The sequence below is a fragment of the Eptesicus fuscus genome, chromosome 20 (assembly GCF_027574615.1).
Source record: "Eptesicus fuscus isolate TK198812 chromosome 20, DD_ASM_mEF_20220401, whole genome shotgun sequence".
Lineage (NCBI taxonomy): Eukaryota > Metazoa > Chordata > Mammalia > Chiroptera > Vespertilionidae > Eptesicus > Eptesicus fuscus.
Genome location: NC_072492.1, coordinates 39,928,177 through 40,066,319, shown reverse-complemented (window position 1 = coordinate 40,066,319; position 138,143 = coordinate 39,928,177). Strand labels below are relative to the sequence as shown.

General features: G+C 55.2%; 4 protein-coding genes, 1 long non-coding RNA gene and 1 pseudogene across 5 annotated transcripts; 3 read left to right on the top strand and 3 right to left on the bottom strand.

The window, feature by feature from the left end:
- Nucleotides 1–20,687: 20,687 nt before the first annotated feature.
- LOC103297149 (glucosamine-6-phosphate isomerase 1-like) lies at nucleotides 20,688–21,487 on the top strand (annotated as a pseudogene).
- Nucleotides 21,488–42,083: 20,596 nt separating this feature from the next.
- ITGA3 (integrin subunit alpha 3) lies at nucleotides 42,084–70,217 on the top strand. Its single transcript, XM_008153714.3, has 26 exons — nucleotides 42,084–42,769; nucleotides 50,155–50,282; nucleotides 50,605–50,684; nucleotides 52,641–52,890; nucleotides 54,951–55,037; nucleotides 55,394–55,601; nucleotides 56,049–56,245; nucleotides 57,833–57,921; nucleotides 58,046–58,182; nucleotides 58,348–58,434; nucleotides 59,620–59,687; nucleotides 59,771–59,907; nucleotides 60,473–60,622; nucleotides 60,722–60,819; nucleotides 61,164–61,311; nucleotides 61,554–61,622; nucleotides 62,209–62,288; nucleotides 62,403–62,480; nucleotides 63,008–63,110; nucleotides 63,257–63,439; nucleotides 63,613–63,735; nucleotides 64,453–64,566; nucleotides 65,380–65,478; nucleotides 68,770–68,895; nucleotides 69,278–69,418; nucleotides 70,153–70,217. Exons 1-25 carry the CDS (start codon nucleotides 42,564–42,566, stop codon nucleotides 69,386–69,388), a joined length of 3,156 nt encoding a protein of 1,051 aa, XP_008151936.2. The 5' UTR covers nucleotides 42,084–42,563; the 3' UTR covers nucleotides 69,389–69,418; nucleotides 70,153–70,217.
- A 2,539-nt stretch (nucleotides 70,218–72,756) lies between these two features.
- On the bottom strand, nucleotides 72,757–75,866 carry LOC129147429 (uncharacterized). Its single transcript, XR_008554784.1, has 3 exons — nucleotides 75,615–75,866; nucleotides 75,349–75,467; nucleotides 72,757–72,860 (listed from the first exon to the last, which is right to left on the bottom strand). It is a non-coding gene; the product is annotated as an uncharacterized LOC129147429 (long non-coding RNA).
- A 211-nt stretch (nucleotides 75,867–76,077) lies between these two features.
- Nucleotides 76,078–92,673, top strand: PDK2 (pyruvate dehydrogenase kinase 2). The gene is made up of 11 exons (XM_008153711.3): nucleotides 76,078–76,319; nucleotides 78,192–78,333; nucleotides 86,235–86,306; nucleotides 86,694–86,878; nucleotides 87,166–87,255; nucleotides 87,464–87,541; nucleotides 89,794–89,870; nucleotides 89,960–90,058; nucleotides 90,231–90,338; nucleotides 90,957–91,070; nucleotides 91,612–92,673. Exons 1-11 carry the CDS (start codon nucleotides 76,202–76,204, stop codon nucleotides 91,750–91,752), a joined length of 1,224 nt encoding a protein of 407 aa, XP_008151933.1. The 5' UTR covers nucleotides 76,078–76,201; the 3' UTR covers nucleotides 91,753–92,673.
- Nucleotides 92,674–92,863: 190 nt separating this feature from the next.
- SAMD14 (sterile alpha motif domain containing 14) lies at nucleotides 92,864–110,221 on the bottom strand. The gene is made up of 10 exons (XM_008153709.3): nucleotides 109,801–110,221; nucleotides 105,646–105,700; nucleotides 98,950–99,116; nucleotides 98,197–98,485; nucleotides 96,821–96,908; nucleotides 96,647–96,721; nucleotides 96,382–96,541; nucleotides 95,518–95,637; nucleotides 95,273–95,428; nucleotides 92,864–94,491 (listed from the first exon to the last, which is right to left on the bottom strand). Exons 2-10 carry the CDS (start codon nucleotides 105,686–105,688, stop codon nucleotides 94,336–94,338), a joined length of 1,254 nt encoding a protein of 417 aa, XP_008151931.1. The 5' UTR covers nucleotides 105,689–105,700; nucleotides 109,801–110,221; the 3' UTR covers nucleotides 92,864–94,335.
- A 3,395-nt stretch (nucleotides 110,222–113,616) lies between these two features.
- On the bottom strand, nucleotides 113,617–130,559 carry PPP1R9B (protein phosphatase 1 regulatory subunit 9B). The gene is made up of 10 exons (XM_008153708.3): nucleotides 128,695–130,559; nucleotides 124,695–124,827; nucleotides 123,125–123,245; nucleotides 120,763–120,867; nucleotides 119,647–119,782; nucleotides 118,905–119,057; nucleotides 118,746–118,799; nucleotides 115,732–115,961; nucleotides 115,339–115,435; nucleotides 113,617–115,149 (listed from the first exon to the last, which is right to left on the bottom strand). Exons 1-10 carry the CDS (start codon nucleotides 130,069–130,071, stop codon nucleotides 115,096–115,098), a joined length of 2,460 nt encoding a protein of 819 aa, XP_008151930.1. The 5' UTR covers nucleotides 130,072–130,559; the 3' UTR covers nucleotides 113,617–115,095.
- Nucleotides 130,560–138,143: the final 7,584 nt, after the last annotated feature.

Sequence of the window (138,143 nt, the reverse complement as noted above, 5' to 3'; positions counted from 1 at the left end):
GGCTGGGGGGCTCAGGTGCGGTGAGGAAGGAGGGGGATTTGCCCATTGGGTGCTTGTGGAGGGAGGTGGTCTAAAGGGATGTGTGTATGGGGGGGGGGGGGAGGGCACAAATGACAGGCAGACAAACCTGCCTAAATGGGGAAGATCCAGGGCCCATGAAAATGTTTTAATTTCGTTTAAAATCAAAAGAAAGGAAAAAGAAAACTTAGGTTGAAGAACATGTTTGACTATATGATATTCAATATATATTGCCTTTACAGCAGTGCACTCATAAAATGTAATTTTAAAACTTTTTTTTTTTTAATGGAGGAAGGGGTCCATCAGGCAAATGTGCCCTGAGCTCACACAAGTCACACTTCAGCCCTGGGGGAGTCGGAGGGACAGGGCGGAGGAGGCAGGTGTGTGTGGAAGCAGGGGCTTATGGAGCTGGTGGAGGGCCCAGCCATCTGTGGTGACATCAGAGCCTTCTCTGAACTATGTGTGTGCAGGTTTAGCGATCACCCAGGAGTCTGTGCATTCGGGACAGCACTGGGGACACGTGTGGGCATTTTTAGAGATCAGGTGTATGGGACAGGTGTACTTGGGGTGTGCAATGTGAGGATTTCCTGTATTCTTCAGTATGCTGGGGTGTATGTGAGTGAAGGAATGTGTGTGAGAGAAAGTGTGAGTGTGTGTGTGTGTGTGTGTGTGTGTGAGTGAGTGAGAGAGAGAGAGAGAGAGAGAGAGAGCAGTGGAAGTAGAGGGCCCTGGGATGGTGTGTCTGTATGTGAATGTGTGGTTGTGTGCAGAGGTGTATAAAACTCTCAGTCCCTTCCCAATACCCGGTACCTGGGAACCATGATGCTTTTGTGAACCTCGTTCCCAACCCCAAAAGGTCCTAAAGAAGAGGCCCCCCCACCTGGGGGCCTCCCCAGATCCTAGTCTTGTTTGGCACCCAGGGCCAGCCCTTTAGGTCATCCAACTGGTTCCCAACGCCTAGCCCATTTCTCCATTCCACCCCCAATTCTGCTCCTGCCTTTCTTTGGGATGAGAAGGAGTTCCCACAAATCTCAGTTCCTAGCAGACTATTTGAATCTTCGCAACCATCCCGGGACAGGCAGTGCCAGCGCGCCACCTTGTGGTCACGCCTGGGCTCTGCAGCCTTCCCCAGCCCGGGGAGGGGTCTCCCCTGTGGACTCGGTCTGGCAGAGAATTGCAGCGGGATCTGTGCGCCTTTCCAAACTCAGACTCCCCGGGCAGGCTGCCAGGGGCTCCAAGGGCTCTGAGAGCTGCAGTTGGCAGAGACTGAGGGTCATAGTCCGCGTGCCGAGGGGCAGGGGTGCCCGCCAGGTCTGAGCGGCTCCGGGGAGGCCTCGGCATGGGAAAGGTGGGGGCGGGGGCCAAGAAAGGGGAGCGCTATCTGTCTGTCTATCTCCGCGTCCCCCCAGCGCCTATCGCCCGCCGCTCCGAGCCCGTGGCGGGGCGAGTTGCCACCCGCTCTGGATGCCCTCTGTTCTGTTGCCAAGAGGGTGCCAAGAGAGCCCACGGCGTCGGGGGCAGGAAGGGCACTGGGCAGGCCGGTTCCCCTCCCAGGATGGGAGGGGGGGGAGAGGAGAAGAGGCAGGCAGGGCCTGCTTTGGAGCCCCAGCTCCCTACAGAGAAGGGACAGCGTCAGACAAGCCCCTTCTCTGGCATTCATTCATTCGTCCATCAATTCATTCATTCATTCATTCATTCATTCATTCATTCTTCATTCATTCTTTCAGCAACCTACACGAAGAGGGCCAGGTGATTCAGAGATGGCAGGGTGTCTACCTTCCTCTTGAGGTCCTCATAGAAGCTCACTCCTTTCCCCTCCTCACTCCCACTCCTACCTGTGGCTCCCGAGTAAAATGAATGAATGAGCACTGGACTGGGAGTCCAGGAATCTTGAAAGAGTCATGATGTCGGTGGCGGGTTACATTAGACTAATTTCTATGCTCCATTTTGCTCGGAAAAGCTGAAAGGTCTAGAAATGGACTAAAATGTCAGCATTGGGGACCTTAGTGAGCAGTTGGTAATGTGAGGTTAGCATCTGGTCCCCCATTGCACTGTGGGCTCTGAGGCAGGCCTTGGCACCCACAACCTCAGTGCAAATAGGTGTGTGAGTGAATAAGCGAGACTCCCTCATACTGGAGAGCAGCTGAATCATCCTGGCTGGGTAGGCTGCAGGGTTGGGAAAGGGGGAGGCACAGAGCAGCGCTGCCATCGAACTGCCCCACTCCAGGGTGGGAGCAGGAGCAGATTCCCAGACGAGGCCACGATGGCCTGAAAGGGGCCTGTCAGGCCAGCAATACTGGAGCCACCAGCCGCTGGGCGGGCACCTGCTGGTTCAGGGTGGTGAGGTTCCTGGAGGATGTAGTGGGACCAGTGCCACCCACTGCATCTTCTCTGGACCAACAAGAAGAGCAGGTGTCAGCCTGATCAGAATGCTGCCCCTGGTGGCGGGGCGATGCAGCGCAGCCTGTCAGCGGCCTCTAGGGGGCTGGCAGGAGGGAGAAAGGTCAGGGCTGGTCCATTACCCACCCTGTACCTGGCATGAGAAGAGGTTCCCTGTTGAAGTGAGCTGTTTCCTAGAGGCCAACTGTCATGCCACCTGGGCACGGCCACAACAACTGGCTCACAGAGTGCCAGGGAGGAACTCAGGAAGGAGGAACCTAGAGGGTGGACGGACCAGCCCTTGCTCCCTCCATTTCCTGGGGATCTGGCGCCATCTAGTGGTCAGTGTGAGAAGGCCAGAGGCCAGCTCCACTTCATACCCAGAAGGACTATTTTACTTATTTTAGGAGCCCTACCCGCACTAAATATTCACTTTCCATCAGTACCTTGACTTGCTCTGCAGCTGCCACCTCTCCCTTCTCCCGCCCACCCTTGTCTAGCTAGTGGCTCCTTCCCTTAGGTTTCTCATTTGTAAATCAATGTGTCCCCTGAGGTCCCTTCAAGCTCTGCTGTTCTCTGATTCTAAATCCCAGGACTCCTGTCTCTCAGGGAGAACCCCCTCTACTTTCTCGCCAGCTCCCTTGGAGGTACATCCAGGCCTCCAATCCTTTGCAGCCTGGGCATCCTTCTGGGGTCCTTCATCCATTCGACACATACTTTCTGATCCTCTACTGTGCTGGGTGCTAAGGATGGAGTGATGAGCAAGGCAGAGTGTCCTCAAGGAGCTCGAGGTCAAAGGGCTCAGATGGGGGTGGCACACTCTGCTGTGACAGCCAAAGTGGAGCTCCAACCCTTCACGGAGGCAGGAGGCTATCTGAGCTGAGACCTGAAGGCCGTATGGGACTTGGCAGCAGCCAGGGGCGAGGGCCCAGGCGGTGTGGCTCAGTGGTTGAGCATGGACCCATGAACCGGGAGGTCAGGGTTTGATTCCTGGCCAGCGCATATGCCCGGGTTGCAGGCTTGATCCCTGGTGTGGGGCGTGCAGGAGGCAGCCGATCAACGACTTTCTCTCATCATTGATGTTTCTATCTCTTTTCCCCTCTCCCCTTCTCTCTGAAATCAATAATAATAATAAAATATTTTTTTAAAAAGCAGGGATGAGCGGGAGGAGAGGGTTTCCAGCCTTTCTGCAGAGGCTTCTGGGACTGCCTGGGGCATAGCTTGGAGGCGGGTGTGGCCAGGGGTAAAGCTGGAGTGGCCTGGAACCCACGAGCAGGAGAGTGGGCTTTGTCATCTAGAACAAGTACGTCAAACTCAAAGGCTAACACGGGCCAAATAAACGAAGCATGCGGCCCACGGGCCACGAGTTTGACATGCTTGATCTAGAGGGCGTGGGAAGGCGCTGAACATTTTCAACCAGGGAAGAGACATGACTGCATTTTCGTTCTAGAAGGGTCCCTCTAGCTGCTGTGTGGGGATGAACCAGAGGGGACAAGATTGGAGGCTGAGAGGCTGTACACACTGCAGAGAAGGCCAAGCAAAAGGGGAATTGGGTGAGGGTTAAGGAGGAGGCAGTGAGGGGGGGAGCGAATTTGAGAGATAGAAGGTGGTCTGGCGATGGCATTTGGATGTTAGTAATAAGGAGAGGGGAACAGCCGAGAATAACCCCAACTTCTGATTTGGGCAACTACGTGGGAAGTTGGAACCTTCTCTGAGAGAGAACACTGGGGTGAGAGGGTGCTTGATGGGGAAGATGTGTCCTGTTTTGTTTTTGTTTTCTTAACTTTTCATTTGAGTATAACATCCATGAAGAGAAGGGCAGACATCATCATCATAAGCCACACGCAGCTGTGTGCCTGCACCCAGGGTGAGTACCAGGTTGAGAAACAGTATTACCAGCGCTCAGAGCCCCCACCTGCTCCCTGCAGTTACTGCTCCCCAAGAGTAAACACTCTTAACTCCTGGCTCCGTGGGTCGATGTCGTGACTTTTGTGAATGAAAGTATGCAGCATGCACTCTTTCATGTCCAGCTTCTTTTGCTCAACATCATGTTTGTGACATTTATCTGTATCATTGAATATCTTTGTAGATCGGTCACTTTCAGAACCATCTATGGGTACTCCGTCATAGGAATATCCCACCACTTATTTACCCGTTCTACTGTTGATGGGCATTTGGGTAGTTTCCTGTGTGGGGTATCATGAATGCTGTTGCTGTGAGCATCCTTGTACATGTCTTTCGGCGCACGTATGTACACACTGCTGTCGGGTACCTAAGAGTGGGATTGCGGGCCACGGGATGTGCGTGTGTTAAACTTCAGAAGATACTGCCAAATTGCTCTCCAAAGTGGTTGTGCCAGAAGCTCAGTTTTTTATTGTGTTTGCGTTCTAGTGTCTTTGAAACATCTGGAGGAGCTGTCCAGCAGAAGCGGGCTACGTGGATCTGAAAGATCAGTAAAGAAGCTGGGACTGGAGATGTAACGTGGGGGTCATGGACATCCTGTGGTAAGTGAAGCCATGGGTGTGGGTGAGATGGCCCCAGAAGGGAGGGAGAGAACAGAGGGCCAAGGAGGGTCCCAGGGCAGCACCTGTGAGAGAGCGGCCAGAGAGGTGGCCCTGTGTTGGAGAGGGGGCTGGGCGCATATTTCAAGAAGAAGGGACTGGCCAGCATGACTCAGTGGTTGAGTGTCAACCTATGAACCAGGGGGTCATGGTTTGATTCCTGGTCAGGGCACATGCCTGGTTGTGGGCTAGATCCCCAGTGTGGGCGTGCAGGAGGCAGCCAATCAATGATTCTCCCTCATCATTGATGTTTCTATCTCCCTCCCCCTCTCTCTTCCTCTCTGAAATAAATAAATTTTTTTTTTAAAGGAGGGAGTAGTCAGCAAGGTCAAATCCTGTGTGGACGTGTGGTCTGAGCAGAATGAAGACTCAGCTGTGCTCACTGGATGGCACCTCAAGGAGGCATTTGGTGGCACGGGGAAGAGCGGGTGAGGCGGAGGGGAAGCTGGGAGGCTGTTTACACTGGCTGAGGGGCGAGTGGGAGGGCCTGGGAGGGGAGGAAAAGGAGAGAACAAGTGCAGGCAAGGCCCGAGGGAGCAGAGAGGGCGGTGCCTGGAGGGCATTTGGCATATCGAGAGGGGTGTGTGTGTGTTAAATGGGAGCAAGCCTGTTTAGATGTCAATGACAGCAGCCAGAAGGGAGGGTTCATCAAGAGGGCCACCCCTCAGTAGGTGGGAGGGGAAGGATCTGGAAGCCGCCCAAGGGGTTAGCCTTGCAGCAGATTCTCTCCTTCTGTTGAGTCAGGAGGGAAGATGAGACCATCAATACTGGCTTTCATTGAGCGCTCACCATGTGCCAGGGGCTGCTCGGAACATTCTGCACAGATGCGTTCATTCACTCCTCACACTACTCTATGGAGTGGGCCCTCTCCTTTCTGTCTTTTTTTAAAAAAATATATTTTATTGATTTTTTTACAGAGAGGAAGGGAGAAGGATAGAGAGTTAGAAACATCTGGTGAGAGAGAAACATCGATCAGTTGCCTCCTGCACACCCCCCACTGGGGATGTGCCCGAAACCAAGGTACATGCCCTTGACTGGTATCGAACCTGGGACCCTTCAGTCTGCAGGCTGACACTTTATCCACTGAGCCAAACCGGTTAGGGCGTCCTGTCTGTCTTTTGACAGAAGGGGAAACCGAGGCACCGAGCAAATAAGTAAACGGTAGATTTGAGATTTGAACCTGGGCATTCTGTTACCCTCTATGGGGCGGGCAGGTTCGTTTGCAGGTTTGGGGTCAGAAGGTCATTTGATCGAGTTGGGTACTGGACACATGGGTGCTCTCTGTGTTTTTGGGATGTTTGACACATGTCAGAGTAAACAGAATTGTTCCTGACGTTGGGAGATTCCTGGGTGGGTTCATAAAGTAGGTGTGACGTTCACAGCTGAGGAGAAGGGAGCAGGTGGCACCAGAGGTTCAAGGAGAATGGAGAAAGGCGGGCAAGCCTGCTGCCATGGTGACCAGAAGAGGACATACCAGGGGACATGGATGAATCTCTGGGGGTGACAGCCCTTTCTGTGGTTGTAGGGACCCCAGGGGGCAAGGCAGAGGCCATACCAGGTGGTGGGCTGCTGTCCAGTCGGGCTCAGTGGCCAGCTGTGGACAGATAGTTGGGTTGACTAGGGTGGATGTTTGCTTGGTGGGCAAGGGAGGAACAGACATTAGCAAAGGTTGCTCAGGTGGTTTCTAGGGGGGTGGAAGCCAAGCAGGAAGGAAGGTAGGGAAGAGGGGAGTGACAGGTGGAGGAGGAGAGGAGAGATCCAGGCTGAAGGTCCCCATGGAGGTCAGAGGCCGCCAGCAAGGAGATCATACAGGGGGTGTTCTTGGGATCGGAGAGTGGGAGGTTAGAATTTATTAAAAATGTAGGAAAACAAAGAAAAGGGGAAATCTTGAATGAAGCCCAGAGGGGCAAGAGCCACCTTATAGAGAGAGGAACAAATATAAGGATTACATCAGACTCCTCAGAAACCATGCAAGCAAGAACAAAGTGAATTGGTTAAAGGATTGAAAGAAAAACAACTACAACATTGAATTCTGTATCCAGTGAGATTATCCTTCAAAAGTGAACAGAAATAAAAAACCAGAGGGAGTTTGTTGCTAGTAGACCTGCCTGGGGAAAAAAAATGTTTTTAAAAAGTTCTTCAAAGAGAAGGAAAGTGATATAGATAAAAAAAAAAAAAAAGAATAAAACTTAGTTCCATATAAAGAAAAGAAAAACATCAGAGAAGGAAAAATAAAGGTAAAATAAAATACCTTATTTTTTATTCTTAATCGATCTAATAGAAAACCGTTCATATAATAACAGAACAACATGCTGGATACGTGAATAGCTATGGATAAGTGAAATAAATGACAGCAAGGCTATCAGGAGGGAGGAGGAGGGAATACTCTGTCGGAAGGCACCTGTACTAGCCATAAAGCAGAATGGTGTTATTCGAAAATTGTAGGAATCCCTTTCCACGTCCCGCGTGGTCCAGGGTTCCGGTTCAGGGTTCGAGTTCTGGAGAAGGGCCGCACACAAATGAAAGGAGACTTGAAGAAATTCAGTTTGGCGAAATGGGGGGCCAGGCGGTAGTCCACCTCTAGTGGGAGAACTACCCCCTGCTCTGGCCCTGCCATCCCTTTTATTGAGGCTTTGGGGAAAACATCTTAGCCAGGATAAACAGAAACTTACATGGGAAAAACAAAGGTGGAGGCTGCTTCAGCTAACAGTGTCTCAACTAAAGGGTGAGTGGTTAGAGCAATTAAGGTTGTTGACCAGCCTTCCTGGCTTCCTGTCAACATCTCTCTTTTAGTGAAACTGATTTGTTTCCGGCAGAAAATGACTTTAGATCAGTTTAAATATTCATCACAACTTTGAAGCAACCACTAAAAATACTTAAAAATAATTTTTTTCTGCAGAAAGTTTGGTTGTTTCCATCTGGTCCAATGCAGAGGGCTCCAGGGTGGTTAAAAGAATGGCTAGTAGTTCCGGGGAGAGGCTCAGGTAAGAGCCAGACACAGGGGGAGGCAGAGGGGCCCCTCAAAGGCCTCTGGGCTCCAAAGGCTCCTGGTCGAGCTTGGGGGGAGCCTTTGGAAGAGGTACTCGGCCAGCCCAGCCTGGGGGCCGGCAGCCTGCAGAGGTGAGTCAGGTGTCGCCCATCTTCTTGATGAGTTTCACCTCCTCACCCGGGAAGTGGTTCCCCAGGAAGTCACGGAGCTGAGGGTCTGCGCGGGCAGAACCAGGGCCTGCAGCTCCCAAAGGGCCTGGGTCAGGCTCCTCTCCAAGGCCAGGCGGCTGCCATGGCCCTGAGTTTTGCCCACTCACCTTGGCTTCAGCACGTCCTTTAAAGGACGCTCAGCGCCCTTGACCTTCTCCGCCAACTCGCAGGAGAAGCGGCCCACGCCCTCGAGAGCCACATGGTCACCGCGGAAGGAGAAGCCCAGAGAGAGGCAGGTGTGGGGCCCGCGGGTGCTGGTTGGCCAGGCGGTTGACCGCAGCTTCCTCCTCGGTGGAATAATCCGGTGAATGTGGGAGCTCATGGTTGTCCGGCAATCAGGAGTTAAGGTAGGAAAACCCCGGTGTGTTGGCTGGTCTCGGAGGTGGTTCTGAAGGAGGTTCTGGAGGTGGTTCTGAAGGAGGTTCTGGAGGTGGTTCTGAAGGAGGTTCTGGAGGTGGTTCTGAAGGAGGTTCTGGAGGTGGTTCTGAAGGAGGTTCTGGAGGTGGTTCTGAAGGAGGTTCTGGAGGTGGTTCTGAAGGAGGTTCTGGAGGTGGTTCTGAAGGCGGTTCTGGAGGTGGTTCTGAAGGAGGTTCTGGAGGTGGTTCTGAAGGCGGTGACTGGATAAGAGGCTGCAGAGAGGTCGGAGGCTGGAAGAAGGGGCGTCCCTGGGTCGGTTCCGTCCAAACACTTGAAACAGGAGACAGATCCGGGACCGCCGAGGGCACTGCAGAAAGAGAAGTGTACCTGGTATGATAAGGGAGGAGAGAAAATGGAATCCTATGAAATGTTCAACCAAAGCCAGAGAATGTAGAAAAAGAGGGGACGGAAAGAGGAAATAGGAAACAAATGCACAGAGTAGGAAATGGCCACAGATGTGGTGGCTACTAATTCAACTGTGTCAATCATCATTTACTAGTCCATGTGAATGGTGTGAACACACCGGTGAAATGACAGTGACCGACAGAGCAGGTGCAAAAACAAAACTAAAGCCGCCTCTACGTTGTTTACACGAAACCCACTTACACTACAAAGATGCAACAGATTAAAAACAAAGGAATGGAGAAATATACACCAGGCTGACGCGAATCAAAGGAAAGATGGAGTAATTCTATTAATTTCAGACAAAGCAGACATTAGAACAAGGAAAAATATCAGGGATAAAGAGGGGCGTATATAATTATAAAGGATTTCGTTTTCCAAGAAGGCACAACAATTGTTTATGCAGGCGTACCTAATAAGATTGTCAAACTATCTGAAGCAAAAAGTATTTGAACTGCGGGAAATAAACACTATGATAGTTGGAGGCTTCAACACGCCTTCCTTAGTAATTGAGTTTGAATTTCTCATGGGTAGGGTTTACTAATGTGGTTGAAGAGCAGCAAGGAGGCCTGTGTGGCTGGAGAAAGAGTGAGGGAGAGTGCAGAAGATGAAGTGAGATCGGTGATGTGGCAGGGGTAGGGGGGTTATGTAGGGTCTTGGGATATTATAAAGATTCCGAATTTTAGTCTGAGACAAGGGGCCCCTGCATACTTTTGAGCAGAGATGTAACAGTCTGATGTCATTCCTAACTTGAATGGAGTTAGGAAGCTCACTCTCTCCAAGATATATTGTTAAGTAAAAAAAAAAACAAAAAACAAAAAAAAAAAACACCAAACAAAAACAAAATGGAGAGAAATGTTTATGGTATGTTACCAGTCATCTAAAAAATGGGGAGTATAGCCTTAGCTGGTGTGGCTCAGTGGATAAAGCATCAGCCTGTGGACTGAAGGGTCCCGGGTTTGATTCCAGTCAAGGGCACATGCCCGGGTTGCTGGCTTGATCCTCAGTAGGGGGCATGCAGGAGGCAGCCCATTGATGATTCTCATAATTGATGTTTCTATCTCTCTCCCCTCCCATCCTCTCTGAAATCAATAAAAATATATATTTTTTAAAAAAGAATGAAATCTTGCCATTTGAAACAACATAGATAAACATAGAGGGTATTATGCTAAGTGAAATAAATCAGACAGAGAAAGATAAATACCATATGATCTCACTTATGTGTGGAATCTAAAAAACAAAATAAATGGACAAACAAAACAGAAACAAAGTCATAGATAGAGAAAGCATTTTTTGGTTGCCAGATGGGAGGGAGTTTGGGGGGGGGGGGAATGGATAAAAAAGGGGAAGGGATTAAGATGTACTAATTCCCAGTTATTAAAACAGTCACAGGATTTAAAGTACAGCCTAGGAAATATAGTCAATAATATTATAATAACTATGAATGGTATCAGATGGGTACTAGACTTATCAGAGTGATCACTTCATAAGTTAACTAAATGTCTAATCACTATGTCATACACCTGAAACTAATATAATATTGTCTGCCAACTGTAATTGAAAAATAAAAAAGAAATTTAAAAATCAATTGGACTTCTGAATGCTAGCAATGAACATGTGAAAACTGAAATTAAAAATACACGCCGAAACCGGTTTGGCTCGGTGGATAGAGCGTCAGCCTGTGGACTGAAAGGTCCCAGGTTCGATTCCGGTCAAGGGCATGTACCTTGGTTGCGGGCACATCCCCAGTAGGGGTTGTGCAAGAGGCAGCTGATCGATGTTTCTCTCTCATCGATGTTTCTAACTCTCTATCCCTCTCTCTTCCTCTCTGTAAAAAATCAATAAAATATATTTAAAAAAAAATACAATATCACTTACAATTTCTAACAAAAAAGAAAAGACCAAGAGAAATACATATGTGTAACTACAACCCAACACGGACAGGACGCTAATGCTGTCAACTGTGCTATGTGGCCCACCGTTATCATAACACCCCGCGTGACAGACCTAAGTGTGCAACCTCAGTGACTGCGATTTGAGCCTTAACAGTCCGCTTTGACCCGGCCTGTGGTTTGAGATGGCGCTGGTCCAGCTTTTAACGCGAATCTTGTGATCATGTTTTCTAAGAGTTCAGGTCATGAAAGTGAGAATGATTACAATATAATACAGTCCCAGTAACATCACAAGGACAAAAGGGCAAAATGACTGTTATTTAAACGGCAGATGACAGGAGGCCTGTGCAACATACAGGCAAGACTTGGGGCCTGGGCACAATGACGAAGGGGCTCTGAAGCGCATGTGGAGCTGCACATATAGGGAACCTCACAAATGCAGGTGAGCCGGGCAAGCACTTCTCAGTCAATCAAAACGTTGTCTATCGCCCCACACGACACCCACCCTCAGTCCGAAACAGTGGCCACTGGATTAGCCTGGGCGTACCACGGGAAGAAGCACGTGTCACCGTATTGTTCCCAGGACTGCTCTATGAAACGGAGTGAAGTCCCATGGTGTGATTCACGGGTCGCGGCTACAACGTCCTGTGGGAGAACAAAGGAAGACGTTTCCATGACACATGTCGTGGCCTCCGACCGTGCAGAGCGCATCATTGTGCCTTCTAACCAACAGTCGTGCTACTTCAGTGTATCAAGTCCAAATCATGTTCTCCCTAGCTCTTAGGTACTTCCATTTGGGGGCGGGGGGGGGGCATGGAGTTTCAAATAGTCATCTTGGTTTCTATGAAGATTTTCACACATCCACAGCAAACACTACACAGGATGTTAAACCCTGGCGGGTGGGGGCGGGGGTTCCATTCCCGGCCAGGGCACATCCAAGAATCAACCAATGGATGCCTAAGTAAGTGGAACAACAAATGGATGTTTCTCTCTCTCCCTCCTTCCCTCTAAAAATCAATTTTAAAAAGTAATAAAACTATGCCCTAGCTGGTTTGGCTCAGTGGATAGAGCATCAGCCTGTGGACTGAAGGGTCCTGGGTTCGATTCCAGCCAAGGGCACATGCCTGGGTTGTAGGCTCAATCCCCAGTAGGGGATGTGCAGGAGGCAGCCGGTCAATGATTCTCTCTCATCATTGATGTTTCTATCTCTCTCTCCCTCTCCCTTCCTCTCTGAAATCAATAAAGAAATATATATTTAAAAATAAAAAAGTAATAAAACTAAAAACACGGGGTGTTGATATCTTATCCAAATGCAGATTAGTCTTGCTCCCCTAGGGTGCAGATTCAGCAGACAGGACAAAGGCAAATTTTAGCAAATTCCATTCAGTCCATAAACTTCTTATGAACAAACAGAAACGATCTTATCGGCTAAACGACCAGCACATCCTGTGCACCGTGCTGCTGAACGGAGACGCCTCACCTCTCCGGGACACGAAGGCTTTCGTAATGACTGTTTTTAGTCACTTTCCCGTTTCCTCAAAATGTGCAGAAGCACTCAACGAGATTATCGACTTCCTGTAAATGGAAGGAAGTCCTCCTCAGCCATGTGCCTACAAGATGACCCTCGGTGTTGCTGCCCCTGGCAGAGATGTCAAATGTTGACCTGCTGTAAAATCATATTTTTAAAGGGTGAGATCAAAAGAATGCCCTTCTCTAATGTGGAAGTACATGAAAGATGGGAATGGAGAGAGGCGGAATCATAAACCAGGAATGCGTATGCTGTTTTTCCAAAACTCTTTGATGATCTTTGGAGAGGCCATACGGAGCCTAGAAAAGGATGGGCTGACATCTGATTTGTTCAATGTCATGTGTAGCCTGTGACAGACTTAATGCAGGAAAAAGAAGACGTATTTTGGAAATGAGACTGTTTCAGAACTCAAAAAAAAAAAAAAAAAGTTAACAGAAAAGGACAGCCAGGCTAAATAAGACTTCCTTAATTTCTTTACTGAAACTATTTTATTTTAAATCTATGTTAGCCTGGGTTTTCCAGAGAAACAGAACCAAATGGATGGGATAGTTCCAAGACCTGAGCCCCAAGACCTGAGACCCAGGAGAGCCCATAGTATAAGTTCTAGTTCAAGTCTGATACTCGGGCCTCCAGAGGACTGGATGAGCCCCCCCATATTGGGGAGGGCAATCTGCTTTCCTCAGTCTACCTATCCAAAGGTTAATCTCATTCAGGAAATCCCTCCCAGACACACCCAGAATAATGTTTAGCCAATCAGATGAGCACCCCAGGACCCAAGTCAGCTGACACATAAAATTAACCCTCACCTATTCCAACTTCCATTTCAAAACCAGTTCAAACTACCTCTGGGCTTTAAAACCATTTTCCCTGAGAAAGAAGTTAAACTTCCGATGACATCCTAGTATTTAAAAGGATGGGTGTTTTAGCCATCCACAGTCTACAAGATGAACTTCTAGATGCAAAGGACCAGATGGGTCAGCAGCTGGCCTGTAGCTACAGGTGGCCAGAGATGTTTGAACAGCTCTAATTCCCACAAGTCTGAGGACCTGCTGTTGCCCTGAGCAAACTCCTAAGTATCCCATGCTCACACGTTTGTGTCCAAAGGCTATTTAGTTCTATGTCATCGCACTGGACTGATACAGGAATCAGGATCACGTGGGCTTGACAAGAGCAGAGCTGTAGGTCAAAATGAGTGATAAGTTTGATTGTCTGCATAAGAGGGAAGCAGGCTGGCCTGGCTGGTGCAGCTCAGCGGTTGAGCGTCAACCCAGGAACTAAAAGGTCACCAGTTCGATTCCTGGCTGGGACACATGCCTGGGCTGCAGGCTCAATCCCCAGCGGGGGTGCGTGCGTGATAGATGATGTTTCTCTGTTATCGATGTTTCTATCCCTCTCCCTTCCTCTCTTTCTAAAAATCAATAAAACCATATTTTTAAAAAAAGAGGAAAGCAGGCTGTTCTAAGGCTGCTGGCAGGTCAGAGTATTATTGGGATAGAAAACAGAGTCAAATTATCCTTCCATGTCATGGGACAGAAAGAAACCGGTCATTGCTCTTTTTAAAAATTAAATATGGATACTATCTGTTTGACTTGTGCTCTCTTTAATAGTCTTATATTTATGTATCTTAAGAATACAAAATAATATAGCTCACAGAATTTAAATATCCAATAAAGAATTTTAAGGAGTTAAAACATGTAGAATCACTCTGAAGTACATCTAAAATGAATATATAATGTTGCATATCAGCTATAATTAAAAACAAATTTTTAATAAAGAGTTAAAATAAATGTATAAAATCCTATCAGAGGACAAAAAGAGATGTTACAAAGATATTGTTATATTTTTCTCACACATATATTTGTTTAATTAGTCCTACTATCCATTAGTACTAATTGCCTCTTATTGTTCTTTTGTTTAAGTAGCAGCATTTATGGACCAGAAAAGTAATAGAGAATAGTATATAATTTCAAATAAGTACCTGTTTTCATATTTCTATGTTAAAATCGTGAAACAGCTACATTACACTGAATGGCCAGATTATTATGATCTCTGAATGCATAATAATCTGACCACTCAGAGTATATCCTATATAATAAAAGGCTAATATGCCAATTGTCCCCTCAACCAGGAGTTCGACCAGCAGGCAGGCCGGCCAATCGCCCATATCCCCTCCCCCTGGCCAGGCTGGCCAGAGCCCACCCATGCACGAATTCATGCACCAGGCCTCTAATACACACACACACACACACACACACACACTGAGTGGCCAGATTATTATGCGTTCAGAGATCATAATAATCTGGCCACTCGGTGTATATCTGGGTGTGTGTCTGGGATGGCTGTGTCCCAGATTGGCCCTCGGGAAGTTCGTCACAGTGGGTGAGGGGTTTCATTGCCTAATGAAACCCAGGGCTCCTGGCTCACTTCACAGAATTCAAATGATGTCACCAGGTCCACTCTGTCTCCGTCTGCTTCCTGGGCCCCCACCCACTCAGCCTGTGCTGACATGCTCCTCACACAGCAGTCTTAGCCGGGAAAGCATGTCCCCAGACAGGCCTGGGGGCGCGTCTCAGCCGGTGCCCTTGGGTCACACGCCTGTCCCTGCACTACGTGCTGTGTCTAAAGGGAGGCTAAGCCTGGGTCCTGCACTCACTCCAGCCAGGGAGGCTGGAGGGGGCCGCTGCCTCAAACACAAGTTGAGGGAGTGGAGCCGTGGCTCTTACCAGAAGCGGGAATGGACGCTGTGCAGGCAAACGCTTCCTCAGCTGTCCATTACTCCCTTGGCGGGGAGCCAAAGTGCATTCCGCTAAATTGTTTTTGGCCAGATCCCTGGAGCCAAACAAACATGCATCCATTTTATCACTTACCATATTATATCGAGACTAGAGGCCCGATGCACGAAATTCATGCAAGGGGCTCGGCCCTCACAGCCCCGGATTCGTCCAGAAGGTCGTCCGGACAGTTGTTCTGCTGTTCAGTCTAATTAGCATATTAGCTCTTTATTATATAGGATTATCTACTGAGCTGTCTCTCTCTCGTACCAGTTGGTTGGACAGGGAGTTTCTCAAAGACAGAGACCAGGTCTGATTCCTGCTTCTTCTCCAGCACTTGCCCTCAGCAGTCCTGGGACCCTACTTGCAGTTCACGTGTTTCCTGCACAATCGCTTCCACCCTATGGCCTTTAAATCCACAGCTCCGGCACAGACCTTCTGCTGAGTCCAGGGCTGGCAATCCTGGTGTTTTTCTGGATGTTCTAACTTGGACATCCGACAGGCAGCTCAAACACTATCTGTTGAAATTTGAACTTGCCACCTTCATCCCTAAACATTCTCCTCCACTGCTCCCCTTCTCAGCAACAGCACCACCAGTTACTCAGTTCACTACCTTCTCATCAGCCACAATTAGTCAATCCCCCAAGTGTTATTGATCCTGCCTCCCAGATACCTCTCAATCCCCTGTCTCTCCCCACCTCACTGCCCTGCCTGCCTAGGCCTCAGCATCCTGCACCAGGCCTCCCTCAGCCTGTCCTGCCTCTAGCTGTGCCCCAGCTCAAAGACCTTCCATGCTTATCACCTCACCTTCACCTTCACCTTCAAACCCATCTCAGCAGCTTTGGTCCTGCAGGCTCTGGCCCCCTCTGCTCTGCCCAAGGAGAAAAACTCAAAGGTGAGACTACAGGTAGGATTTTCCAAGGAGCAAAGGTGAGGGAGGTATCTCTTTCCTTGGAGGTCTTAAAAAAACAAACGAAAACTGCCTGAGTGTGCTGGAAAATAAGGTGGTATGGCCTAGAGACAGGAGGGGGGCGGGGTGAAGGCAGCCCCTGGACCAGCCTTTTTTTTTTTTTTTAACATTCAGTATTATTTTATACTAGAGGCCCAGTGCACGAAATTCGTGCACAGGTAGGGTCCCTAGGCCTGGCCGGCAATCAGGCCCAATCTGTGGTGTGACTGGCAGGACGATCGGGGTAGGGGGGGGGCACTGGCACCCACCTTGGCTGGCCTGGGGCCTACAGGCTGGGGGCAGCTCCTGCATTGAGCGTCTGCCCCCTGGTGGTCAGTGCGCATCATAGCGACCAGTCGTTCCGCCATTTGGTCGATTTGCATATTAGGCTTTTATTATATAGGATTAGTTTCAGGGGTACAGTGTAATGGTTAGACAACCATATACTTACCAAGCGATTCCTCCAATATTTTCAAGTGCCTGCCTGGCACTAGACATAGTTGCTTCAGTATTATTGACTATATTCCCTATGCTGTACTTTACATCCCTGTGACTATTTTGTATCTACCAATAAGTTTTTCTTACGCTCTTCACCTTTTTTACTCAGCCTCCCAACAGCCCTACTTCTGGCAACCATCAGTCTGTTCTCTGTATCTATGAGTCTGTTTCTACTTTGTTTGTTTGTTTTGTTCTTTAGATTCCACATATAAGTGAAATCACGTGGTATTTGCCTTTGTCTGACTTCCTTAGCGCAGTACCCTTTAGATTCATCCATGCTGTTGCAAATGGTAAGGTTTTATTCCCTTTTATGGCCAACTAATATTCCGTTGTATATATGTGCCACTGCTTTTTTTTGGATCCGTCTTAATGGTTACTTACAATCCAGGGGATTGGCCCTGGGGAGAAGGGTGATACTGGGCCCTAATTGTGGGCTGCAGTTATCTCAATTGCCACCAGGTGGCAGGCCTGCCCATTTCTAACAGATGGGAACTCCGGCTGTTGGGAACTCAGATTGGCTGATGAATTTGTTTATTCATCATTTATTCATTCATGGTTTTTATTCCCCAAGCACTTTGGACTCCTAATATGCGCCAGCAGGCATTGTGCTGGGTGTGAGGAGAAAACAAAAGCGGCCCTTAGCACAACTCTCTACTCAGCCGCCAGTCATACGCCCAGGCCAGGGTCCGCAACCACGGATCAATGTCTGTGGGGCAGGCCTGCTGCCTGGGCCTGTTCCCACTGCAGCCACGTGGGTTGGTGCCCTTGCCCTCTGTTCTGGAGTGAGAGCCAGGTTTGGATCTCCTCCCACCCGGTCTCAGGTTGCCCACAGCAGGTCACAAGTGTAGCTGCATAGTAGTCCCTGGGGCTGAGGTTTCCTCTGTCTCTGTTGCTCCTCTAAACAGGCCCAACCTCAAACCACCAGTCCCCCCTCCCCATCCTTTCCCTTTATTCTGGCAACCTGTCTCCGAAAGGTTCATCCAGGGAGCAGAAAGTGGGCACCTGGTGCAGACCCGGGTCCCAGCTTGAGGTTGCCGTACCCCTCCTGCCTTCCTCAAGCCTTGCTCCTCCCCCTCCCCTTCCTCTGAGCTCCCAGAGCCCGTGTTCACCGCCTTGGCTGATATAACCTCAGGAGGGCAGGTATGCCACCTTGCTCATCAAAGCCCCGGGACCTGGCACAGTGGCTGGCACATAGTAGGTCTCAACAAACATGGCTGAAGCTCTCAGAGGAGGTGAGGGGAAGCAGCTCTGCAAAGGCGTCGAGGTCTGCAGAGGGAAGCCCCACGGAGCCACAGGAAGGAGGGAAGGGGAAGCTGGATGCTAAGGACACACCTGAGAGTGTCCATACGCCCAAGTAACTGCCTCGGATTGAACCAGAGGGCCCTGTGGACCCACCTCAAGGAGGACCACAGTCTGCTTCTCATGCACTGACTCCAGACCCAGCAGGGGGGCAGCGCCTATTGGGGTCACTCTTTAGAAGGGCCCCCTAGATGGTGTCCTTGGCCGGCAGCCATGGAGCCCTGTCGCTGCCTTCCTTCCCTCCCCCCTCTCCTCCTGTCCCAGCTTCCCTGGCAACCAGGAACACCTTCCCTCAACCCGTGCCCGTGCCTTCTGACTCACGGTACAGCTGGCTGGAAAGCATCTGGCCATGACCGTGGCCCTGGCAGCTGGCCCGCTGGCCCTGCAAGAGGAGCACCCCTCCCTCAGACCTTCCATGCAGTCCTCCATTAGGGTATGGCCACTGAAAACTTCCTCATACCAGCCCCCATCTCTTCCAATAAAGGGGAGCCCACCACCAGTGCTGTGTGCCAGGTGGAGTAGGAGTCCCGATCTTATCAGCTCATCACATTCCAAACATTCCCCCTGAGTGGGGGAGGGGTGGCCAGAGAGGAGAGTGCTGCTTGACTGGGATATCCTGTGTCTCAATTTGCTTGTTTCTCCCTAGTTCAGACCCAGGCCACCGACTCAGTTCCCTCCATGGACCTCCCAGGCCCTTGCACCTTGGACTCATGTCTAAATCCCTACTCTTTCCTTTTCTGGTCTGTTCTGTTCTTCTTTTCCCTCCATTTTCTCTTTGCTCTCTGAGCCCTCTCCTCTCTGTCACCCCTAAAATTTGTGGGAGGAAGTGGGGGGACCAGGCCAGGGTTCTCGGCCAGGACTTTGTCTCTATTCTAGGCATCCAAGAACTCTGGGTTTTGTCTGCCCCCAGTTCGGCATCACCGTCCTGTGCATCATGCATGAGTCCAGATTTGCCCTCTCTGGCCATGGGCTCCTCTCACCCTCGGAGCCCTGAGGTCCTGGGGTCCAAGTCCTTGACCTCTAAGGCCCTCACAGGCAGGTGGTCTGGGTCCTACCTGGAGAAAGCTTCCCAAAGCCTTCTTCTAAATGGCACAGGATGAGAAGTGAGGGCCAGCTCCTTCACCTGCCTCCCACCTCCATGAACCCTGAGCCCCTTCCTGTCTGGCTGAAGGAGGGGCTCTCTGCCCACCTTCTTTACATAGAAACAGTGGGTCTTGGGCCCAGTACTTAGACAAAGCTGTCTTGTTCCTAAACACATATGTGCACATTGCTTTGCCCTCTGGCCACCTCCCAAATCCTGACCCTAGAGAGGTGGCTGAAGAAGGGCTGGGCTCCAGGAAACGTGAGTTCTAATTCCGACTCAGCCACTGACTTGCTGTGTGACCTGAAGTTAGCCATTATCCTGATCTGAGTCCCAGTCTCAGTGCCCCTGAGAAATGGCTGGAATAGACTGCTGGCCTCCTGCTCCAGAGCCAAAGGGAACTGCCCACTGAGTCCCAGACTGGACTGAAGTTTTGACCAGGTTTTTGATGGAGGACGTGGAGGGGAATCATCAGGGAGGTGTTCCCCTTTGGAGACAAGTCTGTTTTGTTTTCTGAGTGAGGAGCAGGCCACTCCCAGCGGTTCCCTTCGCCCCGGTGCTCCTCAGACTATTCTCTTATCAGAAAAGTGTGTCCAGAAAAAGTAGTACTATGAAGAGTAGATACACACACACACACACACACACACACACACACACACAGATTCAACATCCAGCTTAATGGTGAACTATGGAAAGCGTTCCTACTGAGATCAGGAACTGGACAGGGATCTCTCTATCACATCTGTCCAGCCCTACAATGGAAGCCCCAGACAGAGCACTAAGGCCAGGAAAAAACATGAAGAGAATTGTAAAGGAAGAAATAAAACTGTCCATATTTAGATGGCATAAGGGTACACAGAGAAAATCCAAAAAAGATATAAACTATTAGAACAAGTGAGCGGGCTTCCGGTGCTGAGCTTGTCTGGGCAGTTAGGTGAGGGGGGTCATGAGTGTCTGTGTTTCCAACCATGAGCGAGCTGTCAGCACGCGGGCGACTTGGTGTGGCTATGTCAGCTGTGTCCATGTGTTATGCCATCTCGTACCAACCTGGCTACTGGGATCCCCAGTAATATGAAATGCTCGCCCTGACCAGTTTGGCTCAGTGCATAGAACGTTGGCCTGTGGACTAAAGGGTCCCGGGTTCGATTCTGGTCAAGGGTGTGTACCTTGGTTGTGGGCTCAGTCCTCAGTAGGGGGTGTGCAGGAGGCAGCTGATCGATGTTCCTAACTCTCTATCCCTCTTCCTTCCTCTCTGTAAAATCAATAAAATATATTTTTTTTAAAATGAAATACTCAAGGCTCTGCAACACAGATGATGGCTACATTGACCTTCAGTTTAAGAAAAGCCCCCTAAGGTCCCCTATAAAGCCATGGTGCTTGCTACAGTGCTGTGTGTGTGTGTTCTTTTTAAAAAAATGTCTTTATTGATGTTTTAGAGAGAGAGAGAGAAACATGGACAAGGGAGAAACATCCATCAGCTTCCTCCAGCATGCCCCCTACTGGGGGTTGAGCCTGCAACTCAGGCATGTGCCCTGACCAGAATCCAACGGTGACCTTTCGACGCATGGGATGACGCTCAGCCAACACCGGCCAGGGTTACAGTGCTGTCTTTGATCGGCACCTTTCTCATTATCACAGGTTCCCTCCTGCTGGCAGGTCATATCTGCAAAGGGTTCTCCCTCAGCCCTGAGACCCATGTCATTGCTGCAGCTGCTGAGGGAGGTATCTGCCATCAGAAGCTCATCATCCTGGACCACTACTCTTAGGCCAGCAAGTGGGCCGCCAAACACCAGGAACCGCATCATCCAGTTTAACCCAGGACCTGACAAGTACTTCATCCTGGGGCTTCCCACCGGAGCACTGGCTGTGAACCGAGTCCTCTAAGAATGGAGACCTGTCCTTCAACTACGGGAAGACCTTCAACGTGGAGGAGTCCTTCCTGGAGAGCGTCACCACGCCTTTACGTGGAACAGCTTCTTCCAGCCCACTGACATCCGCCCAGAAGACACCCACATTCTGGGTGGGAATGCAGCTGACCCGCAGGCTGAGAGCGGCGCCTTTGAGGACAAGATCGAGGCTGCAGGTGGGATGGAGCTGTTTGTTGGAGGCATCGGCCCCAACCCATTGCTTTCGATGAGCCGGGCTCCAGTCTGGCGTCCAGGGCCCGTGTGAAGGACACCATACTGGCCAGTGCTAGGTTCTTTGATGGAGGTCTCTCCAAGATGCCCACGATGGCCCTGGCATGGGCGCTGTCACGGATACGAGGGAGGTGATAATCCTTATCATAAGGATTACAAGGCTCCGAAGGCTTTTGCTCTGTACAGAGCCACCAAGGAGGGCGTGAGCCATATGTGGACCGTGTCTGCCTTCCAGGAGCTTCCGTGTTTGCGTGCGATGAGGATGCCACCTGGAGCTGAAAGTGAAGGCTGTCAAGTACGGTCAAACCTCAGTTCTCAAAAGTCTCCCACCTCGAACAATTCGGTTCTCAACCTAGTGGCTCATGGGAAAAAATGTCTCGGTTGTCGAACAAAGCTTTGGTTTTTGAACCTGACAACCCTTTCATGCTGATACCTCAGCAGGATAAAAAGTGTCTCTCAGGCAACAAACAAAGGAGAGAATGCTTTTGTTGCTGGCAAAATCGACAATTCGCACAATTTTAAAACATAAAGAGGCCATCAAGAGTGCTAATGTTGTTAAGGGTGTGAAAGTGCTCACAAAACAGCAACCACAGGCAGTTGAATAGGTAGAAGAATTGTTGTTGATTCGGATAAACAAAAAGCTGGTAGCTGGTGATAGCATTTCGGAGGCTGTGGTTATGAAAAATTCGGTTAAGGCTAGTAGGGGTGGATCGATAAATTTAAGTGTTGGTTTATAGATTAAACAGTACTTTAGACATGTACTGTATATAAGAAAGGTTAAAGCAGGGAATCATTGGGGGGTCTGCAACAGATTAATTCAATTTACACGATTTCTAGTGGGAAGAAATGATTCCGTTTTCGAACAAATCGCTTCTCGAACAGCCTTCCCAAATGAATTTAGTTTGAGAACCAAGGTCCCACTGTATTTCAAAGGGAGCAAACCAGCCGCTCCTGCCCTGCGCATTGGCATCCTGGTGTTCCTGCCAGGATTTTACCACCTGCACATCGCCTGCTATGCATCCAGAAGTTACCGGGGTTGCTCCTACCATGAGTGACATTCCGGACCTTGATGACTAGCACTCACCTCAGCCCTGAGCTGCTGAGTCAGGTGGTGCTGAGCTCAACTTCAAGATGTTGAGCAGAAACTATGGCTAAGGGCTACGGAATTCTGCGGTTTTCCGTTATTTCACAGAACAACGGCCAGATTTTATGAGTCCATCATCCTTAAAGATGTTAACTGAGCTTACAATCAGCCAATTAGGGCATGCTCTGTTTCTCATCTCCTGGCCCCGACAAAAAGCTGACAAGTTTTACCACGTGAGCCCATACCATGGAAGAACAGCAATGTTAATTAGAAGTGCTGAGCATTTTAGAGTTGAGCGTTTCTTTTCAATAGTCTTTATTGTCAGTTTGTTCTTGTGACAAATGGAAGAATGCAGTATGTCAAATTTCTTATCACTAAGTAATTTACTTTGAAAACATCTAAGTATCTTCTCCCCTATGCTCTAACTCATGGATGTCAAACATGCTTGCTTCATGTTCTAGTGGAAGATCTTGGCAAAATCAAATATTATTGTAGCTACATCTGTGCTATTTTTCACTTGCTTTTGTACTAAGAGCAATCAGGAATTTTTTTTAAACCTCAGAGCAAGTTTTCAAAATCTGATCTGGTTCACCAATAGGTTGGGCACCGTAACATTTGAGTAATTCTATCCTTTATAGATTAAGATGTTCTGTGTATCATGCCTTGAAGGACGAGATTTTTGGCTGTTTTTTACGGAAAATGTAGATAAGTGGTTGTTATTTATAATTTATGACCACATTGTTAGCACCTTGGTTATGATGTCATTCTGCTGAAGATCAAAAGATTTGGCCTGGATCCCTAGGGGACTAGACTGTCTTAGTTTGATTCTGTTCCCTAGCTTGCAGAGGGCGATTTATGTTCAAAAGAAAGTAAAATGTCAAAATATTTTTTTAAAAAAGAATAACTAAGTGAATTTAGCAAGGTCACTAGATAAAAGATCTGTATAAGAAATCAAATGATCTTTCAATATACTACCAATGCACAATTAAGGAAAGGAATTAAAAAGACAACACCATTTATACACCATAAAAATATCAAATACCTACCTAGAAATAACTTTAACTTAAAAAAGTGCAAGATCACACAATACACAGAAAACTATAAAACATTCTTAAGAGATAATTTTAAATACCTACATAATAAAGAGACTATACCATGTTCATGGATTGGGAGATTCAATATTGTAAAGATGTTAATCCTTCCCAAATCAACCTATAGATTCAATGCAATCCAAGTTAAAATTCTAGCAGGAACATGTGTGTGCATGTGAGTGTGTATGTGTGCGTACTGACAGGTTGACAAATTCTAAATTTTGACAAATTTACAAATTTTTCAAAATTTATAGTGACAATAGACAAATTCTAATATTGATATGGAAATGCAAAAGTCCAAGAATAGCTAAGACACTCTTGAAGAAGAGCAAGGCTGGAGGATTTCTAGCATTAGCTATTAAGACAGCATAGTATTAGTGCAAAGACAGACCAGTAGAACAAAATAGAGAGCCCCGAAACACATCCACACCAACATGGCCGCTTGATTTTTGACACAGATTATACTGCTGTGCTGCACTGGGAAAATAATTGTTTTTCAGCAAATGATGCCAGGTCATTTGGATATTCATACAGAAAATAGTTATCTTGATCCCTACTTCATACCATACCAGAAATAAATTTCAGATAAATTTAGATCTAAATATAAATTACAAATGACTAGAAGAAAACAGAATATCTTCATGGCTTTGAGGTAGGCAAAGATTTCTTAAACAGAACACAAAAAGTACTAACCATAAAGAAAACACACACGTGATGAATTATTCTCCATTAAAATTAAGAACTTCTGGCCCTGGCCAGATAGTTGAGTTGGTTAGAGCATGGTCCTGATACATCAAGGTTGTGGGTTCAATCCCCGGACAGGGCACATACAGAAGTCAACCAATGAATGCATGGATAAGTGGAACAACAAATCAATGTTTCTCTCTCTGAACGTCAATAAAAAAACAACTAAGAACTTCTGCTTTTCAAAAGTCACCATTACGAAAGTAAAAGGCAAGATACACAGTTGATAAAGATATTTGCAACGCAAAGGGCTTGTATCCGGGATATATAAAGAACTTTACAGACCAATAGGATGGACAAGATGGACAACGCAATAGAAAACAGGGGAAGGCCTTGAACAGGCACCTCACAAAGAAGGCTTTCCAAATGACTTGCAAACATATGGCAAGGTGTGTGATATCATCAGTCACCAAGGAAATGCAAAACCCGTAATGAGCTAAAATGAAAAAGACTGGCACTACTAAACATTGGCAGGGATGTGAAGCGTGTAGCACTCTTGTACCCAGCTGGTGGGAATCTAAGTTGGCACAACTTACTTTGGAAAACATCAACTAAAGCTGAACATATCCGATCCCCAGGCCCCAGCAATCCCATGTCTGGGCATGTATCCAACAGGAAAGCAGGCAGTATGCTCCTAAGACACACACATGCATGCTCACCACAGCACTATTGTCAGCAGCCCCAAACCGAAAAAAACAGATGTCCATCAGCAGCAGAAGAGATAAATAAGGGGTGGTACATTCATAAGTTGGTATACTCTACAGCAACGGGAAGGAGCAGACAGCAGCTACAAGAAACAACACAGATGAATCTGACAAGCTTCACACTGAACATACGAAAGAGAATCTCATGCCCAGCTGGCATAGCCCAGTGGTTGAGTGTCTACCTATGAACCAGGAGGTCATGGTTCAACTCCCAGTCAGGGCACATGCCCGGGTTGCGAGCTCAATCCCCAGTGTGGGGCATGCAGGAGGCAATCGATCAATGATTCTCTCTCATCATTGATGTTTCTATCTCTCTCCCTCTCCCTTCCTGTCTGAAATCAATGAAAATATATTTTTTAAAAAAGAAAGAAAGCCGAAACCGGTTTGGCTCAGTGGATAGAGCGTCGGCCTGCGGACTCAAGGGTCCTGGGTTCGATTCCGGTCAAGGCATGTACCTTGGTTGCGGGCACATCCCCAGTAGGGGGTGTGCAGGAGGCAGCTGATCGATGTTTCTCTCTCATCGATGTTTCTGGCTCTCTATCCCTCTCTCTTCCTCTCTGTAAAAAATCAATAAAATATATTTTTTAAAAAGAAAGAGAATCTCACAAACTCAACGTTGAACATACGAAAGGACACATATTGTATGATTCTGTTGATAGAAAGTCCAACAGCAGGAAAAACTACTCTATGGTGGTAGAAGTCAGGATGGTAGTTCTTTTTGGGAAAATAGAGATTGGGAGGAGGCACGAGGGGATGAGGCGGGTACTGGAAATACTGCTTTTTCTATCTGGGTCTGCTTACACAAATGTGTTCCTTTGGTGAAAACCCAACCACTTTTCTGTCTGTATGTGGCACTTCAACAAAACATTCACGTTAAACAAAATAAGATGGTGGGCCAGACAGACAGACTCATTACCTTGCCCAGAGTCTCACAGCTCTTAAACAGGCAGTTCAAAGTCCCAGGTTCTTATTCCTGCTTTGTTCCTCACTCTGTAAGGCCCTTGGCGAGCCGTTTCCTCTCTGGGGACTCCGTGTTCCATCTAAGTGGACTGGGAAGAAAAGACTCCCATTCGTTGTGGTGAGCGGGAGAGCGCTCTGCCTGGGTCTCTCTGGACATGAAATAAAGAGAAGTGTGGCTCCGGCTAGTAGCCCAGGAGCACTCTGGGTTTCAGGAGAGAGTTCTTGAAGAAAGATGTGAAACAGGGACGGGGTGTGGAGAAGAGACACACAGAGAGGGGGGGTCTGAGATGGCAAGATGGCGGGCAACCAGGGTGAGGTAAAAACCGGGCTGGGAGAGCCAGGGCCACTGCAGTGCTTGAAGATCAGTGGTATCTCATGTTCAGGAGGCCGCCTCCCTCCTGCATCACCCCCATCCCTCAGGAATGATCCTCCAGGCTCACTGCACTGAGTGGATAGTGTTTAGGGAGGAATTGAAGGAAGGGGGGCTGCATTCCACACCTGGGCTGACAAAGCGCAGGGCCAACAGCCTGCAGGTGAGAGGCAGAGACTAGGAGATTTCGGCAAAAGCTGGAATCAGAGGGAGAGGGGAGCACCCAGGACCCTCAGGGCAGCGGGGGATGAGGGAGAGGGCGGGGGGTGGGGCAGGAATCAAGCTTAAAACCCTGGGATGGTTTGAATGCAAGAGGAGAGGGGGAGCCTGGAATTTTGGAGAATTCAGGGTGCTGGGTGGCTGACCCTGGGGTTTCATGTGAAGTGAGCGGGAGATTAGACGCGGCGTAGGGCCACCTCTCTCCGTGAGCTCCCTGGAGCCCCTTCTTGGGCTGGTGCAGGGCTGCGGAACCCCAGCCCCTCTCAGCCAGACACCGGGCATGTCGCCGAAGGCCAAGGCCGCTGGAGGAGGCCGAGGAGACTCACCTCTCTCATAGTCAAAGGCTGGAAGGAGAGACACGTTCTCAAGCTCCACTCCAGGCCTCTCCTGGGGGGGCGGGGATAGGTGGGAGGGGGGAAGACTCCGATTCCCAAAGAAACAAGGAGTTCAATGCAGGTTGCCTGCCCCAGGGAGAGAGCTGGCCCTGAGGAGCTGGGAGCCTGGAGAAGCCGAGACTGAAGGCCAGGGGTCTGCAGTCCCCCCCACCCCGCCGGGCCCCTGGGGGAGAGGGACATTTACCTGCAATATCACATTTGCCCTCACAAATTGGAACCCCCAACCTCCGCTGTCTTTGCTGCTTCCTGTGGGCCCAGGGTGCACGCAGGGGGCACACTCTGTGGGGTCTCACTGCCCAGGGAGTTGTCCGCGGCAGGACCCCAGTCCATGGGCAGGAACACCGCGAGGGGCAGCGCTTCGGTCTCTCAGTTGCACAGACGAGCTCCCAGAGGCTCCGTCACACACCCGGGTGCACAGCTGGGAAGCAGGTGGAGGAGGTGGGGGCTGCGGGGCAGAGGCAGCGCCCTGGGGGAGCTGCAGGAGGGCGAGGAGCATGCTTCGCTCCCTGTGGTTAAGGAGGCTTCAGGTGTGGGGGTGAGGGGCCCCCGGGTGGACATAGCCGCCAAGAGAGATAGGACCCTCTTCAACAAGGCCCGTCTCCAAACACCGCCTCCTCTAGCAAGCCACCCAGACGCCTTCATCCGAGAGGCTGTCCCCATCTTCACCGCCACCCCCCACCCTCCCTCAACACAGGCCACCTTGATCGGTGGGGTGGGAGGGGTTTGCCTCTTCCCCGTTCCTCCTGACTGACGCCTGAGCTGCAGGGGTGCTCTGCCCTCCGCAGTAGCCACACTTCCCGCCACGCACCCCATTCTAGGGTGGACCTGCCCTTGCTGCCCTGGCTGGGAACCCCTAAAGGTGTGGAAGGACCTGCCTACTCCCCGGACCAGTCCCAGCCAGGGAAGCCCAGGTCTGGGAGAGGAGAGGCCATGACTGGGCAGAGGGCCTATCCCTACATCCCCACCCACCCCCACCCCCACCCCCAGGCCTGGAGTCTCTCAGGCCACCAGCCCCTCCCCACACTCTGTGAGCAGAATGGAGGCGCTGCAGGAGGTAGGTGGGGCAGCTCCCCCACTGATCTCAGGGGCTGCTGTGGGGCAAGGGTGGCCTTGGGAGAAAGGGGAGCAGGTGTTTACCTGGTTGGGAGAGGCTTGGCTGAAGTGCAAGCTTAGCTCCTTCCACCACACCAAGAGGGAGAGAGACGCAGCTTGCTCCTAGGGCACAGGTGGGGGTTGGGGGGGGGGACTGGAAGGGACCGAGAAGGCCCATGGTCTGGGCTCTCACCCCTTCCTCCCTCCCCAGCCCCAAACCCCTTCTGGGGGGAGGGCCAGCACCTGGATTCCTTCCTGCCCCAGCCTGCCTGTTCAGAGATGAAAGACAAGGAGAAGGGGGACAGAGAGACAGAGGGCGACAGGACCAGGGGGCAGAAGTGAGGTGATGGAGGCAGAAGAGGGGGCAAGGGAGGAAGCTCCAGAAGGGCCTGGGGAGTGGGGCAGGCTGCCTGGCCTCCTGGCCCAGCGGGAGGGAGCTACGCAGGGCGGGCCCTGTGCAGGGCCCAGATGGTATCTTAACTTTCTGGGGGCCGCCCCAGCCTCTCTGTGCCCGGGGTGGTTCTGGGGGGGGGGGTGTCTGAGGGCTGCTGTGCCTGGGACGCCCCCCCCCCCCATGCTCTGGGAAGTGGCTGCTTGTCTATCGAGGGAATGACAGGCTCCGGGCAGAACCCCCACCCTGTCAAGCTCCTTGATTATTTTTTCCTGTCGGCTCTGCCTCCAGGGACAGCTTCCCGCCCAGGATGTAAGGCAGGCTGCAGCTTGTCTGACCCAGCCTGGCCCTGGGGGAGTCCCGCTCTTGGGGGGCTGGATCATCTGAGCCATGGGAAGGCGGACAGGAGTGATGGCTCCCACCCCCAGCCTGGGAGCCTGGGAGCCTGGGAGCCTGGGAGGCCCCCTCCCTGCCCCCAGCTTCCCAATCTCTCCTGGGAGAGCAGGCTTGAGCCTTTGGGATGCAGCCAGGCTCCTGCCAGGCGGGTGGGCTGTGGGAGGGAGCCGCAGGCAGCGGCTACTGTTCTGCATCGCCCATCCCCCATGCAGGGGGCGCCAGGCCCCGGGGCCTGCTTGCCTGAGTGAGACAAGAGTAATGGACACAGCCAGGGCCTGACCCCAGGGCTTTGGCTCCAGGCCCAGCGCTAGGAACACAGTCCGTAAATATTTGGGGAGTGAATGGTACTCACCCCTCCGCACACAGCTCTTTCCTGCAGCCACAGAGGCTTGTGGCAGGATTGGGGTGGGGGGGAAGGAGGCCATGAAGTCTGTCACTCTGCTTCCGCGCTGGGATCAGCATCAAAGACCTTGGGGTCCAGCCCGCTGGGCCCTCGGCCAGGTCTGGCCACAAGGAATACCACTTCTTCGTTACTCAGGGCAGCACCACTGCAGCCCCCCTCCCCCTTCCCTCTTCCCCCCCACCCCCACCCCCCACCGCCACCTCTAATGTCAATGCAGCCCCGGGACCCCAAGCCTTGCCTTTTGGGCCTTCCGGGACCCCTTTACTTGGTGGGGGTGGAAACAAACCCTGTCTGGCTTTTGGGACGTTAACAGTGGCCCTCAACCTGCTCTTCTGTGCCCTCCCTGGAGCCCTGTCCACTGGCTGTCACCCTGTCTGAAAGGGCTCAGCTCTGAATGGATCCCCCGAAACTCCTTGGGGGTTCCCTTCCCTGCCCCACCAGGAGCCTGGAGGGGACACGCAGCCCTCAGCCTTCCCTGATTGTCCATTCTCCCATAGCCTCTGATCGAGACAACAAGGCTCTCTTTTGGGGGAAGTCTGAACAGCTCCCACTCCAGGAAGCTGGGCGTTTGAGGGAACCACCAGCGCGTGCTGCAGGGGGGTGGCTGAAGTGGCCTCCGGCGCCCACTCCTAGGGCCTCGGGAGAGGCCGTGGAGCCAGGGAGCTGGAGTTGGGGCTGGAAGAAGGCAGTCGGGCCCACTTTTCCAACCCCGCTCCCTGGTCCACAACTGGATAATTCACCTCGTTTCACGAGAGTCCCTTGGGTCTCTGTCCTGTTGTGTACTATCAGGGCGAGTTACCGAAATCCTCTGGGGCTCAGTTTCCTCATCTGTAAAGTGGGGATAATAATGGCACCTACTTCACAGGGTTGTTTTAAGGATCAGCTGAGACGATGCACGCAGGACGCGTCGCATGGGAAAACGTAGAGAGTAAAGTACTCGACAAATGTGAACCATTACGACTAAGACGCAAGCCATAAAGGCCACCTTCCCCCGGTTCTCTCAGCCCTGAACTCGCTGTTTCTCATGGACCGGGTTGTGGGCGGCGGGGAGGAAGGATGTGTGGGAAATACGTACAGACTCCTGCTTCAACCTGCCTGGCCCTGATCAGGCCAACCTGCTCCCACCCACTGTTACCCTCCCCCCTGGGTTCTCACGGGCCCCCAGGTCTGGTGCCACCCCTTCTCCCCCCTCCAGCCTGGGCTGGCTGGTGCCCATCCCACTTCCAGGAAGAGGGACATAAACACAGTTCTGATGGATGAAAGCCCCCCCACACACACACACATCCTCTCCGGAAGCACCAGGGTGGTCCGGGATAGAGGCTGGGAGTTCCTGGGCCTTAGGTCACAGAGCCCAGGAAGTGGGGGAAGCACCCCTTCCCGAAAACATGGAGAGAGGGGGCAGGGTGGCCCCCCTAAGTCCATGTCCAGACCTCTGCCATCCCTGTCTGCACACCGAGTGGGTAGGAAGTGATCTCCTTGTGGCTTTGATTTGCATCCCCCTGGTGACGAATGATGCTGATCATCTTTTCAAGGGCTCATTGACCATTTGTATGTGCTCTTGGGAGAAATGTCTATTCAAATGCGTTTTAACCACTTTGCTGGCACCAAGTTGCTGGGGTACCGTCCCCCCTTTCATTGTCCCCTCTGCAGTCTGTCTTCCTTCCGAGTGCAGCTCCAGCCAGGCCCTTCCTCTGCTTGAACCTTCAGTGGCTCCCCATGGCTTACAGCCAAACTTGCCGAGTTATGCTCTGTGAAACGTGTCTTGTGAGGGATCTGAAGATGGTTCTACGGTCAACCTACGGGCCAGGTTTGGGGAAATACTGTTCTAATCCTCTCCAGGAGTTTGCCAATGCATGTTGGACCAGAGAAGTCCCAAAACAAACAATCCCCTCCGTAACCCAGCATTTCCCAAATGAATCTGACGATAAACCCACACCCCTCCCCTTGCATTTTCTTTTTCACAGCTTTATTGAGATATCATTCACATACCATACAACTCACTCACTTACAGTGTACAATTCTGTGGTTTTTAGTATATGCAGAGTTATGCAACCATCACTACAATCAATTTTAAGACATTTTCATCACCCCCCTTAAACCTTTAGCTATCACTTCCAACCTGTGCCCCCCTCATTTCTCTCTTTCAACCCAGGCAACTACTGATCGACTTTCTGTTTATATTTGCCTGTCCTGGACATTTCATATAAATGGAATCATACTATATGCAGCCTCTTGTGAATGGGTTCTTTCATGGCTCACCCATATTGTAATGTATATTCATACTTTATTTCGTTTTATGCCCAAATAATAGTCTATTGTGCGAATCTGTACATTTTGCTCATCCATTCACATGTTAATGGACATTTGGGTTGGTTTTACTTTTGAGCTATTATAAATAATGCTGCTATAAATATTCGTGTCCAAGTTTCTGTGTGGTTATATGTTTTCATTCTTTTGGGTATACACCTGGGAGTGGAATTGCTGGGTCAAATGATAACTCTATGTTTAACGATTTGAGGAAATTCCAGACTATTTTTTGAAGCAATTGCATCATTTTACATTCCCACCAACAGTGAATGAGGGCTTCAATTTTTCCATGTCTTCACCAACACATATCTGAGTTTTTGGTTCTAGCCATCCTTGTGGGTGTGAAGGGGTATCTCCCTGTGGTTTTGATTTGCACTTCCTAAAGATTAGTTGAACATTTTTCATGTGCTTATTGGCCATTTGTTTTTTTTGTTTTTTAATATATTTTTATTGATTTCAGAGAGGGAGAGAGAGATAGAAACATCAATGATGAGAGAGAATCATTGATCGGCTGCCTCCTGCACGCCCCACACTGGGGATGGAGCCCACAACCCTGGCATGTGCCCTTGACTGGAATCAAACCCAGGACCCTTCAGTCCACAGGCTGACACTCTATGCCCTGAGCCAAACCAGCTAGGGCACTTATCGGCCATTTGTATGTCTTCTTTGGAGAAATGTCTATTCAGATCCTTTGTCCATTTTTAAACTGGGTTGTTTGTCTTATTTATTATTGAGTTGTAAGTGTTCTTTATATTTTTTTGATGCAAATTCCTTATATGATATAGGACCTAGAAGTATTTTATTCTTTTCTATGGGTTATCTGTGAGCTTTTTTGAAGGTGCCTTTTGAAGCGCAAAAGTTTTAAATTCAGTGTCTTCATTCATTCAGACTGCTATAAAAATTAACAGCTTCTAAACAGCAGAAATATATGTCTCACAGTTCTGGAGGGTGAAAGTTTGAGATCAGGGTGCCAGCATGGTTGGGTGAGAGCCTTCTTCTGGGCCTCAGACTTCTTGTTCTAGCCTCACGTGACGAAGGGGCTAAGGAGTTCTGGGGCCTCGTTTATAACCACACTCATCCCAATCATGAGAACCTTGCCCTCATGACCCAGTAACCTCCCAAAGCCATTACCTTGGGTATTAGAATTTGGGGTGGACACAAACATTCAGAACATAGCATCCAGTTTATCTATTTCTTTTCTTTTGTTGCTATGCTTTTAGTGTTATATCTAAGAATCCATTGCCAAATCCAAGTTCACGAAGCATCAGCCTTATGTTTTCTTCCAGGGATTGTATAGGTTTAGCACTTATATTTAGATCCACTTTGAGTTAATTTTTGTATATGATCTGAGGTAGGGATCCACTTTATTTATTTTGCATTCGGATATTCAGTCTCCCCCTCAGCTCCCCTTGTATGTTTACAAAATACCCAGTAGCATCTCATGGAACACCAGTTGGGAAATGCCAACTGACAAGATCATTCTGGCCTGGTCAAGGTCTTTCAACATCTGCCCCCAACTTGCCTTTTCCCAGTTTATCAGGACTGGCCTCTCGCTGTTTCTTAGACTTGCATTGTCCTGACGCCCCCACCCTCACCCCCACACCATCCATCTTTGCCAGATGAAATCCACTCTCCTCTAAGGAATAATAATAGCTCTCTATGTACCAAACATTTTCCTAAGCACGCTGTTTGTATTATCTCATTTAAGTCGTATATTAGCCACACGGTGTGCACTCTAATTACCCCCATTTTACAGTTGAGGGAGTTGAAGTACAGCACAGTTAAGTCACTTGCCCAAGGTTACACAGTTAGCAAGTAATGGAGGGAACATTTGAACCGAGGCCATCTGAGTCCATCTTAACAAAGCACTACCCGCCCATCAACCTTCGCTTTTCACCACCGCTCCTGCTCACGGCTTCCTTGGTACAAAAAAATATATTTACTGAGCTCTACCATGTGTTTCGCTGAAATAACAAGTTAGCGAGTGAGTAAGAGAATTAATAGAACTGCATTGTTGGAGCTGGAAGGGACCCAAGCGGTGGCGTACATTCCAGGATAACAACTCGATCTGATGGATGGGAAGGCTCGGTGACTCCTCCAGGGTCACAAGGTGGCAGGGACCCTGTCAGGACCAGGTCTCTCCACCTCCTGCCTGGCAGTTCTGACACCACGCCGGCTGCATCTCCCTTCGACACGCGTTTGCTAAGTACCTTCCCTGTGCCAGGCCCCTGTCTGAGCTCCGTCTGAGCCAAACAGAACAAGAACCCTGGAACCCTGCCCTGTCTCTCTCCTCGGGGACAGGGGCTTAGGCCTGGCAGGGTCCTCCTGGCCTTTAAGACACTCCTGGTTCCTCCCCCACGCAGGGCCATCCTCTGGGCTCCAGGGACATCTCTGTTCCCTCGGAGGGAGCGCTGGGAATGGGAGGCGGCCAGCAGCCGGCCAGGGGCACAGGGCGGGCCGGGAGGAAGGGCCTTGGGTAGGGTTCGTTTCCTGGCACCCTTGTTTGCCGCGTGCCCCTGGCTTCTGGTGGCTGTTTCCGCCCCACCCTCAGCCTCCCTGGATGAGTGGGCAGCTGGCCTGGGACTGGAATTCCCCACCATCCTCAGTGTTAGCTGCCTCTCAGCCGGGTCCTCTCCCGGGAGCCCAAGAGACCCGGATGAGAATCCCACTCCCCCACCAGCTGTGTGACCTCGGGCATGTCAGGTTGCCAGTCTGGGCCTTTGCTTCCTCTGCTGGAAAATGGGATAACAGACTGACCTCACAGAATGAAGAATAAAAGACATACTTCACATAAAAGGCCTGGCACAGCGAGACTCCCAGTATCAACTCTTATCCCTTTTCGCAGTCCAGCTCTTCCCATTCTCCTCCTCCGGGAGGTTTGCCAGGATGCCCCCTCTCCCCTGTCTCCCCATTCCTGTGCCGGGTCCCAGTCTGAACCTCGGAGGAGGCTTGTGATGAGGGTGATAGGATAGAATTCCCCAGATGGTGATCCCGCCCCCCGCCCCCATAGCTCTTGGGTGTCCACTTCCCTGAGATAGACATGCCCATGCCTCTGTCAGCGATTGGGACTGAAGGGAACCCTCGGCGAACCTCATCGGTTTTTCCAAGAACCAGATTCAATTTGATGCGTAGCCCTGACCTCCACGCGAGGCAGAGCGCTGTAGTGGGAGCTATTGGCAGGGTGGAAAGAGGGGTCTGAGCTCGCTTTTCCTGGAAAACAGGGCTGTGGAGGCTTCCTCCATAGCCGCTGCTCCTCCCACCCCCACTCCAATAAAAAGGTAACGTTGGTCGAGCTATCGCTATGTGGCAGGCACTGTGCCACTTCTCATCTACTCCCACAACGACTCTATGATTAGGGTGCGATTTCTAACTCGGTTTTACAGGTAGGGAAACTGAGGCACTGAGCGCATGAGCAACTTTGTCGAGCCAGTAAGTGCCATCTGGCCAACTGTGGCAAGTGCTCTGTCAGAGTGAGAAACAGGGTTACCCTGGAGCAGAAGGCACCTGCCGAGAGACCCAGGGAGCCTGGGAAGGTGGCATCTGTACAGCCAGCAGAGCTGTGCCTGCTGCCCCGCTACCCCGCTGCCCTGGCATCTCCCTGCCCCCTGTGCCCTCAGAGTATCTGGCTGTTCCCTCCCCCTCCCATCCCCGCAGTTCCCTCAGGAGTGGCAGCGGAGGCGGGCCGCACCCTCCCTCTGCCTGCCTACTACGCCTGCCCTGGGCTGCCCAGAGCAGGTCTGCCACTAAAGGGGTGGCCTACACCCCCTCCAAGCCCCATCGGACTCCTTTCCTCAGAGGAACCGGTGGGGAAGGGGACCCCGGAGGGAAAAGGCCAAGACCTGGGGGTTTGTTTGGCAGGACAGTGACATCTCCCTCATGGCACCCATCGGGTGCTGACCATCAACGGGAGAGGGCAGTGCCTGAGGCCGGTCTGGAATCCCACCTCCACTAAGTCATTCTTTGTCCCCACTCTTCCCTCAGCACCCTCCCCGCCCCGCCCTCACGCTACATCTTCCTGAGTCACTCATACCCCAGGGCCCTGGTTTCCATGGACGATGCTGTAATTTTCTCCCAACCCCTCCCAGGGCGCCCAGGTGCTACCTGCCAGGCAGGACTGCCTGTGTTTTAAGGGGAAGCCTTAAGCTTTGGAGGGTTGGCCAAATTCTCAATTTCATGAGAATTCCTGTGATCCTGGCAGGAAAGGAGGGGGATCTGCTGCTGCCCTTCAGACCAAGTTCCAGAAGGGGGCGCTGCCTTGCCCATCAGAGCGGGGCCGGTGCCTCCCCGTCTGCCCTGTAATCTACTCCTCAGCTTGAACGCAGGTTTCAAATCAGCAGTAACTGATTCCATTCGCCTTCTGCTACTGGACACTCCGGGGTGAGGGGCTGGGGGGTGCCAGGATGAGGGGCGAAGGCTGGGAGGAAGCTACAACCTGTGTTACTCAGGGCCCTGGCCCGTCCGTCCGGAGCGGGTGGGGAGGAGGAAGTGAGTCAGTGGGCACAGCGATTCATGCCTCAGAATTCTGACTTTCCTTTTCAACCCACTGAGCCAAGACATTTGTCCCAACAGGATCCCACGGTGGGGGAGGGGACGGGAGCAAGAGGCTATTTACAACACAGAGCTGGCTGTTCACTCACCTCCGCTGAGTTCCCTTCTTTAGAGCCAACTGAACACACAGTGTGCTGGATACACAGTGGTTGAAGACCTACTGTGTGTGAGGGTGCTGGAAATACAGGTATAACCAACAATGAGCGTAACTACTGGGTCCCAGTTCTACTCTTTTTCAGCAGGCCTGTGAGTCTGGTATCTTTGCGTCCAATTTACAGTGAGGACACTGAGGCAAAGAGAGGTGAAGGGACTTGTACAAGGTCACAGCCCTGGCAGGCTATAATCACACTAGACGCCCAGCTGCAAGTCAGTGCAAGGCCTGGAAGATTGAAGAGGGACTACATGCAGGGTGGGGTGGAGTGTGGGTGATATAGGGTCCAGGGGTGAAGGAGGAAAGTGAAGACTCATGAAAGATTTTGAAGAACCAGTGGGTATTGCTCAGCTCTCATGGCTCAGTGGTTGAATGTCGACCTATGAACCAGGAGGTCATGGTTCAATTCCCGGTCAGGGCACATGCTGGGGTTGTGGGCTCAATCCCCAATCATGCAGGAGGCAGCCAATCAATGATTCTCTCTCATTGATGTTTCTATCTCTCTTTCCCTCCCTCTCCCTTCCTCTCTAAAAATCAATATATATATGAGATATATATATATTAGAGGCCTGGTGCATGAACATTTGTGCACTGGGGGGAGGGCGGTCCCTCAGCCCGGCCTGCGCCCTCTCGCAGTCCAGGAGTCTTCAGGATATGTCTGACTGATGGCTTAGGCCTGCTCCTGGAGTGGGTCTAAGCCGCAGTCTGGCCTCCCTCTGTGGGAGGCGATTGAGTGAGTGATCAGGGGACAGCACTGGCCGGTGAGCAGCTGGCCCCACCCCCACCCCCATCGCTGTCCCCTCCCTCTGACTGCTGGCATGTGCCTTGGCTGGCCTGGCACCGCCTGATCACCAGCTCCGCCCCCCACCAACCTGTGGTTCTTCCGTTCGTTCAATTTACATATTATCCTTTTATTATATAGGATATGTATGTATATATATTTTTAAAAAGAACAAGTGGGTGTTTTCCAAGTGGACGAGGTGTGATTGTGGAATCCTGCTGGAGACAAGGTGCTGATTCAGAGGCTGTTCCAGGAGAGTCGGCTGTGGGGACAAGGAGCAGATGCTGAGCCCCTCTGGACACTCAGTGTCTGAGGGGCCTGTGGGTGGCCAGCCAAGTGGCTGGCGAGAGTTGAACATCAAGGCTGGAGCCTGGAGGAGCTTGGGCGGGTGTCATCAGCAAGGAGGAGAATGCTAACGTACATGGATAACTATCAGTTCCCTTTCAGGATTCAAATGTACATAAAACATTCAGAGACACATAGGCAAACACGTGTGAATGCACAGACACATGTTCCAATCAACTTACATGTAGGAGCATTTCACTGACCACCACACGTGGTCCTCCACCCCAGGAGGGTCTCTAGGGAGTCAGTAGGAGTAGGAGGCATGGATGAAGCCCCCTGCCCAGATTTCCCACCTGAGCACAGAATCCTGCCTGTAGAAGGCATCTCCCCCAGGATTGACAGGGCCCCTGGGGGCTGGTGACTCAGCTCAGATGGGGTGACCACACGGCCTCCCCACCTTGAAGGGGCCACCTTGGCATGAGATGGAGAATGCTGAAGAGCCCACCAGAGTTCTCATCGCCCAGCCAGGCAGCAAGGCCATGCCATGGATGGCAGTGAGGGACCATGGAGAGTGTTGGAGGAACTAGAAAGACAGGGTGGGGGGAGGTAGAGGGGGGAGAAGTAGTGTTGGCTGGCAGGGAAGGTTACAGATGTTTGGGGCCAGCACACCAGGCCCCTCTTTGGGTCACTGCTGATTTATTCTCAGAACCCCTCTGTTCCCCCCACCCCATGCCCTGGGCCTTCTCACACTCTCTCCCTCCTCTGCCCCTCACCCATTGCCCAAATTATTACAGCAGCCCCTTCCCACTAGCTCAATCTCTCTTGGCAATGCCAACTTCATGCTGTAGCCAAAATGTTCTTTCTAACACCGCCCACTGCCCCCAGGCACCAGCCCTAAAATACAATATAATGTGGGTTTAGCCGCTTTAAATGTGAGAGCTTTCAGAATGTGAGGCCACGATACAACTCCAGCCTCTGGCACATGCTCTGGTTCATCTCTGACAGCCCTGGGGGCCCCCAGCTCTGTGCCTGTAAGTAGTAGGTTGTCAGTGAGTGAGGCCGACAGATTCTGAGCCAGGGAAGTTGTCAGGACTAGGGACCTGCCCCACCCAGCCCCGGCCTGTAACTGGGTCACTGGAGAAAGGAAATCTGATAAACCCATTCAAGCTCCCCAGCTCCTCCCTCTCCCCTCAGAATTTGCATTTTCAATTCAAGTCGGAGAGAGAGAGGCCTGAGTCTTAGTTCAATAGCAGTTATTTGCTCCACTTAGTCCAACAAATATGAGGAGCCTTGGGACACCAAGGATACCAGTAGAGAGATAACGAAAAATGTTCTCCAGCCCTTTCCTGTCATAGATCCAGGGAAACTGAGGCCCAAGGAAGGAAAGTAACCTGCCCAAGGTGAGAGGGCAGAAGGTAGCCTGCATTCAATGCCGGTGGCACCGCAATTCCACTCCATCTCTGTCTGTCCACTAGCTGCCTGTGTACATCATGTCCACGCCCTGGCCTTCCTGTGAGGAGTGAGTGAGCAAGTGGTGAGGTCTGGGAGCCTCAAGAGACAAGTGGACAAGGAGAGAGCGAGATGGGGTGTGGGCAGGGGGGACAGGGGGACAGGCAGAGGAAGGCTGGTGTGAACACAGCAGACACTGCGTAAACAAAAGGTGCTTTTATAAAGCTTTGACGTCACCGTTGCAATGGGAAAACTTCACCCCAAACAAGTCCCCCACTCTTCTGTTTTCTCCACTCCGAGCTCCGCCTTGCCAGTCCATTCCTTCTCCCTTGTCCAGATACTCCTCCTCCAGGGAGCCTCCCTGGCCCTACAGCAGAATCCACAGTGGCATGTTGTTGTGGTCACTGCAGAGGTACATGGACCCCATCAATGTCAGGACTGATGACGCCACACACCTCCCAAGAGGGTATGACAAGTTTTATTTACGTAACTGAGGTCTCCGGGGAGCAGGTCTTATATGGCTGGGGAGAGCCAAGAAAGGAGATTGGCCGGGATTTTTACTGTGGTTAGGAGGGAGGTCAGGGTGAGTATTTGTGTGGGAAGAGCAGGGCTTGCATGGTTCAAACCTCCCGTGGATGCCAAAGGAGGGAGTGCAGTCAGGACCCAGGCTTTCTCGTCAGCTTGTCCAGGTGTGGGACACAAGGGGAAGGTGAGGTGACGGCTGAAGAGCTGTTAGCAATCAAACATCAAAAACTGTGCCCAGCCCTAGCAGGTATGGCTCAGTGGATAGAGCGTCGGCCTGCGGACTGAAGGGTCCCAGGTTCGATTCCGGTCAAGGGCATGTACCTTGGTTGCGGGCACATCCCCAGTAGGGGGTGTGCAGGAGGCAGCTGATCGATGTTTCTCTCTCATCGATGTTTCTAACTCTCTATCCTTCTCCCTTCCTCTCTGTAAAAAATCAATAAAATATATTTAAAATAAAAAAACAAAACAAAACAAAAAAAAAAACTGTGCCCAGCCCTAGCAGGTGTGGCTCAGCGGATAGAGCATCGGCCTGAAGACTGAAGGGTCCTGGGTTCAATTCTGGTCAAGGGCATATGCCTGGGTTGCAGGCTCAATTCCCAGTGTGGGGCGTGCAGGAGGCAACCAATCAATGATTCTCTCTCAACACTGACGTTTCTATCTCTCTCTCCCTCTCTCTTCCTCTCTGAAATCAATAAAAAATATTTAAAAAAAAAAAATTGGACCCAGATGCCTCATTACACATGGTATTCCTGTGCCTCTGTCTCTCTCTCTCTCTCTGTGTGCCTACATTTCTAGGTGAGTCCCTTCTCCATGGGGAAGAGCTGATGAAGTCAACTGAGGATGAGATGAGGCTGTGGATGCTCTCCCTGAAACCAGAGCATGTTGGGTGCTGGGCATGAACTCTCCAGCCCACAGGCCCTTCCAGTCTCCAGGTCTCCCTTCACCATCCCACCTCCCCCAGATCTGTCTGACACTCCCCCACATTCCTTAGCTTGGGCCCTCCCCCTCGCAGGCGCCCTGCTCCCGCTCCCACATTCCCTCTGGACACTCCCCTGGAGTGGAAAAACTATCTGTCATCCCTTTCCTGCTCCCAGCCCTGGGATCGGACATGCTGGGCATTCCTGTTGGGGATGGCCAAAGAGATAACGCTGGCATGGAGCCCTTCCGTGGCATCATAGTACTTTCAAAGAGGCAGGACCCCTGCCCACACTGCGTGTCCACCTGGCCCCTGAGCTCCTGGCCCTGGCTGCCTCCTCTTCTCCTGGAACAAGGCGGAGGACCCAGCAGGGTCATAAGGAGAGCAAGATAAGTTCAACTTCCAGCCAAGTCAGCTTCCTGTTCCTTGACGTCCAATATCTCCTAACCCCAGAGGCTCTTGGCCACAGGTGGACCGTGGACAGAGGCTGAGTGGCTCTGGAACAAAGGCTGTCCTCAGGACAGACAGGGACGAGTGTCCACTCCCCAAAACCACAGAGAACACTGTTATCGCAGCTGCTTTTGTTTAGGCATATCTGTCTGTCTGACCAACATCTGCCTGGAGTTCGTCTCTTAAAGACACAGCTGTGGTCAGTGGCTGCCAGTCCTAACTTCCCTCCTTGAGTTGCGTGATCTTGGACATTTACGTTCCCTTATAGATCAGATGAGGATGATAATCCCGACCTCACAGGGAGGCCAGGAGGATGAAATGAGAGTCTTCGTGTGAAATGTTTCCTCAGCTGTCAAGTTAGGCTTGAGCCCCTCCCAGACTCTGCATCTGATTTTGTACTCCTAATTCTTCATTCTTCTCCTTAAAGAGGGCTCCAAATTGTACAAGCTTCAGGCCTCACCAAAACTAGATCTGCCCTGAGTATTATACAAATGTTAATTATTAGGGTAAGTGGTCAAGAGAGGCTCTGGGGTCAGATAACACAGGATTAAAATCCGAGCCCTGTGGCTTCACCAAGTTGCTTTACCTCCCAGCCGCCTCAGTTTTCTCCTCCCGAATCAGAGACAACCCCTCATCAGTTGTTGCGAGGATATCATTTAAAAATATTTGTAAAGCCCTTAGCATAGTTCTGGGTGCATAAGGACTTACCCACATGGTAGTTTTCTTATTATTCTAAACGCTCAGAGATAGGAGTACTAAACCGAACCTGAAGGTTTTGAGTGCTGCGGGCTGAACTCCTGAACCAAAATAATAAAGCTCCTTCGGTTTTGTGCTGCAATGAGGGAAATCTGAGTCAGACTTAATAAAGGACGCAGTGACCTCTAAAGTTCCCTTTCAGCTGGCTGATTTTTCTGCGGATAACCTTTAGGCCCCGCCCACCTAATGCCAACTGGCGCCACCCACTACACACCTGTGGGGGCTGGCATCCCTGCCTAGTCTCCAAACAGCCTGAGCCTGGGTGGGAGAAGGGGGACTTTGGGGTTCTGCTGGGCTAGTATCTGGAGGCAGGGGTGGGTGAGAAATGGGTGCAGTCTGGGTCCAGGTACCTGATCATTTCCACATCCATGGGCTTCCGAGGGATACCAGAAGGTGCAGCCCTTTTTGGGAAAGGCTGACTTGTTGCTAACTGCTACGGATGCCTGGTTATTTACTACTGCTAAAATCTGCCTGGCTTTGCTGAGGGACCACTCCCAGCTGGGCTCAGGGTGGATGGGGGCGGGTGGGCAAGAGAAAAAAAATCTCCACGAGGACAGCGAAGGGGCTGTGTGCGAGGGAGAACGCCCAGAGACCGCCAGCCGCCTCGCAGGGACTCCCAGCACCGCGGAGGCGCGTCGGACTGCGCAGCCCGCGGCGGCGCGCGGAGCTCAGTTCGCCAGGCTCTCCCCGCAGGGCCGGCCGAGGTGGCCACGCCTGGAACGGCCTTTGCAACAGCAGTAGCTGCCGCAGCAAAACCGTCAGGACAAATCCCACCCCCAGCCCCGCCCGGCCAATCCATCTTGATCAAAAGGAGACGCTTCTTGGGAGAAGCCAGGGACGGGGAGGGGGACTCCAAGCCTTCGGGGGCTCTCGACAGGTGTTTGGGGGGAGAGGGCGGAGCCGTACGGGGGAGGATGAGGAGGGCGGGGCGGTGCTGCCCCTTTAAGAGGCGGCGGCGGAGCCCGGACCTTTTCTCTTTCCCCGGAAGGAGAGGGAGCGCGGCTGGGCGCGCAAGGTGGGGAGGTGCGGCGCTGGGCGTGGGAAGGCGGGGCGCGCGGAAGCACCCCTCCCTCCCGGCCTCCTTGCGGTCTACGGGTCTGCCAGCCCAGATCCGTCACGAGCCGGGATCGAAGTCGACTGTGCGGCCAAGGGGGCGCGGCCGGGACCAGCTGTGGGGCAGGGTGTCCGGGGTGGGGGCGCGGCGACCAGAGGCAGGGCTGGCCGGAGACCCGCGGACCTCGGAGTGCACCTGAGAGCGCAGACCTGGAGCGGATGTGAAACCGACCAGCGCTGCGGGGCTTGAGGACGCGGCGGGCCGAGTTTTGCGGTGGTGCGGCGGGCAGGTGAACAGGTCCGCACTCCCAGCTCCGCGTCCTCACGCGCTCTCGCCCGGGTGCCCGCTCCCGCTCGCATCCATGGGACCCAGCCCCCGCCTCGCCACCCCTGTCCTGCGCCCGACGCTCTGCGCGCTCGCCTTGATTGTGGCCGCTGGCGGTCGCGTCGCCTCCGCCTTCAACCTGGACACCCGATTCCTGGTGGTGAAGGAGGCCGGGAACCCGGGCAGCCTCTTCGGCTACTCGGTCGCCCTCCATCGGCAGACGGAGCCGCAGCAGCGCAACCTGTGAGTGAGGCTGGCGGGGGTGGAGTGGCCGAGAGTGTGTGTGTGTGTGTGTGTGTGTGTGTGTGTGCAGGGTGCGGATCCGGAGTTGAGTCGGAGTCCTGGCCCACGGGCCTCCGGCTACTGTGAGCAAAGATTAAGGGGGTGGGGACCTGGGCAGCCCTCCTGCTGCCGAGATTTGGCGGGAAGTGAAGGGATTAGGCGTGGGATGGGGGGTGGGGCAGTAATCATTGGCAAGTGCTGACCCAGCCAGAACCTGTCTAGACGCAGCCCCTCAGCCCTTTAAACCTCTCTGGAGAGCAGCCTTGGGGTTCCGCTCCCCTGAGCCCCTTCCATTCTGTGAATTGAGTACCTAGCACACCGCATGCCTCTTATTCTCCAGGGATGGGAGCTGGGGGGAAACGGCAAGATAGATGCCTATTGGATCTCCCTTACCCGTCTCCTGGGGAGGACCTATAGGCACATGCTTTTAAGCTCTCTCCCTTTACACCTCCCATTAAGTCTGCGGCCACGCCAGCCACACCCTCTGCAGAGACAGACTGGAAGGGTTCTCAGCCTCTCCGCAGCTGGAGGGTGAGGTGATGAGTCTGGGCGTTTGGAGCTGTCCAGGGGCCTCCCTCTGACCCCTTGAGGGTGGGGGAGTAGAAGAGAGAGGAGGGGCTGTCCCGAATCCTGCTTGGTGTCCTGCCCCCTCACCCCTAGGCCAGCAGTGACACCCTCCCAGCAATCTTTCCTGCATTCCACAGATTCATGTTGGATCTTTAACCCTGAGAGTGTTTGTTTGGTTTGAAGAGGGAAATGTGTTTTTCTGTTCCTTCTGTTCTCCTTCCCCAACAGCTACAAGGAGGAGGGGAAGAGCTAGGCATAGGGGAGCGAGGGGAAGGAGGTGGCATCCAGCCTCTGCGTGCCCCTCCTCCACGCTCACCACACACTCATGCCCTGAGGGGCATGTCCAGGTTTTGGATGTGTCTCCGCCTTAGACTCTGGAGGTCACCAGGCAGTTCGGGAAGAGAACCGCTGGGGGAGGTGAGGCTGTCCCAGGAGGGCTGTCCAGGGAGGGAAGGTGGTTAGGACAGGTCAGGCAGGCCCCGTCACTTTGAGTTGGGTAACCTACCCGACCTCTGCCCCGCCCCCCACCCCCCCACCCCCCGGTGTCTGATCCTCTGAGCAAGAAGACGTGGTCATAAAAAGGGTGTGTTGAAACCTCTTCCAACTCTGGCCGAGGCTGGTAAACTTGAGGAATGTCAAAGTCCAGACTTGGCTCCTGCCCTGCTGGCCCAGCCTCTGCCCAGTCTGCCTACCTGGACTGGCCTCAATCCCACGTAACTTCTGCAGAGGCTAAGGTCGCCGCAGCCTTTGCGGCCCTGCCCCAGCGGCTGCGGTCCGGCCCTGGCCAGTCCTCCATCTTTTGGAGGCTCTAAGTGACCATCAACACAAGTTTCTATAAATGGTGCTCTCTCTGCCCCGGTCCGGAAAAAGATTTTCCATGCTAAGGCAGCATCGTGTAAAGAGAAGATCAGAGAAGCAAGAGGGAATAATGGGAAGCCGGAGTCAATAAAGGATTCCGTAACACCCTCCCCCCCGTTGCTATGTGACCTTGAGCAAGATATGTCCCTTCTCTGGGCCAGTTTCCCCCAAAGAGGCGTTGGGTTGGACCTGGGTCTCTCTTGCTCCTTCCTGCCTCTGTTGCCCTAGAAAAGGCCACTTGGCATTGTGGGGAGAGAAGAAGCTGCAGAGTTCCATTGCCCATTTCCTGTCTCTCGCATCTGTCACTAATACCAGGGCCTTCGTTTCCTCCCATGTCAGGGGAAGGCGGACAGCACACCTTCTTCATGGGGTAAGAGTGGGGCTTCCATGAGATACCGTGTGTCAAATGCTCTGCACACGCCAAGGCCGCTGAGGGCTCCTGCTGGGACCTGGATACACCCTCACTCTCCATGGGCCTCACCCAAGATGGCTGAGCAGAGTTCTACTTTTTCCCCCTGGGCAGCGAGAGGTGGCAGTAGGCCTGACCAGAGCCCAGAGGTTCTAAAACGAATGAACCCCAGAAGCAGGTAGTTCTAGATAGACTTCCGGGTCACTCAGCATCCTCGGTCTTCCCCAGGGGTGGTTCTAGATCTTGGCTCATCGCCTCGTCTCACTGAATTCTGCTCCTTGGCCCTTGGGGAGAGCCAGCTGGCCCAGCTGGGCTTCGCTGTAGCCAGCTGTGTAGCCAGATGTGAACAGCTGCCCGAGTGCGCAGCTCAGGGGAACCAGCAATCCAGTCACAGTCTTCTATTCTGTTAGCCTCGAGGTCCCTTCGGAAAAGGGAAAGGTCCCATGGTCCTGAACAGACTCTTCGTTTGGGGCTCACAGGAGATTTTCCAGAGGTGCAGAGATCCCCAAAAGCACATATAAAGTCATGTGTGTTTCTGTGTGTTGTTCTGGGGGTGGGAGCAGGGAGAGTGTAGCTTTCATCATATTCTCAAAGAAGGCTTTATTCCAGAAACGGTTAAAAACCCAGGAGTGGACCCTCTTTGCTCCCCATCAGCTCCACCTCCGGACTGGGGTTCCCTGCCCACAACCTAAGAGGCTCACCCCAACCCAGGCCCCAATTTCTCAGTCGCTGGACCTGAGGGGTGAGGAGTGGGGCAGAGGCTTCTTGGTGAGGTGCGTGAGGACCCCTGGGTGAGGTGCGTGAGGACCCCTGGGTGGGGTGCGTGAGGACCCCTGGGTGAGGTGCGTGAGGACCCCTGGGTGGGGTGCGTGAGGACCCCTGGGTGGGGTGCGTGAGGACCCCTGGGGAAACAGAAGGGCTATTCCTCAGGGAGATGGCCACTGGCTCCCTGGCCCATAGCACCTGCTCTTCATCACCTCCTGGGAATCCAGTGTCCCGGTCTGGCCTGACCTTGTGGGAGATACCTCCGGGGCCCTCTCTCCCTTTCGCCCTTGCCTGGCACTGAGGGTTTCTGGGAAGCCTGGGGTGCGGGTGGCTGGGCCTCCTGGAAGATGAGGTCATCCCCGAGGGAGGCAGGAGCCAGGATTACCTGCTGTGCTCTCCTAGAACATGTTTCCCCAGGCAGAGCAGCCACCTGGCAGCCGCCAAGGCTCGTGCCAAAGGAGATGGGCGAAGCAGCTGCCGCTGCAGGCAGAAGGCTGCGTGTGTCCGAGCGGCCTCGCCTCGGGCTCTCCCCGCTGACCAGCCAGGCCCAGGAGCTTTCCATTGGGTGGGAGGCAGGGGAAGAAAGGGGCTTGGTCAGAGCTAAACAAAGGGGAAAGAGTAATTGAGGTTAGGCGACATGAAGAATGCCCTAAGGGATCAAATATGCAAAAAATACTGAGGAGCCAGGGAGAGGGAGAAGCAATGAGAAAACCGGCCTTGTTCCTTTTCATCGGAGGCTTGGGCCGAGGTCTCTTTCTCCCGTCCTCCCTCATTCTCTCCCTTCCTCCCGCCTGTGGCTCTGGTTCGAGGGCTGAGTCACCAGAGAGGAGAGGGGGCTGGCTGGGCAGCATAAGAAGGAAGGGGAGGACAGAGAGGGCTGCCGTCTCAGCTACCACAGGAGCGGCCTCTGGGAGATGGCTAATTCCGGCAGCCAGGTTGGCACACAGCTGGGATCCAGGCAACTGAGAACTGCTGCCACCCCACCCCGGGCTCAGAGCTGGGGCAGCCCCCTCCCCAGCCAGCTTCTAGCCCTGAGGCGGAAGGGCACCCTGAGGAGGAAGGCATGGGGGCCCCTCAGCCTGAGTGCTGGACCCTCTGGCCCTCTCCAGGCTAATTGAAATCGTCCCACTGGAGCCACCCCTGAGGGGAGGAGCCTGTTTCTCTGAGCATCACCCCACACTCCAGTATCCCAGGGGGGCCTTCTTCTCTTTGGGGTGAGCCAGCCTGGTGCCCTGACACCCCTGGGCCTCACACCCCACTCCCCTCGCATTCTACTGCTTCCTACTTGGCTGCTCCATTAGCCTTGAACTGTCAAAGAGTGAGAGGCAGGGGTGAGGAAGTGCTTTTCCGGAACTTGGGGCTCCAGGGGGCTCCCCAGGGGCCAGGAGGGGCTGTCTGGCTGGAGCCACAGGAGTGGGTGAGGAGGCAGCTCGTTGAAAGCCTTTAAGAGGTCATCTTACCCATTCCCCTACCTCCCGGAGGGGCTCCCTGCCCACCAACCCCAGCCCAGACTCCAGGAGAGGTTTGGTCTGATCTCTCCTCTTGCTCCAGGGGCTGGGCAAAGCTTCCCTCCTAGCCTCCTTCCTTTTGACCGCTGCTGGGAGGGTGGGCTCAGTGGTGGTCTAGAAGGGGTCCAGATCCAACAGCGGGCAGCAGAGTGCTCATTTGCATATTCATTTGTAATACATTTGCATGTCAGTAAGGTCTCTCCCACCCTCTGGGTTCTCCCACATCTGGCTGTGGCTGGAGGCAGCTGCATCTGACCCTCTGCACCCCACCTTCCTCCATCCACTCGCAGTCCTCTGACTGCAGACCCGTTGGATCCTGGGCTGGGAGCCAGAGGGCCTTAAAGGGCCTCTGAACAGGCCAAGTGGGAGCTAAAAATACTCCAGGAGGTGGGAGTGGGGGCTCCCTGTGGAATCTCTGGGGAGGGAGGGGCTTGGGATGTGGGCCTGGCATGGCCCTACCGTCCATCAGTAGGCACAAGACTGGTTGGGGCAAGGGCGGGGAGGGTATAGATGGCAAGGGGATTTATTTCAATTCAGTTGCCTTTGTGCCCAGCTCTGCCTGCTTGGTTCCCCAGGAGGCTAAGAGGAGGGGTCCCTCTGCTCACTCCCTCAGACATCTTGGGCAAGCAGCAGCAGGAGCAGCAACACTTCCATTGCATTGCAGTCCTGGGAGGCAACCTGGCCTCCTCTCGCCCACTGAGGCCTGGACCCGCCCCTTCAGGGTCACTGTGGCAAGACCCGAGCCTCCACCAGCCAACTCTGAGCTCCCACCCTGGAATGACTCCAGCTGCCCTGGTCCCTTAGGCATTGGAAGTGCTGCTGTGCCCCATCCTCTGCCCCCTCTAAGTAACTGGACTCTGCTGTCTGTCCTCTGCTCCAGGCTCCCTAACCTGGTGGAACGGAAACTCCGGGTGCCTGGGATGCGCCGGGGCCAGTCCTGGTGCCTCAGTAATCAGAACGACAGTGTGCACATCGACCATGGCTTCATAGTCAGAAAGTCCCTTCAAAGAGAGACCCCATATGTTCCCCAACAACCCTGGAGGTTGCCGGGACAGCTGCTGTCCCCATTTCACAGACGAGGCACTCAAGGCTCAGAAAGGGAAAGGAAATGGCCCCTTTAGCAGAACAAATCTTACAACCAGACCCTCAGGCTCCCCAGCTGGAATGTTCCTTTCGAAAGGCTTCCCTCTCTCACCTGTCAGGCTCCCTAGGGGTGGGTGTCCATAGGTGGTCAGGCGTCGGCTCACCAGGCACCCTCCTGAGCTCAGGCAGAGGGTGACTAACTGGGCCTGGCTGCCACACTGGCCCCCTGCCAGCCTTTCTGCCTGGCACTGCCTAACACTTCCCCGGGGTAAGGGCTGAGCTAAGGTGTAAGGTGCAGGCAGGGGCCCCACCCCCTTCCCAGCACCTCCAGGCCGTGCATTCCTGACACCCAGTGGGCAGAGGCACCCAAGTCCTGGCATGCCTAGGCCCCGCCCTGCCCACTCCCTGAAACCTTCACTCACAGGTTCCAGGCAAGAGCTGCAGGCGGGGTATGGCTTGGCACTTCCAGACTCTGGCAAGAGGCCCAGCGCCTGAGTTCTGAGCTGGGAGCCTCCGGGTGCTAGTATTGCGGGGGCCCCATGGAGGGGCTCCTAGGAGGTGCCTGCCACCCAGGAGGCTGGGCCCATCAGAATCCAAGAGGCGGTCCTGGCAGAAGGTCCAGAGGCTACAGAGAGATGATGCGATGGGAGAGTAAGGAGTGGTGGAACTGGGTTCTCAAACTGGGTGTACAATATGTGTGGTACATGTTACACATGCAGGTTTTAATATTCATATTCAGTTCAGGTTGTCTGGGATGGGCTGAGGAATTTGCCTTTTGAACCCAAATCCCAGGGGTTTCTGATGTTGGTGGTCCAAGGATTCTTGAGATATTATTCCGAGGCGAATCCCCTGCCTTTCTGTCCTCAAGTCACCTCTCTGGTAGGGATGGGTGGCTGGGACCCTAAGCATCCTTGTGGGAACTTGTAATCAATGTCCCTACAGATGGGCAGGCTGGGGACAAGGTGATAGTCCTCACCCATGCCCACTCGCATTCCCACTTTCCAAGAACACTGCCCCGGGGACAGAATGTCCAAAATGTCAAGTACCCAGTCCCACCCAGTACCCGTGTGCCTGTGTTCAGGTGGCAGTGAGGGGGGGGGGGTGTAAACACCACTCGGATTCCTTATGGGTCCATTCCTCCCAGATCTAAGTCCTCAGATGGCTTAGAGTGGAAGGACCCAGGGTCCCAACAACTGACCCCACGCCACCTCTTACACGCTTTCTCCCAGGTCCTCCTGGAAGGTGAGCCCTGCGCCAGGATTCCTCCAGGCTTGCTCTCTTTCGGTCTGCCTTCATCTCAGAGGCCAAAGCATTCCTTCCAAAACCCAGCTCTGACCATGTCACTCCCAGCTCTGACCATGTCACTCCCAGCTCTGACCATGTCACTCCCAGCCCTGACTATGTCACTCCAAGCTCTGACCATGTCACTCCCAGCTCTGACCATGTCACTCCAAGCTCTGACCATGTCACTCCAAGCTCTGACCATGTCACTCCCAGCTCTGACCATGTCACTCCCAGCTCTGACTATGTCACTCCAAGCTCTGACCATGTCACTCCCAGCTCTGACCATGTCACTCCCAGCTCTGACCATGTCACTCCCAGATCTGCCCATGTCACTCCCAGCTCTGACCATGTCACGCCCAGCTCTGACCATGTCACTCCCAGATCTGACCTTGCTCAATATCCCTCCATGGTCCCCAAGGCCCTTTGCACCCTGCACTCTGTCTCTCCCCAGGTTCCTGGATTCCAGCTGTGCCAGGACCCTGCAGATACCTGAGTCATCCTGCTTGCTCATGCTTCCTGGCCCCGGGCACACGCCACACATATGTCTGCAGTGCCCTTCCTCCCCTTCCTCACCTGGCGGCCTGGTCATCATTCTCAGACTCAGACCAGGTCCCCTCTTCCCTGGCTGCCCCTCATGCAGAATCGGGGCTGGTTTGCACCCTGTTCCTCTGCAGAGGTCTGCTTCCTGCCGGCCTTCTCCTACGGGCATGCTCCTAGAGGTCAGGGGGCTGGGACCCATTTAACTCCTGACCCCAGAGCCTGGCACACAGCCTGGCAGAGCAGATGCTCAGTAAATGCATGTTAAACAGCAAGCTGTTTGAAGTGGGCTTTGGGGAGTCTGAGCCCAGGCCCCCTACCTCCTTGCCCCACAGGCTCCTGGTTGGTGCTCCCCGTGACCTCGCCATGTCTGATGGCTATACCAACCGGACCGGTGCTGTGTACCTGTGCCCACTCAGTGCCCACAAGAACGACTGTGAGAGGATGGACATCACAGAGAAAAGTGAGGGGAAGGGACTGGGGGGGTCAGTGCTGGGTCAGGAGCCTGGTGGAGAGGGTAGCAAAGAGAGAAATGACCTGGAGGAGATGAAGGCTCACCTGGGCAGTTTCTAGTCACTTCTTGTCCAGCTGGGAAGAGGGAGTCTTAGAGGAGAATGGGACCATATGAGATTTGTGGAGCTCAGACTGTGGGGAGCTGGAGGAGGGAGGAGGGACAGCTGCCCTGCTGGAGTGGAGGATCTGAGAGGGACCAGCCCCTCCCTCTGGAAGTTCTGGGCACTGGGAGGATGGTGTGCCCTAACCCATGATCCCTCCCATGCCCACAGATGACCCTGACCATCACAGAATTGAGGACATGTGGCTTGGGGTGACTGTGGCCAGCCAGGGCCCTGCAGGCAGAGTCCTGGTAAGCGGACACTCAGGTCGGTTCCCCCCATTCAGCCCTCTCCTTCATCTCCCCCGAGCTGTGGAGAAATCAGAGGACAGAGGGGGTCTTTGGTCATGAGCTGGGGCTTTGCAAGTGACTAGTCTATGGCTCTCTGTGTCTCAACCCTGCATTTATGGCCGGGGAGGGGGGGGGAGGAGCGGGTGGCGGGGGAAGGGGAGAGGGAAGGGGTCCTGGCACTCTCCCAAGACCCAGCATAGCCTGGGTCCTGTCTGAATCACACTTCCTCCCTGCCCCACCCCTGCTACCCCCTGGCTTGCTCACCCTTCGTGGGAACAGCTACAGGAACAGCAAAGAGAAAAGGGCAGATAGGCCCTCAGGCCATGTGGCCTGGTCTTGCTCCTTCCGGGGAGGCTGGCTGGCTGTCGGGAGAGAGACAGTCCTGCTGACCCCAGCTCACTTGGTTTGGGTCTGAGGGCCTGCTCCCTTAGCAGTTGTCACCTCCTGCCCCATTCTTTTTCTTTTTTTTTTTTTTTTAATAGATTTTTATTGATTTCAGAGAGGAAGGGAGAGGGAGAGAGAGAGAGAAACATCAATGATGAGAGAGATTCATTGGTCAGCTGCCTCCTGCACTCCCCACACTGGGGATCGAGCCCGAAACCAGGACATATGCCCTGACTGGGATTCTAACCGTGACCTCCTGGTTCATAAGTCAATGCTCAACCACTGAGCCATGCCAGCTGGGTCCTGGGGCTCTCAATTTCTGAGTCCCAGAGAGAGATATTTTTAAAGCTGATATAAAATTTGCATACAGCAAAATGTACAGATTGTAAGTTTCATCGAGTTTTGAAAATTATACACCTGTGTTACCAACATCTGTTCAAGAAATCGCGTATTTACAGCATTCTAGAAAGTGTGCCCACTTTCCTTCAGTCATCACCTCCACAGCCGTCACTGCTGTGCTCTCCACATTTGAACACTGTGTTAAGCTCCGGGCTTGCATCACTTCACTCAAACACCTTACGTTAGACCTCTGTCATGGACCGTGTGGGGCTAGGACCCACTTACGGCAGTTCTAGATCCTGAGTGCTTCAGTATTGTCTGCTCACCCATCTCTCTGTTCCTCCAACAAGTGTTTTCGTGAGCACCTACTGTGCGCCATGCACTGTGCCAGCACCAGGGACTTAGTGGTGACAGGTCAGGCTGGGCCAGTGGGAGTGACGCTCACAGCTGGAAGGGACACAGAAAGTAAGCGAAGGAGGCCCGGTGCTCGATTTCTGCCCGGCCCCTGGCTGCTGTACACGCATCCCGTTCTGATTGATCTGCCCCAGAACTATTTGCCGAGCGTGTGCTGGGGGAAGCTATGGGAGAGGCAGCGCAGCCTAGTGCGTAACAGCTTAGACTTCAGAGCCGGACAGCCTCTCCCGAGATGTGAGATCTTAAACAGGGACTTCCTCTCTGTGCCTCTAAAATTGAGAAGTGTCCCTTCTCCATCGTGTTGTTAGGAGGCTGAAAAGGCTTCCTATGTGAGGAGCTTCGAATTGTGTCTGGCATGTAGTAAGCACTCCGTTTTAGCTGCTGCTGTTGTTGTTAGCTGTCCTCTCGTTAAGAGGGCAGGGTCATGTGGGGACAGCAGAGAAGCAAGTTCCTTAATCGGCTGGCGATCTAGCTCCTTTAAGACCTGAGAGCTTGAACCCACATTCCTTCATCCTTCCCCCTTTTCCTTTTGCCAGAATCTCTGAGCCACTCTCAAATCCAGTACCTTGTGGCCTTCCAAAGAGCGTTTCCAACCTTCAGAGCAGATTTCTGAATTCTGGAAGGGAGATGCGGGTGCAGGCCTCCCTGCGGGAAGCAAAACAAGCTAGGGGTCCCCTTTCCGCTCCTCTCCCGCCCAGCCAGAGGTGCACAGGACCAAGGGACCGCTGGCCCCGAGTCCCTGCTGCGGGCTCAGGCCGTGTGCTGGGGTGGGGTCCCCAGGTCTGTGCCCACCGCTACACCCAGGTGCTGTGGTCGGGGTCGGAGGAGCAGTGGCGCATGGTGGGCAAGTGCTACGTGCGGGGCAACAACCTCAAGCTGGACCACAATGATGACTGGCAGACCTACCACAACGAGATGTGCAACAGCAACACCGACTACCTGGACACGGGCATGTGCCAGCTGGGCACCAGCGGTGGCTTCACCAAGAACACGGTGTACTTCGGAGCTCCCGGTGCCTACAACTGGAAAGGTGAGGACCCTAGGGGCAGAGGAGGAGCCGAGACCGCCCGCCCCAGGTAGCCACGGGGACAGCTGTTCGAGACCCTCCACACGGCGGGGCAGAGGAGACAGACCCCCTTTGCCAGTATCAGCAGCCACCACAAGCCCTACTATTTGAAAGCACTGACTACGTGCCAGAGGCTTTACACGTATTATCTTAATTGGCCTTCAGATACTCTATGAGGCAAGTATTATTGTACCCATTTCACAGAAAACCGAGCCTCAGAGAAGTGAAGTAAGCTATGAAACCTGCCGACAGCAAGCTAGGAAACCTGAATTAGAATGCAGGTCCACCTGAGTCTAGTGTAACCTATTAAAAACTGATTTAAAAAACGCAACAGGCGCCCTGACCAGTTTGGCTCAGTGGATAGAGCGTAGGCCTGCCGACCGAAGGGTCCTGGGTTCGGTTCCAGTCAAGGGCATGTGCCTTGGTTGCGGGCACATCCCCGGTGGGGGGAGAGCAGGAGGCAGCTGATCAATGTTTCTCATTATTGATGTTTCTCTCTCTCTCCCCCTCTCCCTTCCTCTCTGAAATCAATAAAAATATAAAAAAGATAAAATAAAAATAAAAAACACAACGTGCTCCTGGTACAACTACTAAATGGTACAGTAGGATTTGGTAAAATAAAGAGTGCCCCTCCTCTCCTCCCTGCCATCAGCCATCTGCCTTGTCCCATTTCCCAGTGTACACTCCATCTCGTGGACCCTCCACACTTATTTTAGAACATAGAGGTACCTTTAGTACACACTCAAACAGAATCACACCGAACAGGCTGTTCTGCTACTTTGTTCACTTTTCAGTAAACTGGGCATTTTTTTTTCATGTCAAGACATATAGGTCAATCTTTTGGGGGCTGCAGAGTATTCCCTTGTACCAAGACCCATGCTTGTAACTACCAGGGCACACACGCCTCACGGCCCACACCCCTGCCTCTGATTTTCTCCACCACACAGGCTGTAGCAGCAGCCACCCATCTCCTGTTACTGTACTCTATTGTTGTAGAACCAACAGGCAGAGGGAGCTCAGAATCTCGTCCCTTGGCCTGGGTTTTAGTCAGAGCTCTGTGCTCACCTGAACGGAGGCCTCTCTCTGCTCGCTCCTGTGTTCCTGCCTCGCCCCCCGCCGTCCCCCCCCCCCCCCGGTCCTTTAGAACCTTGGTGGAGCGCAGGTACTCTCCAGCAGTAGCCCCGGGGAGCAGGGGCCAGGTGGGCAGCCCCAGTTTGGGGGCAAGACTAGGAGGAGATAATGGCATGAAGTCTGGCATCAGTGTCCAGAGTGGGGGAAGTGTCATCTAGTCTCCACGATGACCAGATTCCAGTCATGTCCCTACAACTAGCTCCTCATCCCTAAGCCTCACTTTCCTCATCTGCAAAATGGGGGGGCGGGGGTCATCACTCTTTTTTGCTGTTGTTGTTAATCCTCACCCGAGGATAATTTTTCCATGATTTTTAGAGAGAGTGGAAGGGAGATGGAGAGAAAGAGAAACATCAATGTGAGAGACACATCTCTTGGTTGTCTCCTGCATGCACCCCGACCAAGGCCAGAGAGCGAGCCTGCAACCAAGGTATGTGCCCTTCACTGGAAGCAAACCCAGGACCTTCAGCCCATGGGCCGATGCTCTATCCACTGAGCCAAACCAGCTAGGGCTACTTTTACTTTAATATGTTTTTATGTATTTCAGAGAGATGAAGGGAGAGAAAGATAGAAACATCAATGAGAGAGAATTATTGATCAGCTGCCTCCTATACGGCCCCTACTACTGAGGATCAAGCTCGAAACCCGGGCATGTGCCCTGGCTGGGAATCGAACCCTGATCTCCTAGTTCATAGGTCAGTGCTCAACCACTGAGCTCCACCAGCCAGGCTACTTCACAGAATTGTTCAAATAAAGAGGAATAAGTGATTTGCACCTGGCCAAGTGCACACAAATACTTTAAGAGGTTACAGTTATCCTTCTCTGGGGAGGGGGCCTGGACATGGTGGAGGAAAGGGGTGGTGACTTACACTCCCTCTCCCCACATCCTTCTGAAGGAAACAGCTACATGATTCAGCGGAAGGAGTGGGATTTATCCGAATACAGCTATAAGGACGAGGAGGACCAAGGAAACCTCTATATTGGTGAGTCCAGTCGTGGTGGCCCAATGGGTGGAAGAGGAGGGGAAGGGCTCCATCCCTGGCACGCTGGCCCTCTCACCTTCGGTGCCTGGTGGACGGGTGAGGCCAGGGTACAGATGTAACTAGTGGCATTTAGTTCCATTAGCGCTTATGGAGCGCCAAGATGCAAAGTCCCTACCCTCACGGGGCTGACCGTCCAATGTGCAGACAGGACTGGGGGTGGGCATCCAGAAACCACTTTCTTGCCCAACTTAGAATAGAGGAATAGAAGACAATGGGGGGTGACCTTGGGGGTGCATCCAGGGTAGAAGGCCACAAAGTTTACCGGGGCCTTGACTGACCACCTTCCCCCATCCCAGGGTACACGGTGCAGGTGGGCAGTGCCATCCTGCACCCTACAGACATCACCATTGTGACGGGTGCCCCGCGGCACCGACATATGGGTGCTGTCTTCTTGCTGAGCCAGGAGGTAGGCGGAGACCTGCGGAGGAGGCAGGTGCTGGAGGGCACACAGGTGGGCTCCTATTTTGGCAGCGCCATTGCCCTGGCAGACCTGAACAATGACGGGTGAGCGTCCAGGGACTTTCTCTGGGGCCAGGGAGAATGGCGAGGGGAGCAGGCTTGCCGAGGCAGAGAAAGGGAGGCTTGCATTTGTTTGCATGCGGTTGCAGGGGTTTGCACATGAATCCTGTCTGTCGATTTGCAATCAGACTTTATGCGATTCTAGGCATTTGCGTGTCAGTTGCATGACACCTGCTTCTCCTTGTCTGTGCCGGTCATTCCCCTGGCTCTGGTGCATGTGGGTGTGACCTGTGCATGCATGTCTTCCTCGCAGGTATTTTCTATTAGACGGGGTCATGTTGGCATCTCCTTGGCTTTCCCACGACGCATGGCCAGGGATGCCATTTGCACAGCCGTATGCCCTGGCACAGTTATGCCTGCTAAACCACAGTTACGCTGCATATTGATGGCTGGGCTCACGCTCCCATGTCCCCCTCCTTCTCTTCTGTGCAGGTGGCAGGACCTCCTGGTGGGTGCCCCCTACTACTTTGAGCAGAAGGAAGAGATCGGGGGTGCCGTCTATGTCTTCATGAACCAGGCAGGCACCTCCTTCCCGGCCCATCCCTCCCTCCTCCTTCACGGCCCCAGTGGCTCCGCCTTCGGCTTCTCCGTGGCCAGCATTGATGACATCAACCAGGATGGATTCCAAGGTATGAGCCAGCACCCCCGCCCCAGCACCCCCGCTGACTGAGTGCCAGCTGCATACCAAGCTTGGCAGGGCCCGAAGAGGAGAGGAGATGGGGCCCAGGCCTGGGAGCTTACAGCAGCCCTAGAGAGGATATAGAGAGCAGCCACCACGGGCGAGGAGTGGCCATACTGCGGGGCATCAAAGGCTGGGCTGCGGGTGCAGCGTGGAAGGGAGCAGAGGGGTACACGATGAGATAGGACACTTGCCTGAGGTGCCCAGATCCAGCAGGTGTGGGGTGTTCATTTCAGAGATGAGGCTGGAGAGATAGTGTGGGGGTGAGGTGGATGCTGTTGAAAGCCAGGCTTTATATGTGGGTCATGATAGAGAGGTGTCCAGAGAAGGTCTGGGGGCAGGGATCGATAGGATAGCTTGGTGCCCTGGTACCTTGAATGATCATTCTGGAAGGAGATGTGGGACAGATGGGGGCGAGCAAGGCTGGGGTGTTAAAATCAGGAAGGCAGTGTCTCGGGAGGGGGATGTTAAGAGCTGGGAAAAGGTGGGAGCCCTGGAATCAGAGGATGTCACCAGAACTCTGCAGCACGTAGGGACCCATCAGACCTGGCTGGTAGACTGGTTGCCATGGGAGCACCTGGCGCATCTGGAAGTCACTTCTCTGGCATCCTCAGTTTCCCAGAACATAACTGAAAACCAAAGGAGCCGCCAGAGAGCCCAAACCGGTGACAGCGATTTCGGCTGAAGCAGCCCAAAGCACTTACCGATACAGGAGCCACCCGGACCCACTTAGGACCCACTTACTCTTCCTCCACATACTTTTCTAACAAGCCTGGCATTCTGTTTACTTAGGCCTTATCAGATCAAAAGCAGCAAACTCAGAGTTGAGTCAAGTTTAAGAAGCTAAAACAGTTTGGATTGAAGCGGGAAATAATGGTTGGAATTTTACAAGTCTGGACACTTTAGCATTTAACACTGCAGTGTTGTGATTAAAATCCCAGCCCCTTCCCTCCCCCATGCTAGAGAGACATGGGCCCCGGGATCCTCTTCTCTACCCATTACAGCCATAGAAAACAGGGATAGAGGTCCCCAATGGGGAAACTGAGGCCGAGAGCAGAAGGGGTTGCCTGAAGTTGTGGCCCAGCCAGTCTTATTCAGGATCCCTAGTTCCAGATCTCCTTTTTTTTTTTTTTAAACCCCGGCTCGTGTGACCCTGTGGGTAAATGGCATTAGGGGAAGCAGGTGTCTGGAGGGGAGGTTGGTGGGGGAGATGGAAGGCACCGTAATAAGGGCAAATAAACAGCAGCCGCTGCCGGGAGTCGGGAGGGCAGGCCTGCCTGAGACACTAACTAGCTGTCTGACTGGGTAAGTCACTTCCCTCTCCTGGACCGCCTTTCCCACATATGCAAGGAGGCAACTGGGTACCCATTGGTCCCAGTTTTAATCCTGAGCCACAGAGCTCTGTGTTCTGGTGATTTCAATACTGCCGGGCAGGGTGAGGTCAAGGCCATGCTGGGCTCTGTGGCTGGAGCACAGGGTTGGGGAGTTAGGGGGCCCACAGTCCCCAGGGTGGCCTCACTCTGCCTCTCTTCCCCAGACATTGCTGTGGGAGCTCCGTTTGAGGGCTTGGGCACAGTGTACATCTACCACAGCAGCTCCAGGGGTCTCCGCCAACAGCCCCAGCAGGTATGAATGGACAGGGGCGGGGCCTTCCCTCCTTTGGCTCACCCACCCCCTTCTTATTCTCCCTGGGCCCCCCTCCCCAGATCCTACCCTAGAGCTTGTCTTCAGTGCTTCTCTCTGCCCCCAGGTAATCCACGGAGAACAGCTGGGACTCCCTGGCTTGGCCTCCTTCGGCTACTCCCTGAGTGGGAAGATGGATGTGGATGAGAACCTCTACCCAGACCTGCTCGTGGGGAGCCTGTCGGACCGCGTCGTGCTGCTGCGGTGAGCCAAGGCGACGGTGAATAGGGGCCTTCTCCCCTCCAGCCCTGCCTGCAGGGAGCCCTGTCTCGGTGCGCCTTCATCACCAGGGCCACCCAAGATTGAGCCCCAGCCTGGCCTGGCCTGAGGCAGGCCGGGGGTGCTGATCTCTGTGTGTTTTCTATGCAGGGCCAGGCCCGTCATCAACATCCTCCACAGGACCCTGGTGGCCAGGCCGTCCGTGCTGGACCCCGCGCTCTGCACAGCCACCTCCTGGTGAGACTCGCAGTCCCTGCTCTGCCCACTCATCCTTCCTTATGTATGGGCAAGCCAGGAGGGCCCTGGCTCCCAACCCCCCCCCCCCGGGCCACCCCCTCCCCAGAAACTCCTGATATCCCACCAGTAGGGGGTTGATTCTTGGGGTAAGCATTGCCCACCCTAACCAACCTCATTAAAAAGCAAAATTCCTCACATTGGGGTGGGGGGCAGTAGGCATGGGGGTTAACAGCGGGAGCCCTGGACTGCATGCTTTGAATTCCAGCCATGCCCACTGCAGTGGTACGGGGTAGGCTCTGGGAGTGAGATCCCAGGGGAGGAGGGATCCTAGGGGAACACCTAGGTGGATGGCAGTGGGGAAGAAGAGAGCCACCTTGAGCGAATTATCCATCTTTCCGAGTCTCAGATTCCTGGCCTATAAAACCAAGTTAGTAATAACCAATTCGTAGGATTGTTGTGATCGTTAAATGAGATAACGTACAAAAAGACCTTAGCATGGTACCCTGTTCACCCTAAATGCTCAAAATACGTTAGCTGCTAAGATGGTGACCATGACCCAAGGTCTTTGTGTAAGGGAGGATATTGGGTCAGAAGGCAGAGGGAGACAGCAGGGGGAGGGGGGCATAGAAGGAGATCTGGCCCTAGCCGGTTTGGCTCAGTGGATAGAGCCTTGGCCTGCGGACTGAAGGGTCCCGGGTTCGATTCCGGTCAAGGGCACATGCCCCGGTTGTGGGCTTGATCCCCCGTGGGGGGCATGTAGGAGGCAGCCGATCCATGATTCTCTCTCATCATTGATGTTTCTATCTCTCTCTTCCTCTTCCTTCCTCTCTGAAATCAATAAAAATATAAAAACCAAAAACAGTTGGTTTAAAACAAGGAGATCTGGAACTAGGGATCCTGAATAAGACTGGCTGGGCCACAACTTCAGGCAACCCCTTCTGCTCTCGGCCTCCGTTTCCCCATTGGGGACCTCTAGCCCTGTTTTCTATGGCTCTAATGGGAGGGGGGAGGGAAGGAGCCAGGGACATCCCAGACCAGCTATGTGGACTCCCAGTTTTGCCCCTGCCTTTCTTTCCCCCGAAGGGCCCTGTTTCCCCTTGCCCGGTAAAGGGAGTAAGAGCTAGGGCTGGATATCTGGGTCCCGCTGTGACCAGCCCTCCTGTACGTCCCCGCCTCCCCCAACAGTGTGCAGGTGGAGCTGTGCTTTGCTTACAACCAGAGTGCCGGGAACCCCAACTACAGGAGAAACATCAGTGAGTGCTGGGGTGCAAGGTGCGGGGGGGGGGGGGGCATGCTCACCTGGTCGCTTGCTGACCAACTTGTCCTCCACCTGCAGCCCTCGCCTACACGTTGGAGGCAGACCGGGACCGCCGCCCACCCCGGCTTCGCTTTGCGCAGAGCCAGTCAGCTGTCCTCCATGGCTTCTTCTCCATGCCCGAGAGGCGCTGCCAGAACCTGGAGCTGCTCCTGATGGTGAGGGAGGCGCCAGGGGAGGGCCACGTCCCTCAAAGAGGTAGCCAGCATCCCCCCCAGGTCAAGGGTGAGGGACTGGGGTCTCCCCAGAGACAGAGGTGGGGGAGGTTGCCTGGAAACCCATAGGTCTTCAGGGGGCACAGTACACAGCACCCAGCATGTGGTAGAGAGAGATCGAGACCTGAGAAGAGTGAGGGTTGTGAGACTCTTGGCTCGGCTCAGCTCTGGGGAACATGGGTCTGTGAGTGGGGGGCAATCTCAGCCACTCTCTGGGACATTAGGGTGGAAAGGCGAGACCTCAATTGTGGACCCCAGGGATGGAGGGAGGCTCACACCTCCCCAGAGGTATCTCTGAACCCCATTTCCCTTGTGGATCAAGGTGGTAGGAAGGAGATCAATTTGATTCTAGGACAAGAGGAGGTTCAGCCTTACGGGGGGGTCGGGGGGAGGCTGTCCAGGTGGAGGGGGCCCAAGCTCCTCCCTGGGGACTGCGGGTGGTGTGAGGATTCAACTCAGGGGGGGGGGGGGCGGTGCAGAGCTGGGCTCACCGCGCCCTCTCTCCCAGGACAACCTCCGCGACAAACTCCGGCCCATCGTCATCTCCATGAACTACTCGTTACCTTTGCGTTTGCCTGACCACCCCCGGCTGGGGTTGCGGTCCTTGGATGCCTACCCGGTCCTCAACCAGGCCCAGGCTCTGGAGAACCACACTGAGGTGGGTGAGGCCCGGCAGGCAGGGCGGGGCCGAGGGCTGTGGGACGAGAAGGCACTGAGGTCGGTCGGTCCTGCGCTCCTCACACCCCTGTCCCGCCAGGTCCACTTCCAGAAGGAGTGCGGGCAGGACAACAAGTGCGACAGCAACCTGCAGATGCAGGCGGCCTTCGTGTCGGAGCAGGGGCAGCGGCTGAGCAGGTGCACTCTGGGCCGCACCTGTTGGCCAAGGGTGGGGAGGCCTTCATTAGCTAACGGGAACTGAGGGGCGGAGGTCCGAGGGGTGCGGCCTCACCGGCCAGGGGTGGAACCTCAAAGGGAGGCGAGGCTGAGAGGCTGGACTCTAATTGTCCAGGAGGGATGTGCAGCTGATCGTCACTGGCTTTTGTTCACCTGGCGAGACTAGAGGGCGGGGCCTGGCTGTCCCGAGTTGGGGCTTAGACCAGAGGGGCGGGGCCTAATTGGTAGGGGCGGGGCTTTGGGCTACTCCTAAGGCGGGGCTGGGGCGGGGCTTTGGGCTCAGGCTAAGGCTCCTCCCCTTTCAGGCTCCAGTACAGCAAAGACCTCCGGAAACTGTACCTGAACATCAATGTGACCAACACCCCAAGCAGGGAGCGGGCTGGGGAAGACGCCCATGAGGCGCTGCTCACCCTGGCGGTGCCCCCCGCCCTGCTGCTGTCCTCAGTGCGCCCTGTGAGTGCCCAACCCGGGCTCCATCATGTATTTGCATCCTTAGATGGCATGTCATTTGCACGTGTTGTCATTTGTCATGTGTCCCCTCTTCTCTGGGCTGGGCCTCCTCAGGTGCCTACAGCATCTCTGTTGCTAAGGGAACCCTGTGCTCATGCCTCTAGGGCTTCAGCCTCTGTGATACAGGGAAGGGGCGGGACCAGCCCTCCTCTGACCACCCAGACCTCATTATCGTCTTTCCTTAGGCTGGAACCTGCCAGGCCAACGAGACCATCCTTTGTGAGCTGGGGAACCCCTTCAAACGGAACCAGAGGGTAAGCGCTGGCCACATTCTCCAAGGCTACTCCTTATTCTTCTGGCTTCTGCCTGCCTGCCTCCTGGCCTTCCTTGAAGCAAAGAGCCAGAGTCGGGGAGGAGGAGATAAAGTAAGGGGTGCGGAGAGCTCCAGAGACTGAGAAAAATGGAGCCGCTGGTGAGCTATGCACAAAGCGAGAGGAGGTGGAGGCGAGGAAACCAATTTGGCAGAGCACCTACTGTGTGCCAGGCCCTAAGCCCAACACTTTGCTTCTTTTATATGAGTGTGATTCTCACAGCCTTCCGAGGTGGCAGATGCTGGTTTACAGAAAGGAAACAGGCTTAGAGAGTTTTAATAACTGACTTAAGGTCATGTAGCTCAAAAGGAGCAGAGTGGTCACTGACAGAGAGGAGGGAAGGGGAAGCAGAGATGGGACTGGGAAGGTAAAAGAGTGGAGATGGGTGGGGAGGTGGAGAACCCTCACCCAGGATGGGGGGAAGAAGAGGCCAGAGAACCAATCTAGCATAGTCCTCAGCCCCCGCCCCAGGGCATCACCCCTGTGTGGTCCCAAACACCCCTCTCTGCCTCCCTGGCCATCATGGCAGATGGAGCTGCTCATCGCCTTCGAGATCATTGGGGTGACCCTGCACACAAGGGAATTCCAGGCGCAGCTGCAGCTCTCCACGTAAGTGACCTTGCAAAGCCAGTCTGTATTTGGGGTTAAGGGGTCCTGGGACCTCCCCCAGCCCCAGCCTCAGCTGTCATATCTCCTTACCCACTCCCTGCACTTCCTTCCCAGGTCAAGTCACCAGGACAACCTGTTGCCCATGACCCTGACTCTGCTGGTGGACTACACGCTCCAGGCCTCGCTTAGCATGTAGGTACTACCATGATCCCCCCGTCTTCTCTTCCTGAGCTAGGGCCTCCCTGTCCTCAAGGTGTCTCCAAGCTTCTCTGACACACCTCTCTTGGCCTGGTTTCCTGAGGCCTTTACACCCCCTGGATCATCCCTCCCCTTAACAACCACCACCACTGTCATTGTTGTGGTTGTTATTATTCCTCCTGCAAAGCCAGCAGCAGTGGAGGAATCAGCAACTCTGGGGAATAAGGTGTTGGTACCGTGTCTTGACAGCTCATTGTGCTAAGGATGTTCTAGACATCATCTCATTATTGACTTTTCACCACAGCCCATGATGTAGCAACAATTATTAACTCCACTTTACAGATGAGGAAACTGAGGCTCAAAAAGGATAAATAACTTGCTTGAGGCCACACAGCTATGGCAGGACTGGAATTTATCTTAGATCTGCCTAAGGTCAGAGGCAGTTAACCAGCTTTGGTGCCCACCCCCGCTGCCAGAACCCCTCCTGTCTCCTATGACTCCAGCATCTTTCTTACTACTAGGGTGAGTCACCGGCTACAAAGCTACTTTGGGGGAGCAGTGATGGGCGAGTCTGGCATGAAAACTGTGGAGGACGTGGGAAGCCCTCTCAAGTATGAGTTCCAGGTAAGGGGACTCTGGAACCCTGGGCTGCTGGGAAGGGTGATGGGGCATTTCTTTCTGTCTGGGATCTCAGGTTGGGAGGGTTGGGGTTGGTGAGATGGAGGTGGTTTTCTAGGAGATAGTAATCTTGACTCCCCTTGTGCCCACAGGTGGGCCCAGTGGGAGAAGGGCTGGCAGTCCTGGGGACCCTGGTCCTAGGGCTGGAGTGGCCCTATGAAGTCGCCAATGGCAAGTGGCTGCTGTACCCCACGGAGATCACCATCCGAGGCAATGGGTCCTGGACCTGCCAGCCACCAGGAGACCTTGTCAACCCTCTCAACCTCACTCTCTCAGTAAGGACACCACAGGGATCTTTCACTTGCATCTCATTTGCATTCTGCAGGGCCAGTGTCTTCAGATCCCTCCCCTCACACTCTTAGGGATCCTGCCTCTCCCCCTGCCCTTTCTTCCTCTCCTCACCTCTGCTCATTCCTTCCTCCCAGCAAAGCTCCTTTTCCCTCTTCAGGTCCCCGAGGACAGACTGCCATCTCCGCAGCGCAGGCGGCGACAGCTGGACCCAGGGGGAGTCCAGGGCCCCCCACCTGTTCCTCTGGCTGCTGCCAAAAAAGCCAAGTCTGAGACCTTATTGGTGAGTGGCCAGGGTTGGAGAGGGTCGTGGCCCCACGTCCAGGGGGCTTGCGCAACAAGGGGAATAGGGACTGTTCACCAGGAGACCCCAGTCTGACGAGGTGACACAACCCGTGTCCTCAGGAGCCCCTAGTCAGACCAGGTGGACTCATCGGCTGCCCCCAGAGGGCACCTCACTGCACTTGCCCCTGGGGAGCAGCCAATACAATGGACCAAAGGAAGAGACACTGGCTCTAGTCCCAGGAGCCCCAACCTGTTGGGGTGATATAGCTGCTCAGCCTTGGACATTAGGGCTGGGGAATGGGGAAGGCGGAGTAGGGTGCCCCTTTCCAAAGGGAGAGAGGAAGAGAATTGGAAGTAAGTAGAGGCCTAGCTGGGTGGAGAGGTAGGAGGCAGTATCCCAGGTGGAGGATGCTGGCATGAACAGAGGCTCAGTGTGGGAGGAGGCTGGGAAAGGGATGTCGTAGTTTGGGCCCCATTTCCATGAGCAGGGATCAGATTTCATGTTATCCATGTCCCTGGCACCTACAGGTGGTTGACCCAAAGAATATTCCTTAAACATATAAGTATGGGGGGTGAGGGTATGCATGAGTGAAGGGTTGAGGTCAGGGCCCTTTGGGTCAGCCATGGGCAGGGGAGGAGTCAAAGGTAAGGGGCGAAGCCTAAAGGCTCTGGACACCCCGCCTGTCTCATGTCCTGTGTTCCCTGCCTCCCTCAGAGCTGTGGCAGTGTCCACACCCGCTGTGTGTGGCTGGAGTGCCCCATTCCCGATGTCCCTGTCCTCACCAACGTGACAGTGTGGGCTCGAGTGTGGAACAGCACCTTCATTGAGGTCAGTGCCTGGGTCTGGAGGTCTCCCCTGCCACCTTCCTGGGTGGGGAGAACCACAGGGAGAGGGTGAGGCCAGGGTCACAGCAAGGCCTCATGCATGTGTGTGCATGTGTGTGCGTGTATGTGCGGGCGTGTCAAGGACAGCATCATGTTTTATGCAGGACAGGTTGTACACCTGTTACTGTGTGCTGTGTCAGGGTTAGTTTCTGTGCCTGTACGTGGACATGACATGTTTGTCTCCAGCCAAAATGACCTTCTCTCATGTGTCCATTGTTCTGTCATGTGTCCAGGACTTTCCCACCTCCATGCCTTTGACATGCCACTCCTTGCCTCTAGAATGCCAGCTCCCCCTCTTTTATCTCTGCCTGTGAACTCCTATTCCGCCTTAAAAGTCCCCCTCAGATGCTTCACCACCCGGGAGGTCTTTCCAGCTGAAAATGATCTGCCCTCCTAGATTATAAACCCACACAGTTCCTCCGGGTCGCACAAAGCTGCGTAGACCACAGTAAATGATTCGGCATGCCTGTGCGCCCCAAATACGTGTCTTACAAACGCAGGTGGCAGGCCAGATGTAGCCCACAGACCTGACCTAGACTGTGACTTTCATTGTCTCTGTTGTCCTCAGCACCCAGCACAGGATCCGATGCACAAATGCATGAATGATGCGCCTTTGTGTGTGGGGAGGCCTGGCTGTCAGATCCTTTGGGTGCTGCTTATGGATGCTGTGTGGTGAGAGGGTACCCTGGGGGAGCGGAAGCTTAGAGTCAGCAGGGAGGCGCATCTGATTCTCTTCACCCACCCATTTTCCCTGCAGGATTACAGAGACTTTGACCGAGTCAGGGTAACCAGCTGGGCTACCCTGTTCCTCCGAACCAGCGTCCCCACCATCAACATGGAGAACAAGACTGTGCCGGTGAGTGAGCACGTCACCTGGCCAGGGCATGGAGCGCAGGGCATCTTCTCAGAGCACTTTCGCACACGTTAGCTATGTGGGCCTCAGTCTCGGCGGCACCCTGGGGTCCTCTGGAGGACTTCTGATGTCTAGACCACAAGCCTGAGCAATGAGATCTGAGTCTGGGGAGGTGGGATCCGGCATTGGTTCCTTTTAAAACCCCACCGCCCCGTGATTTTAATGTGCTCGCCATGGTTGAGAACCTCTGCTTGACCTTATTTGATTCACACATCTCCACGAGGATGTCCCATCTCCAAGCAAACTTGGAAAAAAGGTTCCCAGACTTGATTCTGAGTTACACCTGGAAGAGTAAATATGACAAAGTTTCTAATAAATCGTTGTGAAAAGGATATAAATGGAGATATGTAGGAAATACATATAGGAGACGAATGGAGGGTTGGTTAAATACGTTATGGTACATTTCTTAAAATATATTAAGATACTGGAAGAAGGGATAGAAAGATGGATGAAACAGCACAGAAACTTATTTTATTATACAGATGGCATGTTTAATCAGTAGAGAAAGGTGGATTGTTAAGTCATTTTGGAAGAACACATTTGGAAGTTAAAGGCAAACCCCTACCTCACACCATAAATAAAAAAATACGTTTGAGTTAGACTAAATATTTAAAATAGGAAATAAAGCCTAATATACCAGAGAAATTTTAGAGAAAAAAAAATTAATGATAATCTTTAATTATGTGGAGGGGGAGTTATTTTAGTAAACCCGGAAGTCGTAAAGGAAAAATGTGACCAATTTGACTGTATGAAATTTTAAATTGATATCCAGGCATACCTTGGAGATATGGCAGGTTTGGTTCCAGACCACCTCAGTAAAGTGAATACCACAATACAGAGTCCCATGCATATTTTGGTTTCCTAGTGGGTGTAAAAGTTACATTGACACTATCCTGTAGTCTAGTAAGTGTGCAATAGCATTGTATCAAAAAACGCAATGTACACACTTTATTGCTGAAAAATGCTAACCATCTTCTGTTGGAAAAACAGTGCCGATAGACTTGCTTAATGCAGGGTTGCCACAAACCTTCAACTTGTAAAAAATTCAGTATCTTCTAAGTCCAGTAACATGCAGCACATTCAGATGAAGCCTGCCTGTCCAGCAAAAGAGCTGGTAAGGAAACAAAGAGGCCAGAGATATATTGCTTTTTAAAAAGTCTGTAGCACATATGACAAAGTATTGATATATACACAGAGAGGCCAGATTATTATAATCTCTGAATGCATAATAATCTGGCCACTCAGTGTGTGTGTGTGTGTGTGTGTGTGTGTGTGTGTGTGTGTGTATCAGAGGCCCGGTGCATGAATTTGTGCATGGGTGGGGTCCGGCCAGCCTGGCCATGGGGAGAGGACATGGGTGGTTGGCCTGCCTGCCTGCTGGTTGAACTCCTGGTCGAGGGGACAATTTGCATATTAGCCTTTTATAATATAGGATATACACTGAGTGGCCAGATTATTATGCGTTCAGAGATCATAATCTGGCCACTCAGTGTACATATCTAATGTATAAAGGGCAACGTAAAATAAACAGACAGTGTACATATTGTAAAATACAAATGTTTAACTCAATAGTAAAGAAATAAAAATAGCAGCAACAAGACTTTTATCCTATCAGATCAGGAAATACGAGGAAGGGTAATGCTATGTGGGGCCGATGTGCTAGAAGGAAATGCTTTGGATTGGAGACTGCATTGATCGATTCTTTTTGGAGATGAGTTTGTCAATACCTATTACAACTTAAAACGCACATCTCCTTTGCCAGCACAGACTTACGGAGCTAATAGGATAAGTATGCAAACATACACATATGGGGCTCTTTTAAGGCGTCGTTTCTAATGACATGAAACTGGAAACAGCCTACGTGTCCTTCAGTGGATTGGTTCAGTAAGTGACGGTACATTTCTTCAATGACTGTGCAGTTATCAGAAGAGATCAGGGTGATCTTTGTTAATGGCATCAAAAGGTGATGATAGTAAATGAAAAGGGAAGCAGGTCGCAAAAGAGTGTTTACGGTCCACATAGATCCCATTTATGTGGGAGAAAAGAGTCACATGTTTATTTTATTTTTTTTTTTTTACTTTTTATTTTTTTTAAAATATTTTTATTGATTTCAGAGAGGAAGAGAGAGATAGAAACATCGATGATGAGAGAGAATCATTGATCTGCTGCCGCCTACATGCCCCCTAATGGGGCTTGAGCCCGCAACCTGTGCATGTGCCCTTGACTGGAATCGAACCCAGGACCTTTCAGTCTGCAGGCTGATGCTCTATCCACTGAGCCAAACCAGCGAGGGCAAAAAGTACACATGTTTAACATATGCTTTAAAATATGGAAAGGGAGTCACTAAAATGTTGAAGATGGTTATTTCTCAGGAGTAAAATTATAAGGAACCTTTGGTTTTCTTTATAGCATCTGTAGTTTAAAAAACAATAAAATAATTTTTAAAGAAATAATCATGTATAACCAGAAAACACTTTCTAGTTATATGTGAAATATATTTAATATATAACATAATTTTGTATCATAATATATGTCATATATTGTTATAGGTAGTATAATAATATATAAATATATATTTCATATGTATGTGTGTGTATCTCCATTGTAGGGGAAGAAAAAGAATGGTACTAGATGCTATGCATTCTTTATTGTTTTGTAAATATTTATGGATTGCTTACTGTGTACCAAGTATTGTTCAAAGCCGTTTATTCATATTAAGTGCATTCAATCCTCCCAGCAACCTATTAGGTAGGTGTTATTATCCAGACCCCATTTTACAGATGAACAGAGAGGTTAAGCGACTTGCCCAAGGTCACACAGCTAGTGAATAGCACAGTTGGGACTTGAACCCTAGAGAGTCTGACTCCAGAACACATGCTTTTGGCCACTCTGTGAGGCAGGCACTATGATCCCCTGATCAGAGACCATGAAACGGAGATTCAGAGAGTTTACTTGTCCAAGGTCACACGGCTTGTCAGGGATGGAGCTGGTACCCAAGCCCGGATGTCTGCCTCACAAACCCAAGTCCTAGGCTGCTTCCCAGGTCTGAGGCTGTTCCTTTGGAGAAACGAGATCATGGCTGAATCGGCTGGTCTCAGGGGCTTTTTCCAGTCCCTGAGTACCCCCTGCTGGCAGCAGGTCAAACAGCAGGGTCAGGGACTAAGCTGGGACAGGAAGGAGGAGTGGGGGCCTAAGGGGACGGACACAGGGCTGAGCCCCTTTCACCCCCTCCAGTTCTCCGTGGATATTGACTCCGAGCTGGTGGAGGAGCTGCCAACTGAGATCGAGCTGTGGCAGGTGCTTGTGGCTGTGGGGGCCGGGCTGCTGCTGCTGGGACTCATCATCCTCCTGCTGTGGAAGGTCAGGACCCCAGCTGGCCGCCTGGACTCCTGCTCCGGGGCCTCCTGCCAGCACACCCTCGGCAACTCTCCCTTCACCCCATCCCTCACTTCCATCGCACCCCCACCCTCCTCCCATGTCCTCCCACCTTCTCCCCAGCTTTCAGTCTCACCCCCTGCCCATCCTCACCTCACCCACGGGGATGCTCCTCCCTGGGTTCATGGGGGGCCTGCAGGCTGGAAAGGGGAATCCGGGAACTCTGGCTTCTGGCCACACCACCCAGCGGGGGCTGGAACCCAGGCCTCCAGGCGCTCCAGTCCTCAGCCCCCACCCATCCATGAGTGCTGCTGGCAGGGACCCCCAGCTCTCCCTGACGGCCCCTCCCACCTCCTCCCCTCCGCAGTGCGGCTTCTTCAAGCGAGCCCGCACTCGCGCCCTGTATGAAGCTAAGAGGCAGAAGGCCGAGATGAAGAGCCAGCCGTCAGAGACAGAAAGGCTGACCGAAGACTACTGAGGGGGCAGCCCCCGCCCCCACCCCACCCGGGTAACTTGGCCGCCGGGCCCTCCTCCCTGAGCCCTCCAGCTGGCTGGGGCCTCTGACTCTGTCCTATCTGCTCCTCTTCCTTCATGGGACCTCTCTGTACCTCACTCTGTCCCCAGCACCTCCCCCCAAGAGCAGGCCACTCTGTCGGCCTCCCTTCCACGCCCCGGGAGAGCTCATGGTGTCTTCTCTCACCAGCCTCCCCACTGAGCCCCTCGAGGACTTGGGACCCCAGAGTCAGCCATAAAAGCCTCCCATGCTTTCTGGGGATTGAAAAAGGGTCAAGACCAAGGCTAGGCCTCATCTCTGTAGCTCACAAGGCAAGTTTCCAGATGCTTCTACACCTCCATGTCCACCTCCAGAGAAGGAGGGGACTAGTAGAGGCCTTCCTCCTGGGAACCAGCACTGTCCCTCCTGGGAACCCCCACCAGGGTGACCACCTGACCCCTCCCCACACTGCGGTCAGGATCGATCACCACCCTTCCTAGCCATCCCATCAGCAACCTCGGCGCTGCCCCTACCTCCATCTGCCTCTCCCTCTCCTCTCGGCCTTCCTCGGCTCCTCCTTCCTCTGGGGACGGCGGGGAACCTCGTCCGCCCTGTCTCGGTGCAGAGAATTGGTGTGTGTTTGGGTCGGGGGGGTCCCGGCTTTGAGGACCTCTGGGTGGGGGAGGAGAGGGCTGGGCACATCTTCCCACAGGTTGCTGATATCCTTCCTCTTCTCCCCCCAACTCCAGTGTGACTTCTTTAAGCGGACCCGCTATTACCAGATCATGCCCAAGTACCACGCCGTGCGGATCCGGGAGGAGGAACGCTACCCACCTCCAGGGGGCACCCTGCCCGCCAAGAAGCACTGGGTGACCAGCTGGCAGACACGGGATCGATACTACTGACGTCCTCCCTGATCCCGCCCCTGCGCCCCTGGTGTCCCCTTCTTCTCTTTATCCTCAGTTAAGTTATGCCCCGACAGTCCGCAGGGGCCACGGCCTTTGGCTGGCACCGGTGGGTTCGGGCACCCGCACCTCTCTGAGCGCACGCCTATGCCACCTGACCACGGGCTTCTCCACGCAGGAGGGCTGGGGCCATGGACTTGGCTACGCCGAGCACGCTGCAGCCCTGTGCCCTGGGCACGCGTGGGTCCCACTGCTTGTGGACCGTGCTTGTGCACCACCGAGGGTGCGTGGACACGCGTGTGCCAGCCTTTGCCGGTGCCAAAACCAAGCCCAGGGGCCTCGGCCAGAGCCGGCAGAGAAAGGCCCCAAAGTGGTGACACTTCCCCTATTCACACTGGACCCACCGAGCGCCGTAGTCACTGGGTGGACCCCGCTCTTGAGATGAGAACTACTGACAGGGAACGGCCCACAGCCTCCAAGCTGTAGTTCCTGACACCGTGAAAGAGGACGCGGACGCGGGTGGACCTGCCCGAGGCTGTCCAAGGGCGCGTTTGCGGGACTTGGCACGCGCAGACGCGAGGGCAGAACGAACTAGAAAGAAGGTCTCAGGATGGCTTTCTCTCATGGACCGCTGGAGGCCTCTGTCCTCGGCCGCGGCACGCTCCAGTGGGGGATGCAGCCTGAAGGGACGAAGATGGACAAGCTGCTGGACAGCCTGGGCACGCTGCGCTGGGACCGCCCCGGGAGCACAGGGGAATCCTCAACCGAGGAGCGGACGGACGGGTCCCGGGTCAAGGAGATGCTGGGCGGATACGGAGGAAATACCACTCCTCACCCACCACTACCGTCCTGGCGTCTGCAGGGCCTGGAGAGACCCCCACGAGATCCCAGAGGGAGCGACACTTGAATGTAGGACAGGGAGGGAGCCCTGTCCCTGACCCATCGGCCAAACCTCACTCCGTCCCCACCAACCATGGGTGGGGGGCCTCCAGGTGGAGTTCTTGGCTGTCCTTGGCTTTCATCATCCAGCAGCTCTGCCTTCTTCCCTGTGGGCCGAGTCCTGCGGCCCATTCTGGAAGTCGGAGCTGGTTCCAGAAACCCCCTCCTGCCCCTGCCTGTTGGCAGGCCCCTGCCCCTTCCACGGTACTGTAGCAGGGGAGCTCCCTCCCCTCCTTGTGCCTTCTTTGTACATAGGCTTCTCACATCAGCCAATAAACAGCTCCCCGTTTGTACACGCTGCATCTGCCTCCACCTCTCACCCACCTCCTCATTCTGGTGGCCCATGACGTCTGGCTGACCCCCAGCTGGACGAAGCGCAATGCAGGGGCCTTAAGGTCGGGAGGGTGAAGACCGATGGAGGAGATCCCTCCCCTGCTCTCAGGGATGCGCTAGTCCAGGCGTCCTCAAACTATGGCCCTCAGGCCACATGCGGGTGTTTTTGCCGTTTTGTTTTTTTACTTCAAAATAAGATATGAGCAGTGTGCATAGGAATTTGTTCATAGTTTTTTTTCTTAAACTATAGTCCGGCCCTCCAACGGTCTGAGGGACAGTGAACTGGCCCCCTGTTTAAAAAGTTTGAGGACCCCTGCTAAGGGCTGGTCATAGACAGGGAACTGAAATGCAGAACGTAAGAGGAGGGGGAAGACTCGAGTAGAGCGGATGGGATGAATAAAAAATGGCTTTTTGGTGACCAGTGAGCTGGCTCTGGGAGGGAGGAAGGGGGAGGGTGATCCACAGGGTCTGGAAGAGGCAGGAAGCTACGTGCTGTAGAAACGGGGGTCCTGGGTAACAGTGGCGGGAGCCTGGCTGCAAGGGTGGGGAGCTGAGAGCCCCCGCTGCCCCCGTGGCTTAATCCAGGTAAGAACCAGCTTTTCTGCCTCAATTTCCCACCACCACCTGCAGGTATCATGATGAGAAGGTGAACCAGTGACCCAAGGCCGCCAGGCAGGGTTCTGGGAGCCCTAGTCGCATGGACACTCCCCCAGGAGCGCTTCAGTCCTGAGCTGACATAGGTCCCCTCCCCAGCATTGGATCAAGCCCTCCGCTTCCTCCTCCGCCCTCAGGTTGTTCCCAGGCCTAGGGAATGGAGAAAGGCTGTTTTCCCCTTGACTTCATCCTAAATGATGGCACAGGTCCTTCTACTAACGTTCCCCAAGGCTGTGGCCTTTGGCGAGACTTCACTGATTTTATTACCCGGAGAAGTCTAGACAGAGGTTCTGTGAGAGCCCACAGACCCAGGCATTCTCCGGGGAGTGCTCCGGGGCACCTCCCAGCCGCCTCAATGTGGCAGCTGCCTGCCCGCCATCCCCTCTGTAAGAGGCAAATCCCTTTCTGTGCTGGGATTTGCCCCTTTCCGGGTCAATTGGCAGTGGACTGTCCAGTTCCTCTAGGAGAAAAAACCTCAACCCCTACCCAGAGCTCTCAAAACCAGCCATCGGAGGCCTCAGTTTATTTCCCAGAATCTGTTACTAGGTCAGCAGTAACACTACATGTAGGTTCTCCAAGTCCAGCTCCAGTTGAACCAGCTCAGTCCAGACCTTTGCAGCCACCTCCTGCTTAAGAAGAAGGTGGGATCTCCTGGCCGGTGTGGCTCAGCGGTTGGTATTGACCTATGAGCCAGGAGATCACGGTTCGATTCCCAGTCAGGGCACATGCCGGGGTTGCAGGCTCGATCCCCAGTAGGGGGCGTGCAGGAGGCGGCTGCTCAATGATTCTATCTCATCATTGACGTTTCTATCTCTCTCTCCCTCTCCCTTCCTCTCTGAAATCAATAAAAATATATATTTTTTTTTAAAAGAAAATAAAAAGGTGGCATCTATATGCATCCTTCCAGCCAGCTTCAGCGGCTCAGCCCCCAGTCTCCTGTGAGCAGCTGCTTGGATGAGACACTGTCACACACACACAAACACGTACACACACACACACACACACACACACACGAGAATAAGCCCTTTCCCGGACTGGTGCAGCTACACTTTTGTGAAAGAAACATAATGGCAGAGATGCAGCAATGCCCACTTTCTACAAAAGGACCCTCTAGACCGCCAGGCTTCCTGAGCTCCTTGGGGCTGCAGTACCTCCCAACCGTTACAGAAGAGGGCCTCGGCTTTCGTGTCACTAAGAGGACCCACAAGGTGATTCTCCCCTTCTGGGCACATGGCGAGGTGTCACTTCCTGGGCCCTCCGATTGTATGAGACCATGAATAATTCTGGCCAATGAGCTGTGAGCAGGAGGAACGTGGACCCGCTCTGGGCTGAGACAGTGTTTGCTGGGTGAGACTCTCCCAGGCCTGCTCTCCCTGCCTCTGCTGCCGTGGAAGCCTCTGTTGAGATAAAGCTGCTGTCGGTTCCCAACCCATGTTGCGCATGTGGTAAGGAATTTGGGATTTGGGGACTGGGGATTACCTCAGCATCACCAAACCTAGCTGACGGGTCCACCATGCCACGCCACTCGCTCACCAGCCTGCAGCAATCTCTGCAGAAGGAACTGTACTCCAAGCACAGAGCCCACATTATGGAAGTCCAGCTCTAAGGGGAGGATCATGGGAAATCTCTTTCTCTCTCCTACACCGAACATCAGAGATTGCCGTCTTTTCCTGGTTACTTGGACAATAATAGTAATAGCTGCCATTTATTTATTTATTTATTTATTGTTAATCCTCACTCGAGGATATTTTTCCTTTTTTTTTTTTTTAGAGAGAGAGAGAGAGAGTGGAAGGGAGGGGGAGAGAAAGAGAGAGAGAAACATCGATGTGAGAGAGACACATCTATTGCCTCCTGCATGTGCCCTGACCAGGGCCAGGGATTGAGCCTGCAACCTAGGTATGTGCCCTTATCCAGAATCAAACCCTTTAGTCCACAGGCTGACATTCTATCCACTAAGCCAAACCGGCGAGGGCATAGTTGCCATTTATTGATTGTTTACTATGAGCCAGGCACAGGGCTAGGCTTTTTACATAGCATCCCATATACTCCTCCGGGCAACTTCAAGACTGCACTACCCAACATCATCAATGACCTGATTGCTAGGTGGCGGGATGTTTGGTGGTCCTTCCTGATACCTCTGTGGCAGTCTCCCTGGTGACCCCAACATCTTTTTTCCACCCTCTTTGCCCTTCTGTGTGCTAGGTGATGTGCCTGGTGCTGGAGACAGAGCAGTGAATAAGACAGACATGACCCTGCCCTCATGGAGCTTAAAGTCTAGTGGGGTAGAGAGATGCATTGGCAGATGATTAAAACCCAGTGTGATGAGAGCTAAAGTGGTGTTAAGATCAAGAGGTCTAAGGAATCCTTGGAGGGAGCCTATAACCCAGGCAGGTAGGGTCAGGGATCTGGAGAATGAGAAGGTGAAGGTGAAAAGAAAGAATGATCCAGGCAGAAGAGACAGCATTTGCAACAGCTTGGAGATTGGAGGCTGACTCAAGGCAGTAGAGAAGTATGGCTTGGAGTTGAGCAGAGGAATATGGAGAAATGGGGCTGGAGAGTTAAGCCAGAGCAGTTCATGTGAGAATTTGAAAGGCTCCAGTACAAAGTGGAGAGTCAAAAAAAAAAAAAAAAAAGTGGCGAGTATTTGAAAGGCTATAAGCAAGAGAAGTAGTAAGTTCAGATTTGTTGTTGAATGAGCCTCAGTTTCCTCATCTATAAAATGGAGCTATTCATAGCATCATAGAGCTGGTCTGAAGAATTAAATTAAATGATAAAATGCATACAAACAGTGCCCGGCACAGGTTATTATCCATCAGCTAAGAGTCCCTTCCACGTGAAGCCATGTCCATAGCTCTGTGTCGGCTATGATCACATTCTGTTACGTCTATTCATTTAGTTATTTACTCACGCAGCTAGCTCCCAAACTGAGAAATGATGTGTCTTAATCCTGTCTGTGTTTACTGTTCGTTCCCAGCACAAAGCCTAGCACATATTAAGCACTTGGCAAGTGTAGGCCCAGGACTGAACAGTGAAAAGGCAAAAACCATCCACAAGGCGAGTCGGTGGATAGGACATACCACGTCCAACCGCAAGAGGGCGCGCTAACGTTCCTACCAGAGAGCTGGGGTTGCTGGAGCAAGGGGGCTCCCTGGCCCCCCAGCACAAATCACCTTCTTGGACGTTTCTTCCGAGAAGCCCAGGGCGGAGAAAGTTGCCTTCTCAGGTCCAATGAGCTAGAGAATAATAAAAGGTGTTTTTTGAAAACTGCACTCGTAGCACTGATGTTAGGGGCTGCCTCCTCCTCCGTTTGTGGCTGGGTCCTTGCGGAGTGGGTGGGCTGTGCGACTCTGAGAGAGATTCCGCGGGCTTGGCATCCTCACCCCGAGGTTTGTCAACATCCACAGTCACTGTCACCCGGACTGGGGACCCACGGAGGGCGAGCAGGTGGGGGTCAGGGCAGGTGACGCAGGACCTCTGGGAGCACGGGGGTCCATTGAAAGCTACCCGGACAGTATCGGAGAAGGCAGGATGGGAGACTCGCGGCGGGAGCGGGAAAGGAAGAAGGGGAAAAGGAGGAGGAATCACGGGCCTCTGGGACGGAGGGGTTAACCGGGCTGGCCCGGCCTGGGGACCCGGCGGAGGGCGCCGAGGGGGGCGGGCTCTCCGCGTGGCCTGAAGAAAACAACAGGCCGCTCCCAGCCAATCCGGGGAAGGGGGCGGGCCCGGGAGGGAAGCCACGTGCCGGAGCGGGAGGCGATTGGCTCTCCCGGAGTTGTTTGTGAGCGGCCATTGGCGGCGACGGGGAGCCGCCTCTAGCCGATTGGCCGGGTTTTGGAGGACGGCCAGGGCCAGGGGAGGAGGTGGCGGTGGAACCGCTAGGCCGGGCTGGGCCGAACCGGGCCGAACCGAGCGCGAGAGCCCGCCGCGCGGCCACCCGAGCCCGAAGCCGAGCCGCGGTCCCGCCACCATGCGCTGGCTCCGCGCGCTGCTGAAGAACGCGTCCCTGGCCGGGGCGCCCAAGTACATCGAGCACTTCAGCAAGTTCTCCCCGTCCCCGCTGTCCATGAAGCAGTTTCTGGACTTCGGTACGGAGCGGGCCGGGGGCGCCGGGCCCCGCGGGTGCCTGGGTGGAGCGGATGGAGGGGTCCTGGCCAAGAAGGGTGCACGCGGAAGAGAGAGGCCCTGAGTGACAGGCAAGGGTTGCTTGCAGGGCAGCAGGCAGGAAAGGGTTAACGGGGAGGCAGGGGCCACCCGGCCTGAAAGGGTTGTGGGTACCTGGGCTGAAGGGTCTCTGGACTCGACTATTAATGGGAAGTAAGGGGCATTGAATAGGGGGGAGGGGACCGGGGTATCTTACTGGGCTTTGTGAGGGGTCTTGGAAGAGAAGGGGCGTGAATTGGTGATATCAGGGCAGGAAGGAGGTAGGGAGTATCCAGGCTTATATAAAAGGTCCTGTTGACGCTAAGAGTGGGAGACAGAGAGGAAATAGGGGGGCTGCTGGTGGGAGTACCAGGCAGCACTGGGAGGTGCAGCCAACTGGAAGGAGAGACCTGGGCTGGGCACCGGGGGGTCCGTGGGGCAGGGGCTCTTTCAGAAGGTGCCCACAGGAGAGGCCCAGACCAGGATACCTCCACTCACTGACGGAGCCGGCCCCCCAGCTGTCACTGTGGGCAAGGACACTTGAAGATCAAATCCCCTTAGGCCTGACTGCCTGTCCCCAGCTGGGCAGGGGCCCAGGGCACCACGAGATGGAGTCAGGCAGCTTGCGCCCACCCGTGGCTGCCCCTGGGTTCCTAGGCTAGGAACACCCACCGTCAGGGTTCTGGGGGTGGCTCTGGAGCAGGAGCAAGGCTGTGCCAGCTGGTGACTGAGAGGCACTGTGTGGGCCCTGTCTGACTATACGCTGTTTCCATGATGCCACCTGGGGGTGAGAAGGGGGTGCCCAGGACTCTCAGGAGTTGAGGAGACAGTGCCTGGCTCAGGTTACAGCTGCGTCATTGTTGGGGGCGGGCAGGGAGGGGGCAGCCAGGACACCGAGCACCTGTTTCCCTGGACTTGGCCACCTGCCCTGTGCCCCGTTGGAGCTGCCCCCATGTAGGAAAGCCTCCGGTGCCCCCTCGAAACCCCCAGCAGAAGTTCAGTCCAGGCTGGATGGACCCCAGTTATACAAATGTCACAGCTGGGAGGGGCTCACAGTAGCGTTTGGTCCACTTGTAGTACAGTGGGGGGACCTGAGGCCTGTAGAAGGATAGGGACATGTCCTGAGTGACAGATTTGGGAGCAAAACCTGGACGAGAACCTAGGTCTCCTGACGGTAGCCTGTGGCCTCATTCAGTCCTTCACCATCTTTTCACTTTGAAGCCAAGCCAAGGACCAGGTTATTTGGGTTACCGTCCTTTGGCCCTAGCTGCCTCACAGGTGGCGGGCATTAACGCAGGGGCAGCCCTACGGCGGTCATTAAGACCAGCTGGGTGATGATGGTTTGAGCCAGAGATGCTGCCGGGGGGCCTGTAGCTGCGGTGGTCCAGGAATAACCCCTCCGCCAGGGCCCAGCCTGGGAAGAGATGGATTTCCCAGGCTGCCGTGCCCACCTGGATCAGTTGCCCCGAAGAGAGTGTCTGGTAGGAGGGAAAGAAAGAGAAGCAGTGAGATAAGTTAGGCCAGAGGCAGCTACCTCCAAGTGGGCCTGGGAGTGGATCTGCCCCCTGCTGTTGAAGGAAGGCAGGGTTCAGCTGGGGGCGAGGAGAGGATACTGCTCCCCAACAGGTTAGACGGGGTGGTGGGGAGGTCAGAACACTGCGGGGCATCGGGAGAGCTGCCTGCTCTGTGCCCCCATCACTTCTCTGAATCCTCAGGAAATGACGGATTGAGTCAGCCTGACCCCTGAGAGGTCTGTCCTGTGGCTCCGATGGTTTGCAGCTTTGAGCGCTCACCTCCTTCTCCCTCCCTCCCTCCAGGGTCCAGTAATGCCTGCGAGAAAACCTCCTTCACCTTCCTCCGGCAGGAGCTGCCTGTGCGCCTGGCCAACATCATGAAAGAGATCAACCTGCTTCCTGACCGGGTGCTGGGCACACCCTCGGTGCAGCTGGTACAGAGCTGGTGAGACCCCCGGCCAGGTCCCCACACCTCCCGCCATGGCCAGATGCCCTGGGCTCAGAGGTGGCGTCTCCATGCTCCCAGCAGCCTTGACGGGGGCAGGGACAGAGGGGAGGCACAGGGCTCCAGGAGCCTGGGGAGTTACTCAAAGTCAAGCCAAATGCCAGGCCAGAGCAGGGACCGAGATCAGGCTCCTAGCCTCATGTCTTACCACTCTCCTTTCTCCGGAAAGCCCAGATCCACCTAGGAGACCCTTTTCACTGCCATAACCCCGTCAGGCTAATGTCAGCCTTCGCCCCCAGCCCTGGCCCCGGAAACCCCGCTCCTGCCGGTGATAGTTACTGGAGGCAACACTGTGGGAGACAGAAACAGGAAGAAGCAAGTCTTCCAGTCCTGTCGTCCGAGCTACAAGTCACACTGGTTTGGATGTTGGAAAACACTCCCATAGGCACGGGACCCACACCCAGAGAGCTTCTGAGGGCAAAGGTCAAAAGTTTATTGCACAAAGCAGCAGCCCCAGAGGAACCTTCTGGGTGACATTCACTCGAGAGCTCTGTCCAGGGTTAAGTAACTGGATGCTGTTAGCCCATGCCAGTCACGTGGAGAAGAACTACGTTGACTCTCTAACTGGGCCTATGTGGGGCTGATCATGTTGGTCTTCGGTGCGGAAATCTTGCTGGGTCTGGCTGCCGGGGGTGTGGTCAGGCGGTGGTTTCCTTTTGGATTCAGGAGCAACACACCAACTTTGAGCCCAAGGTCAAACTAGGGGAGCCCATGACCTTGGTAGGGGCGGGGGGGAGAATAAAAGAAGAATTAAGCACCGCATAGATAGTGGTAGGAAGAGTGAGCTGCTGAAGAGTTCGTTTTATTTAAAGTGAGAATACAAATATTATTTAAAAGGAACACTGGTTCGGGCTTTCTGCCCTCATTGAGGAAGTGTAACATGTTTACTTTGGCATTTGGAAAACACCAAAAAAAGGAGGTAGAAGAGAATGCCAAGCACTGCCCTCCACCCCATAACTAAACACTGAGTGCCCCGGCTCGGCTCTGTGAGGTTTTGTTGGCGCCCTGCCAGCCTTTTTTCTGTGCACGGATCCGCATATGCCTGACTCACTCCAATTAAGTGAGATACAGTACGGAAGGAAAGCGTTTTGTGCGCAAAGCCAGGCACCCGGTCTGTGCAGAGTGAATGTTAGTTGGACCAGAAAGTTGTGGGGAAGTTGAAGTGGATATGCAGTGCGTAGAGGAGGCGATGTGTCAGTGGGTCTCGATGAGCTAGATCTAGAAAGAAGGGAAGGGCATTCCAGGCCAAAGGAGCTGCTAGTGCAAAGGTACGGAGGCAGGAAAGTGCCCAGCAGGGGCATCCGAGAACTTACTTCGTGGATATAGTGCTGTTAGTGAAAGCTGTGAGGGTGGGATGGGGCACAGAGATGATTTTCATGTAGCCCAACCAGGTTACCCCTTGCTGAGCCCTGTCCCTCCCAGGTCCAAGACCTCAGAGCTAACCCGCATTTCCCACCGTGGGGCAGCGTGGAGGTCATAGTGGGGAGACAGAAGGTGCCATCTGTTCTCTACCCCGTCTCTGGCTGTCTAGCTCAGTGGTCGGCAAACTCATTAGTCAACAGAGCCAAATATCAACAGTACAACGATTGAAATTTCTTTTGAGAGCCAAATTTTTTAAGCTTAAACTTCTTCTAACGCCACTTCTTCAAAATAGACTCGCCCAGGCCTGTGGTATTTTGTGGAAGAGCCACACTCAAGGGGCCAAAGAGCCGCACGTGGCTCGCGAGCCGCAGTTTGCCGACCACGGGTCTAGCTGATTGACTTGGCTGCCTCTCAGCTGATCCCTGACTCCAGGACGTGGCTTCTCAGGCCCCTCCCTGGACACTGTGTTCCTGGGAGAGCCGGGGGTTTCGGGGAGGGTGGGACAGGGAGCTGCTGAACTGCCCAGGACGTCCCCAGGGCCCCACAAAGTCCCTTCCTGAAAATCAGTTACACGTGTGGGAACTTGGCCTGACTTATTCTTCTGTCAGTAATGTCCACCGACAGCAGGAGGGAGTGAAGTTAGACAAGAGAGAACAGGTCCCAGTGATGACTCGGCTTAGAGGAGAGCCGCGGAGGGATTGCTGGAGTGCCTGGCACCCTGGAGAGTCAGCCTGCGGAGGTTGTTGCCAGAATGGGCATCAGCTGCAGCAAGAGAGAGTGAGGTCTGAGGGAAGGAAGGACGGACTGTCCCGTCGGGACAGGGATGAGGTGGCTGCCTTGAGAGGGTGCAGCCCTCCTCCAGGAGAACCCCCTGCCAGCTTGGGTGATGGGGACGGTAGAGGTGGACAGAGATTGCATGTGAGGAGGGGTATGACCTACCAGGGAGTATGGCGAGAAGGCCACTAGCTTCAAAGTCTGATGAATAAGGAACAAAACCTCCCCTTTGGAAAATGGAAAGTCCTGTACAAATACTAGTAGTGGTGGTGGTGAATAGTCTATATGAGGCAATAGCTAACGGATTTCTACTCGGCTGGGAGAGGCACTAGGCAGGAACCACTGAGAGCAGGAGGAGAATTCCTGGTTCTAAATGAACCTGATAAATTATTTCAACTGGACAAACTTGGTACAGGGGACCCTGTTTGGACGTGACTGGAAGGTGGTGGAAAGCCCTGGGTGTTGGCATCAGCATGCTTGACTCTGAGGCTTGGCTTTGCTGCTTGCTGGAACCTTGATCCTTGGTATAAACCATGTGGCCTCTCTGAGCCTTGGTTTCCTCGTCTGTAAAATGGGGATCCAGGCGGTTTCTACGGGCCAAGTGCCACTGCTAGACGTGAAAGTGGGGGGAGGAGGTGTCTGTAAACACAAGTGATGCCCCTGGCTTCTGAGCCGCAGCATCTCCAGGCAGAGGTCACGGCAGAAGTCCTCTGAGACAATGCAGTGGTGATGATGATGGCGATGACATGAGAGACATACCTGGGCGGCCTGCCGTGCGTCAGAAACTGCTGTAAGTGTGTCCCCGTGTTAACTATTGAACCTTCACAACAGCCTTATGGAGCAGGCCTTGCTGCTGTTCCCACTTTACCGATGAGTAAGCGAGGTTCAGAGAGATGAGGAACCTGGCCCGAGGTCACGCAGTCAGTGGGAGTGCTGGGACTCGCACCCAGGCTGGGTGCGCTGGAGGCTGCATTCTTGAAGGGAAAGGAGGAGGGCTGCGTTCTGGGCGGTGGCATGGGGTCAGATTCCACCTCATAGTCGGTGGGGAAGTAGGATTCACGTCACAGAATCTTGCTTGATGGCTAGTGTCCCTGGAGCATAGAAAGGGCAACCTCGACTCCTCTACACTGAGTGGCCAGATTATGATGATCTCTGAACGCATAATAATCTGGCCACTCAGTGTATATCCTATATAATAAAAGACTAATATGAAAATTGTCCCCTCGACCAGGAGTTCGACCAGCAGGCAGGCCGGCCAACCGCCCATGTCCCCTCCCCCTGGCCAGGCTTGCTGGACCCCACCTATGCATGAATTCATGCACTGGGCCTCTAACATACATACACACATACACTGAGTGGCCATATTATTATGCGTTCAGGGATCATAATAATCTGGCCACTCAGTGTAGAAGAGAAAGACAGCCTGAGGGAGGGTGCGGATTCGGTGGGGACGCGCTTCCAGAAAATGGAGGGTACAGGAGAGTAGTAGAGTGGAATCCAACGACAGTGAGTCACTAATGAGAGTCTGCAGGGAGAGGGGTGGGAGGCCATATCACAGGTCAGCACCTTCTTAGGAACCTCCCTTGCAGGTCAGCAAGGTGTATGGATGCCAAACCCCACCCGTGGAGGACCCCACCCCCACCACCGTAGGAACACGTCCTGGCCCTTAAAGAGAATAGCCACCGTGAACACAGGCTCCCAGCATCCACAGCCTGCTCTGCCAGGCACGGGGCTGGGGCTTTAGCCAAGCCCTCCCATTGGCTCCCTTAGCCACTCCTTATGTAATCGGAGTGGAAACTAGCGACCTGCATCATCTCCTCTCATGCCACTGCTGTGAGCCCGATTTTACAGATGGGGACCTGAATGGCTCGTGGCCTCTTTAGGGCACAGTTAGCCAGGGGACCCAAGTCTGCCTGGTCAGGGTCCCCACCCCCCACCCTTCCACAGAGTGACTTCCAGGTGCACGACACATCTGCCCCCTCACCCTTCCCCAACGCCCACTGCCTGTCCACACCCTTGTCCCAGAGGCATGGACACTAATGCACAATACACACACACTCGCACATACCCACGGGCACACAGACTTACACATACTCCCACACGCAGCAGCTCCCTCCTGCTTCCATACAAGGCTCTGTGCACCTCTCCCCCAATGCACACTCATTCCAACATTTCTGCACACACACATGCCCACACTCCCTCCTCCTCCTCTCTGGCATTCCACCCCTTCTTCCTCCCCAGTCCAGGCTGAACTGGATAGAAAGCCTCAAAAGGCAGGGTTTGGGCGTGTGTGTGTGTGTGTGTGTGTGTGAGAGAGAGTGAGAGAGAGAGAGAGAGAGAGAGGAGAGAGAGAGAGAGAGAGAGAGCGGGGAGCTCCAGATCTCACTAAGGGAGTCTTGGCGGCCTTGTTTACTGCTGAGGTTGGCAGGCCCGGCCTTCCCTAGGCATAAGCTGGGTCCCTGCTGCCTGCCGAGGGTGTAACCGGAAGGGACACACCTGTCATTGCACCACTGCTTTCAGGTCTCCCATGTCCAAGCCCCGTTCTTTCTCGGGCCCTCAGAGGGCTGTGCAGCCCAGGAGCCAGCGTGGCTCCAGCCCCAGTGTCTTGTCCTTAGGACCAAGATCTGGTCCTTACCCTGGTGTGTGCCAGGCCCCTGCAGGGCTTCAGGCCAAGACTGGGGTCCCCTGGGAAAATCCTTCTCATCCTCTGCTCTCCCGTCCAAGAGTACACCCAGAACTACTCCCCCGCAGGAGTGGCCCCGTAAGGGAGGCAGGCAAGGAGTCTGAACCCTGCTTCACAGTCCAGGAGACTGAGGCCTGGGGCTGGCAGCTCGCCCCATCCCGGCACTGCCCACTGCCAGTCTATTCTGGTGCCCTTTGTATACTTCATTGCCCATGTGGCCAGGCCCCTTTCTGCCCTCTACGGTTCAGTAGGCAGCCACGAGGGGCAGTGCTTGCAATCTAGAGCACTTACCCTACCCCTGGGCACTGGGACTCTGACCTCCCTGTTCCTGGCCAAGTACCACCAAGCTGGCCAGGGCCTCCTAGTTCCCACCCCTCCCTCTCTGCCTGCCCTCTGGGTCTTGGGAAGGGTTCCCAGGGCCCCTACTCTCCAGCTGGCCCGTTCCCCTTCCTCTCTCTACCTGTCCCCAGCATTGCACACTTGTAGGTCCTCTCCCCAACCCCCTCTCCGTCCAAGAATTGTGTGAACACGAAGCTTGATGCTGGGCATGATTAAGGAACAAAGAATTGGAGTCACACAGGCCTGCGAGAGAGAAACCTCACTTCGCAGGTTAACTTCCTCATCTATAAAATGGGGCGGTAGCCAGCAGTAGCAACTACCTTCTGGGGCGATGGTGGAGGTTGCAGGGGGAAGCAGGGAAGCATGGAGCAGAGCCCTGGCACAAGGCCGGTGCCCGGGACGTGCTGCCTGCCATGACCCCCGACATCGGCATCACTGATAGGACCAGTGCGCCAGGGGAGCAGTTGACCGTGTGGTGTAGACTTGACATCAGACAGACCTGGGTTTGAAGTCCAGCGCAGTTGCTTCCTGTGTGGCCGGGGCCCATCACCTGCCCCCCTCTGAGCTGGTTCCTTGTCTGCAAAAAGGGGGGCATACTGCAGGTCCTCGGAAACCATGGTGTCATTCTACGTCATTTGGTCCTGACATCGATGAGATGCTGTAGGAATTTAACCCTTGTCTCTATCACTTAGCCGCTGGTAAAACTGGTTTCGCTATACTGCTTTGCTTCGAGTGACAGAACATATGACAGCGTTAAGTGAGGGCGTACTGTACGGTATGCTCACCAAGGTTACTTGGAGGTGAGTGGCCCCGAGTAGACTGAGCACAGGTGAGCGTCGGCTGTTGGTATTCTCCGGGGAGACGGGGTGAGGCCTCAGGAGTGCCACCCTGTCTGCTGGGGCTGCAGGGATGGGGCGGGGTGCTGAGGGGAAGCCTGTGTCTTCTCTCTGGGCTGCCCCCCCCCCCGCCCCCATCTTCTGCTTTCTGTGCTGCCGCCTGAGGAGCACGGGGCGCACCAGGCTGGGACAGCCCGGTTCCTGACAGCGCTGGCTGCCCAGAGCATGATGGGTGAAGGCACGGTGTGGTTCAGAGCCTGTGCCCAGGAGGAGGGTGTCATGTGCCACCTGGGGACTCAGAGGATGCACTCAGCGGCTGACAGGGTTTGGCCCACCCGTCGTAGCGAGAGCAGACATGCAGAGAGCGCTCGCTATGTACTGGGCACTGAGCTGATTATCACATTTAGTCCCTTTGCTGTACTAGCAGTGAGTATAAAACCCCCTCTTCTGATGAGGAAACCCAGGCCCAGCGAGGCTCCGTGACGGACCCGGGGCCACACAGCCCAAGGTGGACAGGCCAGGACTGGGGCCAGCTCCAAAACCAGCTCTCTCTCCTTCTCTCCTGTTTTTTTTTTTTTAAAAAAACACACATATATTTTCATTGATTTCAGAGAGGAAGGGAGAGGGAGAGAGAGATAGAAACATCAATGATGAGAGAGAGTCATTGATTGGCTGCCTCCTGCACGCCCTCTACTGGGGATTGAGCCAGCAACCCAGGCATGTGCCCTTGCCGGAAATGAACCCGGGACCCTTCAGTCTGCAGGCTGATGCTCTATCCACTGAGCCAAGCCAGCCAGGGCTTCTCTCCTGTCTTAAGCAAGGGAGGGAGGAGCCTTTTCTGAGAGGCTGGTAGGCCGCAGGGGTACACCCTGCTCAGGGCTATGGGTAGCCCTCCTTCCTATTGGCTGGAAGCATTTCTACCAGAGAGAGGCTCAGCTCTCCGGCCTCCCCAGTAGAACAAGCTGCAAGAGGAGCATCTTAGCAGGGAAACTGTGGGTGTCCTGGCTCAGGGGAGCAGGGAGCAGTGGCTCCAGATTGGTACCACCTGTTGCCATAGGTAGGCCTGCCTCCCTTGCAGAAGCTGGCCTCCTGCTGTCCCTGAGTTAGGGCTTCCCAGCGCTCCCTTTGGTTACCAGCTCTTTCTAGAGCCTCGGGACACTGGCCTCCTGACCAGGCCTACAGATGGAGGCACCATTCCTGCTGGGCCCTTCGGAGGGGCGTGAGCTCCCAGGCTTGTCAGAGCTGGGCCTGCCCACCCCACCCCCAGTTCTTCCCAGCTCCCATTTAATCCAGTTCCCTGGCAGGTTGCACGGCTCCTGGTGCCCAGCCCAAGCCCGCCAAGCCCGCCAAGCCCGGAGTTGGGGGTATGGTCTGTCCTCCTCCTCACGGAGCCCCCTCTCTCGGGGAGCCCATGGCTGCAACACCCTGTGGGCAGACAGTAAGATCTGTTTCCATGACGGGGCTCAGGGAGGTAGGGTGACTTGCCCAGCCTTCTCTCACTGCCAGCCCTTGGGTCCCGTGCCCCGCCTGGGCCTCGGTCTCCTAATCCTTGAGACCCTCTGGATGGGATGGTCTGCAAGGCCCTTCAAGACTCCTGTTCTCGGATCCCAAAGCAAAGGTGCTCGAAGGGGGACCAACACGTTGGAGGTTTTCTTGCATAACTGACTGTGTTGTCAGGGAGACGCATGCACATGGAGGGAGTGGGTTTGTGATGCAGCTTGTCCGCCAGCGCAGCTCCATGCGGTGCCCACGGGAGGGACAAAGCCAGGGTGAGGGCAGCTGCGTCGGGTCGGGAGGGGGCCCGCCCAGAGCTGAGGCGATGTCTCCCCCTGTTCCCCTGCCCACAGGTATGTCCAGAGCCTCCTGGACATCATGGTGTTCCTGGACAAGGACCCAGAGGACCAACGCACCCTGAGCCAGTGAGTGAGGGCCCTGTTGGGGGCCGGAGGGCAGGTGTAGGCGAGGAGCATCCACGGTCATAGTCCCAGGGGCAGAAGTGCGGGCAGGATGGGAGAAATGACCCCTGCCCTCAGGATATCCAGTCTGACCGGGGAGACAGCTCCTGTCCTCGGGGTGCCCTGAGTCTGGTGGGGGATCCAGGCCCTGCCCCTGGGGAGCTCCCAGGCTGTCAGGCAGGCAGTGGAATGTCAGTGAGGGCTTCGGGAGGAATGGGGTGGGTGCTGTGTGATCTTTGGGTTGAGAAGGGTTGAGTAAGGTGACTGGCGAGGAGGCCAGAAGCAGAGGAGAGTCTGAGGGTGTCCCTAGGCTGGGCCCGGGTGGGGGCCCACATCTGCTCTCGCCCGCAGGTTCACCGAGGCCCTGGTCACCATCCGGAACCGCCACAACGACGTGGTGCCCACCATGGCACAGGGCGTGCTCGAGTACAAGGACGCCTATGGCGACGACCCCGTGTCCAACCAGAACATCCAGTACTTCCTGGACCGCTTCTACCTCAGCCGCATCTCCATCCGCATGCTCATCAACCAGCACAGTGAGTCTGGGGTGGGGGCGGGGGGCGGGGGGCGGGCCATGGCAGCGTGAGATCCGTCCTTTTAACTGTTTACGGAATCAGGTCACCCCTTTAAAAAGTGTCCAGTGTGTTATTCATAAACTCACTGGAGGGGTCAGGGCCAGAGGAGAGAGGGCAGGAGGCTGAGGAGGGGGAAAGCTTTAGGGTCAGAGGCATTAGGAATAGAGGTAGAGAGTGGAGAACCCCGGGGAAGAGGGAGAGCTGGACGGGCTCCGCCGCCCCAACAGCAGCACCCTCCTTCCCTGCAGCCCTGATCTTTGACGGCAGCACCAACCCAGCCCACCCCAAACACATCGGCAGCATCGACCCCAACTGCTGCATCTCGGAGGTGGTGAAAGGTGAGCCTTCCCCACTGCGCCTGGTCCACAGAGGAGCCCAGTGACCCTGCCAAGCTTCCCTGGCCAGAAGGTGACCCGTTCCCCAGTGGGTGGGGGCCACATCCCCATGGGTTTAATGTTGGGGATGCCCAGTGTTGGTGCCAAGAGGACTGCCTGCTGGGTGAGGACCCCCCCCCCAATTCTCTGGATGACCTCTCTCTTCTGTCAGATGCCTATGACATGGCCAAGCTCCTGTGTGACAAGTATTACATGGCATCACCTGATCTGGAGATCCAGGAGATCAACGGTGAGTGAGCAAGGCTGCGCACGCGTGTGTGTGTGTGTGTGTGTGTGTGTGTGTGTGTGTGTGTGTGTCCAAGGGCTGGGGACGTGGGAGTTAGGGAATGAACTGTAATCTGGAGAGGGGAGAAGCAGAGCTATTTTTTTTTTATTAGTAGTATTATTTATTTGGTAAATACAGAGGTTTACAGTTGCATTGTGACGTTAATTTGAGTCAGTAAAGCTAGTGACATAATCATAACTGCATGTCTTTTTCCCTGCGAACAATGTAAACCTGTGTTTATCCAGCAGTAAACGTAACAGGCCAGGTCCCAGTTCTCACGGAGCTGCCATTCTTGGTGCAGGGAGGTTGAGGAATGAAGCCTTTGTCCAATGAGCAAACAATATACAAGATGCTTTCATATCATGCGAAGGGATGGGCAGGAAACACAGTGGGATCACGTGACAGTGATGGGGCAGAATGGTGGATTAGATGGGCTATTAGCTAGTCTGGCTGCCTTCCCAGAATCCTAATAACGGGCTTAATTACGGGAGAGGTTTCCCTCTCTCCAGCCTGGAGAAGGGGACGGGGGAGGCAGGGCCCAAACACGTCACTTCCCTAAGTCACCTGGCTACCCAGCCGCAAGGGAGACAGAGAATTTCGTCTCTAGCTGGGTAGCCATGAGCCGGTTAAAACACTGGGGCGCGGGGGACGGGGGTGGTGGTATCTATCAGTGAATGAGGAAGGGAAGAATGGCTCCAGAGGACAGTGACAGGGTCCTACTTGGGACAGGGTAGTCAAGGGCCAGAAGGAGCGGGCTCGGAGATCGCAGGGGTGATGGGCTGGAGGGAGAGGCTGGGGCGGGCGTGCAGGGCCGTGGGCCACGGACAGGAGCTGGGATTTGAGGGCACCAGGAGCCACTGGAGGGGTTGCAGCACCAGTGATGACAGGATCTGACAACTTACATGCTAAGATACTTGGAGGCTGGAGGAGGCAGAGAGGACAGGGAAGAGCAGCTAAGAGGTCACTGCAGGAATCCAGGCGAGGGGAGGGAAAGGCATCAGAGGTGAGAAGTAGGGGGTGGATTTGATAAGTATCTTGGAGATAGTGGTGTCCAGGCTTATTGAGAGCCACGGAGTACAGGGGAGAGGAGGATCAGGGACCTGGAAGCTACCTCTACCCCTCCCCCAACTGCCCCTCAGCCCTGCCCTGCCTGTGTGCCAGAAATCTGAGGTGTTTCATGTCCTGTACCTCAAAGTCACCCTGCCCATATCCTAATGTTCGCTAAGGCCAAGTTCAAGTCCAGCTCCTCTGGAAAGCCTTCCCAGACCTCCCAGAGAAGACAGACAGGCACCAGCCTGAACCTGGTGTACCTCTGCATTGCACGGTGTGAATTACTTGGGGACCACGACCTAAGGGCAGAGGCAGGCCACTTCACTTTGGTATCCCCAGGGTCCAGCCCCGGGCTTGGCTTACAGCTCTGGGTACAACACCTGATGTCAAAGTCAGTTGTGTGTTTCTCTGTCTAGACTTGCATTTCTAAGAGGGTAGGGCTGGATTTTATTTTTCTTTATGTCCCCACTGCCCAGCACAGGGCCTGAGAGTCTTTCATTCATTGGCCCATTGCACGTTTATTGAGCTCCTGCTACCCACAAATCTCTGCGCCAGACATTAAGGGGAAGCACTTAGTCCCTAACACCAAGAAACTCCAGGCTAGAGTGATTCTTGGGAAACAGGACTGATGTCAGCATCACCTGGGCAGTACCCTGCCCTCTCCCCCCAGGGTGAAAGCAGGGGTTCTGGTTGTCCAGGTGAATGCTAGGAAGCTGGATACAGGATAGACAGATCCTATTTGATGCTTAAATGATGAATAGATGGATAGATACCTAAACAGTGGATGAATGGAAGGATGGAGATATACTCTATGAATGGATAGATGGAAAGGATAGATGTTTTAACAGATGCCTAGACTGGAGGACCGTTGGATGGCTGAATGGACAGTGGATGGGTAGATAGAGGAATTAGTGGATATTGAATAGACAGGATGGATGGATGGATGGATGGATGGATGGATGGACGGACGGACGGATGGGTGGATATTGTGTAATGGATGGATACTATATGGATAGATGGTTGAATGGACACTGAATGGATAGATGGATGAGTGAATGCTCGGTGAATTGAGCAGCAGATGGATAGTTAATGGATGGTGGTTGAGTGCTGGGTGCTAGATGCTGGGTGAATGAATTTCCTACTCATTGGTCTTGACTTCCCCGCAGCATCCAACTCCAAACAGCCAATTCACATGGTTTATGTCCCCTCCCATCTCTACCACATGCTCTTTGAACTCTTCAAGGTGAGGAGCCTGGGGTATGGTACTTGGTGGGGTTGGAGGCGGCTAGGGCTCGGCTTCTCTCACTCATCCTTACCTCTTTCCCTCCACAGAATGCCATGCGAGCGACCGTGGAAAGTCATGAATCCAGCCTCGTTCTCCCTCCTGTCAAGGTCTTGGTGGCCTTGGGAGAGGAAGATCTGTCCATCAAAGTATGTGAACCCTTGATTTTGGGGGGAAGTGGGGAGGCACTCTCCTCCTGCCAGGAGGTGGGCTTGGGAAGATCCCGAGGGTAAGGAAACCCAGGAGAAGATCGAGGGGGTCAGGGGTGGGGATGTGTGGAAAACAGGCTGGAGAGCCCCCGACATGTCTCATCTCCCCTAGATGAGTGACCGAGGTGGGGGTGTCCCCTTGAGGAAGATTGAACAACTCTTCAGCTACATGTACTCCACAGCACCCACCCCCCAGCCTGGCACGGGGGGCACCCCACTGGTGAGAAGGCTTCGTTCCGGCTCCCCTCCTGCCTCCTACAGGATCCTGTCTGTCTCTTCATCTCTTCTCAAATGGTCACCTCTCCCTCTCTCTCGCTTCCTTCTCTCTCAGGGCCTCCCCATTCTCTTATGGCTGTGTGTGATGTCAGTCACCGCTCCTGAGGCTGGGCCTCCCTGTCTCTGCCCAGCCTGCCCCTCCCTACCTATCTGTGGGTGTCTGTCTGTCCCCTTTTCTCCCCACAATGTTACTAACCATTTGTTCAACTTGGCACCTCCCTGTCCCTTCCCAGGAGAGTAGGCAGAGCTGGGTTTGGGAAACTGAGACTCAGAGGAGCCCCATGACCTGTTCAGATCCCCAGGCTGCCAGGACCCAGCTCCTCTCCTTGCCCTGCTAACGCCCCCCCACACCCACATGCCTCCTCAGCTTTCCTCCCTCCCCCAGACTGACCTTCGTCACCCCATAGCTCCCACGTTGCCCCAGAACCTCCTGTTTCTTGTGTCTCCTCCCATCTGAATTCTGGGGACCCCTTGCATGACCCCAGCTCAGCACTCCTCATTCTGTATATCTGTTGCTGCAGCACCAGCCTCCTCATCACACCCCCTTCCTGTCCCCTTGCAGGCTGGCTTCGGGTACGGGCTCCCCATTTCCCGCCTCTATGCCAAGTACTTCCAGGGGGACCTGCAGCTCTTCTCCATGGAGGGCTTTGGGACGGACGCCGTCATCTATCTGAAGGTGAGGGTCCCTGCCTGCGGAGCCCTGCTGGTGGGCGGGGTCTGGCAGGATCCACCTGCTGTTCGATTCCTTTCCCATCCCTCCAATCCTTCCCCAATTCCAGACAGAATCAGAGCAAAGCTACAGGTCCCCAAGCCCCAGACGCTCGCAACGTGGCAGGCAGTTTCAGGGAGTCCATGGTCCGTGGCTGAGACCCCTGCTCTGGGGACGCTTGACTTGTCAGACCCAGACGGAAGGCGGGGGACCATAGAGAATTTGTCATTCAGCTCAGGAGGACATGGAGGCCCAGAGCTGCTGACCATCGTTAAGAACACTCTGCCCCGCCTCCCTCCCAGGCCCTCTGAGCCCCCTCCTTGAATGGGCAGGAGCAAGACAGAGGGACAGAACCTGTGAGGGTCTCCCTGGGCCAGGCTTGGTTGTCTCAGCGTGTCTGGCACTTGGCGGGGCTGATGTAAGGGCCCCAGTCAGTGGCCAGCACAGCCCACTCTGGGGCCAGGGTGTCTGCTGGGCAGTGGGCGAGGCTGAGCCTGATGCTCCCCAGGCCCTGTCCACGGACTCGGTGGAGCGCCTGCCCGTCTACAACAAGTCGGCCTGGCGCCACTACCAGACCATCCAGGAGGCCGGTGACTGGTGTGTCCCCAGCACGGAGCCCAAGAACACGTCCACGTACCGTGTCACTTAGGGGCCAGGGCACCTCTGCACCTGCGAGGATGGACTGCTTGCTGCCTCTGGGACCGGCCACCACGGCGGCCCTCCCCGTCCCCTGCCCCCAGGTGGGGAGACTCCCCAATGACCAGCTCCTGTCTCTATGGAAGTCACTGTGGTGACCAGTCTGTGGTGACCCCTAAGTGCCAATCTGTCTGTCTGGAGATTTCGTAGGTGGTCTCCCCAGTGTCCAGTCTCTGTGGGAGATCCCTGAGGATGGGGGGTGTCTCCACCTGCTGGGGTGTCCCCATGGCAGTCCTGATACCAGAGCTGCCATTTTTCTGCCAGGGCCCCCCTCACCGCCCTCCGCAGCCTGGCCTTCCAAACAGATGCCCCTGCTTGCCTTTTCCCCTTAGTCTGCCCAGGCACCCCGCCCTGGTCCGTGTCGGCAGTAGGAAAGGACCCCCCAGATCTGGGTGGTGGGTGGGGAAAGGGGTTGCACCTTGGGCCCCTGGGTGGGGACCTGGTCTGGCAGCCTCACCCTCCACTCTGAGCTTCAGGTCAAGGTTAGGAGGGAGGGAGTTCTTGCCAGGACCTCACCCCTAAAGTGGAGGAACCTGGGAGGACCCTGAGGCGCACGCCTAGCCGGCTGCCTGGAGCCCCGCGGGGGGGCCCAGCAGTGTTTCTGCCGCCTCCCAAGCCCTTCCCCGCACGTCCTCACATGCACACACCCACCTGCCCACCTCACACCCACACCCTCCACCTGAGCTCCCCCCCAGCTCCCACGGTGCCGACATGTGCGTGCCTGGGTGGCTTTCTCCGATACTCCGTGTACATAGCTAGTTAGATCGCCCTGCCTGTCCCCACCCTTCCCCTCAGCGCACGGGGGTTAAAGTGTGTGCGCCTCCCGGTGGCTGTGAAGGTGCAGGGACATCCACATAAAGAGATGCAATGAGAATCCGGCCCGGCTGCTTTCCTGCGGGGAGGGAAAGCCACGGGACAAACAAAGACAAGGGCGTGCAGACGGCAGCCCCGTGACCAGCACATGACACGCTCGGGATGGCCGGACAGCTGGGGCATGACTCGGTGTGTACCACCAGGACAGAGCAGGCACAGCACAGCCCCCCGACCAGGAAGACGGAGATCACTGGCACATCATAAGTGTTTATTGAAATAAATTGAGTACTGCCTCCCCCCTTCACATGCAGGTGGGCACCCACAGAGCTCCCGATAGCTTCCAGGACCTGGGTGCCCTCCGACCTCCCCACCAGCCTCCACCGGGCCCAGGTGGTGCCAGTGCCCCCATATCTGTTTCCCTCGGAAGCCCCTCCTCCAGCGCAGACAGCAACGAGCAGCAAAGGGCTGGGTCCCAGGGACGGGGTGGCCCTCAAGCTGCGAGCCCTGGGCAGGAATGAGGGGAGTCGGCATGCACTGGGTCCTGTCCCCCACTCCAGGCAGATGGAGGGGTGGGGTCACTTCTAGTCAGAAGCCCCCTAGCCCCACTGGGAACTGGCCAGTGCTCCAGAAGCTGGCTCGTTTTCTAGCCCCGAATGCTCTCCCTACAAGGACAGGTGCCGTCCATGGGCTGCTGGGATGCCCTCCATCCCCACGGGGTGGGGGCTGGCCCCCCTCCTGTAGGCCGGGCTCGCACTGTCTTCCGGACGAGGGAGGGCTGCAAACCCTGCCAATCGAGCAGTTTCCGGGGGACCTAGAGTTGCCTCTGCCCGGCCTGGGTGAGGGTTCGCCCGTTCGGTCCCACACGGGCATTGGCAGGGGCGTCCTGTGTCTCCACCAGCTCTGAGTTTGTTCTGTGGGCAGGGAGGGCTCAGGTGCCCTGTGAGGGCAGCCGGAGGAGGAGGCGGCCTGCCTTGGAGAGCAGGACAGACGCAGGCCTGGCTGGGCCCGGGGAGGGGCAGGCCTGTAAGGTGTCATCTCGTCCTGGGGACGGGAGGGCAGGGGAGGGAAGAGAAGAGGGAGGGTTCATCCTCCCTTCGCCTGAAGTCCTGCACAGACCGCGCGGATAGCCATGCTGTTTCCTCTGCTCTCCTGTTGAGGAGGAGACTGGGAGTCTACCCTGAGTGCAGCTTGCTGCAGTGCCCACCGGCCTCCCTGGGAACAGAGAGCTCTCCCACACTCCGCCGCCTTGGAGAGCCTGAGAGGAACGACTCCACCCACCCACTCCTCCCCAGCAGCTCCGCCACCTGTCCGAGCCCTGGGACCCTGGTCCCATGGCAGGGGCTCTGGAAGGCAGGCAGGTAGGCGTGCCGGCTCACTGCCAGCCCCAGCACCACGGTGGCCCGAGGACAGAGGGTCAGACTGACCCCGGTGCCTCTGGGCTCCCAGCTGCCTTTAGCTCTGGCCTCTGCCCTCTTCCCATCACCTGCCACCTCCCCCAGGAACTCTGTGCCAAACCAGTTCTGGAAGTCGATTTAGTGCTGGGCCCTCTCCCTGGGTCTCCCTTTCTGGGGGATCTTGGTCCAGACCGAGTGACAAGATGAGAGAGGGCATGTACCCCTGAGACCGTGGGGCCAGGCCAGCCCAAGCTCCACTTCCCCGGGGAGGCTGTGCCCGCCGAGCGGTGGCCGCCCGTGCCTGGGTGCCATGCCTGCCTGGCTCTCCTCTAGCTCTTCTTGGCCTCCTGCTCCCTGCGCCGGAGCTTCTCGCGCTGCCGGGCAGCCTTCTCCTGGGCCTTGCGCTCCTTCTCAGCGGCCGCTGCCAGCTCCTTCACCTTCCGCTTCACCAGTGCCCGGTCATGCGAGCTGCTGAGCCCCAGGCTCTGGAGGAGGAGCTGAGAGTGAGGGAAGGCGCCCCAGATCCACCCCAGGTTCTTTGTGTTGGGTGTGCCCTCTCTGGAGCTCCTCCTGTCCTCTCTGAAGTGTCGCCTCCACCTCCCAGACTGGCCAATGGATCATAACCCTCTGGGCAAGAATTTGGAATGGGAGTAGTTGGGAGAGAAGAGGGTGGAGAGCACCAGGCCCTTTACCAACACCCCAGCCCCCACCATCCTCCACTTCCCATAATCCCTGGCTCCCACTCCTCCACTCAGTTTCAGCCTGGCCATGACCCTGATGTCCAGAGATGGGGTGCAGCTTGCCCAAGGTCACATAGCTGGCCAGTTGGTGAGGCCCCTTCCCACTCCAGAGACTGCCCGGGGGACTCTCCTCCCCACTCCTTCCCCAAGCAACTTGGCAGAGGGTGGAAACAGGCCAAAACTCGCAGCACAGACATCAGCCCCTCCTGCTCTCCCTCCATTACCACCCGCCTCCACAACTGAGAATCAGACAAGGTGATCAGGGGAGAGGCCTGCTTCCCACGATACCAGGAGACCCATCAGAGTCAAGAGTTAGATGAGATGAAGCCCTAAAGGTCAAGGTCTGGAGCTTGAAGGTCAAACTAAAGAATTGGGTTTGAGTTTCAAGTCAAGACTGAGGACCCATGCTAGAGTACAAAGACCAGGCCAAGGACCTTGCCTAGATGTCAGGGGTTAGGGCAGCAGGAGTGACAAGGGCAGGACAGGGGAACCCAATCCTTGAAGGTTGCCTCAGGCTCTGACCCACCTTCAGTTTGCTTCCATCCAGCTGCAGTAGCTGCGGCCCGTCCACCTGCCGTGCGGCAAACTCAGCGGCATACTGCTCCAGGTTGAGGCTGTGCAGCCACTGGCCCACCTGCTGACTGGTCCAGTGGTGGATAGTGGGAAGAGGTTCATCCAGGAACTGGGGCGGAGACCAAGGAGAGTGAGGGGGGGAAGACCTGGCCTGTGGCCTGCACACCTGGCAGAGTCAAGAGGCCAGGGCCTGCTCACCTCATCCGAAGACTGGGACAGCGTGTGGTAAGGGTAGGAACACTTGGCCTCCTGCCGGGGACCACTCGGGATCTTGGGGCTGCTGCTGGGGGGTGTGGAGTCATCACTCAGGGTGGATTCCTAGACAGGAGGGAGTGCATGGTGCTGAGCAGAAAGCTTGCCCCAGCTCAAGGGAGTCCCCCCAACCCACCCACCCTCAACTGGATGGAGATGTCCTGAACGAGGCACCAGGCACCCTATGCATGAGCCAGGAGCTGGGCAGGCACCATATGACTTGGTGACTTGTGAGAGGCACCAGGATCTGAGGCCTGTGGGAGGACACGGGGCTAGAATGAGCCAGGCAGAAAAGTTAGCAGGAACAGGGGAGACCTCAGGCTGGGTGTACGCTAGGGCCGTGGTCGGCAAACTCATTAGTCAACAGAGCCAAATATCAACAGTACAATGATTGAAATTTCTTTTGAGAGCCAAATTTTTTAAACTTAAACTTCTTCTAACACCACTTCTTCAAAATAGACTCGCCCAGGCCGTGGTATTTTGTGGAAGAGCCACACTCAAGGGGGGCCAAAGAGCCGCATGTGGCTCGCGAGCCGCAGTTTGCTGACCATGGCGCTAGGGGAATCACAGTATTTAGTGATGTGCTGAAATGATGAAGCAATGAATGAGTCAACAACTTAATCAAATATGAATAAGTGAACAAGTGAATGCACAAACTGAGATGGATGAATGAGTGAATCATCGAATGGCTTTATGGAGGACAAATGGACTCGAGGAATGCCTGGATCCCAGCCCGAGCCAGAGTGGAGGATGCGCTCATGTCATCTGAGCCCTAGGGCCAGTTTGGGGGCAAGGGGCCCATGCACTTACCTGAGAAGCTGACTTCTTAGGGCTGAAGCTCTCATGTTTAGGGGAGCAGGCAGGGGAGGTGGTGCTGCCGGAGGACGCTGAGCCCTTGCCACTGTCTGTGAACCAGGAAAAGGGCAGGAACGGGGAGCCCCCTGACCTGCTGGACCCCTCCACCGACTCCCTGTGGAGAGAGCGTCCTGCATGGGTGTGGGCACCGAGGAGAGGGCCGGGGCCACAGGGAATTATGGGTAGAAGCTGAGGCTGAGGTGTGGTGGGTACCACTTACCTGCTGCCCATGGACAGGCGGTTGCTGCCCTTATCCTTCCGGCTCTTGCTAGTAGATGCTCGGCGTAAGGTGACCCTACGGGGAGGGAAGAGGGGAGTGGGCCAGTGCTGCCCACTGTGCTACCCTGCGCCCCAACAGCTCCACGCCTTTGGCTCTGTTCCCTCCTCCACTCACCCCAGGTCCAGGAACTTCCGGCGAGTCTTCTTATCCAGGCCAATGGTGGGACTGGCAGGCTCAGGTGGGCTGGCATCCCGACTATCATCTTTTGGGGAGGAGGGAAGGAAGTAGCCTGTGTGGTTGCCTACCTGCCTCCTCCAGCTGCCAGTGTGAGGTGGCAGAAATTCCCCCGGCTTAGAATCACGCAATCTGGCTCTGGTGCCCTCACTGGCTGTGTGACCTAGGACAGTCACTTTAACCTTCTGAGCTCCCTTCATCTCAAATACGGGGACATTTCATGGGACCTACTGGGATGTTCATGAAAACCTTATGCAAACCATAAACCAATCTAAAAAGGTAGGGACCCCTACTATTTCGCGTTAATTTTATCTTGGCCAACTTCTAACCAGCCTTCCAATCTTGCACCACATGTCACTTCCTCAGAGAAGCCTTCCAGGAGGCTCCCAACGAGGTCCTGTCACCTTTTATATGCTCTCTTGTGGAGAGCGGCTACAGCGTTTGGACAGGGTCAAGCCTGGGACTAATGAGAGGGCATGATCCTCTGGTGGCAAAGCCATGTGTAAGTCCCAGGACAATTATAGCCAAAGGCAATACTTGTATGCTTGACCTTATGGTCCGAACCTGTAGCCCCACGTGGTTAAGTGATATGGGCTTCGGGAGGTGCAGCAAGTAAACAAAGCTTGATCAGGTGCATGTAACTGAGTAGATTCGAAACCCTCGAGAACATTGTAAACATCTTGACCACGTCCTTACTTTGCCTCGTGGAATCTGGCTATAAAGTAAAGACTCTGCTTGCAGGCGCTGGCGCTGTCTCTCCATCAGAGAAGCAGCGTCCCACCTAGACCCAGCTTTATTCTCTTGTCTGTCTTTTCTAAATCCTTCACCGCCCCCTCTCAGGTTCACCCATGGCCTTGACGGCTTGCCATACTCTCACCTCCGTGCACATTTCTCCCATGGCACTTATTACAGCTTTAACTATACATTTAATTCATTTAACTCGATTAACTATACAATTAATCATTAAAGGATGATTGGATTGCTTGCCCCCTACCAGCGGACCATCGGTGGTCCGTGAGGTCCGAAAGGTTGGCGACCGCTGATTTAAGGAAACCTTTGGGGCAGAGGCCGCCAACCGGTAGGCTGTAAGGAACTATTTCATTGTTCCTCCCGGAAACTACAAGCCGCTGGAGGATGAGAAACTGCATCTGTTTGCTCGCTTGTGTACGGAGCGTCCAGTCGTCCGAGTTCAGATTAGTGAAACGAGGTGCTAACCACCATCACCACCCCCACTCTGCACTTGATCCATCCTTGCGCTTCGGGCCGCTGCGGTCCCCGCGCGCACCAGCAGGGGGAGCTGCGCGGGCCTTGCTCACCTTCGCTGTGCGGCTCCGCACGCAGGTGGCGGCGCACAAAGCTGGGCGAGCTGTCCGAGGAGGGCGCGGAGCGCGGCGGCGAGCAGGAGGCGGCGGCCAGGCCCTCGTGCGAAGCGGCGTTGTGCAGGGGTCGGTAGCGGGTGAGCGGCGAGGGTGGCGGCTCATCCTCATCCAGGCTGCGCCGCAACCCCGGAGGCTCCAGGCAGAACGAGCCCACGGCCGGAGACCCTGGGCCCGAGTGCAAAGGCGAGCGCAGCCGGTGCAGGGGGCTCCCGCAGCCGTCGGTCACCTGCGGGAGGGGCAGCCGCTCACCGCCATCCCTCCTCCCCGCTTCCCTGAGGGGCTGGGCGCCAGGCTCACCCTGTAAACTGCACGGGAGCCTCTGCCCGGACTCCTGGGTCTATGGGGGGACTTAGAGGGGTTTTCCCCATGCGGGCGGGCGGAGGGGTGGCTGGGCAGTGAGAGGTGGGAAACGGGGGCATTCAGTCACACAGGCTGGGGTTGAATCCCACCTCCTTCCATTACTGTGTGACTTTGTTACGGAACCTCTGAGCCTCAGTTTTCTCATCGGTAAGATGAGGGTGACAATCTCTTCCTTAAGGATGAAATGAGCCAAATGTGAAGGTAGCTAAAGCTTGTGAGCATTATTATATCAGAAGCCTGGGGGTGTGGTTTCCCTGGAAGAGGGTTTGGAGGGACTCCAGGGGCAGGAAGAGTGGGTGGGGTAGGTGTGATTGGGGGGGCTGCCCCAACCTTGCCTCCGGGCCCATCGGAGCCTTCACCATCCTCCGCGGAGCTGGCACTGTCCCGAAGCCGCGAGCGGGAAGGCCGATGCCTGCGGCCTTTGGCCAGCAGTTGGGCCCGGGCTTTGTGTAAACTGCTGTCCAGTCTGACGGTCTCTGGCACAGCCAAGTCTAGGTCTGCAAACCGGGTGAAGGGGGCAGAGACCAGATGCATGAGGACAGCAAGCACAGGGGCCCACCTCAAGTGGCCACCTGCACTCACACCCCAGACATTCAGTGAATGTTTCCGAGTGCCGATGAGATGGGAAACGGTCTCTTGCAGTCTCCGGGGAAGCAGACACCTCAGCACATAGATTCAGCAGGGTGATGGAACCCCTCACAGGCAGAGGGGGACAGGACCGCCCTGGCTGGCTGGGTCAGGGGAGGACAGGCCAGGGCTGGGTCTTAAGATCTGCATATACCAACCAGGTTGGCGAGACTGGCATATGCAATGCTGGGAAGTAGGGCAGCGGGGCACAGGGGGCACCTCCCGGGCAGTTGGAGGGTATAGGTTTGTGGAGGGAAGGGCTGGGGGAGGAGACTGCGGAGATCACGGTATCAATGGCTATCACTGAAAAAGCGCCTACTGTGCACCAGGCTAGGGACAGTTATTATGCACATTTTAGAGCTGAGCAAACTGAGGCTCAGAGAGGGAAAGTCTCCTGACGAAGCCACCAGCCAGCAGTGGTCTGGGATTGGAGCCTGGCTAGTCTGGCTCCAGAGGCTGGCCCCGCTAGGGACACTGGCTTGCTGTGCCATGCTCAGGGTCACACTCGGTGATAGCACCATTGGTTCTCCGTTGAACTGGAGCCTGCTCCCCACCCCACCCCACCCCCTACACACACACAAACCAGTGGCAGCTGCAGGGAAGAAAACTCAGTCCCCTGAAGCCGGGTCCTGTCCTGGGGTCTGTGGCCCAGGGCCAGGTCCTGGCTGGGGATGTGGAGGGAGAGTTGGCAAACCCAGTGAGTGGGCCATGCATAAACCCTCCTCGCTCCATCTGCTCCACCTGAGCATGAGGCCCTCACTCCGCAGTGTCTCTCAACCCCCGACCTCGGCACCGGAGTCTCCAGGCAGAAAAGGACACCCCACCCCCGAGACCTCGGGATGGATTAGGACCTTTCTTCCCCACTCTACCTCCAGTGAGCTCAGGGACCCTATCCCATCACCCATGCCTGTTCTCTGTTGTCTGCAGACATCCCAGTGGCTGCCCTGGCTTCACCACCACCCATGTCTATTTCCAGCCCTGACCCCTCCCCTGAATCCCAAACCTGCCAGGGAACTTGTCATGTCCAGGCACCAGGCACCTCAAACTCAACCCATCCAAACAAACCCACCACCTGGCCTCCACCCGGCTGCTCCTCTGTCCCCTGGCTCAGTGAAAGGCCTCATCCTTCACCCAGGTGCTGCCCTGCCCCTCAGCCCCAGACCCAGGTGGCCATTCATGTGTCCAGCTGCCTACCTGCCATCTCCACCTGCATGTCCAATGGGCATCTTCGATGCGCATGTCCCAACTGGACACCCCACCCCCAAGCTGCTCCTCCCAGTCTGCCCAGCTCAGCACATGGCAGCTTGATCCCTCCAGCTTCTCAGAGCAAACCCCTGGCGCCATCCCTGGGCCCTCTTTCTCCCTCCACCCCACACACCCATCCATCCACAGTTCCTCTTAGCTCTGCTTCTGGCACGTATCTAGACGTTCTGAAATATTCATGGTGAAATGGCAAGATGTGTTGGACCAGGTTCAAAACAATCCAGGGGAAGAGGACTGGAGCATGCCAAGGGATAGAGACGGAGCAAGGCTAATCCACAAGCTGGCGATGGTTGCGGACGAGTGACAAGTACGTGCACATGATGGAGGGCACGGCGCTATTCTCTCCGCTTTCCATTCCCCACGATAAAAGAGTGTTCGTATGTGTCTGTGTCACGCACACTCACCTGCACGTACGCATATGGGGAGAAAGAGGAGAGTTCACCGAAGAGCAGGGGAGAAAAAGAGAGTAGGAGAGAGGAGGGGAGGGGAAGGGAGGGGAGGGGAGGGGAGGGCAAGGTAGAGGAGGGGAGACAAAAGAGAACTCCTCACAGCCTGTCTAGGTCATCATCTCCGCTCGCCTCCCAGCTGGTATTCCCTCCTCCTCCTCTTCCCATTCACAGTCTATTTTCAACACCGCCGCCGCCGGAGTGATCCTGATAAAACGTGTCAGCCCGTGTCACTCCTCTGGGACTTCCATTGCACCCAGAGGAAGAGCCTACGTCTCCCAGGAGCCTTGCACCCCGAGTCTGCCCTCTGAGAGAGCCTGTGCCAGCTCTCCGGGCTTCTGCTTCCCTCCCTCTCTCCACCCCAGCCATCCTGGTTGCCTGGCTCTTCACGCAAGCCCAACCCGCACCCCGGGGCCTCGGCACTTCCTCTTCCTGTCCCGCAGGCTCTAGCCGCCATGTCTGCATGGTTCTCACCTTCCGGTCTTGGCTTAAATCCTCTCATGGAGGACTTCCCTGACCACAGAATCTCTAAGGCCCCCAGAACCTATTTTCACACACCTGTTTTTTCCTGTATCTCCGCCCTTTACAGTGGTTCTCAACCTTCCTGATGCCGCGGCCCTTTAATCCAGTTCCTCGTGTTGTGGTGACCCCCAACCATAACATTATTTTCGTTGCTACTTCATAACTGTAATTTTGCTACTGTTAATGAATCGTAGTGTAAATATCTGTGTTTTCCGATGGTCTTAGGCTCTACAGCATCGGTTCTCAACCTGTGGGTCGCGACGCCCACAGGTTGAGAACCGCTAGCAGGGTCGCCTAAGACCATCGGAAAACACAGATATTTACATTACGATTCATGTGATCTTTAAGGTCAAGCGATTCATTAACGGGAGCAAAATTACCGTTATGAAGTAGCAACGAAAATAATTTTATGGTTGGGGGTCACCACAACACGAGGAACTGTATTAACCTTTTGCACTCGGATGTCGAGATTAAAATTACTCTTTGAATGTATCAATAATTTGAAATATAAAAAAATCCAAATAAATAAGTTTGTATGAAAAGCAACTCCAGTTTTTTATTCTACTGCCGCGCTTTGTAAAATCTGGGGTATTTAAAAAATTAAATCCCGAGTAGAATAAAGGAATCGAGAAAAAAGCAAGCGAGTGCAAAGGGTTAAAGGGTCGCGGCATTAGAAAGGTTGAGAACCACTGCTTTAGGTCAGCTCCACCAGCAGAGATAGTTTGTCCATTGCTCTAACACAGGCACAGAATGGTGCCTGGTATGTAGTGGTCAGAAAATGTTGTTTTAATGAACGGACAGATTGGCCTCCTCACACCCCTGAACCTGGCCTCTTTCTCCAACAGGACTGCTTGCCTTAGGTCAGGCCTTCCCCAGCTGCCCACCTCCCATCTCCCCCTCCACCCCCCCACCCCCACCCGGCCCCACTGTCCCAGAGCATGGCCTCAGCACCCTCCATCCTTAGTTCCCTGCTCCCAATGTGTGCCAGGCTCTGTTCTGTCTCCCCACCCACTTTCCACAGGTTAGAATAAATCCCTAAAGCACATTTCTGACTGTCTCATACAACCCCGGGCAGAGGGTCAGGGGTGCGGGGTGGGGAGCGGTCCATGCCCCTCAGCCCTCCATTCAAGTCCTGAGGGGTCCAGCCCCCCCCCCTCTGCTGTGCTGCCCTCACCCCCTCCTCTGCACAGCATGCTCGGATATGCACCAATTGGTTGAGAGCAGAAGCCCTGGAGTCAGATGGCCTAGGCTGAACCCAGGCCTGGCACTTGCTGGCTGGTGGGCCCTGAACAAGGTACTTACGTTTAGCTAACTGCACCCTCACCTGTCAAACGGGGCCATGCCAGCCGTGTCTCCCTGACGGAGCCGTGAGCACTAAATGAGAGCATCTGTAGAACGTGCTTCCCCGTGACGCCTGTGACTCCGTAAGTTGTCTGGCCCTCAACTCCAACATGTCACCTTGTCACCTCCCCCTACTCCGGACAGCCGCTATGATCTGGTTGGGAAGAGTGTCCCATGCCAATCTACACAGCAGAGGGTGACACCCTTGCCTGTCCACGTGTCCCTAAGAGCCTGTGCGGGGCCTGGCCGAGGGCCGGTGCTCAGTAGGGATTTGACAAGCGAAGTAAAGCCACACCTCCACGGACAGGTGCAGAGCTGGGCAGAGATGGACTCCAGTTACACGCAAGTGCTGGTGAGGGCCACCGCCCAACACCGCCCACGTTCCATCCTCTGCACAGCACCCCTCACCTTCTACTCTCCTCCCCGTTTAGTCGGGAGGGCTTTGTGGTCCGCCCCCCTGCTCGGCCCTGGGCTAGAATTCACGCTCCATGGTGGCAGTGGCTTTGGCGTGTTCGGCGGTGCCGCTAATGTCTGTCAAATGTCTGAGGAAGACGGGCAGTGACTGGGGCCACTGTTTTAGATGAGGTGGCCAGGCCGAGGTGACAATCCAGAGCCACGGCTGCAGAAACAACAAGAGGGGATGGCGTGGTCTTGGCTTGGAGTGCCCGGGGACCAGCAGGCGCCATTGCAGCCTGCAAGGAGAGGGCCCTGGCCTGGCCGCGGGGCGGGGGGGGGGGGGGGGGGGGGGCCAGAGAGGCACCTGTCCAGGGGCAGCTGAGTGGATGGACAGGGGAGAGGTGCTGTCAGAGGACTGCTATCCTGGACTCCAGGTCTGACCCCTCTGCTCTGGTCCCTGAGCCACCCCTGCTTCCCTTTGGGTGTGTGCAGGCCCTGGGCTGGGCTGGGGGGGAGGCTCCCTGGGCTGAGCTGGGGGAGGGAGCCTTCCATTCCCTGTCCGCCCCCCCCTAATCTCCAGGCACTGCCTGAAGCAGTGAGGACTGTGGCTGAAGACGGAGCAGTAACAGCTAAGACTTACTGAGCTCTCACTGGCTGGATCTAAGTGCTTCACAAGTACTAGCTCGTTTAAACCTCCCACAGCCCTATGAGAAGACACTCCGGGAATCCCCAGGCAGCCTTCACAGGGCTGGTGAGGAGCCGGCGGGGTTACAGGCAGCCTGGCTCCCAAGGCTCGGTTTGTAACTAACAAGCCGGCTATACCTCCTCTGAGGCCTAGATGGGAGTGACTTCTGAGTCCAAACCCTCGTTTTACAGGTGGGGAAGGTGAGGCTGGGAGAGGAAAGGTTTAACCCAGGTGCAGAGGTCACAGCATCCAGGTCGTCTGGTTCTTGCCACTGGGGAAGGGGGGCGGGGAGGTGCTAGGGCTCAGCCGGTGACCAGCCCCCCTGAATTCCATGAGAGTGCACAGTGCTCTTCTCTCTGCTTTTGGTTTCCCACAACAAAATATTGTCGGCATGTGTCTGGGTGACACACACTCACATACATGCATAGGTATGGGGAGAAAGAGGAGGGCCAGGGAGAGGGCCCTTTGCTCCTGACCCTGAGCCATGACCACAGGCCACGGTCATCTTACCTCGGAGGGTCTAGGCAGCGAGGTGGGGCAGCCCCTCCTCCAGTCCCTCGCCCTCCGGCCCCTCCCTTTCTTCCATCCTTCCCTCCAGATGCTTCCCTCCCCACTCTCCCCCAGGGAGCTACTCAGGCCCAGGGCAGTGGGAAGTCTTGAATATTTAATTGCCTTTCGCCTGGGGAAGCAGGCAGGGCTGTCAGGGAGAGGGAAAACAGGAAGGGTTGGGGTGGGAGAGGGGAGTGGAGGACGAAAAGCCTCTGTCAGGCCAGAGGTCAGGCCAGGCCTGGGTGGCGGTGGAGCAGCATTGCCAGGGCACGTGGCAGTGGCAGGGGAGGGGGAGGTGAGCAGGGGAGGGGGAGGAGGGAAGGGAAGGAAGGCAGAGATGAGGAGAAGTCAGGGGAGGAGAAGCTGGGAGGCCCTGTGGCCTTCAACACCCAAGAGCCCCCAAGGTCATGCACACCAACGTGAGTTCTGAAAGCCGCACACGTTACAGGCTTCAGGCGCCTCTGTCTGCCTCCACCGCTCCTCCGTGTTCCTTTGCTCACTGACTCCTGCACCACATCCAGCTGGGAGTCAGCCTTTCCACCCCACTGGATGCTGGGAGCTCTGCCCTGCTGGTTGTCTATCTCCAATTCATACAATAGAAAGGTCGCAGCGGGTAAAGGATGGCACAGGCAGGTGTGTGCATGCACCCCGGTGTGTACTGAGACTGCGTGTTATGCATTTGCGTTCTGTGTACATCCATGCAGAGTGAGGTCCCTTATTTATGCAAATTAAGAGCGATGTGCGTCACCTGTCCTGGGGCGTACAGGCGTATCTATCTCACCGTGACTGAGAGCAGGGAGTTAGCAGCCTGGAGTCCCAGCTCTGCCACTAACCTACCATGTGATCTTTAAGGCAAGTCACTCCAGCACTGTGCCCGAGCTCCTTGTCCGAAAAATGGATACACTCCTTAGCATTAGTGTGAGGATTCAATGAGACAGCTCATGGGAGATGGGGGTGCTGGCCTTAGTACCTGGCACGAGACAGCACTTAATAAAAGAGGATCCTTGTTAAGATTGCTGCTGTTGTAATTGTCATGTCCAGATGTGTGACAACGAATCAGCTGTACGACCACAACATACACACTTACACACACACACACACACACACACACACTAAAGTCCCCAAGGGACTCCTCCCTGCCACCCCACACCAAGGGCCAGGTGGCCTTGGCTAGAGAGAGAGCCAAACAGAACTTACCAAAAACCTCATCAGCGGGTTCTCGGAGCTTTGAAGAAGCCATGGCTCAAGAGAGCTGGGGAGAACAAAGGGGAGAGAGAGAAAGACCGTGGGTAAGAGGTCCAGGTTGGTGGAAGCCAGGGAGCCATCAATGGCTGCCTGCTCCTGGCCTCTGGCCCCGCACCTTCCCTCAGAACTCTCCCTCCAGCCCCTGGAAGAAGTTAGCTGAAGGACAGCCCAGACTGTGGTGGGCGGGGCAGAAGCAGGTCCAAGGTGTAGACACAGGCAGAGTCCTGTGGTCACGGTCCCAGCTGATCTGCCGTGTGCCCCCACCCAGGTCACAGGACTGTCCCCCTTCCCTCTCTTGGGCCTTTCCTCCATTAGCTTTCCCGAAAAACTTCTAATCATCATAAACTGTCCAACAGAAAATCTAGGAGAAATCTGGGAGATTCTTAAATCCAATCCACTCATTTTACGAATAAAGCAACAGGGAGAATGGCCTAAGATCACATAATAAGTTAACGGCAATATCAGGACCAGAACTCGGGTTCTTCCATCCATCCACCTACCTACTTCCCTTCTTACACATTCATCCACCCATCATCCATCCATCATCCCTCCATCCATCCATCCATCCATCCATCCATCCATCCCTCCCTCCATCCATCCATCTTTGCATCCATCAGTGCATGCTATCCACCCATCCATCTTCCAGTCCATCACCCAGTCCTACCTCCCTACCCCCACCATTGGAGCACTCACCACCTGCCTTCCTGAACACGAGCTATTCAGGAAGCTGGCGCCAGAGCCACTGTTCTTGACAAACTCAGTTCTAGACAGACTCACAGATGCCAGAGGGTACGAGGAGTACTCACAGCACAACAGTGGACAGCCAGATCTCTATGATGCATCGAGCGTGTTCCGGGAAGAAGTGCAGATGGGTGGGGGATTGATTTTGTGTGTCTGGTGGGAAGCAAGGAGGGCAGGTGGGGAAGCAGGACATGTGCAGCTGAAACAATTGGGGCTTCCTGGCAGATACAGGATTGCAGCAGCCGACGCCAAGGCCTGGGTGTCAGAGGGGCCGGGGAATACTGGATGAAGGGAGGGCGAGGAAGCTCAGGGGCAGGGGCACACTGCATTCTGGGGCCATGATCTCCAGTTCTTTTTTGTTTGGTTGTGTTTTTTTTTTAATCCTCAACCCAGGATATTTTTCCATTGATTTTTAGAGAGAGGGGAAGACAGAAACACTGATGTGAGAGAAACACATCCATTGGTTGCCTCCTGCACGAGCCCCAACCAGGGTCTGGGCTGCGGAGGAGCCTACAACCAAAGTACATGCCCTTGACCGAATCAAACCCGGGACCCTTTGGTCCACAAGCCGACGCTCTACCCACTGAACCAAACTGGCTAGGGCTCCAGTTACTTCTAACACTCAGGTCTGCATGAGAAGGGCAGGGCACTGGGTTAGACCAGACATGTGGTAGGTGTAAGAAAGCTAAGTCACGTGCCTGGGGCCTTTTCCAGCTGTCCTGTTACTACAGAGACATCTCACAGAGAGCTAGCCAGGCTTGGGATTCTTAGTATGACAGGTGTGAAAACCAAGATGCAGGAGATAATTGGCAGAACTCAACCTTGACCCGGGGCTCCCGCCCCTCAGCCCTATCCTGGGTGATGATCTGCAGCTTTGGAAGGTGCTCGTAAGGAAAGGACGCTTCGGGGAGAAAGGCAGGGGGAAGGGAGCTGGTCCATACTGGCTAGAACTGGGAGAAGCAGGCTCTATGGGTGCTTGGGGCTGAAAACAGGAAATGAGGTATCAGAAGGGGCCAGTATACGGGCCCTCCAAGTACTCTCCTGCCATTCCTGAACTCTGGGTGCAAGCAGCAAAGAAGCTGTGGGACCACTCTTCCTGTCCCGAAGGGCCAGATGGGCAGGGAGGCTGCCCCTAAGAACAAACCCAGTTTCCTCATTCCACCACAAAGCTTCATCTGACCAGCACACAGCTGCCACCTCCTCCAGAAAGTCGTCCTAGATAGCCCTCCCTCCTCCCATTTGTCTGCATAATTTCTAAATCCACCCTTCCCCAAGCACTGGGAAATGAGGACTCTTTCATATTTCATTGATTCTCTAAGTGGGCCCCATCTCTCCCACATCTGAATGGGAGCTCCCCGAGGAGCGAGGAGCGGGGCAGCATTCCCCACCAGACTAGGGACGCGCTGAAGCTAAGAATGGAGCCCTGGCCGGTATGACTTGGTTGGTTGGAGCATTGTCCCACACAGGAAAGGTCATGGGTTGGATTCCACGTCAGGATACATACTCAGGTTGAGGGTTCGATCCCCGGTCAGGTATATACGGGAGACAACTGATAGATGTTTCTCTCTCACATTGGTGTTTCTCTTTTTCTCTCTCTCAAATCGATAGCAAACAAACAAGCATATCCTTGGGTGAGGATTTAACAAGAAAAAGAAAGAAAAATTAAATAAAAATAAAAAACGATAAGAATGGAGGCTCCCTGAGGGAGGCTGTGGTGACTCCTCTCTTAGACTACCTGACATGGAGATCCCATGTGTTCTTAAAATTTTTTATTGATGTTAATTTTTTAAATCCTCACCCCAGTAGTGAGGGTATTTTTTCCCCATTGATTTTTAGAGAGAATGAAAGGGAGGGGGGAGGGGGGAAAGGGAGAGAGAGAAATATCGATGTGAGAGAGAGACATCAATTGGTTGCCTCTCCCTGGAGCATCCCTACCAACCCAGCCAGGGATTGAACCTGCAACCAGGTACATGCCCCTGACTGGAAATCGAACCCCCAACTCACCGCTCTAACCACTGAGTAAAGCAAGGGCCCCAGGTGTTCTTTATTCCAGGTCCCAGTCCAGGGTGGAGACCCTCCTGTGAAAGGAGTCCTCGGTCAGGAGCCCTCAGGGGAGGGCTGGGCTCCCAGCTCACACCTGCGCCCAATCCATCCTGATTCAGCACCAACTGCTTTCTTCCCTCCCTTCCCCAACTAACTCCCTGTGGCTGGGGGACCCTCCTTACTCTGGAAGCAGGACATCCAGGGGGTCACCAGGCCTCTCCCACTCAACCCCCTCATTCCAAAACGGAGCCATCACACTCCTACACACACACACACACACACACACACTCTCTCTCTCTCTCTCTCTCTCTCTCTCTCTCTCTCTCTCTCTCTCAACCCGGTAACTGCCACAGGAAGAAAATGAACCTGTCCCTCCGCTCACACTCTACTGGGCGCTCCTTCCAATTCTCCGAAGAGGAGCTCCAATGACCTTTGACCCTTTTCTGGGGGACAGGTGAGCTCAAAGCTTCTTGGGACTCAGGGCAAAGAGAAAGAGAAGAAAGGGGCACAGCCCTGGAGAGAGAAGGGGTAGTAGTAACAGACCGGTTGGGGGTGCGGGGTCAACCCACAGAGCCCCAGACAGAAGGAAGAAAGAGATGAGACAGAGAGTGGGGCTGGGGGAAGGGGCAGGGAGAGGGCCCCCAGCAGCCCTGTTGGAGGCCCGAGGAGGCTGTGAAGAGGGGAGCCTGCTGCCGGGAGGGGTGGCCCCAGCGCGGCACCTGGAGGAAAGGTGCCCTGGAGGGGCAGACAGGGGCCGAGAGAGCAGTGCACCTGGGAACGGCTGGAAGGAAGGAATGGCCGGCAGAGGAGGCTGGGGTAGGAGGAGGCAGTTGTGCAGCTAGAGAAAGCCAAGCCCCTCTCCCATAGGCCCAGGCTTGGGGCGACCGGCAAGCGTGCTCCCCCACCCCCCACCCCACCCCCTGGCGCCACTGGAGCGGGGGCAGAGGTGGAGGGCAGGGCACCTACTGCACTCCCAGGGCCCCTATTCCCCCATCCGCGCCTCTCGGACAGTTTCCTTCCAACCCATCAGCCTCTCGGCGGCGCTGGACAAGAAAGAGTTAAGCCCTCTCCCCCTCCTCCCACACCAGTTTTTTAAATTAATTTATCCCGGCAGCGGGCTGGAGGGAGAGGATTAGGGGCACAAATCCTATCTCCGTCCCCTCCCGGCAGCCCAGCTCCCCAGCTCCGCGCGGCCCCCTTGGGGAGAGGGGAAGAAAGGCCCCTGTCGCTTCACTCCATCCAACCCCACTCGGGGTCCCACCGCAAGCCCGAGCGGCCACCCGGCCCCGCTCCCCCGTCCGCCTCGGGGTCCCGGCCCCTCACCTCCAGCATCCGTCATCTTCAGCGTCCGGCGCCTAAGGAACCCCTGGGGCCCATGGTGCTCCGGGCGGGGGCCGGCGGGAGAGGGGCGGGGGCCGTCACCCCGGCCGCGGGGGGCTCCGGGCGGGCTCGATCCGCTCCATCCCAGGAGTGGGGTGCGGGTCGGCGAGGAGGGTCCTGAAGCCGGAGGGAAGGGGGTGGGAGCGTGTGGGGGAGCTGGAGAGGGTTTGCAGCAAGCAGGAGGCGCCGGCGGGGCTGGACCGGGAGACCTAATGGGAGGATGCTCCGTGCGTGTGCGTGAGTGTGTGTACGTGAGTGTGTGTGCGTGTGTGTGTCAGTGTGTGCAGTGTGTGTGAGAGGGGAGGGAGGGAGGGAGAGAGAGAGGGAGGGAGAAAGAGAAAGAGAGAGAGAGCGAGAGCGCTCCAGAGAGAGCCACCTCCCCGCCCGCCAGGCCCCCTGGACGCGGGCCCCTCCCCCGCCGGGCAGGCCGTTGCGCGTCGCGTCGCGGCGGTGGGGGTCTCGGGGGTCCCCCGGAAGGGGCGATGCAGGGGGCGCGCGGCGGGGAGGTGGGCGCCCCGGAGACAAAGAGCGGGAGGGAGGGGGGAGGGGCGGAGGCCGCGCGGAGGGGCGGAGGCGGCCGGCGACGCGGCCCGGCGAGGGGTTCGGAGTTGTCGCTACTTCTCAGCCCGCGGGCGCCGGGCCCGGGGGGAGTGGCCCCACCTTAGCACCCACGGGGCTTACGCCTCCGCTGCAAGGTCCGTGAAGGCGCCCGATTCGTCCACTTAACAGACCTCCACCGCGTGGTCGTTTGCGCGGAGGCCCGAGGGGACCGCGGGGAGCAGGACCAACCCGGTCCCGGCCGTGGGGCTCGCGGCGCAGTCCAGTGGGGGGACACGAGTCGGGAGGCCCGGTGCTAGGAGGCCTGGTTCACGGAGGGTACCTCCGCGCTGGAAGAGCGCACAGGGTGGGGGTGCGGGGGCGCTGGACCCGGCCAGGAGGTGGGGTGAGGAAGGGGATGGAGGTGATCCGGAAGGATTCCCGGAGGAGGTGACATGGTGGCTACTCCTGCGGGCCAGGCCGGGGTGGAAGTGCTAACGGGGCTGGGGTGAGGCGGGGTGGGGGATGGAGAGAAGAGGAGTGAGGCTGCAGAGGTGGAGGTGCCGGGGTGGCCAGAGGGCTTGCATGTATCCTCAGCGGCAGGGGAAAAGTAACGGGAGCGAGGGGCTCGGACTTGCATTTTAGGAAGAACCCCTGGCTCCTCCGTGGCGTCTGGTCAGGAGAGGGCAGCCTGATGGCAGGGACGCCCCTCATGAGGCTGTCGCGAGATGATGGCAGTGGGCATGGAGATCAAAGACCAAGTTGACAACTATTCAGGATGTGGAAGTGAAGAGATGGACAGCATTTGGGGCCTGGCTGGCCACGGAGGGAGGAGGGGTCTAGGATGACTGCAGGGCTTGGCCCTGGAGGTGGAGCTGGCAGGGATGAGGGGATGAGAGGGATGAGATCAGACTTGGACCTGGTGAGCTGGAGGTGGAGGCGGGCCAGGCCGGGGGAGATAATGTAGAAGTCAACAGCTAGCTACCATACTGCGATGGCTTGGGAGGTGCCAGGCACTGTGCTAAGCACTTTGCTCAGATTAAAAATGAGGTAGGAGTTCCTATTACTCCCCATTTAAAGAGGAGAAAACAGAGACTTGGAAGAAGGAAAGTGGCTTGTTGAAGAGCAGGCGGTGAGGTCCAGAGCTCAGGGGAGAGGGTGTGGTCTGTAGGAACAGAGTTCCCCAATGGCCAGTGTCTCTGCCATCTCAAGTCCCTGAGGGGCTGTGAGAGGTGGCATCTTGAGCCAGGATGGTCTTGGTGAGGACAAAATTAATACTTTAGGGGCTAAAGGGGATCTGTAGGAGTTTGGGGCATCTCTGGGAATCTTTAGAATCTGCTGGCAGCCATGGGGTGCTGGCTGGATTGTGATGGGGAGGTGGTGGCGACTTCGGTGACAGCCTGTTTGTTGTCCGGGGTCTTTATGGACATGGCTTGCGGGCATCTGGTGAGATCTGGGTGGGAGGCTGGAGTGGGGAGATGGGTTATATGGCCCCTGTAGGGGCTGGGTATGTAATGTCAGTGCTGGGGGTGAGGAGCAGGTTCTGTGGGTGTCTGCTAGGCCATGGGACCTGGGAGGACCCCATATTCCTAGTGTTGCCTACGCTTCTGGGAGTTAAGAAAACCTTTATCTGATTTCCCTCCTCCAAAGGCAAGTGTTGGGAGTTGTCCCCAAACTACCCAACCTCCTAAGAACGGGGCATGTGACAGGCGGGCTGAGGAAATAAGCCTCATCTAGGCCTGCCCATAGCCACTCGGCACACAGCCCCAAACATGGACATCGCTCATGGGCAAGTCACATCTCCGGCCTGAGAAACTCTCAGCAAAGCCACACACAGCATCCTCAGCCACACACACACTTACGCTTAGACATGGCGTGGGGGGGGGGGGGGACTACTTGGCCCACCTTCTGGAACATACCGTGTGCAGGCCCCTCCCCTAAGACCCAGGACAGGTGAGCAGCAGGATCCCACCCTGGATGCTCAACCCGTCAGGCAGCAGAAGCCCTCACAACCCCCATGTCTCCCTCCCCACTCAGGGAGGTCCAGCCATTTCACTTCTTGGCTGTTTTCCGAGCAGGGCCTCAGTGACCTCTAACTCTGGAGCCAGCACCTATGACCTTGTGGTTTGACCCTGGGATTCAGCCACCTAGATATCTTGCCAGAGGTGTTCCAAGAACGCTCCACTTGGAGCTGAGAGGCATGGTCATCACCCCCGGTTTCCAGGTGACCCTCAGGTGGTGGCGGGAGGATGGGTCCCGTGTGGCCCTGAGGTGTAGAACTAGGCTGTTTGAGAAAGCAAGCTGTGGGAAGCCAGAATTTGGCTTGACATGAGTGAGACTTGTGTGACGGAGCCATCCGCAAGGTGCTTCAGGAGCAGGCGTAACGGACCCACCAAGGTGACCTTGAAGGGCCATGAAGTTGGGACTTCCATTTCTTAGGGCAAAGGGAAATAGGAGAATCTCCTTGGGGGGTCAGGCCACTGAACACAAGTGCCTTGTGCTTTGGTTTTCTCTCTCTCTCACACACACACACACACACACACCCCGGTACCCCGAGCAAGGAGAGGCTGCTCCTGGAAATGGCCACAAGTCTTGGTCCTCTTCCCCCTGCTCTCACCTCTTTGGGACGTCACCAAGGTTGGTCCCTGGAACCCTGGCATGTGGGCTCCCAGGCCCATTCATATTAGAGCTGGTGAGTTAGCAGCCAGACCGGCTGGCACAGAGCAGGGGGCTTAGACTATTGAAGGCCTCTCCAGTGGGCTCCCAGAGGAGGACCCTGGGGACAAAACTGCTCTGGCATGTCACCTCCCCCCCAGCTGCCACCTCCTGGAAACCTGACTCTTCAGGGCGCCTGTGAGAGGAGGGGCTGGGTATCCCCATCAGGTTAGAGGATTTCTCCAGGGAGGGACTTGGGGTTCATCTTACCATATCTAACCCATCCTGGAATTCCATCAGCGGCCTTGTAAAAAGAGGAATGGGATGCACCTAAGGAACCATCTAGAAACCCCAGCTTTGCCCAGTTGGAATGGATAAAAAAGCATGGGCACTGATGGGGGCAATAGTAGCAGAGAGGGGGTGCCTGGGAACCAGGGCTTTCCTCAGAAAGATACTCAGGGCCAGAGAAGCACTGGTGGTGGGAGGAGACCGCTGGGCACAGACTGGCATCCCTGTCCTCCCTCCATCACCCTCCCATGAATCAAGAAACCAGGCAGCGAGGCTCTGGGGGCTGCGTTTATGGGGACGACCTGACAGAGGGCATGGTCCGTACAAAACCGGAAACAATACATACATATATATATTATATACAGAGACGCAGTCCTGCAGAGGGCGGGATGGGGACACCGGCCAGAGAAACCGAAGCGCCTACGGCCCCCACCTGCCTGGCCCCGCCCGCTCCATCTGCGAGGGCATAGGTGAAGTGCATGGGCCCGGGCACTGAGACAGCCAGCTCTTTCAGGGGTAGGGAAACGTCTGGAGACAGGAAGGGGAGAGGGAATACTGATAGATGGCATGGTCTATTTATAGGGGATGAGAAGCCAAAAACCCAGGCTGGGGCAGGGGCATGGGGGAGGGGCAAAATGAGAGATGGATTCTGAAAGGGGAGGGGGACCTGAGGGGGTCCTCACCTCCCTTGGTCCAAGCCCCAATTTGGGGTTAAAGTGAGGAAACGAGTCAATTTCACTTAGAAAGCAGGCTGTCAGCAGGGCAGCCCTGGTCTCCATAAAGTTTAGTAAAATGTTGCCCTCCAGTCAAAACATTGGAAGGGTGTGGGTGTGGGTGTGGGTGTGGGTGTGGGTGGGTGAGGCTGAATCTCTGGTGTTAGTACAGGCTCCCATGTGTGGCCTGGGCAGGGCAGGGCCTGGCTCTCAGTGAGAAATGTTTCTCTTGCCTAAGACCAGGTCTCTGCAGCCGGCCCCCTAAGCTGATTTCCTCTCTTCCCTAGAATTCCCAGGGCTGGACAGGAACGACCCCAGAGAGGCCACAGAACAGTTCCAGGAAGAGGTTATGGCTATTTGGCACCAGGGAAGGGCAGGTGGGAGGCACAAGGAGAAATTGAGGGCTTCTGCCCCCCTTTCCCTACTCTTACTCCCCTTTTCCTGAAGGGTACGTGAGAAATCAGTGCAGGGCCAGGCCCAGCCTCCAGGCTCTGGGGTGGACTCCATCCTCCTGGGAGGGGAAACAGGGATGGGAGGAGGTGTGGAGGCAACCCCTTCCAGTAGGAGGATCAGAATGAAACAGAGACAGCACAATGAGGGGGGAGGGGAAGGGCCAAGAAGGTAGAATCTCAAGTCAAGGAGCCTGTGGGCAGGGAGCAGCCTCCAGGTGGTGAAATGCTGGGGGAGCCCTCAGCCCCATTCCAGTCCAGAGACAAAGGCTGGAGGTTGTAAAGTCTGGCAGTTTGGTCTGCAGGTCCTTGTGTCCATCCACCACCCAGGCCAGCCCTCAGCATCCCTCGGCCTCTGTCTCAGCCCCATGAAGTAAGAAGGAGGCCATCCTTCCAGCCACCTGTCTGCCCGGGGCCACCATAATGGGGCCTGTGATATGGGCCTTCTGGTCCCTGAAGCTGGGGGAGGTGGGGCAGAGGGGTGGGGGAGTCGGGGCACCTGTCCCCAGGCTGGTAGGGGGTGGGGTGAAATATTGAGGACGGGAGGGAGGACAATGGGAGGGGTTAATTATTGTCTGGTCAAGGAAAGATTCCTGCTAAGTAGAATTGGAATTCCTCAGTGTTTGCAGGTTTCCTTCCAGTTCTGAGATCTGGAAAACAAAGGGGAGAGGGGGTCAGGCCTGGGCACCAGGCATGGGCCCCACTCCTTGTGTCCACTGGTGGGGACCTGGCCCTGAGCTCTCAGCCAGCAGCATGACTGAGATCCAGAGTGGGTGCCAGATGGGGGTTCCCTGCTGTTAGCTCCCCACGGCCCTGCCCCCAGGGCACCCTGGGCCTACCTTGTCCAGGAGCTTGTCCATCTCCTCCTTCCTCGCCAGCTCCGACTCCTCCAGAACCCGGCGCTGTGCAGTCTCCTTTTTCAGGAACTCGATCTCCCTGGTGGTCAGCGGGGGACAGATGGTGGGTAAGGGTGTGTGGCCTGGCTTCCATCCAGGAAGTGTCAGGATTCTCAGTCCTATCCTCAGCTCTGCTGGGCAGCTCTGCCCTCTCCCTGTTCTCAGGTCAGGGAGGCCGAGGTGTTCCCAAAGCCTCTGGGGTCTGGTCGTCATTCCGGGCCCAGGTCCCCCACCACGGGCTCTCCAACTTCTATGCTCCTCACCTCCCTACTCAGCTGGGGATGGGAAGGACAGCGACCAAGGCCCCTCAGTGCCCCCCAGCCCCGGGCCACATACTTCTGCTGGTAGTCCTTGATGAGGCGCTTGGCCTTGCTGTACTTGCGCTCCAGGGCCTGGTACTGGGCCTGGGTCTCCCGCAGGTGCTCATCCACAGCTTGGCACAGACTCTGGGCCTCACCCCAGTAGCCCTCCAGCTTCTCCATGCGCTCCTTGTTCTCTTCCACACTCTGCTCCAGCTGGGCCTTCTCCACCCGCCACCGCCCCTTCTCCTGCTCCAGGCTCTGCAGCTGAGAGGCAGGAGTGGCCCTGGGTTGGTGGGGGCCCAAGGGAGCCCAGGAGCACCCCTATCTTTCACTGGGCCAGAACCTCTGGATGATTCTGCAGATATGGAGCCCACTGCCTCCTAACTACTGACTCTTACTTGGCTGAACCTGAGACCGGAAACCGGAGAAGGAAGAGGTGGGACCTCGGTCTCAGAGCTCCCAGCTGGAGTCCCTGACGATGCACCACATTCTGCTCCCAGAAGGCAGGGGGCCTGGGTTAGTCACTCATTAGCTCTGTGACTTGGGGCAAGACAACTTCTGTCTTAAGTCTCAGTCTTCTGACCTGTTCAATGGGAGCGATGCCTGCCTTGCCACATTCACAAGGGCTACAGTGAGGTGGCAGATGTGAGAGCGCGGAACAGGGGAAGGTCACCACGACCCTCTGTCCCCTCTGCACCTCTGGCCTAGTGACCAGTCCCTGCTGCTGTGGCTTCGTGAACAATCCTGGCCCCTCTCCCAGCTCGCAGGCTACACCGTGCAGACCTCCTGGCTCCAACGGCTCAGGCTTGGGGCCTCTGTTCTCTCTCTCACCGCCCACACCCCTTCACAAGGCCTGGGCTTCTTCACCAGCGGGGGGGAGCACTCGCGGGGTGTCTTGTATAGGCTCCAAGGCCCTGTCTTCCCCTGAAGGCATGGGTAATTCCCCCATAAGAGAGAGCCCTGAAGAAGGTGGGAAGAGGGGGTCCTGGGGTGGGGAGGGTAAGGTGGGTGCATTGTGCACTCAGAGCCCTGAGTCCTGAGCTCCAGCCCAACATCGCTTCCAACTCCTCACAGGCACAAGGCCCCCCACTCCGACCCCACCCACCCAAAGGTCCTCCTCCTTCCTGTCCAGCCCACCTCTGTTCACAGGTGCCATCCTCTCTCACTGTCACCCCAGTGCTCAGCCTCAAGCCCCCGCCGGACCCTCCATCCTTGTTGGCTGCAAATGCCACTTGCTCTCTGTGCCCCAGCCACACAGGCCTTCCTGAAGATCCTCAGGCTTGCCAGGCTGCCTCCTGGCACAGCGTTTGCCCGTGCTGTTACCTCTGCCTGGAGTGTTCCCATCTCCCCGCCCCCTGGCCTCATCATTTCCCACTAGGCTCACCCCTGGGTTCTCTGCTCAGAGTGTCACTTCCCCAGAGAAGTTCTCCTGGAGCATCTCCAACAGCACAGCCCCCCCTCCCCCTCCCATCAGGCCCTGCTGCTCTTAAGAGCTCAGTAACCCCGTCCTCGCCTACAAAGCCCCTGTCAGTCTATAACGATACGTTCACTGGTGCGCAGACTCAGAGCTGCCCAAGGGCAAGGACCAAATCTGCTTCTGCCCGTAACAGAAACTGGAATAGTGCCGGGCAGCCAGCAGATGCTTACTGATCGAAAGCATGAACAGACCTTTGACTTGCCCTGCACCCACCCAGGAACCTGGCCTGCCATCTCCACCTCAGAAACGCAGCTCCAACCCAGCCTTCCCTTCCGCACCCTCCGCCATACGCTGGGCAGCCTGGCCTGCACCTGCCTCCTAACTTTACTGGCCTCCGAGTCCTGCCCACCTGCCCTGTGTCCTCCCACTTCACAGGCAGTGACCTTCCTCCTTATGGCCCCCATGTGGCTGCAGGTCCAAGGCTAGAGTCCTCAGGGGAAGTCAGGACACAGCTACGCCCACCCTGGCAGCCAGCTCTCTCCTACACCTCCCACAGGAAAAGCGGCTCCAGCTCATGGCCCCCTCCAAAGCCAGCCTCCGAGCTCCAGCTTGTCTCCTGCCAGCGAGCTTTTCCTCTGCCTCAGTCACCTAACCCCTCCCCCAGGCTCAGCTTCACCCTCTCCTTTCTCCATGACAGTGGGTGTAAACCCACACGTGGGCGTGCACACACGTGTACCTCGGTGTACCGTGTCCACATGGCTGTGTACCTCTGCTTCTCCCCACTACACTGAAAGCCCCACAGGAGTTAGAACTCATGTCCTGGCCCAGCAGGGGCCCAATACAGGTTTTTCGTCTGAAGTCTGTGCATCTATCTCCATGCCTGCAAGAGTTAGCATCCAACATGCTTGTGTGGGTGTCTGTGTGCGGTGCATATGTGTGACTGTGTATGTCATGTGTGCGTCACCATCTGAGAGTGTTAGCATCAGCACCTCGTGAGAAGGCATATGTCCTGTGACACTCTTCCTGGATCAGAGCAATGCAGAGGGAGTCTACGTATCCAGGGCGATGCACATGTGAAGCGTAAGCCCAGCATCTCTGTGTTCTATCTGCACAGAGTGAATGGCTCTGTGAGTAGTATGTGCCTGGGGTCCAGGCTGGCCTGTGCCTGTGAGTAGCTCTGGGCAGTATGCATCTGTCACTGGCCCTGGATGTAGGGGACTCATGTGGGACAGTGTGGACATGAAGACATCTAGGATGTAAGTCAGTGTACATTGGGATAACAGCTACTTGTGCAACCTTTCATTGAGCACCTATGATGGGTCAGACACTGCATTAAGGACTTTCCATGGATTATCTCACTTCATCCTCACAAGGATCCTATGGTGTTGGCACTATTATTACCCCGTTTTATAGATGAGAAGACTGAGGCACTAAGCAGCAAGTGAATGGTGGACAGACGGGTCCAGAGCTCGAGTTCTTTACACTGCCCTCTCTTGCCTAAGGACAGCTTGCCCTATACGTGCTTGTGGGTAGAGGATGGTAGGCAAGTGTCAGTGTGCAGGTGTGAGGGTGGGAGAGCACCCCTCCAGCCCTCAGACCCTGTTCCTCCCCCTTCCACACACTCCCCTCACCTTTCTTTTCAGCTGCTGGATCTCTGCCTCAGTCACAGCATGCTTGATCTGGAGCTGCGGGGGAGAGGGGCAGGTGCTCAGTTCCCGGGGGGTTGGCAGAGCTGCAGGTGAGATGCTGGCCCACCTTACCCTCCCCACCCCAGGACCCGCTCTTCCCACCTCCTTGAACTTGTGCACCAGCTTCTCGGGCTCCATGTCCACAGGGGACAAGGCATCCTCGTTCTCTGCCAACTCGAACACCTCGATGGCCATCTCGCCACCTGGGAACGTGGGGCTCAGCTCCTCATCCTCGTCGGTGGCGTACTCTCCGGTCTGCGAAGGAGAGAGGAGGCCGTGCACCCTGCCCATCCCAGCCTTCCTCAGGCCTGACAGCCGGGGCTTAGACTGGCAACAGGCTGCCCATGTCAAACTGGGAGCCACTTAGGGGGTTTGGTTCATGTCCCCCCCATCAGACTGGGGCCATACCAGGGGCATGGTTTGTGTCTTCCCCCGAAGGCATGGGTAATTCCCCCACAAGAGACCCCTGAAGAAACGGACTGTGCTCGCTCCCTCACACTAGGAGTCCCCTGAGGTCTGGAGCTGTCTCCTTCCTCAGATTATGTCCCCTGGGGTTAGGGATATACGGTCCCCTCAGAGTGGGGGCTCTTTGAAGAACTCTGTTTTCCTTGTAGGACCTTGTAGGAAGCCTCTCTGGAGAAAGAGGCTGTGACTCCTCCTTCAGGGTTCCTGGAGGAAAGGGTCTGCATCACCTCCCCCAGACTGGGGGCTCCCCTAGGACAGGGAAGGGTGCTCTGGGCTTCTTCACAAGGCCTGGGAAAGCGGTGAAGGCAGAGGATGGCTGTAAAGCTCCATCCAGCCACCAGGGGGCGATGCCGCTGGCAGCCAGGCCAGGAGTCCCTACCTCCTCATCGTCCTCCCCATACTGGGCGTATCTCTGCTCCATCATCTCTCGCTGCCATCGCTCCTGTTCCAGGGTCTGCTGAATTAGCTGAGCCACCTCGCTCTGCTCACCGGGCCGCTCCCGGCCAATCATAAACCTGCAGGGACACCGGTGTCATTCCTTTTGCCTCTGTCCTCAGCTGGGTTAACGTCACCATCCTCCCCGCTGGTGCTCCTCTCTCCACACCCAGGCCCTCCCAGGGGAGGTGAAATGAGAGGGCTGAGTCCAGAGGCTGCAGAATGTTAATAATGAATGGGGGAGCTGGGGGCCCTTATTGAGTTTCCTTCCCAGGAGAGGCAAAGGCCCACTGGCCAGTTTTGGGGGAGGGGTGATGCCAGCCAAACTTCAGTCTGGGCTGCAGGGGACGTGAGTTCAGGAGCTGCCAGTGCAGGGGCTCTGACCCCACCACGTGGGAGGAAACGAGGCAGGGATGGCGAATCTGAACCACCCGCAGGGCGAGGGCTGTGGAGGGGTGTCTTGTATAGGCTCCAGGGCCCTGAGCTTCAGGAAGGGGCGGGATGATGGTGACTGGAGATTAGGATGGAGAGGAAATAGTGGAACTTCCAGGCACCAGCCCCTCCTCTCCGTGGCCACCCACATCCTGTTTCTCTCCACCACCCTTTCCTGGGGGCAGTGCCCCTCTTGGAGGGGGCAGGGAGTGATCCCTGAATGCTTTGCCAGAGAGGGACACAGGGAGCTTCTAGTACAATCCCCTTAATTGACAGGCTCAGGGAGAAAAGTGCTTCCAATCTGCATGGCATTCTCCCTGTACATCTTGGTTTGTCAATGAGTGAGTGCACAGGCAGGGGGAAGAATGAGCCCGAGAGGCCAGTTTGGAGGCGTGGTGGACAGTGGGCCTTGAAGCCCGAGTGCTGGTGGCCAGCAGCGGTCACAGGCTCAGGATGGGAAGGTATGGGCACAGCAATTCCTTCGGGCAGGGACGCAGTGGGACCTCCTCTGTAAGTTGGGTCATGCAGAATCTTAACTGTGTGTGGGCAAATGGGCAGAGTGGACGGATTAAGGCCGAGCCTCCTGCCTGCTCCCAGTCCCCACCTACCCCACCCTCCCGGCCCTCACCGCACGCGGCCCTTGGTGTTCCGGAGCACGGAGGCTGCAAAGCTCTGGGTCACTCCCACCAGGCTGGTTCCGTCCACCTCCACCAGGAGGTCGTTCACCTGGATCCTAGGGGAGGTGACACTGGTTAGGCATCCTGAGGGGATCTGTGGAGCTGGGGGAGAGGTGGCCCCTTCCCATTAGGCTCAGTCCCCACAGGGGCCTGGTACTTTGTCTACCTGCATAAAATGCATGAGGCCTGGGGATCAGGTATCAGCCAGACCCACCTGTGTATGGGCAGTGAGACCTGAGCAAGCAAAGCACACACAGGTGTCCAGGACCAGGAGTAGCAGCAAGCTCTTCCCATGACAATCACACCCGACAGAGCAGTGTGACATCCAACAGAGATCATGACCGCCATGCACACTGGCAAGGCCCACGGCCCTCTTACACATACAGGTCTGCACAGACCTGGTCTGAAGATGACCTTCCAAATGTCTGCGACCTGCCTCACGCACTCACGTTCACACTCTGTACCTCAGGGTCCTGTCACCCTGATACTGGCGCACAACCCCCAACAGTCCAGCTGTGCATCTGACGCCTGTTCTCCACACAAGGGGAGAGATGGGGATGGTCCAGCATGGCCTGCTGAGAGGGATGGAATGAGGGCACCTCCCTCGAGCCCCAGACCTTCTCACAGGGCTCCTATGTGGAAAGGGAGGACGTGGCCTATTGTAAACACTTCACATGCACACGCCTCACATGTGGGCACGAGCCTGTGGACACACTCTCTCACATGCACACACACTCCCCAAACTGCCAACCAGGTGACCACGGGAAGGGCTCTGGAAAGTCCCAATGAGGAGGTAAGTGAAAGAGCAGGGACTATCATCTTCCTCTTCTCTGCCCCTCCCCCCCATGCCACCTGCATTGCAGTGGACAGAAGGCCTCTGATGGAGGCAACCCCACCTCTAGCAACATGACCCCAAAGGCATTAGCCCTCACAGGGATACCCACTCACATGAGAGGGGTCTGCGTTGGAGGTACCACCACAAGGCACCCTTGATGTCAACCTTCAACTTACAACCCTGGCATGCCCTGAGCCCTTCCCACTTCCCTGTTGCAAGACACATACAGTGGAGCTGTCCACAGAAGGGTCACTGGGCTTCCCAGGGCTCCAGGAGGTCCTTCCAGAACCTTCTGACCCAGAGATACCCCCTCTAGCTCAGATACCAAAACACAGGCACACATGACACACGCACGGAGCAGGTTCCTCTGCAGGCACATCTCTGCACCGTCTTTAGCCACCCCACACACCTGGATCCCTCTGTTCTCTAGGCTCCAGCCACAACTGCCTGCTTTTGGTCCCCTGCCTGGAACCTCCTGCACCTAATACTCCCTTTTAGCCTAGTTAACGTCTGCTCATCCTTCAGTTCTCAGCTGCAATGCCACTTCCTCCAAGAAGCCTTCCCTGATACCCAGAGAGGTCAAGCCCTCCTTTTTTTTTTTTTTAAAGGGCTGATGATCATTTTACTTACAATTTGCATCCTACATTTTATTTACATTTGCAGCCCATCCTACATTTTGTCACTGGACATATCCCCACGTTGCTCATTGTAAACAAAATACCTCATCAGGAGGGAAGCACCATACTCTATCTATGTGTGCTGTTGCTCTACAGACATTATTTTTTATTTTTCTATAAATACTGTGATGGGCATCTTTATGCAGAAAGCCTTTTCTGCATTTAGGATTACTTCCTTAAGGCTTTGGTAAATATTGCCAAATTGCTTTCCCCAAGAGGGTGCACCAGCTACACTTGGGCAGTTGTACTGAGCTGCCCGGTACCAAAGGAAATTTAAGGTTGTAGCCACACTTGGGTGGAAGGTCAAGCCCTCCTTTTTATGCCTTCATGGCACCCTGTATTTTTCCTCCATTTCACCATTTTCTGTGTCCACTTGAATGTCTGCCTCACCTCACCACACCACACCTCACCACACACCACACCACATGCTTCCTAAGGGCAAGTATCTCATCGCTGACTCCCCAGGGCCTGGCACCAGCCCCAGGACAGAGTCAGGAATTAGATATTTGAGGAATGAAGGAGGGAATACTCAAATATCTCCACCAGGCACATAGTCTCCATGCTCTGCTCTCCCTACCGTGGCGCCACACACACTCAGACACCCCAAACCAGCCCTCGTCTTCAGCCCTCCCCCGCCCCCCCCCCCCGCCCGCCGCTCTAGAATGTGAGTCCATTGCTGTGGCCCCAGGCCTCGACCAGCACCTGGCACAGTGTTGCTCCACCACCATCTGAGCCCGGCACAGGCCGTGGCCCATCCCGGCTGTGGCCCGCCCTGCAGACGATGGGAGGGAGAGGCGGTACCTGCCATCCCGATGGGCTGCACCGCCCTCAGTCACAGTCTTGACGAAGATGCCCAGCTTCTCCAGGCCCATGTCTGCCCCGGCCCCCATGCCGATGATGCTGATGCCCAAGCCCTCGGAGTCTGTGGAGCAGAGGCAGTGAGATGGTGGGGGGCCGTGGAGAAGGGGGAACAAGGAGGTCTAGCTCAGGGTTCGCAGGGGACAACGTGAGAGATGCGCCCCATCCCCAGCCCTCACTCTGGGGCATGGCCCCCCCCTCCATGCTTAGGAGTGTCCCACACTGGGGAAGGGATGCAGTTCTGTCTACCCCGTCTCTGCCAAGTCGACTAGGATGGTCTTGGGTCACTCCCTGCCCTCTGTCCACCCAAGGAATGGATGGGCAGCAGGGCCTGCTGAGGGTGACCCACGTGGGTGGGCCAGAGGCTACTGCGTGTGCACATGCGGGCATGTGGAGGGATGCGGATGGAGTCGGGGTGGCGGCAATGGGTTCACGCTTCTATAAGCAACCTCATCCATACTCACAGCTTCAAAGACTTCCCGCTCTTCTCTCCCAGCTGCACCTCCCCTCCCATGGGCCTCTGACATCCAAAGTCATGGTCTTCCCCCACAAACTGGCTCTTCCTGTCTGCCACTCCCTCATGGGGCCTGGGAGTCACCCGGATTCCTCCCTCCCCTCACAGCCTTTGCCCAAACCAAACGACCACCTAACCCTGCCGATCTACCTCCCAGGACCTCTCGGGTCACCCACTTCCCTCCCGCACAGCCACCATCTTCTCCACACCAGTGGTCCTAGGATCCTTCTCCCCACAACACAGCCTGGAGTGGTCTTTCATTTTTTAATCCTCACCTGAGGATATTTTCCACTGATTTTTAGAGAGAGTGGAAGAGAGAGGAAAAGACGGGAAATATCCATGTGAGAGAAACACGTCAATTGGTCGCCTCCTGCATGCACCTGGGCCGGGGAGGAGGTACGTGCCCTTGACTGGAATCAAACCCGGGACCCTTAGGTCCGCAGGCTGATGCTCTATCGGCCTGGAGAGGTCTTTGTAGAATACGCTCCCCACACCCGTCCATCTTAGGAAAAAGAGTGTCCTTCTCATGGTCTCCGAGGCCTTGCTTGCACACCCTTCTTCCCCTCGCTGTCCAAATCCAGCCAAGCCCGCCTTCGCTCTTCCCCAAAAACTCCCCTGAACTCCTTTTCAGAGCTCAACTCAAACAGCACTTCCTTGGGGAACCCCCATCCCAAGTCTGGCCAGGTCTCCTGTAAAATGCTGTTATTTCAGCCCCTCCAGGCCGCCCCAGCACCTATTACAGCGCATAAGGGTGTAGTTAGACTGACTGTCCCGTCCATGTCTGCCGCCCCTTTAGGTCTCCCATCCTGTCTGGCCCACACACCCCCCAGGACAGTCAGCACAGTGCCCTCGGAGCCTGGCACCTGAAGGAGCACCCAGCACTGGTGGTGGGAGCCTGGGGCCAGACTGGAGTCCGTGTGGCTGTGGGTTGCCTACAGGGGCCCCGGGCAGACGCTGGCACCCGAGAGGAGACCCACATGGCCTGGCCCTGGCTCTCACCCTTCTCCAGCTCCACCGGGAACAGCTCCAACCTCTCCACCCGCTTCTCCAGCTCATACTCCGCAGAGGCCGCCATGGGATCCACGTCCTCGTTGCGACGATCGTAGTCCTCATTGGAGTAGGTGCTGAACACCTGGGGCGGGGACACTTGTCAGAGGGCAGGGGCAGAACTGGCTTGGGGAGGCCACCGATGCGCCCCTCCTACCAGAGGCCTCCTCCACCCCCGAGACAGGTGAAGGTCTCCCCAGCCCATGACAACCCCAGCTTGGAGTGAAGGCCCTTCTAGTTCTGGAGTCGATGGGAGAGAAAGGGCCACAGCCTTGCCCAGTCCACACCATTATTCTCTTCTGCAACCCCAACAGTTGAGCATGGCCCACAGTAGAAGGAAAGGAAGGGCCGTGCTGGAGAAACTGCCAGACTCAGGAACCAGGTCCCCAGGACAGAGAACGACCAACAGACAAATAAGAGATGAGAGAGAGCCAGGCCGAGGTGAGGGCAGATACCGACATGGACACAGAGGGCAGGGTAGCAGAGGGAACAGGCTGAGCAGGAGAGGGAAAGAGGAGGAGGGGAGAAGGAATGGAGATGCTGGAGGATGCCAGATGGGGAGAGAGGAGGGAGCGGTGTGAGACGCAGGGAGGGGGAGGGGAGCAGGAGACACAGATGGAGAGGACAGGGCTGACCTGAACCTGAAGTTGAGGCCGGGGTGGGGGAGGAAGGCAGGAAGGACCACCTCCACCCTCACGGGGGAAGGGCAGGCCCTCCACCTGAGGTGCCCCTCAGATGGTAGGAGCAGAGAGAACACCCATGGCCTTGCCTGCGGGCCTCAGTCTCCCTCCAGGACCACCGTTCTCGGAGGCAGGCCTTGGGGAGACAAGCAAACCCAGCCTTCGCGGTGGCCCCAAGGCCAGCTCAGCTCTGCCCTGTCCCCTGTGCCCCTCTGCTGTCTTCCTCTTCCCAAGTCTCTCAGCACAAAGGGGGTTCCCCAGCCCGACCCTCCTCCAAGGAACAGAATATAGGGCAGGGGCTGTGTGGGAGTGCCTGATTCTGGGCCCAGGCAGGGGAGCCCCCCGTGGGAGGTTAATAGCACCATTTGGGGTACCATGACTTGTTCCTGCTGCACTGCCTGCAGCGACAGGTTGGCACCACTTGGAGCTTAGTGGGGGCGAGAATGGGTGGGAGCAGCTCTGTCAGATGATTGGGCCTGAGGAGCTGGAGTGGGGCGCTGCCTTCCCCGAGAACCCCGCCGGGCCCCGCTCCTCCAGTACAGCGTCCCAGGAGCACGGGGCAGGCAGCAGCACCCTGGTGTCCCAGCTTTCATTTGGGCTCCTGTGTCCATTTCCCCAACCCCAGAGGCTCACTCCCCGGGAGAACCTGGGAGCATGGCTGGGGAAGGGGACCTATGTGGCCACGTAACTCATTGCCCTCAATTTCACAGCATCAGAGAAACTCAAGCTCAGGCCCTGAGAGCTCATCGTCAATTGTGCAGCAGGCAGGTGGACTGCCCTCATGACATCTGGCCAGCAGCCTCCAAGCCCCTGGAGGGAGGACGACCCAGTCTGCACCTGGTGCAAATGCCAGGTCCGCTGCCCTGGGTTAGCCAGTGTTAGGGCAGGATGAGACTGTGCCCAGCTGGGCTCTGGTGGGTGGGTCGCCTGTGACTTTGTCCTCATTGCACACGTGTCCCAGGCCCTAGGACAGGAGCTGGTGTGAGCTGAGACCGGGCAAAGTGGGTTTGGCCCACTTTTGCATCTGAGTCAGGGTCCCTTCATCACCGTCTTTGTGGTGGCCTGGTCACCAAACCCCTCCCCCATGCAGTCTCACAGTGTGTGCACACACGCACACACACACACACACATGCACACACACACACAGTGACCTCCAAAACACCCTCACAGCCTGTCCTGGGTTCTGCCCTCATCTTCTTTTCTCCGTCTATTAAATCCTGCAGGAAACTCAGGCTCAGAGGTCCCAGACCACCCCTCACACTGCCCACCATGATGTGACCAGCCTATCAGAGAGCCCTGGGCCCAGGTGACAATCTGGAACTGGGCTCTCTGTCCTCAGCAGAAGCCTCCACAAAGGCAATAATTGGGTCATCAGCGGGACACGGGCCCTGGACTTAGTATCAACGCAGAGTGGGGGCAGGGAGAGGGGAAAAATGGGGACTGCTGCCCAGGGCTGGGAGGAGGAAATCCCCAGCAAGGTCAAAAGTCAGACACAATAAGGCAGGACCACATGCCACTGGCTCCCACACTCAGGCAGCGGCAGTCACCAGGGAGTTGGGGAGCACTGCTCCAAATCATGCGCTATTTTTTACCCCAAAATCAGGGTAAGGTGTCAAATATAGACAGTCAGAGGCCCAGGTCTAAAAGATCAAATTCCACCTCTGATGGGGATCAGGCAGCTCAGAGAACTGGTGGTGGGGGTAGGGGGGTTTCCTGACTTCCTTGATGCCCCCCACCCTTCCTTAGCATCCCAAGAAACACCATAATCCTCAGTTCCCTCCAGGATCTAATGGCTTCAGGAGGGAAAGAGGGTTGAGAAAGGACTTTAAGGTCGTAGCTGGGGAAGGGGCTGGCCTGGTGGGAGGGACAGAGGTTAAGATACTCTGTCCCCTTGAAGAGAGGAACAGAGGTTCAGATACTCTGCAGAGTGAGAGGAAGCTGGTCCAGCTTCAGTGCCCACGAGTAGTCATGGAAACTGCAAGCAAACAGATGAGGGTTTGACTAAGGGGGGGGGAGAGGCAGGGTCCAGGCCAAGAACAGTCCGGGAACCTGGCACCCCCACGCAGGGGACCTGGCCGCTGAACCAGGGGTAGTGAGAAAGGGCCATCTAGGCTGAATGTGCCAGTCAAAAGTGGGGGGCAGAAAAAAGGGGGAGGTGGCCTGAGGTTCTTCTGTCTCCCCAGGGGCTGCCCCCTCCCCCACACCAGCACTGCTCTGAGGAGCTCAGGGCACTGGCACAGTCTACAAAGAGTCACCAAGAGCGGTGGTGTGGATGAGAGGGGGCACACTGAGACCTCCCGAAAGGGGCAGTTCCCATCCCTCTTCCAGGGCACCCAAAGAGCACAGCCAAGAGCATTTCGGGCCTGCCAAGGCCTTGGGAGTCTGTCCTAGTGAGCAGCCAAGAGCAGAGGCATGCAGGCTGCGGCCAGGTCCCCTGGGGGGGAGGGGGGGTTCCCAGCCCCACCCCCTCCTCCCTGGCCAGCTGAAGGCCTAGCCCCATCAAGGGCCACACGAAGTACCTATTCCCTGTGGAACCCAACACTTCCCCCTGGCCCACCCAGACCCCAAGAAAGAGGGCCCCAGCACTGGCCTTCCCCCACCCCCAGTCACATGACCCAAGCGCGGCTCACCCTCAAAGAACTGCTTCCCTCTTTCACTTCTGCAAAGCTGGGGTGGGGGCTACATACAAGGTGCAGTTAGGGCTATGGTCCCCTGTTCCTTAATTTTGGGAAGTTCCTGGCTCCTCCCTCCCACATCCTAAACAGCTCCTACATAGGGGGAGTCCAGGGGGGGTTTCCCAGCCCCCCTGACCCTCTCCTGCCCAGAGCTGGGTAAGGACCAATATGGGGAGGCTCTCCTGTGGAGACACACATACACACACACACACACACACACACACACCCCTTCCCACCACCAAGCCTTTGCCTCTGGCACCTCTGGAGGAAGAATGACTGGGAATGGAAGGGAAAGCAGGTGCCCCAGGACCCTTGGGGGGGACGGGACAGGGAGGGGTGCGGCGTGAGCGCTGGGCGGGGCAGCAGACAGAACCTGAGGGCAGGTCCCGGCAGGCCACCCCAGTCTCAGGCCTAAAAATCCTCCCCTTCTGACAAACAGCTGGGACTCCCCCACGCCCCCTCAGGGTGGTAACTTCTGGGAAGGGGGCTGAGTGGCAGGGGCTGACTCAGCCTGCCAAACTCCACGGGCGAAGTGGGGGCGACAGCGTGCACGTGGCAGGGGCGGCGCGGGGCGGGGAGGTGGGGGGGGTCACTTACTTGGATGGGCGCCGTGCTGAAATGGATCTTCCGGCTTGGAACCGGGTCCTCTTCCTCCGATAGCCCCGGGATCTCCATGCACCCCGACTCGGGCTCATAGGGGGGCTCCCCATCCTCCTCGTCGTCTTCATCGTCCTCCTCCAGGGCACTGCCCCCGGAGTCCTCCCCCAGCCCGCTGTAGGCGCTCACGTCCACCAAGTCTGCCTCGGAGAAGTCCTCCCTCTTGGACTCATCCGCCTCCTCCGGGGCCATATCTGGGGCCCGGCCATTGCCCACCCCTCTCTCGGGCGCCCCCACGGTCGCCGCCTCTTCCTCGGGGGCCCCTGGGGCCTTGGGCTCTTCGGGTGCGGGGCTGGCTGCGGTGGCCAAGGTGCTGCCATTCTCCAAGGCCGCGTGGACTGTCACCTCCGCCTGGATCACCTCCCCAGGCGCCGCCTCGGCCTCCGACTCCCCGCTCTCCTCCACCTCCACCGGCTTGATCTTGCGCACCTCCCGGGGCTTGGGGGGCGGCCGGGCGGGGGCCACTCGGTGCTGCGGGGGCTGCTGCCCTCCGGGGCCGCGCTCTTTCTCGGCGGGGGCATCCCCCGACGGGGCGGGCGGCGGCGGCGGCGGCGGCTGGAACACCCGGGACCGCTTACTGACCAGCTTCGAGTTGACCGGGGGCGCCCCGGCGGCCGTGGCCCTGGGGAGCCCGGGCCCGCGGTGGGGGCCGGTCCTGGAGTCGGCCTTCTCAAAGACGGCGCTGAGCTGGCTGACCGTCGGCGACACGGCGTCGGCGTCCAGCTTGTCCAGGGCCTCGGTGCTGCCGTTAAAGCGCACCACGACGTCCAGCTTCCGGTCCTGCAGGCCGGCGCGCTCCTGCCGCAGCAGCCGCCGCGCCGCCGCCTCCTTGTCGCCGCCCGCGGCCGGGACGCTCCGTTCGAACAGCTTCCGCGTCTCCTGCAGCCGGGACGGCGGGTGCGGCGGCGGCGCGGGCTGCGCGGAGGGCGCGGGCTTGGAGTCGAAGCGGCTCACGCGCTCGGACACGCTGGTGCCCAGCTTGAGCAGGGCGCTGTGGTCCACGTTCTCGTTCAGGCTGCTGGCCCTCGGCAGCGACAGGCGCACGCCGCGCTCGGGCGCCCGCGGGGCCTCGGTGGGGCCCGCGGCGGCGCCGACCGCCTCGCCCGGCGGCCCCGCCGTGGTGCCCATCTGCAGGAACATACTTTTGATGCGGTGGACGTTGGAGCCATATTTCTTGTGGTGGGCTGCCTTGGGTGCCTCGTCGGGCCCGGGCGCGTCGGGCGGCTTCAGCGCCTGGATGCCCGCCTCGTAGGCGCTGCGGTGCGGGGAGGCGCTCCGGAGGGGACCCCCGGGCCCCCGCGGCTCCGTCTTCATCATGATGGGGGGAGCCGGGTTCGCATGCCCCCGCTCCCCGCTCCCCCCCTCCAACAGGCGGCTGGCCAAGTCGGAACCACCGCCCCCTCCCCCCCCCAGAAAAGAAACCCCCGAAAGGCCTTTTTATAGGCTCCCCCCAAAACCAAGCTGCCAAAGACAGTTAAGGCCGCTTAAAAAAAAAGGGGGGGGGGGATCTCCGAGCCCCGGTGTGGGTCGTCTCCACCAATCAAGCTGCCAAAGACAGCCAGCCCCTCTCCCAAAGCTCGAGCGGCCTGGTCCGGTAGCCCCCAACCAAATTCGAAAAGCGGCGGCGGGGCCGGTGGGACCGCACGCCCTGCCCGCGAAGCAGCGGCGGAGGCGCCGGCTCACATCGTCCGAGGCGGTGTCAGCGGGGCTGGCAGCCCGGGTGTCCCCCACTCCGGCCAGGGACCTCGGCTCTCGGGGGGCCCGGCACCCCGGTGCCCATGGCTGCTCGGCCGGCCCGGGCCGTTCCGCCGCCGCGCCACCCTCCCTCCCTCCCTCCCCCCCGCGCCCCGATCCTCGGTCTTTCTCTGGCTCAGCCCGAGCGGCGGCTGCCCGAGACCGAGCGGCTGCCCTTCTCGCCGCCGCCGCTGGGGAACTGGCACCTCTGGGTCCTAGAGGGATCGGATTTCCGGGGCCGGCGCCTGTGAGCCCTCCCCTTCCCCTCCACTCCAATGTGTCCCCTCCCCGTCCCACGCCTGTCTCACGCCGACAGCCTTCCGTTGACCCCAGGCCCTGGCCAGTCCTCTTAAACGCTCCCATCCCCACCTCTGACTGCGGCTTATCACAGCCCACATAACCGCACCCCCACTATATACTGGGGGAGGCACTCCAACCACAGTGGTCTCAGTGCCGCCCCTTTCCACCCCCAAAGGGAAGCGAGATCAGTGGGGAGGGGCAAAGGATGGTTTCCTTGAAGGTCTTTGAGCTCCCTGGCATCGTTCAAGGCCATCAACCTCAAAGTCGCTCTGGGGTTTTAAATGTTTAAAAATTCAGATATTGGGGGCCCTCCCCAAACTTTGTGAAGTAGGAGCTCAGCAGCCTGCCCCAGGAATCTGCATTTTAACAAGCTCCCACGGGGAACCGTGGGACCTACCCTCTGGGTGTGAAACCTTGGCCCCGCTTGCTGGCCTTGTGGTGGAGGAGGAAGGGGGCTGGAGAAAGAAAATGGTCCTCCCCCAAGCGGGCCTCGTCCCTGTCCCTCAGGAAGTCTGCAGGGGTTGTCCTGTCCCCGGCACCCAGGCTGGAAGGGAGGGAGCAGGTCCCTGTCTTCATGGCCCTGCTGGGTCATCTTACTTCTCAAAAAGGAAGACGTGTTGGAGGAACAATCCTGGAGGCCTGCGCCAACGCTTCACCAGGTTTGGGTCTCTGCTCTAAAAGGATCCTGGCCGCTGGGTGCGGGGAGGAAGGCCGGAGGGTGGCAGTGACCTACACATCCTCTCTCTTAGCACCCCAGAAAGATGTTTTGATGCTCCCTCACATCACCACTCTCCCCCCCCCCCCACTTGCAAACAAGGGGCCTGGGGTTGCCCTCTACTCCTCTCCAGCTTCCAGTGCCTGGGAGAGGAGGGCCACCCTCTAACCGTGACAGGTCCAGATGCACTGCTTCACTCCACAGATCCCAGAAAATGATGAACATTGTGGACCCTAGGACCCAGGGAACAACTCAGGCACAAAGCCTCCCCCCACTCCCAGCTGCTTCCTGCATCTCAGGCCTTCCTGCGGCCTCCTCCCCCGCCCTCTTCCCTTCCATCCTCTTCCTCTTCTTCCCAATCTCCCAGTCTCCCCCTCCCCCTTGCCTAGAAGGGCTGTCAAAGGGAACCTATCCGCCCCTGCCCTGTAGGTGTGTTTGTGTGTGAGGGTTTTGTGGGATGGAAACCGGTTAGCACGTGTAAGAGAGCGTGGGGGATGGGGTGTGGGAAGCCGCCTGGGAACCCTGGATATTGGGACAGGGAGGGGCCAGGAACCACAGGACTGGATCGTGAGGCTGGCGAGTGAGGAGGAAGATTTGGGTTCCAAGCTGGAGCCGGAAATGAACCCAGACCTCAGGCTTCCCAAGGCCACCTGCCTCTTCTTTGCCCAGCTGGCCCGGAAACTCCCCTCCCCAGTGTTACACTTTGGCATGGCACAGGGCAGAGTGAAGACGCCAACCCCAATCTCCCCGCCCTCCTAATCCGTCTGAAAAGACTGCTTTCAGGAACAAGCTTTGGGACTTGGGTTTATAAGCTCAAGTCTGGGGTTTGGCAAAGCCCCCTCCTGCCCCCCAACCCCAGTGTGGAAGGGAGCGAGACAGAAATCTCACCTGGCCGGGGTTGGGGGTTTGGGCAGTGTCCTCAGAAACTCTGTGTGAATTGGAGGAGGTCGAAGGTCCCAGGGTGTTCTGCCCAGAATCTCCCACACCCGTGGGTGAGTCATCTTAGCTGGTCCCAGCCCAAGGCGTTTGTGCCCACGCTTCTGGCCAGGTGGGGAAGACAGCTCCTAAGGGTGGGAGGAGGAGCCGAGGACCAGCGTTCAGGCCCAGGGACCCCAGGACCCCAACAACATCTTCAGCAGCACCTGGGGTTGAACTAGAATTCTTGGGATGCTTGGGTCCCCCCTGTCTGGAGACTTTCAAAAGTGAAATCCCTTTAAGGGCTCAGGGATGCCGGAGGGTGGAGCCAGCCCAGAGCTTGGATGACAGAGGCTAATGAGTGGGATTATTATTTCATGGGCTCCTGGTTAGCTCAATGACACCCCCAGCCAGAATTCCCCAAGAAGCTTTTATTGAGCAATAAGTGCTTTCCCATCACTCCTTCCTTCCCTGAAGTCAGGCACCCAGCCTGCTGGCCTGGGAGATTTGTCTCCATCCCCTCCCGCCTGCCTGGAGCAGGACTTTTCTCCCCACTCTGCCTAAGGATGAGGAGGACTATTACTTTAGGGAGGGTTGCTATCCAAATGGGAGCGTTTAAATCTCATTTTTATTCCTCAGGCTGTGGTCCTCACCTCTTTCTTTTTTTCATTGTCCTTTGTGGAGGGGGCCTTGATGGCCAAGTTGCCTGGTGGTCTTTGGATAAAAGCTCATTCCTTACCTTTGCCCTGGAAGAGAGGGTGGAGTGGTTCCCCTAGTTGACCCAGGAGCTAAGCTGTTAAGAGTTCAAATCCTGGCTCCACCACTTACTAGCTGTGTGACCTTGGACAAGTCACTTAGCCTCTCTGTGCTCTGAGAGGATACACGGAGGGGAAAGTGGCTGGGACACAGAAGATTGGGTGTATGGGGAAGGTGATGCCTTTCACAGTCCTTGCTGAAAAGGCTGGAGGCTTCTATGGGGAGAGATAATACACCCTCTACTCTCTTCTTGATCAAGCCCCCTCCCTACTTCCCCACCTTCGGACAAATCTGGTAAGGATCCTCAGACCTGTTCCCTGAGGCTTGCTGGTTTTAAACACTAGGTGTAACTGTAAAGACGGGTGGTGATGCAGGCAGAGATCTGACTTGTGATAAGTACCAAACCCTTAGCGCCCTGGGCTCAGGCCCCCGATGGGTGCCAAGGCTGGCTTCCCTGCCCTGCCCTGGGGCCTTGAGACTCAGCCTCAGAAAGTGGTGTTTCCCTGGCCATGATCACGTGATCAGAGTCTGGCCTTCAGCCCTTTTCTGTGGAGCCGGTGGTTCCTGCCCCAATCACTCTCCTTTATCTGTTCTCCTCTGCTAGGGACTTGGGCTGCTAGGAGAAGGCTGTAAAGGTGTTATGTGTCTGTGTACGTGCTTGATATCCCGAACTCAAACCCAGGATGTCCTTTAATGGCCCTTGGCCGACCCTGCCCCAAGGGGAATGAGGAAGGCTGAGATGTGGAGAGGAAAGTGACTTAGCCAGTTTTGAAGGAAAGAGTTCAGGCTAGGGTTCGGAAGTCTGACTTGAGTCCCTAGCTCCTCTACCCATTTGCCCAGTGACCTTGACCTAGTCCTTTCTACTCTCAAAGCCCCTGTTTCCTCAAAACGCTTAATTTGGATGTCTGCGTGTGTCTCCTGAGATCTGGATCCTGGGTCTCCCCCACTGAGGGTGGGGCAGAGCCGGGCAGAGCATCTGGCTCTGAAGCCAGATCTTCGTTAGAACCCCCTTCCCAGTTAAGGGACTTCAAATTCCGCACCATCAAGTTGAGATAACACACTGACCTCATAGGGTTATGGGGGTTAAATAGGTTTGAAATGCAGACAGCATTTCAAATAGCTCCTGACACGAAGGAGGAGCTTGGTGTTGGCTGTCATTGATGGCATGTGTCTCTGCACACGGATGAGTGTGTCTGTCCGTGTGCTCCTCTGTGGGGCAGTGTGGCCGAAGATGGACCAGTGTTTGCCTCTCTCCACCTGTCTTCATGGGCAGACATGGGCGTCTTGTTTCCTTCTATGATAGGAAGTTCTGCAATGTCAGCACCCCCTGCCTGCAGCGCCTCCAAATCCTTTGGAATCATCTTTTGGAGAAAAGGTGACCTCTCTCCTCTCCTTCCAAAGGGTGTTTCATTCCTGCTTCTTGGTTCCTTAGTCCCCGCCCCCCCGCCCCCCCCCCCCCCCCGCTATTGCCCCAGCAAGGAGAGGGGCTCTTTGGGGTTGTCCCACAGCTGGGAGACTGCCTTGCTGCCTGTGCCCCTCTGTTCTGCCCCCCTTCTTTCCCTCACCCTCCACACTTCACTCTAGCGCCACTGGGAAAGTTTAGATGCATGTTGGAGATCTAGGAGGGAGACCAAGGAGGAGAAATGTGTGTGTGTGTGGGGGGGGGGGGGGGGCAGGGAAGGGGTGGGACAGAGGAAAGATTTCTTCAAATCATCAGTTGCTTTAAAAGAAAGCCTATATTTAGCTGGGTTTAGAGGGCCTGTAAATATGTATTTTGCAACCCAGACAGCCATAGCTGTGGGAGCTCCAGAGAAATGCAAGGAGGTCAAAGAAAAAGACAACCGGAAAGATTGGGCAATATAATTTGTCATCAGCAGATTCGAAGAATTCTTTCTGCTGTCTGCTCCAACTGCTAATCATACACATTCCTGAGTTTTGATGGTGGTTTCTATTTTTCTTCTGCTCTCTGGGTCCCAGGCAGTGGCTGCTCTCAGAGTCACCTTCCTCCACCAGCCTTTTCCTCACCTGCCTGGGGTCAAGGGAAAGAGCGGCTCCTGCCAGCTCCTCTCCTGACTGGCTGTGCCAGGCTCTGCCAGGCTGGTGTGGGGCCTGGCACAGGTGTAGCCTCCATCACGCCAGCTCTCGGGTCTCCCACATGCAACCCCTGGCACTTCACGTGGTCGTGGGGATGAGGGATAGGGGGACAAATCCTGCCACATGAGGGCAGTTTTTCTTCACAGAACTCTTCTTTCTTAAAAAGCTATGTATACTTTTAAAAAAAATTCTAAGTTTGAAAAGTTTTTTAAAAAAATATATACTTATTGATTTCAGAGAGGAAGAGAGAGAAACATCAATGATGACAGAGTATCATTGATTGGCTGCCTCCTGCACACCCCCTACTGGAGATTGAGCCTGCAACCCTAGGCATGTGCCCTTGACCGGAATCAAACCTGGGACCCTCTGTTCCGGAGGCCGACTGAGCCAAACCGACTAGGGCAGTTTTTTTAAAAAATAAGAAAAGTTCAGAGAATCACATCACGAACCGAATTTGCAAATCTAGCGTTGTGTCATTTTTGCTTCAGGTCCTATCATATCAAAGAACCAGCACATGAGAGTTTGAGCCCAAGTCCCCCCTCTCTTCCTAGTGCCACTGCCTGCCCGACCCACTCTCACAAAGTGGGAGTGCATGCGTTAGAGCCATACTTTCAAAATTATTATTACTAATTACAAAATATACATAAGATTTACTACTTCTACCACTCAAAGTGCACAGTTCAGTGGTATTAAGTACATTTACATGTACTTACCACCACCATCCATCTCCAGAAATTTTTCATCTCCCTAAAGGGAACTCTGTACCCATTAAACACGAACTCCCCATGTTCCCACCTCCCAGCCCCTGGCAGCCACCATTCTACTTCCTGTCCCTATGAATTTGACTACTCTAGGTATCCCATAGAAGTGGAATCGTACAGTATTTGTCCTTTTTCGTCTGGCTTATTTCACTTAGCACGATGGCTTCCGGGTTCGTCCATGTTGTAGCATGTGTCGGAGTCTCCTTCCTCCTTAAGTCTAGCCATAATTTTATGTTTCCCCTACACGTTTAAATATCCATAAAGCAACATAATGTTTTCTGTGTTGTTGAAATGTATATAACAAACATCACACTGTATGTATCATGTCCTTTTTATTTTTAAGTAATTTATTTCAATAGAAATAATTCCGAAAACGGTACTTACATTAATTTTAAGTTACGTTAGCATATGCAAACACGCTCAATATCTCACACTTGCCAGGCCAGTATGGCTCAGTGGTTGCGCATCGACCTATGAACCAGGACTTCACAGTTCGATTCCCAGTCAGGGCACGTGCCGGGATTGCGGCTTGATTCCCCAGGGCAGGGCATGCCGGAGGCAGCCAATCAGATTCTCTCTCATCATTGATGTTTCTCCCTCTCCCTCTCCCTTCCTCTCTGAAATCAATAATAATAATAAAAGGATCTCACCTTCACATTTGCATATTAAACAGAAACAAAAAGTGAGGGGAACTGAGCCACGTGTCACACAAGGAGGTCATAGTGCAATTCAGAGCAGAGCTTCGTCATGAGTACCTGACGTTCACTGGGATAAAGGGCGAAAATGGCTTTTGTTTTCCTGCATATAATCATCACTGCATACCTCTCCCCACAGATGGTCATCTCCTCTAGATTCCACTGTGAATGAGTCCCCTCCCCCTCCCCATACATCCACACTTTGGTAGGCTGTAACACAATGAATTTGTCAATAATAAAAGTGTAGAAACTCTTGGGAGTCTGGTGACTTCTTATCAGCTATTCTGTCAGACCAAGGAAGTCAATAATGACTGGATTATATTTGTGGATACTTCCACTAGGTGGTCTCTTCAGGGGAAACTTAATATTTCGTACCTGGTATCTAAAGCATGCCTAACATTTATGAAATTTTCTGCCTATTAAAACAACTTCAGTCCCAAAGCACTCTCATTATGTATTCCTTTACTCTCATCACTACTTTACAGTCCAAATGACTAGAATACAAATTTAAATTCTGCTGATAATCAACTCTCAAGGACCAGGTAACCCTTCATGTGGCTTTAAAGACCCTGTCTCCTTGCCTACTCATGTCTCCCTCCCCCCCCCCACCCGCCCCACTTGACATGCTTTTCACAATGGAGCCATGCTGATACATGTGGCTTTAGTTCCTTCATTTCAACTTCTGTTTATTATTTCATCATGTGAGTACGCCACAATTTATTTGTCACTTCTGCTGACGAGGATTTGGGTTGTTTCTATGTTTTGCTGTTATAAGTAGGGCTGTAGTGAACAACACTCTTGCACTTGTCTGAGCCAGATTTAGAGTATATACCTAGGAGCAGAAGACCCGGCTCACAGGGCAGGCACACTTTCAACTTGACTGCAGATTGCTCTCTACGGCGACCCAACCAATGGATGCTCTCACCACCAGCCTTTGTACATCAAGATGTCTTGTCTGATTACATCCTTGCCAACAGCTGCTTGTTAGACTTTATTTTTGCCAATCTGATGGGCGTACATGGTATCTCATTTGTGTGTGTGTGTGTGTGTGTGTGTGTGGTGTCTCATTTGAATCTGCATTTCCTGTCTGTGAAGTCAAACATCTCATCACGCTCATTGGCCATCTGGGTTTCCTCTGGGCAAATGGAGGGCTATCTAATTGCAGCTTTTGCTACATGTTACAGGAAGCCCACCTAGATGTGATTTAAACCGAAAAGGAATTTTACTATCTCCCATAACAGGAAGTCCTAGGGTTGGTTCACTCAGAGGCTCAATTGTGACCCCCAGAACCAGGTTGGTTCCATCTTTCTAACATCCCTGCCTCCCATCTGGGCGCGCCTCTTAGATGGGCCCCTTCATGGCCCAAGACGGCAGCCTCAGTTCTCAGGGTCTCACAGGACAACAATGTCTAGAGGCAGG

What these genes read in the sequence shown, in the direction of transcription:
- ITGA3 (XM_008153714.3), top strand. Translation starts at nt 42,564, where the DNA reads ATGGGACCCAGCCCCCGCCTCGCCACCCCTGTCCTGCGCCCGACGCTC. An exon ending in CAACTACAGGAGAAACATCA is followed by an intron (nt 59,688 to 59,770) that starts GTGAGTGCTGGG and finishes CTCCACCTGCAG; the next exon opens with CCCTCGCCTACACGTTGGAG. An exon ending in CTCTGGAGAACCACACTGAG is followed by an intron (nt 60,623 to 60,721) that starts GTGGGTGAGGCC and finishes CTGTCCCGCCAG; the next exon opens with GTCCACTTCCAGAAGGAGTG.
- PDK2 (XM_008153711.3), top strand. Translation starts at nt 76,202, where the DNA reads ATGCGCTGGCTCCGCGCGCTGCTGAAGAACGCGTCCCTGGCCGGGGCG. An exon ending in CATCTCGGAGGTGGTGAAAG is followed by an intron (nt 87,256 to 87,463) that starts GTGAGCCTTCCC and finishes CTCTTCTGTCAG; the next exon opens with ATGCCTATGACATGGCCAAG. An exon ending in AGGAAGATCTGTCCATCAAA is followed by an intron (nt 90,059 to 90,230) that starts GTATGTGAACCC and finishes CATCTCCCCTAG; the next exon opens with ATGAGTGACCGAGGTGGGGG.
- SAMD14 (XM_008153709.3), bottom strand. Translation starts at nt 105,688, where the DNA reads ATGGCTTCTTCAAAGCTCCGAGAACCCGCTGATGAGGTTTTTG. An exon ending in CCGATGGGCCCGGAGGCAAG is followed by an intron (nt 98,486 to 98,949) that starts GTTGGGGCAGCC and finishes CCCCTCCCGCAG; the next exon opens with GTGACCGACGGCTGCGGGAG. An exon ending in CTAAGAAGTCAGCTTCTCAG is followed by an intron (nt 95,638 to 96,381) that starts GTAAGTGCATGG and finishes CCTCCTGTCTAG; the next exon opens with GAATCCACCCTGAGTGATGA.
- PPP1R9B (XM_008153708.3), bottom strand. Translation starts at nt 130,071, where the DNA reads ATGATGAAGACGGAGCCGCGGGGGCCCGGGGGTCCCCTCCGGAGCGCC. An exon ending in AACACCAAGGGCCGCGTGCG is followed by an intron (nt 119,783 to 120,762) that starts GTGAGGGCCGGG and finishes GTGTCCCTGCAG; the next exon opens with GTTTATGATTGGCCGGGAGC. An exon ending in TGGTGCACAAGTTCAAGGAG is followed by an intron (nt 118,800 to 118,904) that starts GTGGGAAGAGCG and finishes TCTCCCCCGCAG; the next exon opens with CTCCAGATCAAGCATGCTGT.